This window comes from Fundulus heteroclitus, unplaced genomic scaffold (assembly GCF_011125445.2).
Source record: "Fundulus heteroclitus isolate FHET01 unplaced genomic scaffold, MU-UCD_Fhet_4.1 scaffold_163, whole genome shotgun sequence".
In the NCBI taxonomy this organism is placed as follows: Eukaryota; Metazoa; Chordata; class Actinopteri; order Cyprinodontiformes; family Fundulidae; genus Fundulus; species Fundulus heteroclitus.
Genome location: NW_023396575.1, coordinates 240,188 through 384,366, shown reverse-complemented (window position 1 = coordinate 384,366; position 144,179 = coordinate 240,188). Strand labels below are relative to the sequence as shown.

At 42.8% G+C, this 144,179-nt stretch overlaps 1 protein-coding gene across 1 annotated transcript; it reads left to right on the top strand.

Annotated features, from left to right (window-relative positions):
* Positions 1-52,183: 52,183 nt before the first annotated feature.
* Positions 52,184-132,508, top strand: LOC105922722 (LIM/homeobox protein LMX-1.2-like). Its single transcript, XM_036129400.1, has 6 exons — positions 52,184-52,203; positions 55,475-55,707; positions 55,881-56,056; positions 126,852-126,929; positions 128,007-128,073; positions 130,372-132,508. The coding sequence occupies exons 1-6, from the start codon at positions 52,184-52,186 to the stop codon at positions 130,539-130,541; spliced, it is 744 nt and encodes a 247-aa protein (XP_035985293.1). The 3' UTR covers positions 130,542-132,508.
* The last annotated feature ends 11,671 nt before the right edge of the window (positions 132,509-144,179 follow it).

The following is a 144,179-nucleotide window of genomic DNA, read 5'->3' as shown; positions in this document are numbered from 1 at the left end:
AGAACCCTGACACTACCCCCCCCCCCCCTCAACGGCCGCCTCCTGGCGGCCCAGACGAAGAAGTGCTGGGCTGAGTAGACCAAAAATCCAAAATCAAATCCTTATTCGAGATGGCAGCTGCAGAAACCCATGAGCGATCCCCAGAGCTGCGACCCTCCCAATCGACGAGGTATTGGTGACCCCTACCTCGTCAACGGGCATCCACAACCCTGAGGACGCGAGGGTTCTGACTGTCCTGGGAAGGTGGAGGGGGTCCGGAAGGAGGGCACAAGTTGCTGTCCAACACGGGCTTGATCTGGGAAACATGGAAGGTAGGGTGTACTCGAGAGTGAGAGGGTAACCGTAGGCGGACGGTGGTCGGGTTAATAACTGTCTCTATCTCATAGGGACCAGTGAACCGGGGAGCAAGCTTCTTTGCGGACGGGTTGGACAAAACATCTCTGGAAGATAACCAAACCTTCTGACCGGGGCAATAATGGGGAGCTGGTCTGCGGTGCTGGTCAGCGAACCTCTTGCTCCGCTCTGCGGTGCGAGTAAGTGCTGTAACCGTTGTTTTCCATATGTCCTGGCAGCGAGCAATGTAGTCATTGACGGAGGCGAAGGGAATCCTGAGTTCGTCTGTGGGTAGGAGTGGAGGTTGATATCCTAAAGCTACTTCAAAAGGTGAACGTCCCGTGGCTGAGGTGATGTGTGAGTTCAAGGCATACTCTACCCGGGCAAAAACTTGTTCCAGTCAGTAGGTGAAGATGACGTGAGGCAGCGGAGGGTGGTCTCTAGTTGTTGGTTCATTCGTTCCGTTTGGCCATTGGTTTGAGGATGGTATCCGGAGGTGAGTGTGTAACGAGCACCCAGAGCAGAGCAAAAGTGCCGCCAGACCTGAGAGATAAACTGAGGACCCCGGTCAGAAAGAATGTCAACTGGGATACTGTGGAATTTGAAAACATGTTTTATGAGGAGCTGGGCAGTCTGGAGAGCGTTAGGTAACTTACGGATGGGGATAAGATGACATGACTTCGAAAACCGGTCAACAACTGTCAAAATTGTTGACATACCTTGGGATACAGGGAGACCTGTAACGAAATCGATGGCAATGTGGGACCATGGACGTTTGGGGATAGGAAGAGGATTTAGCAACCCAGAAGGTGACTGGGTCGAAGACTTATTCTGGGCGCAGACAGGACAGGCTAGAACATAGTCTCTGACATCTTTGGTCCATGACGGCCACTAGAATCGCCGGGACACCTGAGACTGGGTTCTATAAATACCCGGATGGGCGGAAAACTTAGCATCATGACACCAGCGTAAAACCTCAGGGCGAACAGACTGGGGAACATACTTAAGTCCAGGCGGACCCGTACCAGGGTCCGGGTCTAATAGTTGGGCCTGGTTGATCCTGTCCTCCAGATCCCAATGCAGGCCTCCAACAGTACATGTGGGGGGAAGAATAGGTTCCGGCTCTCTCTCCTGTTCGAACGGGGCAAATTGACGAGATGGAGCATCCGGTTTGACGTTCCTGGAGCCAGGTCTGTAGGTAATGGTGAGGTTGAATCGAGAGAAAAACAAAGACCAACGGGCTTGTCTGGAGTTGAGTCGACGGGCTGACTGCAGATAGGAGAGGTTCTTGTGATCTGTCCATATTATGATGGGCTGCTCGGATCCCTCTAGCCAGTGCCGCCACTCTTCCAAAGCTAATTTAATGGCTAGTAGCTCACGATCGCCTACATCATAGTTCTGCTCAGCGGGGGACAAACGACGGGAGAAGAATGCACAAGGGTGTAGTTTACTATCTACCTCAGACTGTTGAGACAAAACTGCTCCCACACCTGTATTGGAAGCGTCGATCTCAAGAATGAACTGCTTGGCTGGATCAGGGTGAACGAGTATGGGAGCCTGGGAAAAACGGGACTTAAGTCTATTAAATGCCTCTTCTGCCTCAGGACTCCAGACGAATGGAACCTTGGTGGAGGTGAGAGCATGTAATGGGGAGGCTATCTGGCTGTAGTTCCTGATAAAGCGCCTATAGAAATTAGCGAAACCTAGGAATCGTTGGAGCTGTTTGCGCGACTCAGGAACCGGCCACTCCGTTACTGCCTTTATCTTCTCTGGGTCTGACCTCACTTGACCGCCTTCTAAAACAAGACCAAGAAAAGAAATAGAAGTCTGGTGGAAGTCACACTTCTCGGCTTTGACAAATAAGCGATTCTCTAATAATCGCTGGAGAACAAGACGAACATGTTGCTTGTGTTGTTCTAGGTCACGAGAGTAAATCAGGATGTCGTCTAGATAGACGAAAACAAAAACATTCAGAAAGTCTCGCAGGACATCATTCACCAGTGCCTGAAAAACTGCCGGAGCATTACACAAACCAAAGGGCATGGCTAGGTACTCGAAGTGACCTAACGGAGTCTTAAAAGCCGTCTTCCACTCATCCCCCTGTCTCACCCGAACCAAATGATAAGCGTTGCGCAGATCAAGCTTAGTAAAGATCTTGGCATTCTGGACTGGCTCGAGGGCTGAAGATAATAGAGGAAGCGGGTACTTATTCTTCACGGTTATTTGGTTAAGCCCTCGATAATCAATACAGGGTCGAAGGGTCCCATCCTTCTTGCCGACAAAAAAGAAGCCGGCGCCTAATGGGGAGGAAGAAGGACGAATTAACCCTGTAGCCAGAGACTCCCCTATGTACTTCTCGAGCGATTGACGTTCTGACCTGGAGATGTTATAGAGCCGACTCACCGGTAGTGGAGCCCCAGGCAACAAGTCAATGGCGCAATCGTAAGGACAATGAGGAGGTAGTGAACAAGCCTGAGTCTTACTGAATACCCGCCGTAAGTCGTGGTATTCTTCCGGAACGCGAGAGAGGTCAATAACGTCTCCGGAATCTGTCAAGGTGGTAGGGGAAACAGATACGGGGCGAGCGGACTGTAAACAACGGGAATGACAAGCTGGAGACCATGATTCCAGTCGGGACTCAGCCCAGTTAAACTGCGGGCTGTGGACCCTTAACCAGGCTAACCCCAAAACCACGGGTGAACGCTTAACCGGGAAAACAAAAAATGAAAGTTGCTCCCGATGGTTACCGGAAACTATCACTACTAGTGGTCGGGTGCGATGGGTGATCAAAGTCAACCTCTGCCCATCTAAGGACGAGACCTGGAGAGGCTCGGGTAAAGGATCGACAGGTACACGGAGCTGGTCCACTATGGCTTGGTCTATGAGATTAAAATCAGAACCTGAGTCTACTAGAGCCGAAACATCAAAACTATCCTGGTCGAACATTAAAGTGACTGGCAAACATAAGCGAGAAAGTGAAGACGCCTTAACGGCTACCCGGGGAATAGATCCAAAACCGTCCACCGTTCCCCCCGTTACGAACGGCGGACTCTGTCTTTTGGCCGAACAGGACAGTCTCTGAGGAAATGACCTTCACCTCCACAATAAAGACATAAATCTCCCAAGAAGCGCTGCTGACGTTCCTTGTTGGTAAGACCAACCTGCCCCAACTGCATGGGTTCAGGAGGCGGTGTACAGGACCGGGGTTCCCTATGGGTAAGTGTAGAAGAGGTGGATGATCACAAGGCCTGGTTAGGTCTAAACCGGTTCCGGCTGCGTAATCGGGAATCCAAACGGATAGCTAACGCTACAAACTCCTCAGAATCCTCAGGCTCCTCAACCCAGGCTAACTCATCCTTTAGCGTCTCATCAAGAGCCTGAAAAAATACTGCCTTTAACGGCCTCGGCTGCCAACCCGCAGCAGCGGCAAACGTGCGAAACTCCACAGAAAAGTCAGATACGCGTCGACCGCGCTGTTTCAAAGAGAGGAGATGACGAGACTGTTGCGCCGAATCTAACTCGGGTGAAAAAATTGTCTTAAATTCGGTAACGAAGTCCTGAAAAGTAACCCCGAATGACTGACAATCAGGGAATCGAGCCTCGGCCCACCTAAGAGCCTTACCCGTTAGTAGTCGTAAGACATAAGATATCTTAACCTCATCTGAGGCGAATGTCTGAGGGGAACGGTTAAACACCAGTTTACACTGGAAAAGGAAACCACCGCAACTCCCACTGTCACCGGAGAATTTATCCGGACAAGGTGACGCGCCCTCAAGTGGCGGAGTCCAAATCTGATTCTCAGTACTCGACGGAAGGCGGGGTACTGAGGTCTTGAGTGACAGGTGACGTCATCGTGGAAGTGACTGTGTCCATAAGCTGGCTAAACTGAGCGGCTAATCTCTGAAGCTGTTCCTGTGTTGAATTGACGGCAAAACCTAGCGACTGCATCTGTTCCTGCTGTGCGGCTATCTGCCGCCCGAACGTATCCGCTGGACTTTGGTGGCCAGAGCCTTCTTCTGTCCTGGTTTTCAGGTGACGAGTCCACATGCAGAAACGAACGGGAGGCAAAGCACAGTTTTAAGATGTTTATTTTGGAAACAGGCAGATCTACGGACGGAACTACAGGTGATTCGGCTGGGTCAGAACGTCACGGCTGGAGAGTCTGCAAGAGAGAGGGAGTGAGTAACTCTGAAAGGAGAACCCGGAGAATTGCTAGAAGTGGCGCTGCTTACCATTGGGCTGGGCGGACCTAACCGGGGAGAAGTAGCGTCAGGAGAACTCTATGACTTTACTCTGCTGGAGATAGGCGGCTAGTGGCTGAGGACGGCTGATGTAACTGGCGAGGGATCCTGAGCGAGCCTCATCGGCAACGGTTGACAGATGGATTGACCAGAGTGAACACAGAACCAACAGAACCCAGGAGAGGGGATCTCAGGCCTCGCTGGGTAACATCCAGGAAGTATGAGGGGAGCGCCAGAGCAAAATCTGAGCAGATAGGTTCTGCTGGTCTGTTTCTTCGGACGAGACGTCAAGACAGGTGAGTGCATCCAAGCACCAAAATCTGAGGCAAAAACAGAGAGATCCAAAAATTAGTCAAAGACGAAGAGCAAAAAACTCACAAGCTGGTTTCCGAGAGTTGGGACAGAGGCCACGTCGTACCACGACTGGTTAAGGCTCTGGCGTCTTCCATCTGTCAGCGCTCTGCTTAAGAAGCCAGAGGAAGCCGCCTGCAACGAGCTGCAGGTGTGGGCCACGCCTCCTCAGCCAACTAGACACACCTGAGGAGTAGAGTTAGAGCAGCAAGACACAGAGAACCCTGACACCTACAGTATGCTCAAGTCTTTGTAGGACAATATTGTGATTAACTGTATTAAATGCAGCACTGAGATCTAACAGGACAAGTTCAGACAAGTCCATTACCTGAGGCCATGAGAATATCATTAGTGACCTTCACCAGAGCTGTTTCAGTGCTATGATGAGCTCTGAAACCTGACTGAAACTCCTCAAGTAGGTCATTACTTTGTAAATGTTCACGTAGTTGATTAGCAACTACTTTCTCAAGAATTTTAGATAGGAAAAGAAGATTAGATATAGGTCTGTAATTTACTAACTCATCTTGATCAAGAGAATGTTTCTTAAGTAAAGGTTTAATAACAGCTATTTTAAAAGCCTGTGGTACATATTCATTTACTAAGGATAGATTAATCATGTCCAAAATAGGGCCACTGATCAATGGGAATATCTCCTTAAACAACTTGGTTGGGATTGGGTCTAACATACAGGTTAGACCCAAGGTTTAGATGAAGCTAAAATTTTAGATAGCTCAGAAAGCTCTACTGCTTTTAAACAGTTCAGACACTGTGCAGGATCTAAAGATTCCTCCAACGCTGCCTCACTTACTGAGGACGAGGTAATCATGTTTGGGAGGATGCCAATTATTTTATTTTTAATGGCATCAATTTTATTTATTTATTTTTTTCCCAGTGTCCTGTCTAGCAATGTGGCAATAAGAATTGATGTCTTAATGCCAAATAGAGCTCGAGAGATTTTGCTTTCACAAGTGGAGCAAACAGCTTTCGCCATAATGCTCCACTTGGTTTGTGCATGTAAATAGCTTTATTGTGATTCCTGTAGGGAGAATTTCAAATTATATGGACACTACAATGGGAAAGTGGGAGAGTAAAGGAAGAACAAGAAGAGAAAAAAAAGAAAGAGAAGAGGTGAAAAAAAGAAGAGATAAAAGGAAGAGAATGATAAAACGTCCTCTGTCTGCTCCATCACCTGGAAAGAGACGCAAAAAGAACAGCACAACCAACGGACATAAAGCAACAGATACAATCGAGTAACACCTTAATACCATTGCTAAATGTATTATTATTTAAGCTGACATGTGTATTGTGATACCTTAAAAAAGAAAGTGAAAGAAAATAAATAAATAAATTATAGGCTTTCTGTATATAAGTGAACATTTAACACCCGGGACCCAGCACCTGTGGGAGTTTGTGAGAGTGCACTAGTTTAAGTGAAAATTATACAGAAGGAAATAGCTCGATAGTGGTTGTGGAGAACCGAAGACCCGCCTTCCCCGAGCACAGAGGCAGGGGTCAGGGGACCCATAACCCCGGACTCCCAAAGGGGCCCCCATAGCAGTGCGCCCGAGAGGGGCCACCACAGGAAATCTGCAACCCCCCCCCCCCCCAAGGAAAGAGGAGAGACTACCCCGAGGAAATCCCCCAGCCACCGCAATGCCGACGCCCCCAAGAGCCACGGGGACGAGCCCGTGGGCTCTGCCGGCAGCCAGTCGCGCTGAAGTGGTCCTGGCCATGGGCCCTTGCCCCAGGGGCGCCCCGCCCCCGCGGCAAGGGCCCCGGCCGCCCCCCGGGGGGCCAGGCCCCGTGAAGCCGTCCCCGGGAATGGGCCGGCGCCCACACGGAAACCCGCCCCAAACCCGAGGACCGTCAATGCGACAGAGGGCCAAGGCACCCGCCAGCGCAGCTGAGGAGGGCAGGACGTGGGGGGATGGGCTCCGCACCTAGCGGAGACTTGAGATGTTCTTGGGAGAGGGAGCGGACCACACCCATACCTGGGGAGGAAAAAGAAAAAAAAAAAGAAAACTCATTCACACCATCCCTCCCTTGTGCCCCACTCGCTACACACAGATTAAAAAAAAAAAACTGTACACACATTCCCACATAGCACTCACATCCAACACTGACCAGAGGGGGGGGGGTCACCCCAAATCGACTATACGACTGCTTGTGCCCGACCCCCGGCCCCGCCCCAAGACCAGACGCCCCCTGGACCGGGCCCCCAAAAGAGGGCGGGCCAACATGACTCGTACGACCCACCCAGCCAGAGCCCCCCTCACCCCCTAAATACCTAATAAACCCCCTCCCTCCCCCACCTTACCCTAGCCACCCCTGCCCCCTGCCCCTTCTGGGGGGAGCGGAGGCGTCAGCCCCAGACCTGGCAAGCCGCTGACTACCCGTTGCAGCCTCCGCCAAGACCCCGGGCACAGTGGCCCGCACCTCCTCCAGGCCCCAGACTCCTTGCCGCCATCGGAGAACGGGGGTGTGCAGAAGACCCCGATCCTCCCTACGCCCGCTCAGATGTTGTGTTGTTGCATGTTGTTCTCAAGTGCGTTTAAAAACTGGGAGCGCCGGAGGGGGTGCACGGCACAGCCCACCCCCCCTCCGGAACGAAGCTGGTGCCAGCGCCCCCCTCCAAGCAACTACCCAGAACCCTCAATGTCTAAATTCGAGAGGGGGTGAAGGGAGCCGTCCGAAGAGAGGCTCACACAACATAAGCCCCCCCAGACGTCTTCCCCCCACCCCCCCATATCTTGGCCTACATGAATGTGCGTTGTGAAAATGTTTGAAGTGAAAGTGTCTAGAATGCATGATAAAATTGGGGAGAAGGACGTCACCAGAAAGTGGCAACCTCCAGTAACGCCCCCTCCCCAAGGACCTACATGTGTGGCGGCGTGATGGAGCAGGCAGAGGGAGGAGTCCGGGGATGGGAAGCAAATGAGTGGGGAGCCAACCCGGGGAGCCAGCTCCCCTACTGACTCCAATAGGCTCCCCCACTCCCCGAAAGGCCCTTCCGGAGAAAGGGGCCCCTCCAGCGGCACCACCGGGGTCCGGGGAGAGGATGCAGGGCCCGCCAGCAAACCACCCACCAGGACCAACACCTCCACCTCCCCCAGCCCACCAAGCTTACTGGCTTTAACCCCCCCCCCAAAAAATTTTTTAAAAAAAATAATAATAATATTATATATATAATAAAAATAAATAAATTAATTAATAAGATGGGGGGACCCTGGCCAGCCAGCCCGCACGAGCCATCCCAAACCCCACCCCCCAGGCGAAACCCGCACCAGGACAGGGGGCCGGACACAAGCCCACCAGAACGTCCACCCCCCAATCCGTAGACTTAACCCTTCCCCAACACTAACATTCAAACATCTCACCATACATTCGACAGTAGACATCCAGGCTGGGTAAGTCACTACTCCCCCTCCCCCTCCCTCCCCTCCCCCCACTAGCAGAGTGCAAACCCAAAGAAAGGGAAGAGCATCTGCCCTGAGATGTTAATGACCATGCTCCCCTACCAGCTCAATAGGCCCCGAGGCCCCCCAGCACACCAGAGGCCCCGTGCAGGGGCAGACAACCGGGCGCACGCCGGCCCAGACCCCAAGCGGCACACCCCCCGGAACCGGAACCCCCAAGGCCCCGTCAGGGCCCCCGCCCGAGGGCGGCGTGCCCCAGGGACCCCAGGCCCCCAGACCCACCCAGGACCCACCCAGCGACAGCACAGCTACCAGGTCAGTAACACACATCCGTCACCGCATAGCTCCCCAAGAGGCGCTGTAGGTCAACCGTAGGCCTCCCAAGCTCCTCCCAGATGGGGGCAACAGACCCTGGAGTCAGACCCACCAAGCGCCCCACTCCGAGCGCCCCCAAAGTCCCAGGAACCCCTCCACCCAGCCACTGCGCCCTGCAGGAAGCAACCCACCGCCCCCCATTCCACTAAGTGATGGTGCTAATCAAAGGAGCCCAAAGAGATCGATCAGATGTGGAAGCAGATGCTGTCTCAAGATTAATATGATCCAACAAAAGATCTCTATACTGATTGATACTGAGATTCTCCTTACTTTTCCAATTCATGAGGATAGTTTTCTTTGCGATACATTGTGCAGTGAAAACCATGTAAACTATTTTATTCCCCAGAGGGCTTTCCTCAAAATTACCAAGCAAGCAAACTGATGGGGAAGGTGAAATTTTACAGCTCAAGCACTTTGATAAGTCCTTACATATCTGTGTCCAGAATCTCTGGACTGCTGTGCATAACCATAACGCATGAATATAATTATCAGGATGATTGCCTATGCAGTGTGGACAGATATTAGATTGTGCCAAACCCATCTTGAATAATCTTTGTCCTGTGTTGTGTACTCTGTGAAGGATTTTGTATTGTATTAGTTGTAAGTGTTTCTAGTCAATTTGAAAGTTCTTAGACATATCTGAGCCCAGAAGTTTTGTTCAAAGCTAACTGATAAATCCTCTTCCCATTTCATAATAGGAAGAGATACTGAATCATCTATTTTAGTCAGTGTCCTGTATGATTTAGACAGTAGTTTGGGGGGGGGGGGGGGGTTAAATCTAGGAACTCTAATATATTAGTTGGGATTTGTAAACCACCATTAATATGCTTATATTTTTTTCTAATTATAGATTTAAGTTGTTCATATTACAAAAATTTATTTTTACTAATGCCATATTGCATATTTAGTTTGGAAAAATTTATGAACTCGTTTCCATCAAGTAAATGTTCCAGATATTCAATACCTTTATTCTTCCAGTATGTAAAGTTTATCATATTATTATTTTGTAGGATGTCAGGGTTGTTCCAGATGGGTGTACGACTGCATGGGATAAGTGATGACTTTGTCATTTTAAGAAACTCCCACCATGCTGTCAGAGTAGAGCTGATATTGATATTTTTAAAGCATGTATGCCGTTTTATATTTGAGCTAATAAACGGCAAATCTGAAATCGTGATATTATTGCATGTTTTCTGTTCTATATCTATCCAGGGCTCGTCTAAAGGATTATGCTTTTTCCATTTAGTGATATATTGTAGTCTATTTGCCAAGTAGTACTCATGGAAGTTAGGCAGATCTAGTCCACCTCTGTCTTTAGTTTTCTGTAGCGTCTTTAAGCTGATACGGGGTGGTTTATTTTTCCACAGAAATTTAGAGATTGAAGAGTCTAGAGATTTAAACCTGTCAGATGATGGTTTATTGGGGATCATTGAAAATAAGTAATTCATTCTAGGTAAGACCATCATTTTCATCGAAGCTACTCTACCCATGAGTGAAATTGGAAGCGATTTCCATCTATACAGGTCATCTTCTATCTTTTTTAAAAGTGGGATGTGATTAGATTTTACTAAATCTGCAAGTTTAGACGACACAGTGATACCCAAATATGTGATATTTCCTGAGCGTAAATGTAAATCTAGGGGGTTTTGGAAAGAGCAATTAATTGGCAGTACCGTAGATTTAGACCAGTTTATAGAGTAATCAGAAACCTTTGAGAAGGATTCTAGTAATCTAATTACTTGACAAAGGGAAGAGTTTGAGTGCTGAAGATAGAGTAATACATCATCAGCATAAAGACTAATCTTATGCTCTATATTCATGCATTTTATACCTTTAATAACCTTTGTTTGTCTACTTGTTGCTGCTAGAGGTTCAATAAAAATGGCAAAAAGTGAGGGGGAAAGTGGGCATCCTTGCCTAGTGCCCCTCTGAAGACAAAAGCTGGAAGATGTTTGATTATTTGTCCTGACACAGGCTGTAGGAGAGCTGTATAAAATTTTTAACCAATTTATAAAAAAATTGCCAAAACAAAATTTATGCAGAGTAGCGAATAAAAAATTCCAATTTACTCTATCAAATGTTTTTTCTGCATCTAAAGACATTATAATAGTTTTATTATTTGTACTGTAGGAATAATCTATTAAATTAAGTAATCTGCGTGTGTTTGTGGATGACTGCCTTCCTCTGATAAAACCAGTTTGATCTGGGTGGATTATGAAAGGAGTGACTTTATCTAATCGTTTTGCAAAAGCTTTACATATTATTTTAATATCCACGTTGATTAAGGATATGGGACGATAACTGGTGGGCAACATAGGATCTTTGCCTGGCTTAAGCAGAAGACTGATGGTTGCAGAGTTCATATTAGCTGGAAATCTGCCGTTTTCCTGAATTTCTTGCAACATTCTGTGAAACGTTGGTGCCAGAATACTCCAGAACTCCTTATAAAACTCAGTAGGGAATCCATCTGGGCCTGGAGCCTTTTTATTGGACATGCTTGTTAAAGCTTCCTGAACTTCAACTGTTGTCAGCGGTGAGTCCAGTGTCGTTCTTTGGTTATCAGATAGTTTAGGAAGTGTAATTTTATCCAGAAACTGCTTGATGACATTGTCTGATGGATTTATCTGTGATGTGTATAAAGATTTGTAGAAATCACGGAAGGTGTTATTTGTACATTCTGGATCATGTAATGTATTCCCATTGGAATCTGTAACTGCAAATATAGTCGTTTTCTCTTTATTTATTTTTAACTGATTAGCTAAGAAGCTTCCTGACTTATTGGCATGTTAAAAATGTTCTAATCGAAGTTTTTGTATTAGAAATTTATGTTGCTTTTCAATATACTGGTTTAATTCTAATTTTATTCTATGGATTTTACCCAACTTTCCCTCCTTCAGGGAAGTTTCTAGTAACTTGAGTTTTTCTTCTAATTCCTGAATCTTCTTGTTTTCCAACTTCTTTTTGTGAGATGAGAATTAAATTATTTTACCTCTCATCACTGCTTTCCCTGCTTCCCATAGTATAGATGCTGAAGTGCCTGGCAGATCATTGTGTTCTAAGTATGAAGCCCACTCTTCTTTGAAAAAATTATTAAATTCTTCATCTTTAAGCAGCGATGTATTAAATCTCCAGCTCTTGTTTTGTGGGGTTATTTTTTTATTTGTTAGGGTTAAAATAACAGGAGCATGATCACTAATAGCAATAGGATGAATTACAGCCTCTGAAACGTCCGACAGCAGCGAGCTGCTGATTAGGAAATAGTCCAAACGAGAATACGAGTGATGAACATTTGAAAAAAAAGTATATTGCTTACTATTAGGATGAAGAGAACGCCATGCATCGCAAAGACCAAAATCACTCATGTATTGTTTGACTATATTTAATGACTGCCAACTACGCTGAGTCCCTGTTGTATTCAACCTGTCTATTTCCTCATTCCCAATAATTAGAGAACAATCCCCGTGTTTTGAAAGTGCATGGAAGAGTTTGTGGAAGAATGAGGGTTCATCAACATTTGGACCATATATACTGACAATAAATAGCTTCTGGTTATGAATAGATATTTTAATTATTATGAATCTACCTTTGGGGTCAATCATTTTGTCTAATATTTTAAAACTAATGTTTTTGTGGATTAAAATTGCTACTCCTCTCTGTCTAGAGTTATAGCAGGCAGCAAACACATTGGGGAACTCAGGTGAGTTAAGATCACTTACAGTTGCATTTGATTTATGGGTTTCTTGCAATAAGACAACATCTGCCTTTAATCTTGTAAGCTGGTTAGAGATCTTTAGCTGTTTTTCCCTGGTGCCTGCTCCATGCACATTGATGACACAAACTTTACATTCATCATAGGTGAAAGTGAGAAGTTGAAAAGTGCATGTCCTCAGAAGAATAGGTATACAAAGACCCAGGTAGCATCATCTGACGTGCTTGTGATTTCCTGGTCAGTCTGAAAGGAGCAGATGAATAATATAAAGAAAGACAGAGAATTAAGAAAGTTCAAAGAGTATAAAAAGATGAAAGAGAAATAACCATCACCCATGCCTCGTGTACCCAACCGTGACTAACAACCATACCGTGCCAACGTGCTCTTGAACTGTGCGTTTATTTCTTTTATCACCGTGTTCCGAACACATTTATTTATTTATTTATTTATTTATTCAAGCATGACAAGCTATAAATCCACCCTTTGTGCATCTAATAAAGCCAAGGAGTGATCTTCTGATCCCTGAACAACTGACCATTAATATAAAGTTTGTCAACTGCAACGTTAGTTCTGACGCCATCATTAATGTATTTTTTCCTGATTGGAAATAACACTCGCCTACGATCTAGGATTTCCTTAGGAAACTGTCATTAACACTGAAATCCGTTCCTCTCAATTCGCGGCCATAGCTTTTAACAAACACTTTTTGTTTATAATGCTCAAATTTGGCTACAATCGGACGAGGGCGGATTTTATCGGGTTTCTTACCTCCGAGCCGGTGAACGCGATGGAAGGTGATGTTTTTTACCTGATCCGCCGGTATTTTCAGCTTCTGCTGGAGAAACTCACGTATAACAAACTCAGGGTCCTCTTCTTGGCGCTCCGGGATGCCTGCAAAGACGAGATTGTCTCTCATACTTCGTGACTGTATGTCCAGAATGGATTCTTTCATCTTCTTATTTTCGCCGGTCAGCCGCGTCAACCCCTCGGTGAGCTCCGTGATTTCCCCCCTCAGCGCGTCGTTCTCCGCGGCAACAAAAGCTAGCTGGGCTTGGCTAAATTCGACCGCTTCTCTCAAAGCCTGAAACTCTTTGTGGAGCACCTCTACAAAGGCGAGGCGAGCGTCCAGGCTGGTAAGCTTTTTGTCGATTGATTCCAGGACGTCACTGTAGCTCCTGTCGGGAGACAGAGTGGAAGTTCAGGCACCGGTAGAGCTAGACCGAGTACGTTTGAGTGAAGGTGTGTTTGTGGCTGCGGGATTTTTTTCTTCCCCATCACGATGTTGTCAAAACACTCGTCCAGGTAGCTCTCCAGGCTCGTCAAGGTCTCTTCTTCCAGTTTGCTCCCTCGTGAAAATGAGACAATTGTTAATGTTTAAACTTAATTTTCAGTTATTGGTTATAACTTACCTGAGTGGATTTAATTTTGAACTACACATGTATGCCGCCATTTTACTTACGCACAGCTCACAGCTCTCGCGAGATCTCAGCCGCTCATCTCAATTTTTTTTTTATGAAGAATCCCATAAAGTCATTACTGCTAAGAGCTAAGGGAATGGATGGATCAACAGAGCTGTGACTCTGGGTAAGTTATCTCCACAAGAGGTTTATACATTGATGGGATATTGATGTTTGTGTTATCCATCCAATCATTATCGCTAAAATATAGCCAAAACTTTTACAGTTAGCGCCGAAAATCGCTTGCCAAACCGCTATTAGCTTCGGATAACTTTCGGTTACCAGATAGGCATAAAAAAAGGCTTGTTTCAAGCATAAGGTTTGCTTCATTTCGCTCCACCATATCTTAATCTAAGCAAAATGAAGATAAAAAGAAAGGTAAGCTAAGGAACTATATGTCATGATATTTTTCTGGGATGAACCCGGACACAGCACGCACACACAGAGCTAGTTCTTAAAGGTGAGTTTATTGAACAGTGTGGAAGATGGATGATGATGGAACCCAGAGTCTTTCAACAGACGGAGGTGTAGGGTGCAGAAGCTGGCCGGCAGGAGGAGTGCGGAGAGACTGACCGGGAGGAACTCTGGAGCCGAAGACTTGAGACCAGGAAGAAACATCAGAGCCGAGGACTTGAGACCAGAACATCAGAGCCGAGAACTTGATACCAGAACATCTGAGCCGAGGACTTGAGACCAGGACGGAACATCAGAGCTGAGGACTTGAGACCAGGACGGAACATCAGAGCCGAGAACTTGATACCAGGACGGAACATCAGAGCCGAGAACTTGAGACCAGAACATCAGAGCCGAGGACTTGAGACCAGGACGGAACATCAGGAGTTGAGAATAGGAGTTGAGAACTTGTGAGCAGGACGGAACAGTGTCTAGGGTGAGGCTGGGCTGAAACAAAGCTGAAGTAAAGTCTTCTAGCTGACTGGAACAAAACCAACTGAGCTGACACAAGATTCTGTCAGAAACTGAGCAGGAGTGAACACTACGGACCGGCAACGAGAACAGAATGAAATGAGTATATATGGAGGAGATAACAGGTGGAGACAGATCAGTGATGATTGCAGCCTGACAGGTGAAAGCAATCAGGCTGCGCAGGGAAGAGAGAGAGGAAGGGAGGCTCAGCATGCAGCCCACAGGCTGCATCCTGACACTATACATGCAAAAGGACAAAAAAGACAAAACAAAGTGGTTGATCATCCACAGAATAATGCAGTGAATCCTGGTTCACTGCAGATCTGAGTTAATGTTTTTCAACCCATTCACATAGCAAATCCCGAGTTACACAAAACATTATTTGAGGAAATAACATTTTAAAGAATGATTTGCTCAGTAAAATCTTTAACTTTAGGGATGCTTGATTTTATCAATGCGATTATACCTCCGGGAGGCTAAGGGTCGATGTAGCAATCGGTCTGTAAAATCGGCTAATTCTAAAGTTAAACAAAACGGGGTTACTGGGGTTGTTGGCCTAGTGGTTAGATCATTGTGCATGGGTCCCGGCGGTCCTGAGTTCAACTCCCACAGACTGCCACTCTGGGTCACTGAGCAAGACTCACAATGGAGAATGTCACTTCTGCATTTAACCTATCCCCTTGGCGAGCAGTGGGCTGCCACTGTGCAGGAACTGAGACTTTGACTGCAGACTGAGCAGAAACCTCTGAGACAGCCGGCGCTGTGGCTTGTGCTGTGCCCTTGGAAACAGGGGCGGGACTCGAGGCATCGGCCAGACCCTCGGTGACAGACACAGACACCACCCAGCTGATCAGCGACAGATTTCTCATCTCAGTCTCTGCACTGACCAGACTAATCTGCTCTATGGCGAAAGGTGTTCTGGTGCGTAATTACGCAAGCCGAAGGCTGAGTTTGAAGTTGTTCTCTGAGTGCGTTTTGTTTGTGGTTGGAGCGGACGGAATAATGATTTTCTGCTTTGCTTTTTGCCCATTAATAGTGGGGAATCCTATAGGAAATACAGCACTTTGTATGCATTGCAACCCCAGAATTTATAGTATAGGCACAGCTTTTCAAGCTCTGCGTCTCACTGGTTCCTAAGTGACGGTAGAAAAAAAAGAAGAGGGAAGAGGAAGAATCATGGTTCTGAGCTAAAACCGCTGATGTTACAAGTTCCTTAAAATGACCCTTAAAAGTGCGCACCTAAATTACATGTAACGTAATTATGCGCACCTGAATTAAAGCGCAAGGCAGCACACCCACCGAAGCGCTACTGGTTTTGTGTCATTAAAAACAAAAGAGCCTGAAACACAGCTACTAACTCTCCTATTGACTTTAACTGGCACATTTTGCTAAGGGTGGAAGGACATTAAACATAGTGATTCACGTTTTGAATGGTGACCACTGATAAAAGCACCTGGGTCCGAGGGAAGTGTAGCAGTAAGAGCGTTGAGGCACAGAAACACCACGCATGTAGTTAAGAAATGCAGAATTATTAAAAACGAAACTTTTAACAGACTAAATGGTGTTTTAGACTGCATCTGGTTAGCGGATCTGTTTTCTGATCCAGCGTGCAGCCATGACTGGTTCTGAATGAAGGCTTTATCTGGCAGCCGTTCTCCCCCCTTGCTTTCTGCATACGCAGTACAGTACGTTACCAGCTTACTTTCACCACTGGTTATGACCAAAATTATTTATAACTCTGACTGCTCTTCCTGCTCCTTTGTTAACATGAACTGCAGTAAAAATAATTTACTTTTAGGATCACTTGCCTTTATTTATGCAATTCTACCTCCGGGCGCTAGGGGTCACTGTAAAGGTCGGTCGCTAAATTGGTTAAAGCCTAAAGTTATCAAAATTGCCTTTAAACCGACATTAATATTCAATATTAATGTGGGAATAAGGTTCATAGCTCTATCTAACGACAGTGGAGCGAAAACAAACAAGCGTTAAGCTTTAAGACAAGCTCCTTTGAATGTCCGGAAATCGTAAGCTACCAGAAGCTAATAGCATTTTGGCTAGCGGACTTTCAGCGCTAACAAATAAAAGCTTTGGTTTTATTTTAGTCATAATGAGTGGGCTGGATAACGTTAACATTAATATCCCATCAATGTATGAAACCCTTGCGGAGATAACCTTTGTTATAACCATAAAACACACTCGACATGGTACCGAATGCTAGCAATAAGCTATTCCGTTAGCCCTTTGTTCTAAGGCGACCATGTGTTACGCATCACACAACATTTCCCAATAAACCATTTAAACTCTCCCTATGGGTTTCTCTGTCCAACCTGTCGGCGCCTCGTGTGAGTTCGGTCCACTTTGGTCATCCAAGGAAGGCAGTGAAAAGCAGGAAATGTTGTTGGTCTGTTCACGGTTGGCTAGCGGCTTAGCAGCTCTGTAGCCTAGCAACATGTGTTCAGGATCAGAGGCCTGATGTCCTGCAGACAGCCCCGACCGGTTGCAGTTCCAATATAAGCAGGTTCTCCTCAGCATGTGGAAACGGGTTGCTTTGTCGGCTTTCCAGCTCTGTCTGAGGTTTGCTTCCCTGTAAAGCCTTACAAAAATAAACAAAGCTGTTTCGGCAATCTGTACTTTGCGGCTGGTTTACGCAGAAGTCAGAGTGCAACTTAGCTTAGATCAGTGTGTTGTTTCTCCAAATTCAGTTGGGTCCTCCGCTCCACAGAGGAGGAGAATTCCCCCCCCCCCCTTTTTCGCCTGGTCCCTCCACTGAAGTAGGCAGATGAGTTCCACAGAACGGCTGTTCAGATCAGTTTGTGGGCTTTTGGGGCCTTGAGGCCCTCATGGTTCAGCCAGCCTCTCCTCTCCCTTTTGTCTCAGGGAGGGAGGAGGTGACGGCTGGTAGCTTTGTCCTGGAGAAGTGTGGTCTTCTCAGAGTCTGGTCAGAAGTGAGGGTCTGGTCTTTTGTCTGTGGGGGTGGTTTAAAGGAGGAGAGAGAAGGCCGTCCTTGCTGACTTCTTTTGTGACTGTGTAGAATTCAATCTGACATCAATTATTCATCATGGCTTTAATATGGCACAATAGTATGCTAGGCTACCATTAATACACTGCTAAACTAGATGGTATAGATTTGCTGTTAAATGTCCAATGTTCTCAAGAATTTAAAAGAACCCTTTGGGAGCTTTTTAAATGACAACATCTTAGCTTAGCCTCTTTATTGTTGGAAATCTTCCTGAGACTAATGCGGTGCTATTACACACTGTTTTAAGTTATTTAATGTTTAATAAATAACTCTGTCTGTTAGGTATTGTCCGGTGAATATCAGCCCAAGAGCTGATATCAGGACAATAGTTGAAAGGGATGAGCATTGGCGTTCTTTTAACAGCAAACTCTGGATACATATTGAATAAAAGGAGGGACAACTTCCCTTTAAATTCAAGAATTTATTAACAGAAGTAAAATGAACATCCAGAGAACATCACTATGGAACCCTGTTTATCTCAGTTAACACTATATTTCAATCAACAAATCCTCTCTATGAGGCAATGAAACTTCATTAAAACTACAAAGAAAAATTAAGATAAAAGAACTATGTACACACACAAAAAAAGACATAATAAAATGGTTGATCATTATCAGAAAAATTGAGTGAATCCTGGTTCTTCAGATCTAGTTTAAAGAACCAAAGTTCATCTTAAAGAATGTGAATTGAGGTTAAATTAGCTTAATTAATTCAGAACAACATTTGGTATGTGTTTCAACCAGACCTCTCAACTTTTATCAAAAGTTAAGAGTGAGATTATGCTAATTTTGGGGGCAGGGCTTGTTTGGGGCGGGGCTAACTGGACCCTGGAAAAGCTGGTGAAGTCTCAACTCCATCTCATTTAGACTTTTGTTAAAAAGAGAAAGAGACATATTAATACCTTATTGTTCAGTTAATGGATTAAAACATAAAAAACACACAATTGTTCAAATAATACTGAATAAAATTAAGTAGTTTTAAGTTATTCACCGAATTATTACACTGTTACACATTAATCTATGGGTTTGTTTATCATTGTAGATCTATAGATCTACACCAATCAGGTTATAACCTGATTGGTGAATCAGGCTGAGTTTCATCAAGCCTTTATGGTCAACATTTTCCCCTCAGCAGCAACACTAAAGCACACAGAGGTTCCCGCTGCGTCTTTATGCACGATCCAGCTGCTGATGTCTCCCTCTTTTCAGCTCAATGCACTTCTAGACTGTTACAGTTTATAACCAGCCCGTTGCCAAAAAACGCATCCCCTGCTGTTTCATAGAAATATACACTTGTAGTTGATGTAACATTTTCTACCTGTTTACACATGTGTTCTGAACTACTAGTGTGAATTTCAGGTGTGTGGGACAATTTTTAGATTAAAAACATAGGGCGATGCGTTTTTTGGCAGCCCCATTGCCAGAAAACGCATCCCCTGCTATCTCAGAGGAGTTGACACTTGTATGACTGTATTCCTGTATATCCATCTGTAATTAAAGGACAAGGGTCAGCAAATGCAAATTCTGCCCTGTAAAACAATGACAGCGCAATTGTCGCTCTATGATCTGAAGCCCCATTTGGAGCTTTTAAACAGGCTTTGAAAAACTTTGATAATTTGCTGCTGTAATATTATAGATTTTTCAGAATAAAAAGCTAGCAGATGTGCATAATCAAAACATAACAGAAATACAATTATAGAGCATTCAGTATTGTAAGAAAGCCCACACTGTTTCTGGATAAATAGTTTATTGTATGAGTTAAGTTCTATTCCGTTTTATGCCTCTTACCTTGTAAGTTTGAAATGTCCCATGCTCCTGAATGCACCATAGCTTTCTGACGCTCACGAATGCATCACACTGGTCTATGAACGCTGTGTCTGCACGTTTGATCTTCCGCTTAAGAAAAAGCTTTTCAGTTTCAAAACTCACGTCGGCTCTCACGGTTTATTGTTGTGTGTGAACGACAAGAGACCACAACAAATAAATCAGCCGTACCTCGGATAAAAACTTTGGATTTAATGTTGTTCACCCGTACTTTTGTAAACGAATCTGCCAAATACACACAGTTTTTTTCACACTAGAAGTACATTTAAACGTTTTTATATAATTAATATAAGAACAAGTCGCTCCGTTGGTCGTATTTTAATTCGTTTTCCGTCGATATTCATTTGTACAGAGCGAGGCGCGCTCCCGCGACAGGGGATGCATATCTCGGCCACTGAGCTGCTCAGTGACCTCGGCAGGCATGCACTTTTGAGCATAACACCGGCTCACTTTCACCACTGGTTAAGACTAAGATTATTCATAACTCTGATCACTCTTCCTGCTGCTCTATTAACACGAACTGCAGCAGGAATTACTGATGGCCACAAGCTGTGAAAGAAGCCGAAACTGCTCAGCAGAAGGTGGAGTTTTGTGGTCCGCAGCCCAGATGGGCTTTGTGATTTTTATGCGTGAGAAATGCCATGTTTGCATGTGAAATGCCATGTGTTGCGTGTGAGCGTGTGAAGTTAGTGAAATGCGTGTGTCACACGGTCAATGTGTGAGAGTTGAGAGCTATGGTTTCAACCCATTTACAATGCAAAAATGAAACATTATTTGATTAAATAACATTTTAAAGAATGACTTTCTCAGTAAACATCAGTAAACTTCTAGAACGCTCAATTTTATTAATGCGATTATACCTCCAGGAGGCTAGGAGTTGCTGTAGTGATCAGTCGCTAAAATCGGTTAATCCTAAAGTTATACACCATTAAATCAGCATTGATACTCCAGATTAATGCGGTAATAACGCTCATAGCACTATCAAACGATGGTGGAGCAAAACGAAACAAACATTATGTTTGAAACAAACCGTAGTCGAGTATCTGAGAAGAGCGGAAGTTGTCTGGAAGCTAATAGCATTAGGCTAGCAGACATGCTAATTTTAAAAAGCTTCGGCTTTATTTTAGTCGTAATGACCGGACCAGATAACACAAACATCAATATCCCATCAATGTATAAAACTGTTGTGGAGACAACGTTTGTTATAACCGTAAAAACACTCGAATTACGTCAACGTGGCTTGGTTTCAAAAGGCTAACAGGAGCTATGTCAGTTAGCTCCACGTGTTCAAAAACACTGTAAAAAAAGGCATGAAGTAAGCAGTTCTCCAAGGAAACGCAGTGGGCATGCGGTTATGGGGTAACGGAAACGCGGTCTGAGCAGGCAGCTCCGGTTGAGTACCGGCATGTGAAACTCAGCCCTGCAGCGGGCGACTCCAGATCAGCCCCTCATCTCAGCTTGGCCTGGTGAGGAAAGGAGACTGCTCTGCGGCATCTCGAGTCAGCTTTTCTGCATTCTTTCACTTCAGCGTCTGGTTACGCAGAAGTTAGACTGCAGGTGTAGCTTTGATTCAGCCTGCAGTTCTCTGAGCCTAGTCAGGTCCTCTGGACAAAGAGAAATCCCCCCCTTTGTTGCTCCAGGCAGGAGCAATGGGACTGTAGGGGCAAAGCTTTACTGCTGAGGGGGCAGATCCTGGTGGATGCAACAGTCCAAAATCCCTTTGCTTACATCCATCCTTCCATTTTCTGACCCGCTTAATCCCTCATGGGGTCGCGGGAGTTGCTGGTGCCTATCTCCAGCGTTCATCGGGCGAAAGGCGGGGTACACCCTGGACAGGTCGCCAGTCCGTCACAGGGCAACACATAGACAGACAGGACAAACAACCTTTCACGCACACACTAAGGACAATTTCGAGAATCCAATTAACCTAACAGTCATGTTTTTGGACTGTGGGAGGAAGGGAGTACCTGGAGAGGACCCACGCATGCACAGGGAGAAAATGCAAACTCCATGCAGAAAGGCCCAGGGTTGGATTTGAACCCAGAACCTTCTTGCTGCAAGGCAACAGTGCTACCCACTGCATATCACTGCATATCAGTAGACTACAGTACAGATGAAGGGCAATTGACGTGACGCCAACAGTACCATTGGTCGGCCCACGTGGAAGTGTAGCCCGGGCTGATTTAACCCCTGACAACAAAGACATTGTAACAGCGGTGATAGCGAAGCTCACAGTGTTAACAGAATTTTTTGCCTCATCTACCAACATTGAGGCAAAGAAGACAGGGAAGTTGCAAACAGTGTTGTATAAAGTACTGAAATCTCGGAGTCAAGTAAAAGTATAAGTACCTCTCCAAAATATGACTTTGGTATAAGTACCTCTCCAAAATATGACTTTGGTAAAAGTCCAAGTCACTGACTGAAATGTTACTTGAGTAAAAGTCTTAAAGTATCTGAAATGTCTTGTACTTAAGTATGACAATTACTGTAAAAATAGATGTACTCAAGTAATAAAAAGTATAAGTAAAACAAAGCAAATGCAGTTTGAATGACATTTTTTAGATTTTGGTAAACTTTGAAAGTCAAATTCCCTTAAAATAATATAAACAACCAAGTCCAGGAGAAATTTTGACCAAGTTTAGGCAGAAAATACAACCTTTTTGTAAGCTTTCAGTTTTCCTTCTTCAAGTAAGGTCAGTGCTATCCACTTTAAAATTGTACACAACCAGGTGCAGGCAAAGGGGGTGTATACTAAAAACATGGTTAAGTGATAGTTAACCTGCAGGAAGTGGTAAACTTGCTAATAGATACACCTGCGGTTGCAGGTATCATTTAGTTCAGAAAATTTGGACTCCCGGCTCTAATATTAGATGCTCTACCTATACCACAAGGTTAATTTAACGTGCTTTACTACTAAACCAGCTTCTTGTCCTGTTGGTGGTGATCAGGGGCAATTCTAGGATCTGACCTTTAGGGGTGCTCAGCCCCCAGTGTTGACTGTGATTCCTCGCATGAACAACAGGCTTTCCATTTTTAGTCCAGATGTAAGATTCTTAGAGTTGACACACTTGAGCTAAAGCTCATCAAACAAGCTACAATATAGGCCCATGCAAAATCAGTGACAAACACATTGAAATGTTTTCACTCGATTAAAACCTTGTGCATTTGTAAAACCTGCATGATGGCAATAGTTTGACTAGCTATATTGATAAAAGTGAGGAATCATTTCTCTAAAGACACAAAACTAGGGTTAGGGCACTGATGCACAAGGGTTGCCATTACTACAGTTAATAGTAATTGTCTATCTTGCTTATATATATATATATATATATATATATATATATATATATATATATATATATATATATATTTAAATAACAGCTAAATTGTACATTCAATTATACATTTGACAGATAAATTTATTGTATTTACTCTGCACTGGAAGTAGAAGTGTAACTTCTGTGCACCCCTTTCGGCGCTCCCAGTTTTTAAACGCACTTGAGAAAAACATGCAAGAACACAACATCTGAGTGGGCGTAGGGAGGATCGGGGTCTTCTGCACACCCCCGTTCTCCGATGGCGGCAAGGAGTCTGGGGCCTGGAGGAAGTGCGGGCCACTGTGTCCGGGGTCTTGGCGGGGGGCTGCAACGGGTAGTCAGCGGCTTGCCAGGTCTGGGGCTGACGCCTCCGCTCCCCCCAGGAGGGGCGGGGGGCAGGGGTGGCTAGGGTAAGGTGGGGGAGGGAGGGGGTTTATTAGGTATTTACGGGGTGAGGGGGGCTCCGCTGGGTGGCTCGTACGGGTCATGTTAGCCCTCCCTCTTTGGGGGCCCGGTCCAGGGGGCGTCTGGTCTGGGAGAGGGGCCGGGGGTCGGGCACAAGCAGTCGTATAGTCGATTTGGGGTGACCCCCCCTCTGATGTGGTGAGTGGGGCACGAGCGAGGGATGGTGTGAATGAGGTTTCCTTTTTCTTTTTTCCCAGGTATGGGTGTGGTCCGCTCCCTCTCCCAAGAACATCTCAAGTCTCCGCTAGGTGCGGAGCCCATCCCCCCACGTCCTGCCCTCCTCCGCTGCGCTGGTGGGCGCCTTGGCCCTCTGGCGCATTGATGGTCCTCGGGTTTGGGGCGGGTTCCCGGGTGGGCGCCGGCCCATTCCCGGGGGCGGCTTCGCGGGGCCTGGCCCCCCGGGGGGCGGCCGGGGCCCCTGCCGCGGAGGCGGGGTGCCCCTGGGGCTTCTGGCCCCCAGGGCCCATGGCCAGGACCACTTCAGCAATGCTGGCTGCCGGCGAAGCCCACGGGCTCGTCCCCGTGGCCCTTGGGGGCGTCAGCATTGCGGTGGCTGGGGGATTTCCCCGGGGTTGTCTCTCCTCTTTCCTTGGGGGGGGGGGAGGCTTGCAGATTTCCTGTGGTGGCCCCTCTCGGGTGCACTGCTTTGGGGGCCCCTTTGGGAGTCCGGGGTTATGGATCCCCTGACCCCTGCCTCTGTGCTCGGGGAAGGTGGGTCTTCGGTTCTCCACAACCACTATCGAGCTATTTCCTTCTGTATAATTTTTACCTAAACTAGTGCTCTCTCACAAACTCCCACAGGTGCTGGGTCCCAGGTATTAAATGTTCACTTATATACAGAAAGCCTATAATTTATTTATTTATTTTCTTTCACTTTCTTTTTTAAGGTATCACATTACACATGTCAGCTTAAATAATAATACATATGATTTAGCAATGATATCAAGGTGTTACTCGATTATATCTGTTGCTTTATGTCCGTTGGTTGTGCTGTTCTTTTTGCGTCTCTTTCCAACTGATGGAGCAGACAGAGGACGTTTTATCATTCTCTTCTTTTTATCTCTTCTTTCTTTCACCTCTTCTCTTTCTTTTTTTCTCTTCTTGTTCTTCCTTTACTCTCCCACTTTCCCATTGTAGTGTCCATATAATTTGAAATTCTCCCTGCAGGAATCACAATAAAGCTATTTACATGCACAAATCAAGCGGAGCATTATGGCGAAAGCTGTTTGCTCCACTTGTGAAAGCAAAATCTGTCGAGCTCTATTTGGCATTAGGACATAAATTCTTATTGCCACATTGACAGGACACATGTGACTGCTTCGGGAAGTGGCTCAGATTTTGCCAGATGACCGGTTCATTCGGAACCAGTCATGGCTGCACGCTGGATCATAAAACAGTTCTGCTAACCAGATGCAGTTTAAAATGCCACTTAGTCTGTTTATAAGTTTTGTTTTTATTAATTCAGCATTTTTTAACTACATGCACCGTATTTCTGTGCCTCACACTTGCTCCTCTCCCCCTCCTTTCCCTCGGAGCAGGTGCTTTTATCACCGTTCACCATTCAAATCGTGAATCACTACGTTTAATGTCCTCACATCGATAGCAACGTGTGCCAGTTAAAGTCAATCGGAGAGTTACTAGCTGTGTTTCATGCTCTTTCGTTTTTAACAACATAGAGTCAGTGGCGCTTCGGTGGGCGTGCTGCCTCGCGCTTTAATTCAGGTGCGCACTTTTAAGGGTTGTTTTAAAGAACTTGTAACATCAGGGGCTTCATCTCAGACCTGTCAGTACCCCTGTTCCCTTTATAGGAGCCCTTTATAGTATTTAGTTATGCATTTTCCCCACTGTTTATCCGTCGCACGCAGCGCACCATCGGGGGTAAAATCCGCCCACCGCACCGCCGCACTGATGAGAGCAATAGAAATTTGTCTGGTCAGCGCAGCGACTGACTGAGAAACCTGTCGCTGTGAAAGGTGGTGAGAATGTCATAAACTGTAACAGTCTAGAAGTGCATTGAGCTGAAAGGAGGGAGACATCAGCAGCAGGATCATGCGTAAAGACGCAGCGTGAACCTCTGTGTGCTTCAGTGTTGCTGCTGAGGGTAAATTGTTGACTATAACCCCTCCCCCCCCAAAATGAGCATAATCTCACTCTTAACTTTTGATCAAAGTTGAGAGATCTGATTATTACACACCATGCCATATCACATGACACTACTATTTTGGGAATAATTACACACAGAGAATACATTGAAACAATATTTTATTATACACATGTGTTGTGCAATTATACACTGTTAAAAGTTATTTAATGTTTCATAAATAACTCTCTGTCTGTTAAGTATTGTCTGATAATGATCAGCTCTTAAGCTGATATCAAGACAACGGTTGAAAGGGATGAATTCGAGCACTAGCGATCTTTTAACAGCAAAACCTGCACACACATAGAATAAAAGAATGACAGCTTCTTTTCAAGTTCAAGAATTTAATAACAGAAATAAAATGAACATCCAGAGAACATCACTATGTAATGCTGTTTACCTGAATTAACACAATATTTCGATTAATAAATCCTCTCTACTAGGCTAGTGAAACTTAACTAAACTACTAAGCAAAATGAAGATAAAAAGAAGCTAAGCTAAGGAACTATTTACATGCAAAAACAAACAAAAGACAAACAAAAGTGGTTGATCATAATCAGAATCCTTCAGTGAATCCTGGTTCACTGCAGATCTGATTAACAAAAACATGGAATGGAGTTAAAACATTTGCCATGTATTTCAATCCATTCACAATGCAAAGCCCAAGTTGAACAAAACATTATTTGTTAAAATAATGTTCTGAAGACCGGTTTGTCCTGTAAAATTATTTAAACCCTTACGACCGAGTTTGTTAATGCGATTCTCCCTCCGGGCGCATAGGGTCGCTGTGGCAACTCGGTGGCTAAGAGGTTACAACATAAAGTTGCCGAAATTGCCTTGAAAACCGGCATTAATATACCATATTGATGCGGGAATAAGGCTTATAACACCATCGGAGGATGGTGACTCCTTTTTAGGGGTCCGAAACCGGATGTTAGCAAGGCTAGTATCCTGTTAGCTAGCGTGACCTACCGGTTAGCCCTTCGTTCTAAACACCACGGTTTACAAACATTTTCCCAATAAACCTTTTACTTCACCCTCAGGCCGCTGCCCAAACCTCTGTCCTTTGTTTGGTGTCAGTTCGGTCCAGTTTTGGCCATTCACGGGAAGAACGTTGAAGGAGGACGTTGTTGGTTAGCATTAGCGGGCTAGCGCTTGGCTCTTGGCAGGCTAGCGTTAGCCTTACAGCAGCATATGGCTAACGGCGTGGTCGGGTCGGAGGCCTGGTCCTCCAGGCAGACTCTGACCCCGGTTGCAGTCACAATTTAAGCAGATCTCTCCTCGGCATGGGGACGTTGCTTCTGTGCCGGCTTTTCAGCTCTGCGTTGCCTGGAACCAGCTCCGTCTGTGGTGCGCTGAGAAAGCAGAACAAAGCTGGCGTAGACGGATTCCTTCACTTCGGCATCTGTTTTAAGCAGAAGTGAGAGACTTATCTTTGAATTGTCTGGCAGTTTCTCCCTATGCCAGGGAGGAACTGAGTTTCAGAAAGGCTCATTCCCTTCTGCTCGCGGCCTCTTCCAGGCCCCATCGATGGTTCCGGGAGGTCTTCGGTCCATGGCTCCCCCCTCTCCTTGAGAGCTGGTCATCTCTGTGTCTCAGCAGCTGGGAGTCAGGAGAAGAGAGTCGAAGAGAAGAGAGGGTCGGGCAGAGGTGTGCTGTGTCTTTTATCTGTAAGGAGGTGGTCACAGCTGACCTCCTGCTGAGAAGAGGGGACGAGCGAGAGAGGGGGAGAGGAAGGCTTCTCCTGCCCCCCCCCCCCCCTTATCCTTTGCAGCAGGAGTGGACTTTCTTTGTTCAATCATCCACTGTTCAGGATTCAATCTGAGATCACTATCATGGCATAACACATCTGTATACATAATTTATGTAGACAAATGATTTCGTCCTACACCTTTTGTGAAGTCATTCCCAAGAGCCATAATAGACAAAAAAAAATCAATGCATCACAAGTGTTAAACTACAGCTGGCTGTGATTATACACCTGGCCAGTAGGTGGTTTTGTGTGCACATGAAGCTCCAGGAAATGAACCCTTTCTCGAACCAGTTGGCTTAAGCTATTCAATGCCTCATGAGGCTTCATCTCACTATCACTAGGTTGGAGGCAAAAACTAACAGAATCAGGTTGGAGGCAAAAACTAACAGAATCAGGTTGGGTTACAAGCAGACAGGCAAAACAGAAAACTGGCAGGATCAGACTTACCCCAGGCAGGAAAAAACACAATGATCGGGCAGAGTGCAAGGGACAGAGGCAGGTATAAGTAGCGGAGTGAGCAGGTGAACAGGATGAGACTAATTACCAGACTAAGTGGAACTGATCAGGGAAGTGGCTGGAGGTGGAACTGAACTGACTGAATAACTGGCATGTAAAAACAGGTTAAAAAAAAAAGTTCAAGAACCAATCTAGAACACAAAATAAATGACTAAACCCAACCTAAGATGAAACCAAGACTGAAACAGGACACAAGCTAAAATAGAAAACAAGAACCCAAAAACAGAAACTAAACTAAGGCAGGAACTCAAAGTATGACAATTACCCTTGTAATGATGTAATATTTTATGGGCTAAGCCCCTGATAATGAGAATGTCTACCTCTGCTTCTGGTTTGTACTAATTTACTAATGGACAGTGTCCAAATCTATGTACAATAAAACCAATGTAAATAGTGTTCCTCTGCTTTATTTGTCTTTATCCTAATTCTGGAAATAGAAATAGTCAAATAAATAGCAGTATTATTTTGTGGAACCCTAATCATACTATTATAACTACGCAAAGGTCTAAACAAGAATAGCAGTTGTTTAGGTGGCGTTCTAGTGTTCTTATACTGTATATTATGCAAAATAAATTACACCTGCTATTTATGTCTGAACTGCCTCAAATAAATGAAAGCAATAATAACAATGAAATATTGGTAAAAGGGAAACCCTCACCTTTTCTTTTTCAGATGGCTGTGGCTAAGAATCTGAATTTTTACTAGCCTTCAGTCTTTGTTTTCCCATCTTTCCAGCAGTCTTCAGAACTCCTGCCTGGCACAGAATATTTAGTTTTATAAAAGAGATTAGGTTTTTGTTGATAAAATGTGTTATACTCCAGAATTAAATGCTATTTTTGAGATATTAATGTTGGTTACTTACATTTCTCAAGTTCAACAAATCAAAACTCTCTTCTGCTTCTGTTCAGAACTGCAGCCAAGCAGATAATATTTAGTTTCTTAACTGGGACTAGCTTCATAGTCTAGTTTTAATTGTGGTAACGGCAGTGTCCCTGTATGAATCAAAACTGAAATCCCTCGCGCTCCAAGCACGCACGAACATGCACCATACACGCAATAGAAATCAGCCAATCAGGAAGAGGGAAGGCGGGATTTAAGGCAGCACAACCAATGAGAGTGGAGTTAAAGGGGTATGTCTACCTTGTCAATCAAAGGCCAGGCGCGTTAGTGATTGGCTGCGTGGAGCGCCAGGCCCCGCCCCCGCCCCCGCTGGCCCACAGCAGCGCTTCGGGCGAACCTGTGCATGTACGCACGTCTGCCGCGTTTCTCTTTTGTAACGAGTAACTAAACCAAACATTGAAAATGTATCGGAGTAAAAGTATGCAATCAAGTTCGGAAATATAGTGAAGTAAAAGTTATCAAAAAATGTAATACTCGATAAAAGTATAAAGTATTCCAAAATATACTTAAGTACAGTAGTGAAGTAATTTTACTTCGTTACTATACAACACAGGTCCAGTTAGTAACACTGTTAATGGAATGAAGTTGCACCGGGAGGGAGAGAGAGAAAGAAGAGGGGAGCTTGGTGCATCATCGGAAATCCCAAAGTCCACAAAAACCTTCTTAAATGCAACTGAATTAAAATGGCTTTTTTATGTAAACTCAGACAAGGCCTTAGAACTTATTCAATTCACCATTGTCCACTTGATGAAGACTGGAAAACACAGAAATTGTGCTTTTCAGCAAGACATGGTCATGACTGCGATACAGTGGCTGGTGCAGAACCTGGAGACTGTGACACAGACTCTGAGCACCGTCAGACTTTGGCACTGTGACCCTCTGCCTGAAAAGTGAAGTAGCTGCATTATATGCAGGCTGTCAGTTAAGCTTTTACAAATCAATAATTCCAGAAAGCAAGTGTGCAAATCTGCAACAAAAATGATTTTAGATACACAGACAATTCAAAATTGTTGATAATGTAGTATCCCGGTTGAAAAGATGGTTTCTCAAACTGATGGTTCACAATCCTTTTATTGAAAAGCCTTGCTTGTAAACACACTGTAAGAGCTCCATATACAAAACAAATGCACTATTAATAACTCTCACAGTATGTTTCTTTTAATATTTAACATTGCCCTTTAATATTTTAACATACTGTAAAAATAAATTAAATGATGCACCAAATTGCAAGCGTCTGTGACTTTATACATTATATAACAATAAAACTTATACTTTCATATCACTAAACATGACTGGCTCACTGTGCAAAATGAACGCTCCCTGTTGGAAAGAAAATGAAACTGCTACACTTAATAACCTGTATGCTCTGTGAAATATAGCTAAATATACATTTACAAAAGAAAAAGTCAATACCAACTTTGTTCCCTTATCAACCAGGTGCTAATGTACCTTTAAAGTTTACAATATTTTCCATTTAACCATGAAGCATACTCTGTTCACTAGAATTTGCGCTAATACTGCATTGTTTACAACAACTGATTTCCGGTTTTAAACCTTGATAAACAAATGTTAACTAATTATGACTGAACATAGAAAGGTCCTTTTCAGATAAAGCTAACGCAGCTGTTGACGAGGTGCATCACAGAATTAGAGAATGTTACGTCAGCATTTCCAATATGGCTGTCCTTGATGTGGACAGCCATATTGGAAATGCTTGATGTGGACAGCTTGACGTCGAGCCCCGCCTTCCCGCAGGCTGCAGCGGGATCTCAGAATGTTGGGAAGAAGGTCGGGGAGCGGGAAAGAAAGAGAAAGGTGGACGCTGATGGAGACCCCGTTTAGGAGAGCCGAGAACAAGTTGATACTCACAGTGAAAGAATTATTTTGATATCTCTTATACTTTTTTAGCCAGAGCGATTTGTTCGGGACCATTTTCAGAGGATTTCTGAAATTTCATAAAAATGTCCTTTAGATCATAATTTTTTACGCCTTTATTAAACTTTTTCCAGCAAAAACCGATAGCAAGTCTTCTTCCCCTATCCGTTACGAAATAAACAGAAAAAATTACGTCTCTACCATTTACGGTTCCGGAGAAATCGTGCGTTGTTCGAGGCAAAGTTCTCCATTATAATCCAATAGGCAGACTTGGACACCAAGTGTCTGCACTTTTTTAGACTGGCCCGCTGCAGCTGTGTCAGTGAGTTTCCATGACGACGGAACTCTGAGGGCCAGTGGGAGACGTTCCATTGAGATAGAATGGCAACTTTCGACGCCAGCTGCAGCGGCTGTGATTAATGTAGAAATCTGAAATTCGCACAGTCACTTCCTCTTAACATTTTAAAATTTTCATGTGACTTTTAGCCATGTGTCAGTTTACTGTCCCATTTTGGATTTTACATGCTTTCTTAATAGGTCTTTGCTTCCAACAGGACCTGGCATGATGCCTAGACACGACCCACTTGGCCAATACAGCACCACCCACCTGTGGGAAATGGCACTACACACCATTTTGGTCAAATGTTGAGTTCTGGGCCCAGATGTGGTGAGGCTGAGTTGCTAAAGGAGGCCAATCTGACCAATGAACTTTGGTCACGTTTGGTGACATTAAGTATTGGCACCCCTATTTGAGGCACTTCCCAGTACAGGATTTGGACCAAACTGACAGAGTACAATCACCCGGTGATACTGAACACAACCATGTTAGCGGCTAACTGTTAGCATGTTGCTAACCGGAAGTAGCTCTAGAAAGGTCTCACCATCTTCTGCTTCACAGAGTCTGTTCTTACTTTAGAGAGAAAGCTCCACAAGAAATTTGGGCTACGTGGCATAAAGCATCTCCAAGCTATGAGGTGTCAAACATCCAATGCTTTTCAATGGGGGACCAAACCCCTTATGGTCCCAATACTGCATGCCCATATATGGCGCTGCAGTATAGCTCAGATAGAAAGTGCAGGCTTTGCATGCAAGAGGTCGTGGGATCGAAACCCGGTGTGGCAGACTAAGATTTTTGTATTATAATCCCCACAGTGTGTATATTAAAACATATGTGCTGATCCCATGAAGTATTTTTTTGTACCACCCGCCATTTTCAGTTACCATGGCAACGTTATAAACAACGTTTTTTCTCCCTATTTAAGGCTCATCCCAGTACAGGATTTGGACCAAACTAACAGAGTACACTCACCCAGTGATACCAAACACAACCATGTTAGCGGCTAACGGTTAGCATGTTGCTAACCGGAAGTAGCTCTAGGAAGCCTGTACAAACTTCTGCTTGACAGATTTGGTGAATTTTAGCATTTTCTCCCTTTTTAGGCACTTCTCAGTACAGGATTTCAACCAAACTAACAGAGTAACATCACCCGGTGATAGTGAACACAGCCATGCTAGCGGCTAACCGTTAGCATGTTGCTAACGGAAATAGCTTTAGGAAGGTCCTACCAACTGCTGCTTAGCCAGAGTTCTTCTGCCTTTATAGACAGAGAGAGGGCTGCAGCTGTCAGTGAGTCTCCATGACAACGCTGCTAGCAAGAGGCTCCTAGGAGGTCCATTGACTTAATATGGCACCTTTCAACGGCCGTTGCGGGGGCTGTGAAGACCGTAGGAAGCTGAAATTCGCAGTGTGGCTTCCTGTTGCTATTTCTGACGGTACGGTACGCACCAAGTGGCAGGCGCCTTGCTAAATTTCTTCAGAAATTTTTCTAGTTAGGCGCCTGCCTTGCATGTGCAATGAGGAGGCAGTGCTGTGCTTCGCACAGCACTGCCTCCCAATGCAAATGCATGGGCAGGGCCTATTACTATTCACCTCTAAACGGCTTCTTTATTATTATTAATTAGGCGCCTGCCTTGCATGTGCAATGAGGAGGCAGTGCTGTGCTTCGCACAGCACTGCCTCCCAATGCAAATGCATGGGCAGGGCCTATTACTATTCACCTCTAAAGGCGTCTCTTTATTAATATTCTTTTTTATTCTTCCGTCACGATTAATGCGGCCCGAACCATCGCATGCACCCCCACAATATAGTTATCAAAACGTGCGGTTTGGTCGGGAATAGTGTGCTACTACTTTTATTGGGATTTCGAGTTACCATGGCAACAAAATTAGTGAAAAACCAACCCTCAAAAAACCCATAATAATCAATGGAGTCAGGTAGAAAGAAAGCCTCAAAAAACACTCAAAAGGACCATTTTCAAAGCTGTACTGTGTCGTCATGCTTTCACCTACGAACACCGTTTAACTTCCAGTTTGTAGATATATCTGTGACCTACTCAGAAGTGAAAACGGGATGTGGATATCTTTTATCGTCTCTTCACAGTTACTCCTCAAAGCTCATGTCCGAAAACCAGCGAAATCATCGTTTACAATGAAAGTCAATGACGGAATTCTCCAACCGCTAGAGTGGCCCACTCTAGCTTTTTTAAAGATTTCAAAACTCCAAACAACTTGACCTTTCTCGCTCAATTTTCACTCTACGTAGACAAATTATACATCAAAACGTAGGTATTTTTGTCAGGATTCGGGAAATGTAACCCTCATTGGTGTGGCATTTATAGATTTTTCGCAAATCACCTCAGAGCGACACAAACCCGAAACCTCCCCCATTCATTTCCTATGGAGCGGTTTTGAAAAATGACGTCTGAAAATCCAAAACATCACATGTTTTCGCATCGTCACTACTCCTAAACCGTTTTATTTACAGGCATGAGACTTTCACACATGAATGTCCCAACCCTTCTGGCACTCAAGAAAAATGAATTTTGTGGATAACTGTTACGGTTTTTCCACAGGAACAATTTGTTCGGGAGTAGCGAATGTGCAAAATCCTGAAATCGCTTTGGAGCTGCATTTTTCCACATCATCCACTTTTTTACATCGTCGCTGTGCCTACACCGATTTTTGGAAAAATATGAAAATGAGCTACATGGTCATCAAAAGCCTGCTGATACTCACAGTGAAAGAATTATTTTGATATCTCTTATACTTTTTTAGCCAGAGCGATTTGTTCGGGACCATTTTCAGAGGATTTCTGAAATTTCATAAAAATGTCCTTTAGATCATAATTTTTTACGCCTTTATTAAACTTTTTCCAGCAAAAACCGATAGCAAGTCTTCTTCCCCTATCCGTTACGAAATAAACACAGAAAAAATTACGTCTCTACCATTTACGGTTCCGGAGAAATCGTGCGTTGTTCGAGGCAAAGTTCTCCATTATAATCCAATGGGACTTATTGTGACCAAAGTGTCTGCACTTCGGCCGCTGCAGGTGTGTGAGTGAGTTTCCATGACGACGGAACTCTGAGGGCCAGAGGAAAAAGCTCCATTGAGATACAATGGCAACTTTCATCGCTCACTGCAGCGGCTGTGATTAATGTAGAAATCTGAAATTCGCACAGTCACTTCCTCTTAACATTTTCAAATTTTCATGTGACTTTCAGCCATGTGTCACTTTTCTGTACCATTTTGGATTTTACATGCTTTCCTATTGGTACTTTGCTTCCAACAGGACCTGGCATGATGCCTAGACACGACCCACTTGGCCAATACAGCACCACCCACATGTGGGAAATGGCACTACACACTATTTTGGTCAAATGTTGAGTTCTGGGCCCAGATGTGGTGAGGCTGAGTTGCTAAAGGAGGCCAATCTGACCAATGAACTTTGGTCACGTTTGGTGACATTAAGTATTGGCACCCCTATTTGAGGCACTTCCCAGAACAGGATTTGGACCAAACTGACAGAGTACAATCACCCGGTGATACTGAACACAAGTATGTTAGCGGCTAATGGTTAGCATGTTGCTAACCGGAAGTAGCTCTAGGAAGGTCTCACCAACTTTTGCTTCACAGAGTCTGTACTTCCTTTAAAGAGAAAGCTCCACAAGAAATTTGGGCTACGTCACATAAAGCATCTCCAAGTTATGAGGTGTCAAACATCCAATGCTTTTCAATGGGGGACCAAACCCCTTATGGTCCCAATACTGCATGCCCATATATGGCGTTACAGTGTAGCTCAGATGAAAAGTGCAAGCTTTGCATGCAAGAGGTCGTGGGATCGATTCCCGGTGTGGAAGACTTGTATTATAATCCCCACATTGTGTATATTAAAACATGTGTGCTGATCACATGAAGTATTTTTTTGTACCACCCGCCATTTTGAGTTACCATGGCAACGTTATAAACGACGTTTTTTCTCCCTATTTGAGGCACATCCTAGTACAGGATTTGGACCAAACTAACAGAGTACACTAACCCAGTGATACCAAACACAACCATGTTAGCGGCTAACGGTTAGCATGTTGCTAACCGGAAGTAGCTCTAGGAAGCCTGTACAAACTTCTGCTTGACAGATTTGGTGAATTTTAGGATTTTCTCCCTTTGTAGGCACTTCTCAGTACAGGATTTCAACCAAACTAACAGAGTAACATCACCCGGTGATACTGAACACAGCCATGCTAGCGGCTAACCGTTAGCATGTTGCTAACCAGAAGTAGCTTTGGGAAGGTCCTATCAACTTCTGCTTAGCCAGGGTTCTTCTGCCTTTACAGACAGAGAGAGAGGGCTGCAGCTGTCAGTGAGTCTCCATGACAACGCTGCTAGCAAGAGGCTCCTAGGAGGTCCATTGACTTAACATGGCACCTTTTGACGGCCGCTGCGGGGGCTGTGAAGACCGTAGGAAGCTGATATTCGCAGTGTTGCTGCCTGTTGCTATTTCTGACGGTACGGTACGCACCAAGTGGCAGGCGCCTTGCTAAATTTCTTCAGAAATTTTTCTAGTATTCTTTATTTTTCTTCCTTCACGATTAATGCGGCCTGAACCGTAGCGTGCACCCCAACAATACAAACATCAAAACCTTCGGCTCGGTCTCGAGATGTGTGCTACTACGTTTTTTGGGGTTTCGAGTTACCATGGCAACAAAATAAGCGAAAAACCACCCCCAAAACAACCCCATAGGAATGAATGGAGTCGGGAAGAAAGAAAGCCTCAAAAAACCCTCAAAAGGACCATTTTCAAAGCTGTACTGTGTCGCCATGCTTTCACCAACAAACACCGTTTAACTTCCAGTTTGTAGATATATCTGTGACCTACTCAGAAGTGAAAACGGGATGTGGATAACTTTTATCGTCTCTTCACAGTTACTCCTCAAAGCTCATGTCCGAAAATCAGCGAAATCATCGTTTACAATGAAAGTCAATGACGGAATTCTCCAACCGCTAGAGTGGCCCACTCTAGCTTTTTTAAAGATTTCAAAACTCCGAACAACTTGACCTTTCTCGCTCAATTTTCACTCTACGTAGACAAATTATACATCAAAACGTAGGTATTTTTGTCAGGATTCGGGAAATGTAACCCTCATTGGTGTGGCATTTCTAGATTTTTCGCAAATCACCTCAGAGCGACACAAACCCGAAACCTCCCCCATTCATTTTCTATGGAGCGGTTTTGAAAAATGACGTCTAAAAATCCAAAACATCACATGTTTTCGCATCGTCGCTACTCCTAAACCGTTTTATGTACAGACATGAGACTTTCACACATGAATGTCCCAGCCCTTCTGGCACTCAAGAAAAATGAATTTTGTGGATAACTGTTACGGTTTTTCCACAGGAACAATTTGTTCGGGAGTAGCGAATGTGCAAAATCCTGAAATCGCTTTGGAGCTGCATTTTCCCACATCATCCACTTTTTTACATCGTCGCTGTGCCTACACTGATTTTTGTAAAAATATGAAAATGAGCTACATGGTCATCAAAAGCCTGCTGATACTCACAGTGAAAGAATTATTTTGATATCTCTTATACTTTTTTAGCCAGAGCGATTTGTTCGGGATCATTTTCAGAGGATTTCTGAAATTTCATAAAAATGTCCTTTAGATCATAATTTTTTACGCCTTTATTAAACTTTTTCCAGCAAAAACCCATAGCAAGTCTTCTTCCCCTATCCTTTACGAAATAAACACAGAAAAAATTACGTCTCTACCATTTACGGTTCCGGAGAAATCGTGCGTTGTTCGAGGCAAAGTTCTCCATTATAATCCAATAGGCAGACTTGGACACCAAGTGTCTGCACTTTTTTAGACTGGCCCGCTGCAGCTGTGTCAGTGAGTTTCCATGACGACGGAACTCTGAGGGCCAGTGGGAGACGTTCCATTGAGATAGAATGGCAACTTTCGACGCCAGCTGCAGCGGCTGTGATTAATGTAGAAATCTGAAATTCGCACAGTCACTTCCTCTTAACATTTTAAAATTTTCATGTGACTTTTAGCCATGTGTCAGTTTACTGTCCCATTTTGGATTTTACATGCTTTCCTAATAGGTCTTTGCTTCCAACAGGACCTGGCATGATGCCTAGACACGACCCACTTGGCCAATACAGCACCACCCACCTGTGGGAAATGGCACTACACACCATTTTGGTCAAATGTTGAGTTCTGGGCCCAGATGTGGTGAGGCTGAGTTGCTAAAGGAGGCCAATCTGACCAATGAACTTTGGTCACGTTTGGTGACATTAAGTATTGGCACCCCTATTTGAGGCACTTCCCAGTACAGGATTTGGACCAAACTGACAGAGTACAATCACCCGGTGATACTGAACACAATGTTTTTAGCGGCTAACAGTTAGCATGTTGCTAACCGGAAGTAGCTCTAGGAAGGTCTCACCAACTTCTGCTTCACAGAGTCTGTTCTTCCTTTAGAGAGAAAGCTCCACAAGAAATTTGGGCTACGTCGCATAAAGCATCTCCAAGCTATGAGGTGTCAAACATCCAATGTTTTTCAATGGGGGACCAAACCCCTTATGGTCCCAATACTGCATGACCTTATATGGCGCTACAGTATAGCTCAGATGGAGAGTGCAGGCTTTGCATGCAAGAGGTCGTGGGTTCAAAACCCGGCGTAAGCGACTAAGATTTTTGTGTTATAATCCCCACAGTGTGTATATTAAAGCATGTGTGCTGATCCCATGAAGTATTGTTTTGTACCACCCGCCATTTTGAGTTACCATGGCAACATTATAAATGACGTATTTTCTCCCTATTTGAGGCTCATCCCAGTACAGGATTTGGACCAAACTAACAGAGTACACTAACCCAGTGATACCAAACACAACCATGTAAGCGGCTAACGGTTAGCATGTTGCTAACCGGAAGTAGCTCTAGGAAGCCTGTACAAACTTCTGCTTGACAGATTTGGTGAATTTTAGGATTGTCTCCCATTTTAGGCATTTATCAGTACAGGATTTCAACCAAACTAACAGAGTAACATCACCCGCTGATACTGAACACAACCATGCTAGCGGCTAACCGTTAGCATGTTGCTAACCAGAAGTAGCTTTAGGAAGGTCCTACCAACTTCTGCTTAGCCAGGGTTCTTCTGCCTTTACAGACAGAGAGGGCTGCAGCTGTCAGTGAGTCTCCATGACAACGCTGCTAGCAAGAGGCTCCTAGGAGGTCCATTGACTTACCATGGCACCTTTCAACGGCCTCTGCGAGGGCTGTGAAGACCGTAGGAACCTGAAATTCGCAGTGTTACTTCCTGTTAGTATTTTTGACGGTACGGTACGCACCAAGAGGCAGGCGCCTTGCTAAATTTCTTCAGAAATTTTTCTAGTTATTCTTTATTTTTCTTCCTTCACGATTAATACGGCCCAAAACTTAGCGTGCACCCCCACAATATAGGCATCAAAACCTGTGGCTCGATCTCGAGATGTGTGCTACTACTTTTATTGGGATTTCGAGTTACCATGGCAACAAAATTTGCGAAAAGCCAACCCCCAAAAAACCCATGATAATCAATGGAGTCGGGTAGAAAGAAAGCCTCAAAAAAGCCTCAAAATGACCACTTTCAAAGCTGTACTGTGTCGCCATGCTTTCACCTATGAACACCGTTTAACTTCCAGTTTGTAGATATATCTGTGACCTACTCAGAAGTGAAAACGGGATGTGGATATCTTTTATCGTCTCTTCACAGTTACTCCTCAAAGCTCATGTCCAAAAATCAGCGAAATCATCGTTTACAATGAAAGTCAATGACGGAATTCTCCAACCGCTAGAGTGGCCCACTCTAGCTTTTTTAAAGATTTCAAAACTCCGAACAACTTGACCTTACTCGCTCAATTTTCACTCTACGTAGACAAATTATACATCAAAACGTAGGTATTTTTGTCTGGATTCGGGAAATGTAACCCTCATTGGTGTGGCTTTTATAGATTTTTCGCAAATCACCTCAGACCGACACAAACCCGAAACCTCCCCCATTCATTTCCTATGGAGCGGTTTTGAAAAATGACGTCTGAAAATCCAAAACATCACATGTTTTCGCATCGTCACTACTCCTAAACCGTTTTATGTACAGGCATGAGACTTTCACACATGAATGTCCCAACCCTTCTGGCACTCAAGAAAAATGAATTTTGTGGATAACTGTTACGGTTTTTCCACAGGAACAATTTGTTCGGGAGTAGCGAATGTGCAAAATCCTGAAATCACTTTGGAGCTGCATTTTCCCACATCATCCACTTTTTTACATCGTCGCTGTGCCTACACCGATTTTTGTGAAAATGAGCTACATGGTCATCAAAAGCCTGCTGATACTCACAGTGAAAGAATTATTTTGATATCTCTTATACTTTTTTAGCCAGAGCGATTTGTTCGGGATCATTTTCAGAGGATTTCTGAAATTTCATAAAAATGTCCTTTAGATCATAATTTTTTACGCCTTTATTAAACTTTTTCCAGCAAAAACCGATAGCAAGTCTTCTTCCCCTATCCTTTACGAAATAAACACAGAAAAAATTACGTCTCTACCATTTACGGTTCCGGAGAAATCGTGCGTTGTTCGAGGCAAAGTTCTCCATTATAATCCAATGGGACTTATTGTGACCAAAGTGTCTGCACTTCGGCCGCTGCAGGTGTGTGAGTGAGTTTCCATGACGACGGAACTCTGAGGGCCAGAGGAAAAAGCTCCATTGAGATACAATGGCAACTTTCATCGCTCACTGCAGCGGCTGTGATTAATGTAGAAATCTGAAATTCGCACAGTCACTTCCTCTTAACATTTTAAAATTTTCATGTGACTTTCAGCCATGTGTCAGTTTTCTGTCCCATTTGGGATTTCACATGCTTTCCTATTGGGCCTTTGCTTCTAACAGGACCTGGCATGATGCCTAGACACGACCCAATTGGCCAATACAGCACCACCCACATGTGGGAAATGGTTCTGGGCCCAGATGTGGTGACGCTGAGTTTCTAAAGGAGGCCAATCTGTCCCATGAACTTTTGTCACGTTTGGTGACATTATGTATTGGCACCCCTATTTGAGGCACTTCCCAGTACAGGATTTGGACCAAACTAACAGAGTACACTCACCCAGTGATACCAAACACAACCATGTTAGCGGCTAACGGTTAGCATGTTGCTAATCGGAAGTAGCTCTAGGAAGCCTGTACAAACTTCTGCTTGACAGATTTGGTGAATTTTAGGATTTTCTCCCTTTTTAGGCACTTCTCAGTACAGGATTTCAACCAAACTAACAGAGTAACATCACCCGGTGATACTGAACACAGCCATGCTAGCGGCTAACCGTTAGCATGTTGCTAACCGGAAATAGTGGGCCACTCTAGCTTTTTTAAAGATTTCAAAACTCCGAACAACTTGACCTTACTCGCTCAATCTTCACTCTATGTAGACAAATTATACATCAAAACGTAGGTATTTTTGTCAGGATTCGGGAAATGTAACCCACATTGGTGTGGCATTTATAGATTTTCCGCAAATCACCTCAGACCGACACAAACCCGAAACCTCCCCCATTCATTTCCTATGGAGCGGTTTTGAAAAATGACGTCTAAAAATCCAAAACATCACATGTTTTCGCATCGTCGCTACTCCTAAACCGTTTTATGTACAGGCATGAGACTTTCACACATGAATGTCCCAACCCTTCTGGCGCTCACAAAAAAGGAATTTTGTGGATAACTGTTACGGTTTTTCCGCAGGAACAATTTGTTCGGGAGTAGCGAATGTGCAAAATCCTAAAAACGCTTTGGAGCTGCATTTTCCCACATCAACCACTTTTTTACATCGTCGCTGTGCCTACACCGATTTTTGTAAAAATATGAAAATGAGCTACATGGTCATCAAAAGCCTGCTGATACTCATAGTGAAAGAATTATTTTGATATCTCTTATACTTTTTGAGTTACAGCGATTTGTTCGGGACCCTTTTTAGAGGATTTATGAAAATCCATAAAAATCACATTTATATCATAATTTTTTACGCCTTTATTAAACTTTTTCCAGCAAAAACCGATAGCAAGTCTTCTTCCCCTATCCGTTACGAAATAAACACAGAAAAAATTACGTCTCTACCATTTACGGTTCCGGAGAAATCGTGCGTTGTTCGAGGCAAAGTTCTCCATTATAATCCAATGGGACTCACTGTGACCAAAGTGTCTGCACTTCTTTAGACTGGCCCGCTGCAGCTGTGTCAGTGAGTTTCCATGACGACGGAACTCTGAGGGCCAGTGGGAGACGTTCCATTGAGATAGAATGGCAACTTTCGACGCCAGCTGCAGCGGCTGTGATTAATGTAGAAATCTGAAATTCGCACAGTCACTTCCTCTTAACATTTTAAAATTTTCATGTGACTTTCAGCCATGTGTCAGTTTTCTGTGCCATTTTGGATTTTACATGCTTTCCTATTGGGTCTTTGCTTCCAACAGGACCTGGCATGATGCCTAGACACGACCCACTTGGCCAATACAGCACCACCCACCTGTGGGAAATGGCACTACACACCATTTTGGTCAAATGTTGAGTTCTGGGCCCAGATGTGGTGAGGCTGAGTTGCTAAAGGACGCCAATCTGACCAATGAACTTTGGTCACGTTTGGTGACATTAAGTATTGGCACCCCTATTTGAGGCACTTCCCAGTACAGGATTTGGACCAAACTGACAGAGTACAATCACCTGGTGATACTGAACACAACCATGTTAGCGGCTAACTGTTAGCATGTTGCTAACCGGAAGTAGCTCTAGAAAGGTCTCACCAACTTTTGCTTAACAGAGTCTGTTCTTACTTTAGAGAGAAAGCTCCACAACAAATTTGGGCTACGTGGCATAAAGCATCTCCAAGCTATCAGGTGTCAAACATCCAATGCTTTTCAATGGGGGACCAAACCCCTTATGGTCCCAATACTGCATGCCCATATATGGCGCTACAGTATAGCTCAGATGGAAAGTGCAGGCTTTGCATGCAAGAGGTCGTGGGATCGAAACCCGGCGTGGCAGACTAAGATTTTTGTATTATAATCCCCACAGTGTGTATATTAAAACATATGTGCTGATCCCATGAAGTATTTTTTTGTACCACCCGCCATTTTCAGTTACCATGGCAACGTTATAAACGACGTTTTTTCTCCCTATTTAAGGCTCATCCCAGTACAGGATTTGGACCAAACAAACAGAGTACACTCACCCAGTGATACCAAACACAACCATGTTAGCGGCTAACGGTTAGCATGTTGCTAACCGGAAGTAGCTCTAGGAAGCCTGTACAAACTTCTGCTTGACAGATTTGGTGAATTTTAGCATTTTCTCCCTTTTTAGGCACTTCTCAGTACAGGATTTCAACCAAACTAACAGAGTAACATCACCCGGTGATACTGAACACAGCCATGCTAGCGGCTAACCGTTAGCATGTTGCTAACGGAAATAGCTTTAGGAAGGTCCTACCAACTGCTGCTTAGCCAGAGTTCTTCTGCCTTTACAGACAGAGAGAGGGCTGCAGCTGTCAGTGAGTCTCCATGACAACGCTGCTAGCAAGAGGCTCCTAGGAGATCCATTGACTTAACATGGCACCTTTCAACGGCCGTTGCGGGGGCTGTGAAGACCGTAGGAAGCTGAAATTCGCAGTGTGGCTTCCTGTTGCTATTTCTGACGGTACGGTACGCACCAAGTGGCAGGCGCCTTGCTAAATTTCTTCAGAAATTTTTCTAGTTATTAATATTCTTAATTATTTGTGCGTTAATGTGGCCCGAACCGTAGCGTGCACCCCCACAATATAGGTATCAAAACGTGCGGTTCGGTCGGCAATAGTGTGCTACTACTTTGATTGGGATTTCGAGTTACCATGGCAACAAAATTAGCGAAAAACCACCCCCAAAAAACCCATGGGAATGAATGGAGTCAGGTAGAAAGAAAGCCTCAAAAAAGCCTCCAAATGACCAATTTCAACGCTGTACTGTGTCGTCATGCTGTCACCTACGAACACCGTTTAACTTCCAGTTTGTAGATATATCTGTGACCTACTCAGAAGTGAAAACGGGATGTGGATATCTTTTATCGTCTCTTCACAGTTACTCCTCAAAGCTCATGTCCAAAAATCAGCGAAATCATCGTTTACAATGAAAGTCAATGACGGAATTCTCCAACCGCTAGAGTGGCCCACTCTAGCTTTTTTAAAGATTTCAAAACTCCGAACAACTTGACCTTACTCGCTCAATTTTCACTCTACGTAGACAAATTATACATCAAAACGTAGGTATTTTTGTCAGGATTCGGGAAATGTAACCCTCATTGGTGTGGAATTTATAGATTTTTCGCAAATCACCTCAGACCGACACAAACCCGAAACCTCCCCCATTCATTTCCTATGGAGCGGTTTTGAAAAATGACGTCTCAAAATCCAAAACATCACATGTTTTCGCATCGTCGCTACTCCTAAACCGTTTTATGTACAGACATGAGACTTTCACACATGAATGTCCCAACCCTTCTGGCACTCATAAAAAAGGAATTTTGTGGATAACAGTTACGGTTTTTCCGCAGGAACAATTTGTTCGGGAGTAGCGAATGTGCAAAATCCTAAAAACGCTTTGGAGCTGCATTTTACCACATCAACCACTTTTTTACATCGTCGCTGTGTCTACACCGATTTTTGTACAAACATGAAAATGAGCTTCATGGTCCTCAAAAGCCTGCTGATACTCATGGTGAAAGAATTATTTTGATATCTCTTATACTTTTTGAGTTACATCGATTTGTTCGGAAGAGTTTTAAGAGGATTTCTGAAAATCCATAAAAATCCCATTTAGATCATAATTTTTTACGCCTTTATTAAACTTTTTCCAGCAAAAAACGGTAGCTTTTCTTCTTCCCCTATCAGTTACGAACTAAACGCAGAAAAAATTACGTCTCTACCATTTATGGAACAGGAGATATGAAGCGTTGTTCGAGGCAAAGTTCTCCATTATAATCCAATAGCAGCCTCTGACACAAAGTGTCTGCACTTCAGTAAACTGGCCCGCTGCAGCTGTGTCAGTGAGTTTCCATGACGACGGAACTCTGAGGGCCAGAGGGAGAAGCTCCATTGAGATACAATAGCAACTTTCGACGCCCGCTGCAATGGCTGTGATTATTGTAGGAATCTGAAATTCGCACAGTAACTTTCTCTTAACATTTTAAAAATTTCATGTGACTTTCAGCCATGTGTCAATTTTCTGTCCCATTTGGGATTTCACATGCTTTCCTATTGGGCCTTTGCTTCCAACAGGACCTGGCATGATGCCCAGACACAACCCAATTGGCCAATATAGCACCACCCACATGTGGGAAATGGCACTACACACCATTTTGGTCAAATGTTGAGTTCTGGGCCCAGACGTGGTGAGGCTGAGTTGCTAAAGGAGGCCAGTCTGACCCATTAACTTTGGTCACATTTGGTGACATGAAGTATTGGCACCCCTATTTGAGGCACTTCCCAGTACAGGATTTGGACCAAACTAACAGAGTACACTCACCCAGTGATACTGAACACAACCATACTAGCGGCTAACGGTAAGCATGTTGCTAACCGGAAGTAGCTCTAGGAAGCTCGGACAAACTTCTGCTTCACAGAGTCTGTACTTCCTTTAGAGAGAAATACCCACAAGAAATTTGGGCTACGTCGCAAAAAGCATCTACAAGCTATAAGGTGTCAAACATACAACGCTTTTCAATGGGGGACCAAACCCCTTATGTTCCCTAGAATGCATACCCATATATGGCGCTACAGTATAGCTCAGCGGGACAGTGCAGGCATGCAAGAGGTCGTGGGATCGATTCCCGGTGTGGGAGACTTATAGTTTTATAAAATAATCCCCAGAGTGTGTGTATATAAAAACCTGTGTGCTGATCCCATGAAGTATCTTTTTGTACCACCCACCATTTTGAGTTACCATGCGCCATTTTGAGTTACCATGGCAACGTTATAAACAACATATTTTCTCCCGATTTGAGGCACTTCCCAGTACATGATTTGGACCAAACTGACAGAGTAAAATCAGCCAGTCATACTGAACACAACCTTCTTAGCAGCTAACGGTTAGCATGTTGCTAACCGGAAGTAGCTCTGGGAAGGTCTCACCAACTTCTGCTTCACACAGTCTGTTCTTACTTTAGAGAGAAAGCTCCACAAGAAATTTGGGCTACATCGCATAAAGCATCTCCAAGCTATGAGGTGTCAAACATCCAATGCTTTTCAATGGGGGACCAAACCCCTTATGGTCCTAATAATGCATGCCCATATATGGCTACAGTAAAGCTCAAATGGAAAGCGCAGGCTTTGCATGCAAGAGGTCATGGGATCGATTCCTGGTGTGGGAGACTTAGAGTTTTATATTATAATCCCCACAATGTGTATATCAGAAACATGTGTGCTGATCCTGTGAAGTATTTTTTGTACCACCCGCCATTTTGAGTTACCATGGCAACGTTATAAACAACGTAGTTTCTCCCTATCTGAGGCACATCCCAGTACAGGATTTGGACCAAACTGTCAGAGTACAATTACCCGGTGATACTGAACACAACCATGCTAGCGGCTAACGGTTAGCATGTTGCTAACCGGAAGTAGCTCTAAGAAGCTTGTACAAACCTCTGCTTGACAGATTTGGTGAATTTTAGGATTTTCTCCCATTTTAGGCAATTCTCAGTACAGGATTTCAACCAAACTAAAAGAGTACCATCACTCGGTGATACTGAACACAACCATGCAAGCGGCTAACCGTTAGCATGTTGCTAACCAGAAGTAGCTTTAGGAAGGTCCTATCAATTTCTGCTTAGCCAGGGTTCTTCTGCCTTTACAGACAGAGAGAGGGCTGCAGCTGTCAGTAAGTCTCCATGACAACACTGCTAGCAAGAGGCTCCTAGGTGGTCCATTGACTTAACAGGGCACCTTTCAACGGCCGCTGCGGGGGCTGTGAAGACCGTAGGAAGCTGAAATTCGCAGTGTTGCTTCCTGTTGCTATTTCTGACGGTACGGTACGCACCAAGTGGCAGGCGCCTTGCTAAATTTCTTCAGAAATTTTCTGAAGTTTATTTTATTATTTGTGCCTTTGTGCCATTTAACAGAGTGGGTAGCCTGAGTCGGGGATGAGCATTTAATTTTATATATATATATATATATATATATATATATATATATATATATATATATATATATATATATATATATATATATTATTTTTGAGTTTTCATTAAACGGAACTGTTTTCTGTAGCAGGTTGTCTGGAATTATTTAAGTTATTTCCTTTATAAGTCGGGTGAATGGTGATCAGAGGAATAAGTTTTGATTTAATTTAGGTAAACCTCAAGGGTATCTACCAGAAAATAAAGAAACCCCAAAAAATAGCCACCCCACCAGTTTACTTACGTTTGGGTCCCAGTTATTCCATGACAGGGCAGTGGGGTGCTACATAAATAAATGGAGGCACCGCTGTTATTTATTTGATTTTATTTGCAACAAAAAAAAAATGCACTATACCCAGACAACCTGTTTGTAGTGGAAAAGTAACCCCTTTCTGTACATAAGAAACACTATATATGGTCAGTCTGAGTGTAGACCAGTGACCAAGAGAAACTCAAAGTTTGTCGAAAAAAAAAAGTTTCTATTCTCTGCTAAGTATCGCTGAAGAGTCTTTACACTAAGGTTAGTTGTGTTCTGTCTCAGTGAAGAGACAGGATGGCGCAGTTAGTGCATTGGTGTAAAGGAGAAGGAATTGATCCGTTACATGCTGTTTTGGTCAAAGATATCCCGGAAGAAACTGAAGTTAGTGTGATAGAGGATACATTGCAGACAGTCAAAACTTTTGGACGTGTTAGAGTTAGAGGTAGAATGCATGATCCTTAGACTCAAACTTTGATTGCTCTTTGTGAGTGTAGGGAAGCAGTAAATACTAAGGCCTTTCCAGCTGAAGTTACACCGGATGGTAGTGACTCCCCTTGGAGGATCATTGGACAATCAGGGGTAGGAGATGAGAGTGTCACTCTCAGATGGGGATAGATTCTCCACAAATGGGTCAAATGTAAGCCAAAATTCACTTTTTCAAGCATCTAGCCCAGAGGCAATAATACGGGCAGTGGGCGATGTGTTGCAGCTATCCTCTAGATCTACCAGTGATAATGGCAGCTACAGGCGGCGCCGGACCTTTTTTAGGGGTGTTTCCCACACCTTCCGGGGAAGAGCACTTGGAGAACTGGCTAGACTGATGATTGAAGAGTCAGACAAACCTGACAGAGAAAAACAGATGAGAATAATGGAGAGTGTTAAAGGTCCTGCCATGGAGATTCTCCAAGCTGTGAGAATAAATAATCCAGATGCCACACCCACAGATTACTTAAATGTTATTGAAAACACTTTTGGCACAACAGAGACTGAAGAAGTCCTCTATTTTGCTTTCAGAATGATGTGCCAACACCGTCCGTCTGTTTTCTTCCGCTTATCCGGGGTCGGGTCGTGGGGGTAGCAGCTTCAGTAGGGAGGCCCAGACGTCCCTCTACCCGGCCACTTGGGCCAGCTCCTCCGGGGGAAGCCCATGGCGTTCCCAGGCCAGCCGGGAGACATAGTCCCTCCAGCGTGTCCTGGGTCTTCCCCTGGGCCTCCTCCCAGTGGGACGTGCCCGGAACACCTCACCAGGGAGGCGTCCAGGAGGCATCCTAACCAGATGCCCGAGCCACCTCAACTGGCTCCTCTCGACGTGGAGGAGCAGCGGCTCTACTCTGAGTCCTCCCCGGATGACTGAGCTCCTCACCCTATCTCTAAGAGAGAGCCCAGACACACTACGGAGAAAACTCATTTCAGCCGCTTGTATCCGGGATCTCGTTCTTTCGGTTACAACCCAAAGTTCGTGACCATAGATGAGGGAAGGATCATAGATCGACTGGTAAATCGAGAGCTTTGCCTTTTGGCACAACTCTCTCTTCACCACAACGGATCGGTACAGCGCCCGCTTCACAGCAGACGCCGCACCAATCGTCCTGTCTATCTCCCGCTCCATCTTCCCCTTATTCGTGAACAAGACCCCAAGATACTTGAACTCCTCCACTAGGGGCAGCACATCTTCCCCAACCCAGAGAAGGCACTCTACCCTTTTCCGGTTCAAGACCATGGTCTCGGATTTGGAGACACTGATTTTCATCCCGGCCGCTTCGCACTCGGCTGCGAACCGCTCTAGTGAGAGCTGTAGATCACGCCCTGATGAAGCCAATAGGACCATGTCATCCACGAATAGCAAAGACGCAATCCTAAGGCCACCAAAACTGATCCCCTCAACACCTTGGCTGCGCCTAGAAATTCTGCCCATAAAAGTTCTGAACAGAATCGGTGACAAAGGGCAACCATGGCGGAGTCCAACTCTCACCGGAAACGAGTCCGACTTACTGCAGCCTTGCCACCAGGAGCTTTTTAACAACCTCGGCAACTTTAGCACCAGAGATGGGAGAACCCGACCCAGAGTCCTCAGGCTCTGCTTCCGCAATGGAAGACATGTTGGTGGGATTAAGGAGGTCTTCGAAGTATTCCGTCCACCGACGCACGACGTCCCGAGTCGATGTCAGCAGCACACCACCCCCACTATAAACAGTGTTGGTACCGCACTGCTTCCCCCTCCTGAGATGCCGGATAGTAGACCAGAATTGCTTCGAAGCCGTACGGAAGTCTTTCTACATAGCCTCTCCGAACTCTTCCCATGCCCGAGTTTTTGCCTCGGTGATCAGCCGAGCCGCCTGCCGCTTCGACTGCCGGTACACATCAGCTGCTTCCGGAGTCCCACAGGCCAATAAAGTGCGATAGGACTCCTTTTTCAGCTTGACGGCTTTCCTCACCGCTGGTGTCCACCTGGGTTGCCGGCGCAACATGCACCAACAACCTTGCGGCCACAGCTCCGACTAGCCGCCTCAACAATAGAGGTGCAGAACATGGTCCATTCAGACTCAATGTCCCCTGCCTCCCTCGGGACGTGTTCAAAGTTCTCCCAGAGGTGGGAGTTAAAACTCCGTCTCACAGGGGACTCTGCCAGACGTTCCCAGCAAACCCTCACAATACGTTTGGGCCTGCCAGGTCTGACCGGTTTCCTCCCCCACCATCGGAGCCAACTCACCACCAGGTAGTGGTCGGTGTAGAGCTTCGCCCCTCTCTTCACCCGAGTGTCCAAGACATGCGGCCGCAGGTCAGATGAAACGACAACAAAGCCGATTATTGATCTACGGCCTAGGGTGTCCTGGTGCCAAGAGCACATGTGGACACCCTTGAACATTGTGTTCGTGATGGACAATCCATGACAAGCACAGAAGTCCAACAACAGAACACCACTTGAGTTCAGATCAGGTGGGCCGTTCCTCCCAACTACGCCCCTCCAGGTCCCACTGTCATTGCCCACGTGAGCGCTGAAGTCCCCCAGCAAAACGAAGGAGTCCCCAAGAGGGGCACTCTCCAGTACCCCCTCCATGGACTCCAAAAAGGGTGGTTAATCTGAACTGCTGTTTGGTGCATAGGCACAAACAACAGTCAGAACCTGTCCCCCCACATGAATGCGGAGGGAGGCCACCCTCTCGTTCACCAGGGAGAACCCCAACGTGCAGGCACCGAGATGAGGGGCAACAAGTATGCCCACCCCAGCTCGGCGCCTCTCACCAGGGGCAACTCCAGAGTGGAAGAATGTCCAGCCCCTCTCGAGGAGACTGGTTCCAGAGCCAGAGCGGTGCGTCGAGGTGAGTCCAACTATCTCTAGTCGGAACCTCTCAACCTCGCGCACGAGCTCAGACTCCTTCCAGCCAGCTGCTGCAGCCGAGGATCGGAATGCCAAGGTCCCCGTCGTCTACTGCCACCCGTTGCACAACGCCCCTCCGACAGGTGGTGAGCCCAACGGAAGGGGGACCCATGTCGCCTCTTCCGACATGGGAAGAGGCGACATTTTTGCCTGAGACAGCAAAAATAGCTGTGCACAGACAATCCAGTGACATCTTCTGCTATCGCTGTGGTGAAGATGGGCACATTTCAACTAAATGTTTGTCACCAGAAAACTATCCTAGAGTCATACAAAAGTTGATTCAGGCACAGAGGAAAGATAAAGCCGGGCCAAGACACACTAACACTCGTCCAGAAGTGAAGAATGCTAATGTGAAGAGGAGTGCTGTGAGCCCGCTAGCTCCTCATCTACCCACAGGTTTAGTAGGACCACCCTCTATGGCTGATGTCAAAATAGAGGGAACACCTTGCACTGCTCTCCTTGACAGTGGCTCTCAGGTGACAATCATTTTTGACAGCTGGTATGTTGAACATTTATCACATGTTCCCTTACATCCAGTGTCTGGCTTAGCCATATGGGGTTTAAGTGAGTCTGAGAGCAGCTGCCCATATAAGGGCTATATTCAGGTAGACTTGGAGTTTTCAGAGAAGACCCCACTCAATGGGAAATCAGTTCCCATTCTGGCTTTAGTATGCCCAGACCCTCGATGCTCAGACACTGTTCCAGTCCTGATTGGGACAAATGTTAGCAAAGTGTGGTCCCTACCTCTAAGTCGTAATGTCACTAGTTCAGAGACCATTTATGCTGCACGACTAGGTGTCACAGAACCAGCACACCCTGTTGGTGTAGCTCCCAACCTTAAAGACACCAATATCAACAATGTTACAGTGGCTGACATTAAATGGGTAGGTCCAGGGCCACTAATGATTCCAGCTGGTCGTAAGCATATTGCCATCTGCAAAGTCTTTGGAAAGAGAAAAGTAGGAGGTAAGGTTTGTAAGACTTGTGGTCACATACCATTCTACAATCACCCACAGCTAAAGTCTGCATTAAGGAAGAAATGTGACTCTGTCATGCTAAGAAAGGCGAAACCTCCCCCTGCAACACTGATTTGCGTTTGTATAGCTCACAGCATTTTCATTTACATGTTAAAGCCTCCCCTAGAATTAGGAGGAGGGGGGTGATGGGGGGGGGGGCAACTGCCACGTCAATTTCTGACAATTCATGGCAGTTTTCGGTGTTGCCTGCAAATTACCGTGAACAGCCGTTAACCTGAACTTCCACGACAATCTACAGTGCCGCATAGTGACGGAAATCACACTTTTCATGCAGTGCCACCCACACAGAAGAAAAAGAAATCAGCAAAGACTCCTGGAAAAACATACTACAGAGTTAATGAGCCCTTTGGAGAAAGATGGGATGGTGACTGCACAGATGCTTTTCAACAAATTTTCAAATGGCTCACCCAGGCACCAGTTTTAGCATTTGCTGACCCACCAAAGCCCTATGTGTTGCACATAGATGCAAGTTTCCATGGTTTGGGAGCGGTGCTAAACCAAGAGCATTCTGAAGGATTACGACCAGTCGCTTTTGCCAGCAGAAAGCTCAGTTCATCTGAGAGGGACTATCCAGTACATCAGATAGAGTTCCTGGCGCTTAAGTGGGCTGTGGTGGATAAATTTCACGATTATCTGTATGGAGCTGAATTTGTTGTGAGGACAGATAACAACCCCCTTACATATATCCTCACCATTGCTAAGCTGAGTGCCACAGGGCACCGCTGCCTCACAGCTCTCTCCACCTATAACTTTACTCTGCAGTATCGGCCAAGGTCTAGCAACACTGATGCAGACGCATTGTCACGTAACCCTGTTTCTGATGATAGACCAGAGTTTAGGAGTTTAACCGCTGATGAAGTTAAAGCACTCTGTAAGCAAGTTTCCAGAGAAGAGTCTGCTGACTCACTAGGTTATGTAGAAACTCTGTGTATCCCTACCACTGCTCTGCCAGAATGTTATGTGTTTCCAGCCCACCTGGATCTTGGCTCATTGATCCAGATGTGCAGAATAGATCTCATTAAAGCTCAAGATCATGACCCAATGATCTCACCTGTAAAAAAGTCCTTAACTGGCGGACCAGCATTTTCGTCTGAACAGTGTACGGACCATGGGGCAGTTTTCCTGCAACGAGAAGCAAATAAGCTTGTCATGTTGAATGGGTTGGTCCACCGAAAGATTAGAAGACCAACTGGTTCAGATGTGCTTCAGCTCGTTCTGCCCAGAGCACATGATCCCATGGTGCTCAAGTCCTTCCATGATGAATCAGGCCATCTTGGAGTAGAAAAAACACTTAAGCTGATTCGTAGCAGATTCTACTGGCCTAAGATGGGGTCAGAGGTGGAGCAGTATGTGAAAACCTGTGGTAGATGCATCACCTGTAAAGCCCCGCCACAGCGAACTGCTCCCTTAAATCAGATCACCAGCAAAGGATCACTGGATTTAGTTTGTATTGACTTTCTGTCTCTTGAGCCTGACTCTAAAGAGTATGCAAATATCCTTGTGGTCACTGATTATTTCACAAGGTACGCTCAGGCGTTTCCTGCCAAAGACCAACAAGCATCCACAGATTCTCTGTGAACATTTCTTCGTTCATTATGGACTTCCTGCACAGATACATTCCGTTCAGAGACGTGATTTCGAATGCAAGCTCATCCGTAATTTACTGAGAGTGTTGGGGATCCGCAAGTCTAGAACCACCCCTTATCACCCTCAGGGAGATCCTCAACCTGAGAGATTTAACAGGACACTGTTGTCCATGCTTGGGACTCTGGATCCCACTCAGAAACAGAGATGGAGTCAAAACATCAGTCGGTTAGTGCATGCCTATAATTGCACCTAGTGATGGGTCGATGAGGCGTCATGAAGCGTTTCGACACATTGCCAAACTGTATTGATACTGTGCCGATACTGTGTCACTGAATACTTACACCTGCTGGACCTTAAAAATCCCTACAGGCAACCTGGTTGACAGAGTTAACGGACACTGCATTTGATGACCAAGTATACACAATACAATTTAAATCATTGTATGTTGCATTGTATTATTTTATATTTTCATTTGAATTAAACATATATTTGATTTTTTCTTTTAGATACAGTCAATAAATAATGTGTACGAGGATGCTTGTGAACTGGCTTTTTTATTTATTTCACTTTGTTCCTTATTGTTCTCCTATTTCATGTCACTTTTCCAAACACACTTTCCGCTTGGCTTCTGGACGTCTTTCTGAAGAACTGCTGAACTTACGTGTCCATCAACATATGGTGCAATGACACAGTATCAACACCATGGGGAATCCTGTAGATCCTTGTAGACTTTGTGGCTCCTTCGAATAGGTTGTCGAGTTCGACTGTCACCTCTACCTCTTCTTTAGCCGTTCAGATGTCAAAAAAGAGTTTGTTTTACTGATTGCAAGATGTCTTTATTTTTCTATATATATATACATATATATATATATATATATATATATATATATATATATATATATATATATATATATATATAACTAAAAGTTAAAAGCTGAAATGACAACAGTCATGCAAAACTGGAGAACAGTAGACTGGAGAACAGTAGAACTCAGTAGAGTGAGAAATATAGGCCCTGATGTGCGCCAGTAGCCTAAGCAGCATAACTATATAGGTAGCTCTGTGTAATATAAGCCACTCTTAATTATAAGCTTTGTCAAAAGGGAAAGTTTTAAGTTTAGTCTTAAAAGTAGACAAAGTGTCTGCCTCACGGACCAAAACTTGGAGTTGGTTCCACAGGAGAGGAGCCTGATAGCTAAAGGATCTGCCTTCCATTCTACTTTTAGAGACTCTAGGAACCACCAGTAGACCTTCAGTCTGAGAGCAAAGTGCTCTGTTAGGAACATACGGGGTAATCAGAGCTCTGATATATGATGGAGCTTGATTATTAAGGGCTTTATACGTTAGAAGAATTTTAAATTCTTCATAAGCCAATGAAGGGAAGCTAAAACAGGAGAAATATGATCCCTCTGGTTGATTTTCATCAGAACTCTTGCTGCAGCATTTTGGATCAGCTGAAGACTTTGAACTGCATTTTGTGGACTTCCTGATAGCAAAGAATTACAATAGTCCAGCCTTGAAGTAACAAATACATGGACTAGTTTTTTAGCATCGCTCCTGCACAGAATATTTGTAATTTTGGCGATATTCCAGAGGTGAAAAAAGGAAACTCTGGAAACCTGTTTAATATGGGATTTAAATGACATGTCTTGGTCAAAAATCATGATCAGTCGTGTGTCATCAGAGTGAACAGCAAGGGGCTCAGGACGAAGCCCTGAGGGGAGCCTGTGCTGAGGGTGATGACATCAGAGGTGTTCTGTCCGACCCGGACCGACTCAGGTCTGTTGGTGAGGAAGTCTAGCAGCCAGTTGCGAAGGGGTGTGCTGAGCCAAGCTGTTCCAGTTTTTCCCCCAGATGCTGTAGGATGATGGTGTTGAACACTGAACTGAAATCCAGGAACATGCTCAAAGGGGCGGGGCGTGGGTGGGCTTGGAACCCGTTAATAACTGCTTGCAGTTGTAGTTTATTTTATTATTTGTGCCATTTAACAGAGTGGGTAGCCTGAGTCGGGGCTGAGCATTTAATTTTTATATATATATATATATATATAGATTTTTTTGAGTTTTCATTAAACGGAGCTGTTTTCTGTAGCAGGTTGTCTGGAATTATTTAAGTTATTTCCTTTATAAGACGGGTGAATGGTGATCCGAGGAATAAGTTTTGATTTAATTTAGGTAAACCTGAAGGGTATCTACCAGAAAATAAAGAACCCAAAAAATAGGCACCCCACCAGTTTATTTACGTTTGGGTCCCAGTTATTCCATGACAGGGCAGTGAGGTGCTACACAAGCACAAGTTATAGACAGTTCAGTAATGTCAGCACAGACTAATTGAAGTAGGAGATCAGTCTGGATATGTGGATATGTGAAAACAGGGAGAAACATTTATGTGAAACATGTGAAAACCTACTTGCCATAATGGGATGTTTGTTTCACCAATAGTCTCTTAATAATTTACCCCAGAGTATGACTGACCCATGTTCATAGGATGTGATGAAGTGTGATGAAGACAATGCTCAGGGTTATCCATAATTTAATTTATCCATAGCAGCACATAGAGAGGGAACAGCATTGCAATTCAAAACTTTTATTCATTTCCAACTCAAAAGACCAACTGGATTAACAACAACAGACGGAGCCAAACCACAACCTTAAAGGGACTCCACACATATCCTTCTGCTCTAACAGTTCCTAGAAAATAACTGACCCTGAATGTATTAATTACAAAAAAAAAATAGGACAAAAATAAATAATCTTACATAGTATAATATTATGACTAATAAGTGCATACGGTTTTCAAATAGTACACTATGGGAGATTAAAATTGTTTCAGTTTTTCGATATTTGTTATGTTTTTTTCTCAGAAACCTTGTGCTGTTGATGTGACATTCACTGACCTTTTTTGGTTTAGAGTTTTTTTAGGACATTTGCCAAATCACTTATATCTCAGGTTAAACTTCCATACCAATGTACATTTTCTGATTACAGTCGATTCAATTCTAAGCTTTCTCTCACAATTGTCTGTCCCCAGATTATTCTTCACTAAGTGCAGTGGCTGTCTGAAGAAAATTGCTCCTTCTGAGTTTGTCATGCGAGCAATGCAAAGTGTTTACCACCTCAGCTGCTTCTGCTGCAGTGTTTGTGAGCGCCGGCTGAGCAAAGGAGATGAGTTTGTGGTGAAGGCTGGTCATCTGCTGTGTAAGGCAGACTATGAGAGGGAAAGAGACCTGTTCGGCACAGTGAGCCCAGACAACTCAGACTTAGGTATAACTAGAAATGTTTTATTTATTAATTTATTTTTTTACTTACTGCATTGTGCTTCTTATCATGTCTTTGCTTTAGAAATGTTCATATATAAAATTTTACAATGCAAGTCAAATAAACAGTAGAATGATAAAAGAAGTGTTAACTTGGATCTTTTATGCATTCATTGACAGAAAGGAGTGATGATGAGATTTTGGATGTAAAGTCAGAAAAATTCCTTCCAGCAGAGAAAAGAAGCAATGACAGCAAAGATACTCACCGGCCTAAACGGCCGCGCACCATCCTCACCACGCAGCAGAGACGGGCCTTTAAGGCTTCATTTGATGTCTCCTCAAAGCCCTGCAGAAAGGTAAGCAAATCATTGGGACTGGGAGGTAAACCAAGATATGCCTATAAAAGCTGCTGCTGCTTCTCCTGCTTCTCTACCTGAACTTTCATCCTGGGACCTGTCCTTGGATACTCTAACTAAAATAGCTCTTGCAAGTGCACTAAGCAGTAATTTTACAGCTAATTTACATATTATGTACTTGCATATTCAGTACATTAAAATTTTATACATTCCAATGGGGCTCATTTGTTCATACTAAAAGTCAGTTTTGAAAATAGCAACTTTTAAGCAGGTATTAAACATACTTTTCATTAAGCCCACATTTCTGTTTAAATTTTTTTTCAATCAATCTGATATAATATTCTAATCTTAAATTTTGTGTTTTCACTAGCTATGAAAATTATCATGAGAGAAATAAAATAAAATATATGTTAAATAAAACTTTTTAAAACTAAAATATATAATCTGTTTCATCTACTGAATTGAGTTAGAGAAAAAAATATTTCAACAATATTCAGATTTAGTACATATAAATGTATGGTAAGATGACCAAAACTGTGATGGTAAAAAGAAAAGCAAACCTTAAGCTTTAAAATATTAAATAATGTAGCTGTTGATAGCACATACAAATATTGAAATCAGGAGTACAAAACATACACCACTCCAAAATCTAATTTACAATTAAATAAGAATGGCGGCATTGTGGAAAAGTTTGGGTAAAATAAGAATACCCAGAAACCTCCAGAAATGTGTAAATTAGGTCAAACTTAAGAATAAAAATTAATATTTCTGTTTGAATGAGTTCTCAGAATACAGAATATTGAATTGTCCAAATTGCCTACACCATGATCTACCCACCATAAAATTTAACATTGGACACAATACTCGGACAAGTGCCTCAACCCAGATTCTCTGTTGTATGACCTGACATACTGGAGAGTGCCCTGGAGACACTCCAGAGAGTGTCTCCAGGGCTCTAGAGGCCAGTGGCTACATGCCACTACCACTGGATCCATTGTTTTGCATTGCACCTTGGGATGTAAGGTTTAGGGGGAGTGGTGGCCTAGTGGTTAGAGAAGTGCACTTGTGCTCTGAGAAGGTTGCAGGTCCCTGATTTGATCCCCACAGCCTGCACTCTGACTCCCTGAGCAAGACCCTTAACCCCCGATTAGACTTAGACTTAGACAACTTTATTTGTCATTTTGTATGTACAGGGTGCATACAAAACGAAATTTCGTTGCATACAGCTTATAGGAGTATAGTCAGATTCCAGGTGGAATAAGGCAACATCGCAATATAAAGTGCAACAGTAAACAAAAATGTAAACATATAACAGTGCAGGAGAAAACAGTGTGCCGTCACTTTGCACAGGAGAATTTACGAACCATTTTAATGTGCAAAATAATGGTGCAAAAAGGCATTTGTGCAAAAATGTATTTCCGTTGTGCGGCGGCGGCGGCGTGGCGGGCGGGGATCCGCTCTGCACCTGCCCGGCCGATTTTTAAGGGGGCCGGCCCGGCCGCGGCGAGCTTCGGAACGCCGCCGCGCATACCTGGGCATTGGGGCTGTACGGGGCTGTACAGAAATGGAGGGTCTCGTTTCGCCCGCCCGCCCTGGAAATTTTGGTTTTGGCCCTAGGGGGGTGAAGGGAACCGTCCGAGGTGAGGCTCACACAACATAAGCCCCAGACGTCTTCCCCCCACCCCCCATACCATGGCCCACATGAGTGTGCGTTGTGAAAATGTTTGGAGTGAAAGTGTCTAAGATGCCGGACACAAGACCACCAGAACATCCACCCCCCCCCCACCCGTAGATTTAATCCCTCCCCAACACTAACATTCAAACAACTCACCATACATTCGATAGTAGACATCCAGGCTGGGTAAGTCCCTACTCCCCCTCCTTCCCCCTCCCCCCACTAGCAGAGTGCCTATCCAATGAAGGAGAAGAGCATCTGCCCTGAGATGTTAATGACCATGCCCCCTAGTAGCTCAACAGGCCCCCGAGTCCCCCCACACACCAGAGGCCCCGTGCAGGGGCGGACACCCGGGCGTGTGCCGGCCCACACCAAAAGCGGCACACAACCCGGAACCGGAACCCCCGAGGCCCGCTGGAGCCCCCGCCAGAGGGCGGCGCACCCCAGGGACCCCAGGCCCCACCCAGCGGCAGCACAGCTACCAGGTCAGTAACCCACGTCCGTCACCACGCAGCTCCCCAAGAGCGCCGCAAGCGGTTGCTGTAGGCCACCCGTAGGCCTCCCAAGCCCTTCCCAGATGGGGGCAAAAGACCCTGGAGTCAGATCCACCAGGTGCCCCACTCCAAGTGCCCCCAGAGCCCCAGGAACCCCTCCATCCAGCCACTGCGCCCTGCAGGAAGCAACCCACCGCCCCCTATTCCACTAAGTGATGGTGTTGATCAGAGGAGCACAAAGAGACCAATCAGATGTGGATGCAGATGCTGTCTCAAGATTAATATGATCCAACAAAAGATCTCTATACTGATTGATACTGAGATTTTCTTTACTTTTCCAATTCATGAGGATAGTTTTCTTTGCAATACATAATGCAGTGAAAACCATGTAAACTATTTCTTTTTCCAGAGGACTTTCCTCAAAATTACCGAGCAAGCAAACTGATGGGGAAGGTGTAATTTTACAGCTCAGGCACTTTGATAAGTCCTTACATATCTGTGTCCAGAACCTCTGGACTGGTGTGCATAACCATAACGCATAAATATAATTATCAGGATGATTGCCTACGCAGTGTGGACAGATATTAGATTGTGCCAAACCCATCTTGAATAATCTTTGTCCTGTGTTGTGTACTCTGTGAAGGATTTTGTATTGTATTAGTTGTAAGTGTTTCTAGTCAATTTGAAAGTTCTTAGACATATCTGAGCCCAGAAGTTTTGTTCAAAGCTAACTGATAAATCCTCTTCCCATTTCATAATAGGAAGAGATACTGAATCATCTATTTTAGTCAGTGTCCTGTATGATTTAGACAGTAGTTTGGGGGGGGGGGTTAAATCTAGGAACTCTAATATATTAGTTGGGATTTGTAAACCACCATTAATATGCTTATATTTATTTCTAATTATAGATTTAAGTTGTTCATATTCCAAGAATGTATTTTTACTAATGCCATATTGCATATTTAATTTAGCAAAATTGATGAACTCGGTTCCATCAAGTAGATGTTCCAGATATTTAATACCTTTATTCTTCCAGTATATAAAGTTAATCATTTTATTATTCTGTAGTATATCAGGGTTATTCCAGATAGGTGTACGACTGCATGGGATAAGGGATGACTTTGTAATTTTAAGGAACTCCCACCATGCTGTCAGAGTAAAACTAATGTGGATATTTTTGAAGCATGTATGCCGTTTTATATTTGAGCTAATAAACGGCAAATCTGAAATCATGATATTATTGCATATTTCCTGTTCTATATCTAACCAAGGCTCATCTAGATGACTATTTTTTTATCCATTTAGAGATGTATTGTAGCCTACTTGCTAAGTAATAGTTATGGAAGTTAGGCAAATCTAATCCTCCTCTGTCTTTAGTCTTCTGTATTGTCTTTAAGCTAATACGTGGGGGTTTATCTTTCCAAAGAAATTTAGAAATGGCAGAGTCTAGAGATTTAAACGAGTCGGATGATGGTTTATTGGGGATCATTGAGAATAAATAATTAAATCTTGGTAGGACCATCATTTTTATTGAAGCTACCCTACCCATAAGTGAGATTGGAAGCGATTTCCATCTTTTAAGGTCCTCTTCTATCCTGTTTAAAAGTGGGGTGTGGTTAAGTTTAAGTAAGTCTGTTAATTTAGACGACACAGTAATAGCTAAATATTAAATATTTCCTGATTGCATTTGTAAATCTAGGGATTTTCGAGAGAGCAATTAATTGACAGTACCGTAGATTTAGACCAGTTTAAAGAGTAATCTGATACTTTAGAGAAAGATTCTAGTATTCTAATTACTTGTGAAAGAGAATTATTTGAATGCTGGAGATAAAGTAATACATCATCCGCGTATAAACTAATCTTATGCTCTATTTTCATGCATTTTATACCTTTTACAGCTTTTGTTTGTCTGATTGTTGCTGCTAGAGGTTCTATAAAGATGGCAAAAAGTGATGGACAAAGAGTGCATCCTTGCCTAGTGCCCCTCTGTAGACAAAAACTGGAAGATATTTGATTATTTGTCCTGACACAGGCTGTTGGAGAACTGTATAACATTTTTAACCAATTTATGAAAAAATTGCCAAAACCGAATTTATGAAGAGTAGCGAATAAAAATGTCCAGTTTACTCTATCAAATGCTTTTTCTGCGTCTAAGGACAATATATTGGTTTTAATGTTTTTACTGTAGGAATAATTAATTAAATTAAGTAATCTGCGTGTATTTGTGGATGACTGCCTTCCTCTGATGAAACCAGTTTGATCTGGATGTATTATGAGAGGAGTTACTTTGTCTTCTCTTTTTGCAAAAGCTTTACAGATTATCTTAATATCCACATTAATTAAGGATATGGGACAATAACTGGTGGGCAACATAGGATCTTTGTCTGGCTTGAGCAGAAGGCTGATGGTGGCAGAATTCATATTAGCTGGAAATCTGCCTTTTTCCTGTATTACCTGCAACATTCTGTGGAACGTTGGGGCTAGAATATTCCAGAACTCTTTGTAAAACTCAGTAGGTAATCCATCTGGACCTGGAGCCTTTTTATTAGGCATGCTTTTAAGAGCTTCCTGGGTTTCAGCTGTTGTCAGCGGGGAATCCAGTGTCATTCTTTGGTTATCTCATAATTTAGGAAGAGTAATTTTATCCAGAAATTGCTTAATATCCTTCTCTGATGGATTTATCTGTGGTGTGTATAAAGATTTGTAGAAATCGCGGAAGGTATTATTTATACAGGAATTTCACTGAAGTTCCTGTCGGGAGACAGAGTAGATGAAGATGACGGGCTGGTAGAATTAGAACAACTGCGCTTAAGTGACTGTGTGTTAGCAGCCGTAGGCTTCTGGGCCTTCCCCATCACGATGCTATCAAAACACTCATCCAGGTAGCACTCCAGGCTCGTCACGGTCTCTTTGTCCAGTTTGTTCCCTCGTAAAAAGTAAGATAGTTGTAAATGTTTGGGCTTTTACTTTGTATTATTTTCAGTTATTGGTTCGTTCTTACCTTAGCGTGTTTGGTTTGAATTACATGAACGCCTCCATTTTACTTACGCACAGCTCTCGCGAGATCTCAGCCGCTCATCTCAACTCTAATGTGAAGTCTAACAGCATTGGTATATGATCGAACTCCTCCCAGAGATTTCGAGCGACCGGCTTGAAACTCGGGCAGTCTGATCATAAGGCATGGCCAATTAAAAGTTATCAAAACGGTGAGTTTTTGAGCATGGTGAAGGGGGGTTAGCAGGGGTCAAAGTTCACCTACTCGCCATGAAACACAAAACTGTTATATTTCATACACAAAAACTCACAGAGCCACCAAACTTTCAGTAATTGATCACCATCAGGTCTCCTATAATATCCAATGGTCAAATGATGACAATGCTTAGGCCACGCCCCCTGACAACAGGAAGTGTCATGTTTTATTGTAAACGGTCGCTATATTACCCCTCTGAGCTAATCAACATGAAACTGTGTCCAGAGACAGAAGACATGTTGGTGTGTTGTGGATTCCAGGCTCAACTGGATTCGATGGAGCAGGGCGGCGTGGTGGCGTGGGGAAGTCACCTCAAACGCCGCTGCCATATGTCCAGACTTTTATAGGATATTGACAAATTTAATAAAAAGTAACTTAAAATTACCTTAAAAGGACAACATTTTTAAAAGTCAAAAGGCTTATTTAATGCTTTGAGAACATCTCTTCTATTCGGCTACAAAATCAACCAAAACAGGATGATCTTTTAAGCTATAAGACCATTTTTAAGATGTCAATACATAGATTTTAAGCAGGTGGGTCGCCACTGCCTCCGGTGGCCAAATGCATCGCTGCATCAACTGATCTGCACCAGATTTTTAGCAAGTCGTGCGGGAGCGCTGCTCAATGCCTTTGTGTGTATTGCCCGGTGAACAGGCGGGGAAAATGCGTGACAGCTTCTGCCGCGGCCGGCGGTGCGCGGACCCCTGCGGTGGCCAATAGGCAGGAGCGGAGCACAATAAAGATTTAAAAAGATTTGTAAAAGATTTTTCTGGAGCTTGACTCAAAGCAAAACAATGTTTATAATTATTTGTAAACATTTGTATACTCTATGTTTATCTTGTTTTTAAGTATTTTATATTTACAATAAAATGCATAATTTATTTTTTAGACTAGTTCCATATGAGAGGTTGCAAGAAATCTTGTAACTTTACTGAATTTGCAGCTTAGGAAGATTGGGTTTGACAGACAACACCAACTGTCCCCTCAATGCAGTGCACACAATACCACGACAGACCTCATCACACTCTACAGTACATCAAGAAAACTAAATCAACTAAAACAAGTTCACGAGTGCACATGAAATTAAGTTGGTCCATATTTGTGTGTCAGGGTGTCTAAGCACTCTCCAGAATTAGACATCTCAGCAGAACCTGTAATAATTATAGAAAATAACGTTATAGTTGTTCTGCCTTTTGTTAAGACAGCAAGGAATTCATGTCGTGAATACATTACATAAATAGGATATAAATTAATTATTAGTCAGAGGAGATCCATGCTAAAAACAGTTAGAAACGTTTTGGGTTCATATTTAATCAGAGTGAGACATCACAACTTTGTTAGATCTCTGTGTGAAGCTAGCTGCATATGGCCCCAGGGCAGCACAATAGTTTTCTTGAAGTATAATTTTGGAGAAGTAGAAACAAGTATTAATTTCAAAAGGTAGGTAAAAAAGGAAAAAAGTTTTTACAAAATCTTAAAATGTTGGATAGTCGTTATTTCCATCTTGCTGTGAAAATTGGTGAAATATTATAATTTTTAATGCATAGATATAAAATTGCAAGGCAATTACTAAAATTGCCTTTTGTTGAAAATGTTTTTTGGCATGCCATACTTTATATTAATAGGTAGCCTAGATGTGCATAATAAAAGAGTTGAACTAAAACCTGGTCTAAAATTATTATGGAGCTTTAACTTGCTAAAAGTAATAACGTTAGATGATTATGTCTTTAAAATGAGATGACTGTCTCATAAAATGTGATAGTTTATTTGGTCTAAATAAATGATCCAATTCAATGTTATTTATATCGCGGCAGTTCATGAAACATGTCATCTCAAGGCACTTTACAAAGTCAAAATCAATCAGATTGTACAGATTGGGTCAGGAAATACACATTGGTCAAAAAAATCCTATATAAGGGAACCAGTTCATTGCATCAATGAACTGCATTGTCCATGGCTATGCAGCAATCCCTCATACTGTGCAAGCATGAAGCGACATGAAAACTCTCCATTAACGGGAAGGAAAAACCTCCAGTAGAACCGGGCTCAGTTATGAACGGGTCACAGAAGACAGAGCAGAGACACAACAAGACAGACAAAAAAGCACAAAAGCACACATTGATCCAGTAATCTGTTCTACGTTAGATGGTAGTAGCGGGTGATCTGTCTTCCCTGGATGATGCCATAGCTAACAGAACGCCAGACCAGGTGTTCTTACTATTAAGAAAAAAGCGAGAGAACAAAAAGTTAAAAGCTGTAATGACAACAGTGATGCAAAACTGGAGAACAGTAGACTGGAGAACAGTAGAACTAGGTAGAGTGAGAAATATAGGCCCTGATGTCCTCCTGTAACCTAAGCCTATAGCAGCATAACTATAAAGGTAGCTCAGGGTAACATGAGCCACTCTAACTATAAGCTTTGTCAAAAAGGAAGGCCTCAAGAGCCAGCTTCTACTGGAGGAGTTCAAGTATTTTGGGGTCTTGTTCACGAATGAGGGAAAGATGGAGCGGGAGATTGACAGGTGGATTGGTGCGGTGTCTGCTGTGAAGCGGGTGCTGTACCGGTCCGTTGTGGTAAAGAGAGAGCTGAGCCAAAAGGCAAATCTCTCCATTTACCGGTCGATCTATGTTCGTACCCTCATCTATGGTCATGAGCTTTGGGTCGTGACCGAAAGAATGAGATCCCGGATACAAGCGGCTGAAATGAGTTTTCTCCATAGTGTGTCTGGGCTCTTCCTTAGAGATAAGGTGAGGAGCTCAGTCATCCGGGGAGGACTAAGAGTAGAGCCGCTGCTCCTTCACGTCGAAAGGAGCCAGTTGAGGTGGCTCGGGCATCTGGTCAGGATGCCTCCTGGGCGCCTCCCTGGTGAAGTGTTCTGGGCACATCCCACCGGGAGGAGGCCCAGGGGAAGACCTGGGACACGCTGGAGAGACTATGTTTCTCTGCTGGCCTGGGAACGCCTTGAGATTCCCCCGGAGGAGGTGGCCCAAGTGGCTGGGGAGAGGGACGTCTGGGCCTCCCTACTGAAGCTGCTACCCCGCGACTCGACCCAGGATAAGCGGAAGACGATGGATAGATGGATGGAAAAAGGAAAGTTTTAAGATTAGTCTTAAAAGTAGACAGGGTGTCTGCTGGGAGTTGGTTCCACAGGAGAAGAGCCTGATAGCTAAAAGATCTGCCTCCCATTCTGCTTTTAGAGACTTTAGGAACCACCAGCAGACCTGCAATCTGAGAGTGAAGTACTCTGTTAGGAATTACAAAAATTGGTACACAACATACACATGTGGAATATTGCTAAATCCTCTTTAGAAGGGTTTTCATAAGAACTGTTGGTTACACATTATACTGTAAAAAGTAATGTGTTTGCCATAAGTAAGTGAATTCATTGGTAAAATGTTATATTTCATTTTATTGTACATTTTATTTGTTAAAATTACATTTTGGCAACAATGGAGATTATATTTTGGAAATAACTCTAGTTAACCGTTGTTAACTCCTGTTGGTTATTATTCCAACTGAGAATTTGAATTTCTGTTGTACAACACATTTAAATGATTATTTAATCATTTTTCTGAGCTTAAAGCAATTGCATATTGGAAAATTGGAACTAGTCGGATCGTGAGCTCTACCACATCATTCACCAGATTCTGTGGTAGGATTCTGTCAGTTCGTTGACAGACATCAAGAGAACCTACTTTGGATACAATCCCTGACTTGACTTATTCCCCTGACTGACTAACTGACTAACGAACTTGAACAATTATTGAAGTTTGAAGCTACAAATTCCAGAAGAACATTCTCCAGAAGGACATTTTATTTTCTTAGCTTTATTTTGGGCCCATAGGTATTGTTTTTGTATTGTACACTTTTAAATATCTGCTACTAAAGGTACATTTAACTACAAATACTTGTGTCCATCACTTATTGCTATCTTCTCAGCTCCTATGAACCTAGAGCGTTAGACGTGTACATACCCTGAAATGGGTTACAAATACTTTAGCAATATTTCCAATTGATAAAGTGTTACTGTTACAGTATTTCTTTTGGGTGTTTATCCACCAATTTAACTGTCAAACGTTCATAAAAGCTGTCTTAATGCAAGAAACGAAACCCTTAAACACATGAAATAACAATTAACTTTAAAGAACTAAAAAGGTTTGTTAACTTTTGACATAAAGCTGGATTACCAGCTGGTAAGATACCTTTGATTAAATTGGTATACTAATGTTTAAACCAGGGGTGTCAAACGTACGGCCCGCGGGCCGAATCCATTGGCCCAATGCATTTTCATTATTCAACGGCTGTATCTCCTTGCTGCATCGACCGATTTTCACCAGATTTTTTGTGAGTCGTGGGGGAGTGCTGCCCAACACGTTCGTGTGAATCGCCCGGTGGACGGGCGGGAAAAATGTGTGACAACTTCTGCAGTGGCTGGCGATCGGCGGTGCGCTAACCCCCACAGTGGCCTATAGGCCAGAGCGGCGCTTGGCTGCGAGAGCTGATCATCACCGCTTGCGGTTTTAGTTATTAGGCCCGAGCAGCAAAGCGCTGCGAAGGCCTATTGCATCTGTAGTGTTAATTAGGCCCGAGCAGCTAAGCGCTGCGAAGGCCTATTGTAACTGCAGATTTTATTATTATTATTATTATTATTATTATTAGGCCCGAGCAGCTAAGTGCTGCGAAGGCCTATTGTAACTGCAGATTTTATTAGGCCCGAGCAGCTAAGCGCTGCGAAGGCCTATTGTAACTGCAGATTTTATTATTATTATTATTATTATTATTATTAATAATTGAAAACGGGCGTGGCAAACCCGCTCAACAGCGCCAACTAGAGTGAGTTGGGCCAAACCGTAACACGTAGAAAGCTTGAAGGATATATATTTGGATCCAATAGATGGCAGTAATGCAACAACAATGGATGCAAGCTGCCGTTAAATCCTAAAGAAGAAGAAGAAGAAGATTTCCTCACTGGGCCGTCTTCAGTCATCTACCTCTCCATGGCCGTTTCTCAATTTGCGTTCTTGAGCGTTCTCGTGTGCTCGTGTGCTCGTGACACGTCATCAGCCTCAGCCCGAGCACTGTTCCAATGCTGAGAACGCCAAATCGTGCTTTAATTAAATAATTGTGCGTTCTTCAGACTGACCGCTTGCCCAGAATGCACCGCGGCCGCAGCTTGATTCGAGACAGCGCAAACAGAGCTCACAGCGGTAAGTTAAAAATTCCCTTTTCTGCTGCTGTTGTTGTTCAAAAGTACGTTTTAAGATCGTTTGAGGTGAGAACATTATACTTTTAAGCTTCCCTATGTGGCCTGTTTACAGAGTTAGTGCGTAATTAAAAAAAGTAGTGTGCATAATACCACTGGTTATGATTTATTTGTTTTGTGTTTATCTGACTGACGTGTGTTGCTTTATTAACTCAATACTTGCTGGAACAAATTGTAAATTTCTCCCTAGGACGGCAGCAGCATATAAAATAAATAAATAAATACATTCTATAAATGTTTTTCCTGAGTTTCTTCTGAGTCAGGACACAAATAATTGAGAGGAGAAAGAGGGAAAGAAAATAATAGTAATAATAGTATATGAAAAAACAGACATTTATTTTATACAAATGTTTTATCTTTGGAACAGAATGAAGGTGTAATATATTCAACTAATTATTAACAGTTACTAACATGGTTTAAAACAAATAAATAACTCATTAAGATCTTATACAAACAGACAATGCCTATAAACTTACAATTGAAAATAGTTGGAATGGAAATTAATTTACACATTATTTTATGTATTTTTCCAGGTGGTTAAAAAAAAAGAAATGAAGCAGCATGTGAACATGACTCCAACTGATCTACATTAGGTCAGGTGTAGTCAGGTTCACTTAAACATGCAGCCAGCTGGAGCCGCTCCCTGTCTTCAGCCGCTGGATGGCCGTCCTCCTCTGGATCAACCTCCTCATCTAGCTGGTCCCCTGCCTCTATACTAATATTGTGGAGGATGCAGCAGGCGGTGATTACTTTTGGGGCAAACGTCAGGCAGACCTCCAGCACCCTTAAGAAGATGGAACGCCACCGTGTCTTCAGACCACCAAAGACACGCTCAATGATGTTTATCAGCCTTGGCGTGGTGTCTGTTGTAGCGTGCCTCCACTTGACCTGTACCAAATATAAAATTAACTTGTAATTTAGGTAATATGCTGATTTGTCTTAATCTTCTATCCAATTAATATAATGTATGTATCAATTGTGTGTCATTTCTGGCTCTATTTAAGGACAAGAAGGTAAGAGAGAAGGTAGGATGCACCACAGCCCAGTAGAGGGTCACCAGCACCTCTATCTCCTGTGGCCATCCATGGACCTTCTGGATGGGCAGCAGCTGAAGGAGGAAGACGATGGTGGCCCTTCTTAGCCTGAAGGCTGGTTTCAGGTCCCCTTCATTAAAAAATATTTGGAGGATCGGCACAGAAGTGTTTATCCTCACATATTTTGTTTCTGTTTCTTCCTGTAAATAAAAAATGCCAAATGTTACCATAATTGTTTTTTGTCACTTTTTCTATGCATAAAACTATACCTGTTTAACATGCAGATTATTATAGTTCTCAAGAAAGAAAGGGTAAAATGTATAGTGTTGTAAAACTAGTCAAGTATAGTAAATGTAACAAATGGCTTCCCTTCTCTGATATTTTTACCATTTCACTGAAAAAATGGGCTGAACTAACTGCACATAATTTATAGATTAATCACTGTAAAGGTGGACAGACATAAAAATGTTTTTTTTTTCCTTTCCTAATGATCAATGCTGTGAAGGTCAGGATCGGTGCAATAAAGTAGCTTAACCCTACTGTTATTAATGTTAAAACTGGGTCTTCATTTTTATTAATATAGGGAAAATAGTCACAATTTCAACCTGATCCCGTTTTTAATATCATCATCAATGGGTTTTTTTTTTAAAGATAAAAGTAGGAAATAGGCTGTCAATCTTAAAATGCCTACCAGTTGGCAATAGATGGGTGAGCAAAGCCTGCCTTCTGAGCCTCCTCTGCTGCATCAATCTTCTCCTTGCTCGGATTTTCCTCCTCAACTGCATCTCCTCCTCTTCAGCCTGCTGGTAAAGCTGACCAACAACCGAAGCAACAGCAATATTGCTCGTATCGCTCATTTTGCTTCTACAAAGTGCTGATTTTTAAAGAAGATTCAATCGCCTCTGCAACTACAACAATTACAACTCCCCAGAAAGAAATTCCCGCTATTGCTGGTTTTATACCCACAGTTCTGTAATTATTTTAGATATTTTTTATACTTTTTAGAAATTAATTTAAATAAAAAACGTTTTCAATAAGATATGATGGTGTAGTGTATAAATAGTTTTGAACGTTAAAGGAATGCTCAAGCGCTGTGGGTGTGATGACGTCACGAGTATACTTCTGTTCCAATGCACAATACGTGCTGCGTGCTCGCGTTCTCGTCAAGTCCGATCTTCCTGTGTTCTTACCGAGAACAGACTTGACGAGAACGCGAGTACGGACTCGCGTTCATGTGAATTGAGAAACGGCCCATGTCCTCAGTGTGCCTTGGGAATTACGTTCTGCTTTCTTGTTTAAGGTCACGCCTGCCAGCTTCTCGAAAGACTCTGATCTGTGCTCTGGTGTCTCCGAAGAGCTGCTAAGCTTGATCGGTTGAGTAGTCGTCTGGCGACCAGAAGGTTGTGGGTTCGAATCCAGCTTCCCCTTGCTACATGTCAATGTGCCCTTTGGCAAGGCACTTAACCCCTTAGTTGCTTACTGAGCTGCGTCTCGGTGTATAAATGTGTGTGCATTAGTGAGAGTGACTGGGTGAATGTGGCTATAGTGTACAGCACTTTGGGTGGTCAGCATGACTGGAAAAGCGCTATATAAGTTCAGTCCATTTAATATAAAGAACTTAGTAACCTATCTTGCAGTTAAAATCAGTCATAATCACAAATTAATGACAGAGAGTAATCTTTTTTTTACTGTACAACTCTATTAATAAAAAATGTGATTCTTGGCTTACAAGAGATTTATCTACATTTGGCAGGGAAGGTCTCTCACGAGCAGCATATTTATTTACATCTATAAAAATACCTAAAGTTCACTGTGCTAATCTAGACAAGCTATTCTATAACTTTATATGGAGGAAGAAGCCCCATAAAATCTGGAAAAAAAAACATCTTGACTAATAAAATTGAGGAAGGGGGTTTATCGGTAATCGACATTTTTCTTTTTAATGAGATTTTAAAAATCAACTGGTTTAAAAGATTTCTGAAAAATCCAAACAGTCTGTGGAACATTGTTCCAAACTTCATCTTTGAAAAAGTCGGTAAAATCACATTCTTGCTTCAGTGCCCATACTCCATTAACAGACTCCCAATCAAACTGTCAAACTTCCATAAACAGGCTCTAACTTGCTGGTCGCTTTTATACAAACACAATTTCTCCCCTCATAAATGTTTTATCTGGAACAATATGCATATCATACATAGAAACAAGACTCTCTTTATACAAAACTGGTTTAAACATGATATTGTTCTGGTAGCCCAACTGTTAAATAACTCAAAACAAATTTTAACATATGACGACTTCACTCATAAATTTAACTTCCATCCTCCAAGAAAAGAATTTGACGTTGTAACCAGAGCCATACCCCATGGGATCATCACCCTACTTAGAGACGAGAAAGATTTGGATCAAATGAATGTTTTGGTCTCCAGCAATATTTCAATAAATGGTTTATCTTTTCTAGACAGAAAAGTCAACAACAAAGTAATTAAAAACCTTCTATGTGCAAACTCTATCTCTGCCTCCAAGTACAAATTGCCCCCCCTGTATAAAAACATTAACTGGAATAGAGCATGGAGTAACCCATATAAATTTTTAATTACAAAGTAAAAGAAATAACATTTAAAATCCTTCACCATTATTACCCCTGTAATGAGCTTATTTCACAATTTATCCCCACTGTAGATGAAAAATAATCCTTCTGCTCTTTGGAAATAGAAACATTAGACCATTTATTCTATAGCTGTTCACATAGCTCTTCTCTGTGGAATGATATGCAATGCTTTATTAATGGTCACTTTGGCTCAGACATACTTTTATCCAGTTTTGACATTTTCTTTTATTTTTCTGACTCAAACCCCTCTATACAATATATAATCAATCTATTTATTTTTGCTTGGTAAATTCTTCATCCATAAATCAAAATTTATAAAGAACAAACCTCTTTTCAGTGTTTTTAAAGTTGACTTAAAAAATATATATAATCTGCATTTCTGGATTAAAGGGTAAATCAGCATCAAAATGTTTACAACATTTATCTACTTTAACTTTATAATTAATTTAACTGATATTTATTTTTTGTTACTCTGGCTATGTACTTTAATTGTTGTTGTTGAAAAGTGTCTTTTATGTATTTTATTTTTACTGTTTTTGTTTTCCCTTCATGCAAACATGAACTGTAACTTTCTAATTTTTGTAATAATAATAATAAAAAAAACTTCTTCTTTATAGAATTTTTTTGCCGGTTGGCACGCAACCAAATGGTGCATTACCGCCACCAACTGGTATGGAGTGTGGATCAGAATGGCCACTTCTTATTTATACTAAACAAAACAAGTCACAATCAAATTAACAAAACAATATAAACAAAACCTAAATAAGATTTCAAATCCTCTCAATTACATTTATTAATCTAAGATAATGAAAAACAATCACATAACACTTATCTCTTGAGTTTTTTCTAAGTATTTCTATTAAATCAAATTGTATTCTTTTCTTTTTTAGATTTTGAACCATTTCTCTCCTCTCTCTTTCATGCTTCCTACAGTATAACATAACGTGTTCAATTGTCTCTTGTTGCTCACAATATTCACATCTGCCATTGTTATGTTTACCTATTTAGAATAATGTATTATTTAATCCTGTGTGGATAAATCGAAGTCCTGATATAATTGTTTCTTCTCTTCTGTTCCTCCCTGCACATCTCATTTCTCCCACTCTCCTCTGAATCATGTAAAACCATCTTCCTTTCCTCTCTTCCTCCCATTGCTTTTGCCACCTTTCCTTCATCTTCTGTTTAATAATGCTCTTTATTTCCATTTTACTCATTTTAACTGACCAACAATGTCTTTTCTTGTTGTAGCCTCCTTTGCAGCCTTATCTGCCATTTCATTTCCTTTAACTCCCATATGTGCTGGTACCCACAAAAATATGACTGTAATGTCCATCATTTGAATTCTGTATAATGTTTGCTGGATTTTTATCAAAATATCTGGTCTACTGTTTGAGTGTTTTACCTGTAAACTGATTAGTGATGAAGATGAATGTGAACAAATAATCACTCTCAGAGGTCTTATTTCTTCTACCCATTGCACTGCAAACATAATTGCTGAAATTTTTTTACCTAGGTAGCTTTTTTTAAATTATGAAAAATAGTCTCTTGTAGGTATGCTCTAAAACCCACAGGAAGTCTGCCATTTTGGGTCAAAGGGTAAAATATTGGCAGTTTTTGCCTTGAACTTTAACGAACTAGTCCTAGGCATTTTAAGCTATCACTTTCAAATTTTTGGAGATGAGACATTGATGGTTAAAAGTTATCAAAGGTTTGAAGAAATATGCATATTTGACTTCGCTGTCGCATCGCAATAATCAAGTTTGTGGAAAACCATTAAACACACATAAAAACAGTAAGCCCCAAGCCATGCTTTGTCTGAGAATTATGAAACTCCTTAAGTGCATGTAACTTCACAGGCCCTACAAAAAAGCCTCTTGAAGCAATGGGCTACCTCCTACAGGAAATCATTCATTTCTCATCAAAGATGTAATTTTTCCATATTTTTGGGTGTTACATTTGAATTAACTACTCCTAAACCGTTACAGTTATGGCATTCAAAGTTACTCCAAAAAATTCCTCACACATGAGGGATCAAAAGTTATCAAAAACATTTTTGCTACGTCCAACCATATTATTTTGACAATTTGTTTTTTAACATGAATTGTGTTTTGAAGGAAAAAACATTTATTATTTCCAACACTAGATGGCAGCAAACCCAAATGTTTGGGCGTCATCTGTAATTCACGGTACATATTTTACCAAACCATTCATACACATTCGTCCAAAAGTGGAAGCAGCTTTAAAATATCTTTAGCTGGCCTTTAAAAGAAATAAGATTTTAATCTTTAATCCTATATGTAGGAGCGCAAATGCATTGATTGGGTAATTAGCGTTCATGTCTATTTAAGGGGGGAACTTTTCTTTAATAGGTAGGTGTTCCACCCGGAAGGGGAAAACAGTTTTTGACCGCAAAAAGATAAATACAAGCAAGCAAGTCTGCTTTATATGTTGTCTGGAGATGTGTTCATGTATGATGGACATTTGACATGCAAAGAGGAAAATAAATGGACGAAGCGTTCAACATGCCCTGACGACTCGGACTCTAATTCATCCCAAAAAGGTAACAATAAGTGTGTCAACTCTATTACCCCGATGCAGCACCTCAGTGTCTTAAACTATTGGCTTGGCCGCTACAAAACCAGTCAAAAACTGTTTGTGCATCTTCACGAACTGTGCATAAGTAAAGATACGTGTTTCTGCATGGTTGATGGTGGTGATTGCGCAAGATAAGACTGGGCTGGAGGTTACGTGTTTGGAGTGGAGCATCAGCTGATCGAACTCAGCTCACCTGAGGTGACGGCGGACAGGATAGACATCGGTGAGGACGCCGTTGATCAGCTCGGCGCTGGATTTGAACAATCATTCATCTGGATTAGGTATGTGTAGCGCTACCACCGATATGATGGCCATCTAAAAATAGTGTGCACACATAAGGGCGTAATTCCAATGCATTGGTTGCTGAAGTGGATGAACAATTAATTTTGTATCAACAAACTGTTGCGATCTGTGGACTGTCGGACTTTAATTATGGAGGATTGCGCGGCTAAAATGGATAAACCATCGGGTGCCAGTGAATCAGCTGCTGATGGCAGCCAGAACATGGTAACCAGCTGTAGTGATACACAAACGAGCAAACGGGTGGTTAAACCTTCTGCTAAAGCACTTGCTGATAAGGTAGACAGATTGCAAAGTGGTAGAAAGGCTAAGCTAAATAAAGCTAGCAGTTTAAGGAAAACAATACAAAGTTTAATGCAAAGGGGTAAACTCTCAGAGGTGCTAAAATCTCTTGATGGATTCATTGAATTGTGTGATGAAATAAGGTGTATGCATGATTCACTAATCATTTTATTGCCACCAGACGAAAAAGAAAAACACGAAACATGGTTTAAGGCAAACATGATGTTTAATGATGAATTGATTGAAAGTATAAGAGCGTCGGTCAAATCTGAAGGAAATTTTGTGTCAGAAAATGAAGGTACTGGTCATTTGAATATTCATGATGGTGTTGTTAATGATGATATTGACCCTAATGACAGTGTTTCCAATGTGGGTAAACATGGCAACAAAAGCGTTAGCAGCAGTAGATCAAGTATCGCTTCCTCTGTACAAATTAAAGCGGCAGCATAAAGAGCTGCACTTGTTGCTAGGATGGCTGCTTTAAAGGAACGCCATGCACTGGAGGAACAGGAACAACTGATAAAAAGGAGCAGCTTGTGTTGGAAACCGAGCTAGCTGCATCTACTGCTAAATTAGCAGTTTTGCAGACATCGCATGGACGGTGTCTCTCTCTTACAGATGGCATGAACTCTTATTTTGAAAAGGAAAAGAAGAAAGTGGCATCAGTCAATATTCTTAACCCCATGGCAAGTGAATATGAGCCCGCAACCTGTGAAAAAACATCAGAGAAAAATGTTTCTCTTACAGAAGATAAAAAGGAAATGATGGATGTTCGACCAGAACAAACAGGGAAAAAGAAGTCATCAACGATCAGATGAAATTTTATCTGGAGATGTTGTCACTATTTTGCATAAGCAAAATGAAATAACAGCTGCCCTAGTGCACTACCAGCGCTTGCTGTCTTTGCCGGCACGCGACATTCCTGTGTTTGACGGGGATCCATTTCAATATATAGATTTTATTAAAGCATTTGAACAAGGAGTGGAGGCTAAAGCTGACTGCTTATATTATTTGGAGCAGTTCACCAGAGGACAGCCTAAGGAATTGGTTCGCAGCTGCCAGCACATGGATCCAGAACATGGGTACATTGTAGCAAACGGTCTTCTTCAAGAACATTTTGGAAATGAGTACAAGATAGCAACAGTATATATAGACAAAGCACTAGCTTGGCCATTAATAAAGTCTGAGGATGTTAAAGCTCTAAAAGCCTATGCTTTGTTTTTACGAGGATGCTGTAATGCAATGGAAGAGCTGCAATGTGTGCAGGAGTTGGATATGCCAAGCAACATGAAAATGGTGATTTCCAAACTGCCATACAAACTCAAAGAGCAATGGAGAACTGCTGCTCATGATATTTTGGAGACATACAACCAGAGAGCTCAGTTTATCGATGTGGTTGTATTTCTGGAGAAGCAGGTGAGGATTCTGTCTGACCCAGTCTTTGGAGACATTGGAGGATGTGTACCACAAAATAGAGGTGGTTTAAAGGTATACTATGCAACCGGGGTTGATTTTCCAGCGAGGCTCCCCCCAGAGGGCGAAAGTAAAAGTGCACTGTCGTAAAGATGCTCAGCTGTTCTGGTTTCTCCGTAAAGCCAGGCGTGGTTGTTTTGAGCTTAGCAGACAGGCGAACGCAACGAAAAGTGGAAAAAACGGCAGTACAAACAATGACTGACACAGTGAAGGTATGGACATCAAGCTTCCCGCAGCGCTATATTGGCGAGGCAGCCGCCGTCGCCACCTCGCCAAGCCGCCGCCGCCGCCTCGCCAGTTTTATTATTATTATTTTTTATTTATTTTTATTTTTTTATGTTGGCAAGACGCTACCGCCACCGCCACCGCCTCGCCAAGCCGCCGCCGCCTCTCCGCGGCCGCCGCGGTAACGTCTCGCCAACATAAAAAAATAAAATAAAATAAAATAATAATAATAATAATAATAATAATAATAATAATAAAACTCGATATGCTTGCATGATTATTTGACGTTAACACGCGGTTCTTTGTTGTTGCTTTCGCGCGTGCATATAGTGAATGGCAGGGCAAAAATACATGGAGTTCTCGCGGTAAAGCGAGACTTCTCTGTGTGCGGGCCGTGAGCTCTTGCAATAGGGTGTTTTCACTGACGTCACTGGCCAACTTCCGGTCCGCCATATTGGGTGGCACACTTCCTTATCTCTAGTTGTCTTACACGTATTATCGTATCGCGAATGGATAAGTACGCCAGCGGGCTAGAGCGACCAGATAAGGACGTATATCTGAGGAAATGTTCCGTGATCGACCATATGGACCCGTATGCCCTCCACGGTGCCTTGTTTAGCCGTAATCCAGATGCATTACCTGGTGTTCGGTGAAAACCCTCTGCACACTCTTGAGGAAATGAGAGCTTACAAGGGTCTAGAGGCTCACAACCAGTTCACATCTGGTTATGTACATCAAGGAAATCGCCATCATACGTGGACGGGTGAGTTTTAATAAGATGGTAAAAATGTAAACAATCCGACGCAAATGTGTCGCATGCTTCTGCGGTGGCTGGCGGCCGGCGGCGGGCGGTGCGCGAAGGCGCTTGGCTGCAAGGCCGATCGACGCCGCTCGCGGCTTTAATTATTTAAGCAGAACAATGACCAGTGCAAAATTAAGTTGTATTTACCGTATTGGCGCCGGTAGGAGCTGCAGATCATAAAGCCAGCAAACAGTGGGAACACAGCAACTCGTTCAAAGGTAAGCTGCGCTCAGACGGGCTCTGGCCCATGCTAGTTTAGTAGCTGCTAACCGTCAGTGCTAACAACCACTCGCGCATGTAATGTACTTTTAACTTGCTGCTATGTGTTTCAAACGTTTAGAACACACTCTCATTGACATCGGGATACTGTGGAAAGTTATGTTTGGTCGACTTACAGCCGCGATCCAAGCGAGCCGACGATCTCTTTGTTATCTCTGTAACTCGTTCAAAGGTAAGCTGCGCTCAGACGGGTTAGCACATGCTAACCGTTAGCGCTAACAACCACTCGCGAATGTAATGTACTTTTAACTTGCTGCTATGTGTTTCAAAGGTTTAGAACACACTCTCATTGACATCGGGATACTGTGGAAAGTTATGTTCGGTCAACTTACAACCGTGATCCAAGCGAGCCGACGACTCTTTGTTATCACTAACAGTTGTTCTCCGTGGTTGCGCCTCCAGGCAGGAAAGCGGTGGAAAATTAATCTGTTTCTATGTTTTTCCCATGGCGATCATGTGTTGCGCTGTTACAGCCCACAATACAGCAACGGTTTACCATGGTTGAAATCAAGTTAAGGTGAAATTAATCAAATTAAAACACGGCTGAGAGAGGGAGTACAGTACGCGGTAGTAATAGGCAGTAGAGGCGGTGGAGGCAGTCAACATGACAGCCGCGGAAAGTAATAGGTCATAACGCCCAAGCCCTATTATTAATATATTCTTCTTATATGTTTTAAATACTTTTTAAAACAGTTAATTACCTGTGACAAAGTGAGCACCGCAGACTCTGGCGTATTCCAGCTTAACACCGTCCAAATCGGACCTGGATATCCGTGTCAGCCATAGGTGACTGCGTTGTTCAGACAGCTGTTTTTTTTTTTTCACACTGATTCACTATTACGGCTGGTAGGCGATAGAAAGAGCGTTGATCTCCACCTCCACGGGCCGTGCAACCAACCATTAAACACGTTTTCCCCATTGTTCACTTCCAATACTGCCTAAGGCGTCATACAATGCAGGTCAACGGTGCGAAACGACTGCCACCCAATATGGCGGACGCGCTGAGTAGTCACGTGAGCGTGACGTCAGCTGAAAACCCTCTATTGCAAGTTCGGTATTTCCCCCACAGACCCCCAGTGCTGCCGAGAAAACCTTTGTTCGACCTGAAATGACTCATTTAATCATCCAAAACGGTATGGAACACATTAATTAACTGAAAAATGTTGCATAGTATGCCTTTAAGACCTTCCAGCAAGTTAAAGTTGCAGTCAAAGGTCAGAGTGAAGGGAAGTAGTTTTGCTACTACAGCAACATCAGTGGATCCCTCTGAAGGTAATGCTACGACAACCAGCCCAAAGAAACAAAGATTCTTCTGTCATTGCTGTTCACGTGCTCATCTTTTGGAAAAATTTCAACAGTTTAAGGGGAAGAAACACAGAGAGAAGATTCGTTTTCTAAAGGAGAAAGGGATTTGCTTTGGATGGTTATGTATTGGACACATAAGCCGAGATTGTGAAAGCCGCTTGATCTGTGAAGTTTGTGATCAAAAACATCCTACTGTGCTTCATATTCCAAAGGCAAATGTTGGTCCAGAAACGGCATATGAGTCAAAGGAAACAGATAAAGCAACTATTTTTCAGACATGTGGGCATACAGGGGCAGGAAAGGATCATTGCATTTTTATCTATCGTTCCAGTACAAGTGAAGTCCTCCAAGGGAATTCAGGTCATACAAACATATCATTTCTGGATCCAGGTAGCACGGCTACGTTCTGTTCAGAACATCTCATGCACAAATTGAACATCACAGGAAAGACAGCTAATGTGCTTTTGAAAACAATGGGGCAAGAAAATGTTTCAACATTTTCATTGTCTGGTATAGAGGTATCAGGGTTGGAAGGAAACACCTTTTATCCTCTACCAGAAGTCCTCACACAGAAACAGATGCCAGTCACTTCAGATGATATTGTCACTGCTGAAGATATAAAAAAGTGGCCTTATTTGTCAAAGGTTCACATTCCCACCTTAAAGGCTAATGTTGACTTGTTGATAGGAACCAACGCTCCCAAGTTATTGGGACCTTGGGAAGTGGTCAACAGTTGTGGAGACTGCCCTTATGCTATAAGAACAGTGTTGGGTTGGTGATCAATGGCCCTTTAAATAAAAGTGGAAAAGGCAGCAGTATTGATGTGAAGCGGCATCCTGTGGTGGTAAGTACAATTTCTGTGTCTAACCTCGAGCTCCTGCTCAATAATCAGTACCACTATGATTTTAATGAAAAGGCCTCAGTGGAAAAGGAAATGTCCAGAGAAGACATTAGATTTATGGAAATAATGGAATCCTCTGTAACTCTTCAAGATGATAGTTATTACCTGAAGCTGCCCTTCAAGATGGCAGATGTCATCTTACCAAATAGCTTTTCAGTATCAAAGCAGAGGATGGTTGGATTAAGGAAGAAGTTTGTACGCAACCCACAGTTTCACAAAGAGTATGCAAGTTGTCTAACGGATGTCATTGGTAAAGGTTACGCTGAGCCAGTACCTGACCTGCAATTAAAAGGTAAAGGAGGAAAGGTTTGGTATCTTCCTCATCACGGCGTCTATCATCCAAGAAAAGGTTTCCTACGAGTGGTGTTTGATTGTGGGGCCACATATCAAGGAAAATCGGTAAATGATGAACTATTGCAAGGTCCTAATCTCACCAATTCCCTGCTGGGAGTTCTCATTCAATTTAGGCAGGATCCTGTGGCTTTTAAGGGTGACAACAAGCCATGTTCTATCAAGTGAAGGTTGCAGAACAAGACAGAGACTTTCTACGCTTTCTCTGGTGGCCTGAAGGAGACTACACCAAAGAGCTTAAGGACTACAGAATGACTGTTCACTTATTTGGAGCAGCCTCATCCCCCAGTTGTGCTAGTTATGCACTAAGGAAAACTGCTGATGACAACAGATAGGATTTTTCCGATCAAGCCATCCATGCCATAAAGCAGAACTTTTATGTTGATGACTGTTTGATGAGCGTGAGATCAGAGGAGAAGGCCATTAAAATGGTTAAGGAACTTGGCGCTCTCTGTAAAAGAGGTGGATTTGTTTTGGAAAAGTGGATAAGTAACAGTCGAGCAGTGTTGCAGTCAATTGCAGAAGATCAATGGGCTAAGGATATAAAAGAGCTGGATTTGGATCGAGATGATCTTCCGGTTGAGAGAACTTTAGGTCTGTTTTGGTGTGTTGAGTCAGACTCCTTCAAATTTAAGATGGAAGTGAAAAAGCGGTCTCTAACAAGACGTAGTATGTTCTCCACAACCAGCTCAATCTATGATCCTTTGGGTTTTCTGTCACCAGCCACTCTGCCTGTCAAGATGATGCAGCAAGAGCTCTGCAGACGGTGCTGTGGATGGGATGATGTCCTGCCGCTGGATATCTTAAAACACTATATGAAATTAGATCCTATCACTTGTTTTTAGCCCTACAGTAATAAAATTACTGAGATCTCATTGCTTGTAATAATAATAATTCATCACAAACCAGTCCATTTGAAAGGAGTTTAGATATACATAATCTTTGATTTAAATAGATGTAAAAAAAACTGTGCTTTGGGTTTGAAGAAAACTGTATGGAACTAAATATGGTTGCTTTTCTAAGTGTTTTCTATTCATTTATTTTATTTTCTTTTAACTTGGAATTTGAATGCAACTAAAGAGACATTTAGAGAATATCACGAAGGCCACACTTAGCACATAATCAGTTACAAAATCATCTGATGTTATTAGTTATGCTGAGCTGAGGCGAACCTCAGAGGGACAGTTTAACCTGAAACAGGGCAAAAGATACGCAGGGGCAGATCCAGGATTTTTCAAAGGGGGGTGCGCACCTAAGGGTCATGTCAAGACAATGTGAGGCTAAACGACCAAAGAATGTCATCTTTACTCTTCCACACTACCTTAATTATTCATCTTTGGGTTTTTGAATTGATAATCATTTTAATGGATGAACATAAGTGGAATTAGCATGATTACATTATTGTAATTGAAAAATTATTTTTAAGACAAAATTTCTTGGTTTTTACAGCATGCACAAGGTTAAAAAGTAGTTTGAAGAAAAAATTATCCTTATCAACAATTAATCAAACAAAGATTTTCTTTATTTCCAGAAATGATATTTAATTAGTAAAATGAAATAAAAAGACTCAAGGACTTAGAACAGTTTGTTATGGTTCAAGTGTTAAAGGATTTTTTAATATACATGTATTTTAACAATTTATTTCATCCAGACAAACTATATCAAGAAAAAAAATACTTGAAAAGACCCAAGGACTCAGAACAGTTTGTTATGGTTCAAGTGATAAAGGAGTTTTGAGTATATTTTAACGAGATAAACTATGTCGACAGGCGGATTGGTGCAGCGTCTGCTGTGAAGCGGGCGCTGTACCGATCCGTTGTGGTGAAGAGAGAGCTGAGCCAAAAGGCGAAGCTCTCGATTTACCGGTCGATCTACGTTCCTACCCTCATCTATGGTCACGAGCTTTGGGTCGTGACCGAAAGAACGAGATCCCGGATACAAGCGGCTGAAATGAGTTTTCTCCGTAGTGTGTCTGGGCTCTCCCTTAGAGATAGGGTGAGGAGCTCAGTCATCCGGGGAGGACTCAGAGTAGAGCCGCTGCTCCTCCACGTCGAGAGGAGCCAGTTGAGGTGGCTCGGGCATCTGGTCAGGATGCCTCCTGGACGCCTCCCTGGTGAGGTGTTCCGGGCACGTCCCACCGGGAGGAGGCCCAGGGGAAGACCCAGGACACGCTGGAGGGACTATGTCTCCCGGCTGGCCTGGGAACGCCTTGGGATTCCTCCTGAGGAGCTGGCCCAAGTGGCCGGGGAGAGGGACGTCTGGGCCTCCCTACTGAAGCTGCTGCCCCCGCGACCCGACCCCGGATAAGCGGAAGAAGACGGACGGACGGACTATGTTGAGAGAAAAAAAACTTTAAAGTAAGTTAAACCAATGAACATGTATGGTGAAGTAAAGCCATAAGCCTATAATAGAACAGTAAGACTTGACAAAGAATATTGTTCTCTTCTACAACACCTTCAACTTTATGATGACGATGATAATGGGTTTACAAATGTCAACCTTCTGGAAAGCTTCTGGGCAAATATGTCTATGATTTTGTTGATGTCTAAATGAATGTCCTTCTGGACATACATAAGTAGCAAAACCACAAACCTTTCTTGTCACATTGTCGACCTCAGCAAAGTTTTCACTGCTTTAAGGCCCGAGTTACGTTCCATAGAAGCACTCGTAAAAGGTATAACTGACAGAAGGTGAAGAATCATAGAAATGTTTGGGTAGCACTTGTATATTTGTTATCCTTAGAATTTCAGGGAGAGAGCTGGGTTTTTCCACTGATGATGACCACTTTGTGTGCCACAACTTCATTTCCTGCTTCAATGTTGATCCTGATGGTTGATCATCTTTATATGATGTACAGATCTCTTTCTCACTCTCATCATTCATCATATGCAAGTTGCTTGGAAATAGTTTTAATTGCGTTGTAATAACGCGAGATCTGAGTTGTGAGCAATTCAAATTCATGCTCGGACAGACCCGGCTGCAGAAGCAAATTACAGGGGGGCATTACATTTTTCAGGGAGGCACACTTTAAAGGCCTATTGTAACTGCAGATTTTATTATTATTATTATTTATTCTTGGGACTTTTGAAACGGGTTTTTGGAGGCCTAAACATGAATGAAAACTCACCAAACTTAACCCAAAATTGTCCCCCGTGTGAAGGTAGTATCCAAGGTGGTACTGCTGGTAGTGGTACTGTTGGACTGAACATTAAATCAGTTAATTCTAATTCCATTGCTTTTTGTCTAACTGTCTACCCAAAGCTTTTTCTCTTCCTCTTCTCCATTTCCCAACAAGATGTTAAAGTGCTCTATGCTGGATGATCTTCACTATGACCCTGTAAATTAGCCCAATAGTTTAGAGATAACTGAATTCTTCTCAATGTCGGGAAGTCTGAACAACAACAACTCCTAATGCATCACGTGACTTTTGGCACAAATTTACCGCAGGGTAGATGGGATTGTTTCGTAGTTGAGCGGAGGCTGTTTTGTGCGTGCAGAGACCATTTTGTACTGGAGGAAATCTTATAAATGATATTTTGAGTGCAAGGTTGGCGGACAGTTTGCAAAACAATTTTTTTGTGTATGAAACATATCTTTTTGTGTGCAAAACAAGTTTTATTTGTGTGCAACACCTTTTTTGTTTACAACCTTTTGGCAGGAAACTATCTCCATAACTCTTGCTGCAGCATTTTGGATCAGCTGAAGACTTTGAACTGCATTTCAACCAGTAAACTAATTTTTTAAACCAGGGGTGTCAAACGTACGGCCCGCCGAACGATTTAGTCTGGCCCAGTGGCCAAATGCAATATCATTATTCAACGGCTGTATCTCCTCACTGCATCGACCGATCTGCACCTGATTTTTTGTGAGTCGTGGGGGAGCGCTGCCGAACGGGTTCGTGTGAATCGCCCGGTGGACGGGCGCGGAAAATGCGTGACAACTTCTGCGGTGGCTGGCGGCAGGCGGTGCGCGTACCCCAGCGGTGCTTGGCTGCGAGGGCCACTCATCGCCGCTTGCGGCTTTAATTATTATTATTATTATTAATCTGCCACCCTAAAGAGGGGCCTTTTTAAGGGCTTTATCATATTCAAAAACTCACCAAACTTTGCAGATGCATGGTGACGGTTTAAAGATTTTGTATTTTAAGGTCGTCAGAAAAATCAAAAGAAAAATGCCTCAACGGCGCCACCTAGCAATTTTCAAAGGACCCTTTGCTATTCACTTACTTCATCGTAGAGACATGAGATTTGTTATAGTTGTAGGGCTCAACAAGACGCTCAGAATTTACAATTAATGTCATAGTGCAAGTATCACAGGAAGTTGGCCATTTTAGATTGAAGGTCGTAATTTGACCTAATTTCTGAGGTTTACAGCATTGGTATATGATCAAACTTGTCCTAGAGATTTTGAGCGAGCGGCTTGAAACTCGGGCAGTCTGATCATAAGGCATGGCCAATTAAAAGTTAACAAAACGGTGAATTTTTGAGCATGGTGAAGGGGGGTTAGCAGGGGTCAAAGTTCACTTACTCGCCATGAAACACAAAACTTATATTTCATACACAAAAACTCACAGAGCCACCAAACTTTCAGTAGTTGATCACCATCAGGTCTCCTACAATATCCAATTGTCAAATGATGACATTAGTAAGGCCGCGCCCCCTGACAACAGGAAATATATTTAATCTTTGTAAATTGACAGCATTGGAATCTGCTCAAACTTGTCCACCAGGTGGCAGCAAGAGACCACAAAAGTTCACTTGGTAAATAAGGTCTTTGGTTTTGAAATTTATTTAACCTTTTAAAGCCTGACCAATCAAAAAATAGTCAGACATTTCTAATTTTTTAGAATGTTGATGTTTTTTAATCCTGAAAACAAAATCCAATTTATTTTTTTTGACATATCCTTATTTTTATGATATTATTTTGTATCACATTTCATACGGTAGGCTTTTATTAGAACTTTTGGCTCACACAAAAAAGGTAAAAGCTTAAATGACAACAAGCAATGCAAAATTGAAGAACAATAGACCCTGATGTCCTCCAGTAGCCTAAGCCTATAGCAGCATAACTATAGAGGTAGCTCAGGGTAACATGAGCCACTCTAACTGTAAGCTTTGTCAAAAAGGAAAGTCCCAAGTGCCACCTTCTAGTGGAGAAGTTCAAGTATCTTGGGGTCTTGTTCAGGAATGAGGGGAAGATGGAGCGGGAGATTGACAGGCGGATTGGTGCGGCATCTGCTGTGAAGCGGGTGCTGTACCGGTCCGTTGTGGTGAAGAGAGAGCTGAGCCAAAAGGCGAAGCTCTCGATTTACCGGTCGATCTATGTTCATACCCTCATCTGTGGTCATGAGCTTTGGGTCGTGACCGAAAGAATGAGATCCCGTATACAAGCGGCCGAAATGAGTTCTCTCCATAGTGTGTCTGGGCTCTCCCTTAGAGATAAGGTGAGGAGCTCAGTCATCCGGGGAGGACTAAGAGTAGAGCCGCGCTCCTTCACGTCGAAAGGAGCCAGTTGAGGTGGCTCAGGCATCTGGTCAGGATGCCTCCTGGACGCCTCCCTGGTGAGGTGTTCTGGGCACGTCCCACCGGGAGGAGGCCCAGGGGAAGACCTGGGACACGCTGGAGAGACTATGTTTCTCAGCTGGCCTGGGAACGCCTTGGGTTTCCCCCGGAGGAGCTGGCCCAAGTGACTGGGGAGAGGGACGTCTGGGCCTCCCTACTGAAGCTGCTACCCCCGCGACCAGACCCCGGTTAAGCGGAAGAAGACGGACGGACAGACGGACGAACTTAAAGCTTTACTGCGGTTAAAATGGGGTTATAATTGTGTGGTACCTCCCCATAAATGAACACTCTGATTTTCTCATCCTTCAGGAGTAAGTGGAAACTTTCATCCATTTTTGAGGACACTCGGACATAACAACTCCCCTTTTTAGTGGCCATCCTCTGCTTGAGTGGAGCCATGGAGTGGACCAGTCAGACATGCTAGCGTGACTCACAGCATTAATTAGCCAGCTGATGTCTCAGCTGGGGAGAGGGGAGGGGGAAGGCTGTTTGCTTGATGGTGTGCTCTAATTGGAGAATAGGAATTATGTAGAAAGATACTGTTTTCTGATCTGACCGCCCATAAGCAGGTCCTTTGGTACCCGCTCTTAACATTTATATGGCCTCATCATATTATACCCCCAAATCTCTGCATTCTCAAGTCCAGCCTGCACTAGATAATGCAGGCTGGACTACTGCAGACCATGGTGGAGCTCGAGAAGATCCAGGAACCCATGGAGGAGCCCTGGGGAATGATGGAGATGCTGCTTCAAAACCTTGGTGGAACCTTGTACAATGACGTAGAAGCCTAGAGAACCTCAAGGGAGCTCAGGATCAGGAGCTTGCGGCATCTCCACCTGGATATTCTCATTGGAGAACTCAGTGACAAGTGGCTGGATTGAAGTGTAATAAAACTGTACAGGTGATGCTGATGGTGGTGATGATGACTGAGCCATGTATGCAGATGATGGTAAAGATGAAGCCAGAGGTACAGATGATGATGGAAGAGCCAGGAGTTGGATGGCAATGATGGTAATAAAGATGACAGAGCCATAGATGAAGATGATCAATTATCTCCATCTCTGCTGTTGCTACAGCTACCATTATAGATGCAAGATCTTCTGCTTATGTGGGGACAGCTTCATAATGTGATGGACGGTTGTACTGGAACTGTAATTTTGATTACAATGCAAATTGTAGTTGACAATAAAGATTGATTGATTAATAAAGGACTGGGGATGTGGAGAGGATTCTGCTCCACTCTGGAGAAGGGGAGGAGTGGGTTTCAGCAGCACTCTGGACTTTTGAACTCAGGGAATATGCAGGAGACAATTAGGAGGCTCTGGGGCATCATGAAACATGCTGGGGAAGAGAAGAAGTTGAGCGGACCTTCTGAAGCTGAATCGGAAGCATCCGATGGACCCTCCAGGACTGGAATGGAACTGTAATGGAGATAGGTTCCATTACATCAGGAAATTAGATTCTTGATTAAGTTACAGACCAAGCAGTTGAGTTGTATTATTTTCATTGCATTTGTTTTAGACATTTGGATATACCTTCTTGAGAGGCAGGGGGACTGGCCATCTATTCTGTGTGAAGGAAGTGCAGATATATAAATGTCAATTTGTTTCCTTAAATTTCTGGATGTTTGATTTCTTGCTTTAACAATACATTGGTTTAGTTGTAAACACTTTTCCTGGTTTGGCTCCTCGACAGGGTGTGGCAGCAAAGGGAAGAAACGAGCTGCAGGTGCTGCTGCAAGCTGTTGTAGAAAACCATTTGGAAGGAGGGTAGTGCTTTAAGGAATAATGTTTAATTTGAAGTATTCTTTTGATTGACTTTAGATTTGTGTAATTAAAATGATTTGCATTTATGCAATTATTTATTAGGTTTCATTCACTGTGTTAGGTGTTAGTTTTGTGTAAGTATTGTTTATTTCTTATTTTCTGATCATCCCCTTCATTGGTTTCTTCTAGCAAGACATCCAGGGCGCACCGGTATAAAAGGCAGACATTGTTGGTTATTGTGGCTGTTGGTGCAAGTTCGTAAATAAAGCCACACATCAAATGTGACTTATGGGCCTGCCTCTATATTCAACTTTGAGCCTCCGCTGGTCAAAAGCTGACAGGAAATGTCAGCCAGATCCGCCGGAACCGAGTTAGAAGCTTCTGCAGTAAATGAATGAGGAAACAGGAGGCACAGCACATGCTAAAGATTATGGAGAAGACCACTTCTGAAATGTGGAATCCAGCTGACTTAGGTGGGGAGAGTGCAAAGTGTCATACATGGGCTCTGGATGAAACTTGATAGAGCTGCTGGCGTCCTCGATGCCAGCCTGGTGGCTGGTTACAAGGAGGTGAACAAGAGTTATCTGCCGTGGACCAAACCCTGGTGGCACAAGCACCAGCTTGGATTACTGAAAGGTACAATTTTCTCCTGCAGCAGTGGAGAAGACAGGCTCTCAACCTCACCTTAATACAAATCCCCTGCCTCCTCCAGTTGTTGCTGAAATTAACTGTTGAGTTCTGCAGGTGTCTCTGAGCAGCTGTATAATTATTCTGTACTTTGCTCGATTGTTCTGTCTGTTATAACTATGTTTTCTAATAGACTCTGAATGTGACAGCAAACATGGCAGCAGAACGATCTTTTATGAGATTTATTGAATAAAGTGGGTAGTGGTAACCAGGGCAACTGGGAGAGTGCTGGTCGTGGACTGAAATCAGAAAACAAAATGGAATTAACCACCTGCAGCAGACAGAGGAAATAGTTTGACTGTGTTGTAACTGGCTTACTATGAGCATTGGCTGCGTTTCTGGGAAGTGGTTAAGCAGGAACACCGTCCGTCCGTCTCCGTCCGTCTTCTTCCACTTATCCGGGGTCGGGTTGCGGAGGTAGCAGCTTCAGTAACAGGAACACGGAGCGCTTAAATTGACAGTCTCTATGACGGCTGGTACAAAGTTCTGGGTATGGGTTATGCCAGTGCGAGACGTCTGAGGATGGACAGGCTGACAGTGTTGCAGTGAGGACTTGGGATGGATTCACACCTAGGCAGGAGCACAAGGCTGCAGGGTTTCCAGGAAGGCTTTTATACGGCAGGCTTTACTGAGTTCTTCCTGGAACTGAAGAGTGAGAAACGTAGGTTTGACAATTTGCTTGGCTTTTCCAGCAGATGCTGGACTGTGACTGAAGAGAGTTGAGGAACTCCCAATTAACGCAACAAGTCATAAGAACAAAGAACAAAGGGTAAGTCCCAGAGAGAGAAAGCAAGATAAAATAAGCATGATCCTTAGGTTAAGAGTCCGGTCAGGTACCCCTCAGAATGAGCAAATCAGGGGTTAAAGTTTTCCGTCACTGCGGCAGATTTCCATCATTTGGAAAATGTGCGCAAATTGTTCCGTCTCCACTTATTATTGAAGGTTTTAAACTGAAGCTGCTCTCAACCAATGAAACCTGGCAGAACCGGAACATTAGCCAATCAGAAAGAGAGTAGGGTGGGTCTTTGCAAAGCGGACATCTGCTAAACTGAGCTTTATCGGTGCTCAATCATTCTAACTTTTGAAATAGCATCTCAAACTGGCCACAGATGCATGAATGACAGTAGCGGCGATCAAAGGTTTTCTTTGGGTTTATGCAAACCAGCAAGTCAGGAAGTGGAGCGGATTGACCATCTGACAAAAACTTCCATTGGTAAGCAGTCTGTCGCTGCTCCTGCAGTTAATTAATGAATTATTTCCACCTGTGGCCACATCACCTTTCAGCGTTTATTGTCTGGCTTATTGTTTGGCTGATAAACTCCATCTCCTGCTCCGACTAATCGGTGCAGATGATGAGCAACTGTGTGTCAATTTGACAGTCGCACCCTGCAAGTTGTTATGCCAGAAGCTGGTTGAATATGCTTATTATTATTATTAATTATAATTCGGTATTATAATTTAAGCAATAAATCATTCAACTCAAAATTCCGCTATAACAAAATATAGTTCAAATGGTGATGATGTTAGCCATAAGCGTGTAAGGATTTATACCATTGATGCATTAGTTAATTAGCTGTTATGAACTCATTTATGCTGGAATAAATGATCTGGTCGGACTTTTAACCGACTGTAATTAGAGTTTAATTCCTTATTCCTTATCACCATCCAATGATATTGTCTCTGTATTAATATCAGATGTTAACTCCAAAGGAGGTTAGCTCTGAATTCTGAATAGCCAGGCAACTGTGAATTGAATTGAACACAAAACAATTTCTATTCCGCAGTTGTGGTTTTATTGAACCAAAAGCAATTCCCTGTTACAGTAATTTTCTGATTCACAACCTTGGAAATCTTACTCACTACTAAAACTACACATGCAAAATATAGGTGGAAATAAAAGAACAAAACAAAAATAACAATGGATTAAAAATAAGCAATTAGCAAATCTTAGTTCAACTCACAGTTGTTTAACACCACCTTCGAGACATCTGCATTTGACGTAGCAGCATTGACAGACAGAACAGCTTCGGGAATCCCACTGGACGCTTGGATGTCTTACAAAAGCTAGTTCAGCTAAGCTACAGTTCAGTCGTACGCCACCCTCCCAAGATGGCTGCTACGATGACGTATGGTCTACCAATTTACGTGATGCGTGAGGGGAGGTCCTAATGACGTAACCACGCTTATGCTGATGGGAGCTTCGAGAGGGTGCGGCTAACTGGGAGTTTAAGCAAAGACCGCGAATTGAGCTCGGACAAAAAGATTAAATTCACTGATAAGGAGAAGCGAAAAGAGAGGGGGGGAAAAGCATGGAAGAAGATGGAAAAGAACTGAAACAGTGACCCACGGTGGGGTTATTGATAAACCACAAATCAACACAGCAAAATCAATTGTAAAATGCATGTGTGGTAATGCGCCATGTAGGCTTGGCCACTTAAGGGACGGGGTTCTTATTTGGCTGCCTGCACTCGCGGTCGGGCCATAAAAGCACTGTCTTGATTGCTGTTTCTCCTGTTGGTGTGTGTTTTAGCCAAGTGTTTTATATTGAGAAGCAATCATTTTAACAAACTGCTGAAATAAAAGATTAATTATTTTTATTATTGGATTGTAAGTTTCAATAAACAAGTGAACTGGATCAGTGTCTGTGGCCCTTCTTATGTATCCTGCACCTGTGCGCCTTAGGTTTAGTGCTTTCCACTTTATATCCCCCAGGTGCAATTCATTGGTTGATCCCTGTATGGTGCTAGTGTTAGAGTACTAAGAGTACTGCTCCTGCCACAATTGGCGTTGTTGACAGGATATACTATAGTTTTCAGCCCAGACCTGTCCTTTTTCACTGTTTATTGTTAAAGGTGTTTATTAACTGTAAGTTTTTTTTTTTTTTTTGGTGCATGTTTACGGACAAAACGGCAGCAGTCATTTTCTGAGCAGCCCACCGTTAAAGGTATTTGTAGTCATGGAGGATAAGCTACAAGAATTAAGGCATCAGATCGCTCAGCTAAAGGCAATGAGCGGCTGCGTCAGGAGCACACATCCGCGGTGCCAAGCTCCAGTGCTGGACCCTCAGCAGTTCCTGCGCCCTCCACAGTTCGAACTGACAGGTTAGTGTATATACCGAGGGACCGTAAATGCCCTGTATTTAGGGGCAGGTCCGGTATTAGGGTAGATGAGTGGGTGGAAGAGGCGCAGGCCTGTATGAGAGAGCGTCACTTGGCACCAGCCGACCAGGCATATTTTTTGTATGACCATTTGGAGGGAGAAGCTAGGGAAGAGATCAAATTTCGGCCAAGCGCAGAGCGGGAAGACCCAGCCCAAATAATCTCCATTCTCAAAAGTCTTTATGGCTGCCCTGAATTGTATGTGGCTTTACAGGAGGCCTTCTTCTCTAGGAAACAGGAAGAGGGGGAGACACTCCAGGAGTTCTCCCTGGCGTTAATGAGCTTAATGGACAAAGTTAAGCAGCAAGCTCCAGGACATATGTCTAATGTGGAGGAACTGTTGCGGGACCAATTTATCAAACATGTGTTGGACAGCTCCTTGCGGCGCAATTTAAAACAATATGTGCGAAGAAATCCGGGGGCTAAGTTGCTGGAAGTTAGGGGGAGGCAATCAGGTGGGAGCTGGAGGGCTTGCCTGCTAGTGTGCGAGGCCGTAGTAACTCTGTGCCCTCAGCATTCAGTCTGCAGTATGCTATTCGCGGTCAATCGAGGGAAATAAACCCCATGCACACAGAGCTCAGTGAAATGAAGGAGTTGTTGAAGAAACAACAAGAACAACTTAACCTTCTCTCTCAGAGTATCGCTCTCTTGCAGAGTGCACAACCCATTCCGCAGCGTAGCCGCTCTCCACGTCATGGCCCTTTCGTTTGTAACCACTGCCAGCAGCCCGGTCATATTGCCAGGGACTGTGATGGGCCTCGGGTCCCCTGCCCCCAACGTATATTTCCATCCCAACTCCCCTCTGAGCAGCAGCCGGAAAACTAATTCCCACCATGCCGCAGAGCCAAGGCTCGGGTGGGGCATTTCTAGGCTCAACTGATGTTTGCCGAGGGGTGGCAGATGCACCAAAGCTGGTTGTTTCTTGTCCCCATATTGAGGTCAATATGGCGGGGGTTAAGGTACCGTGTTTGCTCGACACTGGTTCAATGGTGTCTACCATTTCAGAGCACTTTTTCCACACACACTTTGAGCCCTGGGGGGAAGAGCGGCTGACAGCTTGTCATTGGCTGCAGCTACGAGCTGCCAACGGCCTGGCCATCCCATATATTGGTTATTTGGAACTCACTATTGAGCTGTGTGGGAAGAAGCTGTCCCACTGTGGGGTGTTGGTTGTTAAAGACCTCCCTGGAAACGAGTCCTCTCAGGCCCCTGGCGTCTTGGGTATGAATGTCCTCCGCAGGTGCTATCAAGAACTCTTTGAGCAGTATGGAGCTGCGTTGTTTGACACTGCGCCCGTCATAGCCTCACCTCTGTCGCTGGTACACGCCCTTCAAAAATGTCATGTGGGTAACTCCCAGCACACACTGGGACCCCCTGGTAGGGCAAAGGTGCAGGGTAAGAGGGCTTTTCGCATTCCGGGGGGGGGGAGGGCATGAAGATCATTCCTGCGACTTGCTCTGAACAATACTCTCGGACTACTGCGTTGTTCGAACCTGTAGAGGCTGGTTTGCCTGTGGGGTTACTGGCGTCACCAGCCTTGGTACGAGTGGTCCGAGGTACCGCTTATGTTCCAATTGTCAATGTTGGTACAATGACGTGCTTTTGTATCAACGCACTCTTGTAGGAATGTTAGATGAGGTTTGTGTCGTTAGTCTTCCGGCTGGGGTGACCGAGATCCCACTGGTATCTGCAGGGGCTTCATCACAGGTTGCTGCTCTCGAAGCTGCAGATCCCTTTGAGGAGCTGGATCTGTCCCCCCTGTCCAGTGAAGAACAGGACGCCGTGTGGTCATTACTTGGGGACTATTCCTCCGTTTTTGCGGCACATGATCAGGACTTAGGCTGTACTGACTTAATTAGCCATGAAATTCCACTTTTGGATGAGGTCCCAGTCCGCCAACATTACCGATGTATCCCCCCGTCTGAATATGAGCTTGTTCGAGAGTACATCAACAAGCTATTAGAAGCTCAGGTGATTAGGGAAAGCACCAGTCCCTATGCTTCACCAATCGTTCTTGTAAGGAAGAAAGATGGCAGCATTCGACTGTGTGTTGACTACCGTCAACTCAATCTCAGGACCCGAAAGGATGCTTTCCCACTGCCGAGTATTGACGAGTCGCTCGACGCTTTGACGGGGGCCTGCTGGTTTTCCACTATGGATTTGGCTAGCGGGTACAACCAGGTCCCTGTCGCGGAGAGTGACCGTCCTAAGACGCCGTTCTGCACTCCATTTGGATTGTTTGAATGGAATCGTATGCCTTTCGGCCTCTGCAACGCCCCTAGTACATTCCAACGCTTAATGCAACGCATCTTTGGGGACCAGCAGTGCCAGGCCCTCCTTCTCTACTTGGACGATATTGTTATATATTCGTCCACAGTGCAACAACACCTGGAGAGGCTAGGCATTGTGCTGGGAGGTTGCAGAAGGAGGGGCTTAAAGCAAAACTCAGTAAGTGTCGCTTCTTCCAGAGGGAGGTGCATTATCTGGGCCACGTTATTTCCGCTCATGGGGTTGCCACAGACCCTGGCAAGGTGGAGGCCGTAGCTAACTGGCCCACACCATCCACAGTAACAGAGTTGCGCTCCTTTTTGGGATTTGCGAGCTATTATCGACGGTTCGTTGAGGGGTTTGCCAATTTGGCCGCTCCCCTACATTGTAGGGTCGCCGAGCTGTCTGGCCAACGGTCCAGGAGGAGGTCTGGCCCAAATGACCCTGGTTCTTGGACCCTAGAGTGTCTGCAGAGCTTTGAGGCTCTAAAAGCCAAGCTGTCAGCGGCACCGGTACTGGCTTTCCCAGACTTCTCCCTCCCTTTTATTTTGGAGGTTGATGCGAGCCATTCCAGGTTAGGGGCAGTGCTCTCCCAAGAGCAAGGAGGGAAAGTGCGGCCTATTGCCTATGCGAGCCTGGGGTTGCGCCCAACTGAGCGCAACATGTCAAACTACAGTTCAATGAAGCTGGAGTTGCTTGCTCTTAAATGGGCCATGACCGAGAAATTCTGAGAGTACCTCCTAGGCCACAAATGTGTGGTCTATACGGACAATAATCCCCTGAGTCATCTCACCTCTGCCAAACTGGGAGCTGTAGAGCAGCGGTGGGCCTCTCAGTTGGCCTCATTTGATTTTGTCCTTCGGTATCGATTGGGCAAATCTAACCAGAATGCTGATTCTCTGTCTCGCCAACGGGGACCTACACTTGAAGTGGCTCCAGTGGGTACCTGTTTGCCAGAACAGTTGCAAGACGTGTTACGAGGTATAGCTACACAAGCAACACAGTCGGTAGTGACAGCTTTTCCTAACGCGCCCCCTGCTGATCTCTATGAGCTTCAGCAGTCAGACCCAGTCATCCAAGAATTCCTGGACTTTTGGCAACATAAACGTAGACCAACGCGGGAAGAATGTAGGGCCCTCTCTCACTCAGCTAGTCTCTTGCTGTCCCAGTGGGATCGCCTGGTGGAGATGGAGGGGTTGTTGTATTGTCAGGTCTTTCGCCCAGATGGTGGTGGGGCGGTGTATCAACTCCTTTTACCCAGGGCATTGGTAGAGGATGTCCTCACTCAGGTTCACCAGGAGCATGGACACCAGGGAATAGTGAGGACCTTGGCATTGGTGCGCTCCCGCTGCTACTGGCCCGACATGTCTAGAGAGGTTGTCCAATGGTGCCAATCTTGCGAACGGTGTCAACATGCCAAAGACAACAGGCCAGCTGCCCCTGCCTTCATGGGGTATTTACTGGCTTCAAAGCCAAACGAGGTCCTGACAATTGACTTCACGCTACTGGAGCCCACATCTGCAGGGGTGGAAAACGTCATGGTCATGACTGATGTATTTAGCAAATACACTCTTGCGTTCGCTACCCGTGATCAGCGTGCCTCAACAGTGGCCCTGGTCCAGGTGTCAGAGTGGTTTGCCATGTTTGGTGTCCCTGCGCGCATCCACTCTGACCAGGGCCGTAACTTCGAAAGCACATTCGTACAACAGCTATGTGAGTTTTATGGCATCACCAAGTCCCGGACTACACCTTACCACCCAGCTGGTAATGGGCAGTGTGAGCGATTTAATCGCACGTTGCATAATATGTTGCGTACCCTGCCTGCATCTCATAAACGGGATTGGAGTACATGCTTGCCCCAAGTCTTGTATGCCTATAACACCACACCCCACCCATCCACTGGAGAGTCGCCATTCTTCCTCATGTTTGGGCAGGAGCCTCGCCTCCCAATTGATTTCTTACTAGGGCGGGTGCAGGAGCCTGTTGGGGGGACTGTGCACGAGTGGGTGTGGGAACACCAGACGAGACTGCAGATTGCGTTTGATGGGGCCAGGGAGAGACTGAGCCGTGCTGCCGCCCGTAGGAAGGCAAACCTTGACCAGCATGTCCAGGAGGCACCCCTGCAGGAAGGACAGTTGGTACTTCTGCGTGATTACAGCATGCGGGGTCGTCAGAAGACCCAGGATCTATGGCATCCTACGACCCATATGGTACTGCAAGCTCCAGAGGCACAGGGTGTGGTTTATGTCATAGCCCCAGTCGACCAGTAGTCCAAAGTAAAAAGGGTGCACCGTTCATTGCTTAAAGCTCTGGTCTCCAGGGAGGTGACTGACCAAGCTATAGTCCCAGGTTTGCCAGCACCGGGTTCTACATCTCTTCCAGAAGGCAACCTGTTTTGGGAGGGGGATCTGTTTTTGGACCCCCCAGACCAACCCGGGCTGCCCATGGTTGATCCCCAAGTTAGCCTGGCCTCACTGGTACCAGCCCGGGGTGGGCCAGATCAGGGTCCCCCTGAGCAACAGACTCCAGCAGCTGCACAGACAGCCCTTCTAAGCAGTCAACCTCTGACTCGTAGATCCACAAGGGTTACTGCCGGCAAACATCACAATCTTCATCGTCTACCAAGGCCAGTTACCATGCCGCCCCATGTCGACTCTGGCCTACCTTCATCAAGTAAGTGACCGTAATAGCAGTTGTAGCTCATCGGCGGGTCGCCGATCCAAATGGCGGGGGTGGATGTGGTAATGCGGCATGTAGGCTTGGCCACTTAAGGGACGGGGTTCTTATTGGCTGCCTGCACTCGCGGTCGGGCCATAAAAGCACTGTCTTGATTGCGGTTTCCCCTGTTGGTGTGTTTTAGCCAAGTGTTTTATATTGAGAAGCAATCATTTTAACAAACTGCTGAAATAAATGATTAATTAGGCCCAAGCAGCTAAGCGCTGCAAAGGCCTATTGTATCTGTAGTGTTTAATTATTAGGCCCGAGCAGCGAAGCGCTGCAAAGGCCTATTGTTTCTGTGTTGTTTCTTCTTCTTCTTATTAGGCCCGAGCAGCGAAGCGCTGCGAAGGCCTATTGTATCTGTAGTGTTTAATTATTAGGCCCGAGCAGCTAAGCGCTGCGAAGGCCTATTGTAACTGCAGATTTTATTATTATTATTAGGCCCGAGCAGCGAAGCGCTGCGAAGGCCTATTGTTTCTTTCTTCTTCTTATTTTTTTTATTCTGCCCCCCTAAAGAGGGGCCTTTTTGGGGGCTTTATCATACTCAAAAACTCACCAAACTTTGCAGGTGCATGGTGACTGTTTAAAAATTTTGTATTTTAAGGTCGTCACAAAAATCAAAAGAAAAATGCCTCAACGGCGCCACCTAGCAATTTTCAAAGGACCCTTTGCTATTCACTTACTTCATCGTAGAGACATGAGATTTGGTACAGTGGTAGAGCTCACCAAGACGCTCAGAATTTACAATTAATGTCATAGTGTAAATATCACAGGAAGTCGGCCATTTTAGATTGAAGGTCTGATTTTGACCCCATTTCTGACGTTTACAGCATTGGTATTTGATCGAACTCCTCCTAGAGATTTTGAGCAAGCGGCTTGAAACTCGGGCGTGAGCAGGGGTCAAAGTTCACCTACTCGCCATGAAACACAAAACTGTTATATTTCATACACAAAAACTCACAGAGCCACCAAACTTTCAGTAGTTGATCACCACTAGGTCTCCTACAATATCCAATGGTCAAATGATGACATTGCTCAGGCCACGCCCCCTGACAACAGGAAGTGTCATGTTTTATTGTTAACGGTCGCTATGTTACCCCTCTGAGCTAATCAACATGAAACTGTGTCCACAGACAGAAGACATGTTGCTGTGTTGTAGATTCCAGGCCCAACTGGATTCCATGTAGCAGTGCGGCGTGGCGGTGTGGCGAAGTCACCTGAAACACCGCTGCCATATGTCCAGACTTCCATAGGATATTGACAAATTTAATAAAAAGTAACTTAAAATTACCTTAAAAGGACAACATTTTTAAAAGTCAAAAGGCTTATTTCATGCTTTGAGAACATCTCTTCTATTCGGCTACAAAATCAACCAAAACAGGATGATCTTTTAAGCTATAAGACCATTTTTAAGATGTCAATACATAGATTTTAAGCTGGTGGGTCGCCACTGCCTCCGGTGGACAAATGCATCGCTGCATCAACTGATCTGCACCAGTTTAATCTCGTCATGGCAAAATTATTTTTTCTCTTCATGTGTGGCCCTAATACTCCATCGTAAGAACACCGCTGTCGTTACCGCGGGTCCTGGGGGAAAAAAAAACGCTGCTCCTGGGGGGAATTTTTGATTATGCTCACGCATAGATGTGTAATACTTCTCATTGCAATTCAGACAGGCGCAGACTGCACGTGCAGTTCATTTTAAAGAGGCAGTTTTGGCGCGTATTCCGATAGAAATGGGCTGCGGGGAGCCTAAGTGTGTTGTCGTGGGCGTGTTTACCCGCTGCAGGTAACCGCTGTGAAACAATCAGAAAGATTTCCCTGATTAATAACATCTTTATGGAGCGCTAGACTTATTGTTACTATGTGCTGCTTTACCAGTTCTCTCTCTGTCTCTCGCTCGCTCGCTCGCTCGTCATCGGACAAAAATCAAACTGCTTCGTGTTTGTATTTGAAATTGTGCATCAGACTCAGATTTAGAAGTGTTGTTACGACGTTTGAGCTGTAACTGCAACCGTTATATATATCTTGTAACTTTACTGAATTTGCAGCTTAAGAAGATTGGGTTTGACAGACAACACCAACTGTCCCCTCAATCCAGTGCACACAATACCACAACAGACCTCATCACGCTCTACAGTACATCAAGAAAACTAAATCAACTAAAACAAGTTCACGAGTGCACTTGAAATTAAGTTTATCCATATTTGTGTGTCAGGGTGTCTAAGCACTCTCCAGAATTTGACATCTCAGCAGAACCTGTAATAATTATAGAAAGTAACGTTATAGTTGTTCTGCCTTTTGTTAAGACAGCAAGGAATTCATGTCGTGAATACATTACATAAATAAGATATTAATTAATTCTTAGTCAGAGGAAATCCATGGTAAAAACAGTTAGAAACGTTTTGGGTTCATATTTAATCAGAGTGAGACATCACAACTTTGTTAGATCTCTATGTGAGTTACGTCAGATAGTGAGTGCTCTCACATTAAAAAAAGATCTTTGACGTGTTTTGCTCTGGTTAAAAGCTGCTTTTCAGCTATGAAGCTAGGGAAACTGCTAATGTTGAAGTTGAATTTGTTCTACATGCTTCTGCCTTGGAAAAATATTTGTCTTTTTACAAAAACAATGTTTAAAGCCAGATTTGGGAACAAAGGTTATTCAGACAACGCAAGAAAAGGAAGCTTTGTGTGGGGAACTTTTGTCCTAGCTGTCTAGCTGCATATGGCCCCAGGACAGCAGAATAGTTTTCTTGAAGTATAATTTTGGAGAAGTAGAAACAAGTATTAATTTCAAAAGGTAGGTAAAAGAGGAAAAAAGTTTTTACAAAATCTTAAAATGTTGGATAGTTGTTATTTCCATCTTGCTGTGAAAATTGGTGAAATATTATCATTTTTAATGCTTAGATATAAAATTGCAAGGCAATTACTAAAATTGCCGTTTCTTGAAAATGTTTTTTTGGCATGCCATACTTTATATTTATAGGTAGCCTAGATGTGCATAATAAAAGAGTGGAACTAAAAGCTGGTCTAAAATTTTCATGGAGCTTTAACTTGCTAAGAGTAATAACGTTAGATGATTATATCTTTAAAATGAGAAAACTGTCTCATAAAATGTGATAGTTTACTGGTCTAAAGAGATGATTCAATTAAATGTTATTTATATAGCGCCAATTCATGAAATATATCATCTCAAGGCACTTTACAAGTCAAAATCAATCAGATTATACAGATTGGGTCAGATTATACACATTGGTCAAAAAAATTCCTATATAAGGGAATCAGTTCATTGCATCAAAGTCTTGACAAGTAGCATTCTCTCTTGAAGAAGCGTAGAGCCACAGGGAGAGTCGTCTACATTGTCCATGGCTTTGCAGCAATCCTACCTACTGAGCAAGCATGAAGCGACAGTGGGAAAAAAAACTCCCCATTAACGGGAAGGAAAACCTCCAGCAGAACCGGGCTCAGTATGAACGGTCATCTGCCTCGACCGACTGGGGGTTACAGAAGACAGAGCAGAGACACAACAAGACAGACAAAAAAGCACAGAAGTTCTACATTAGATGGTAGTAGCGGGTGATCTGTCATCTCTGGATGATGCCACAGCTAACAGAACGCCGGACCAGGTGTACCTACTATGAAGAAAAAAGAAAAATCAAAAAGTTAAAAGCTGAAATGACAACAGTCATTCAAAATTGAAGAACAATAGATTCTGATGTCCTGCAGTAGCCTAAACGTATAGCAGCATAACTTTAGAGGTAGCTCAGGGTAACATGAGCCACTCTAACTATAAGCTTTTTAAAAAAGGAAAGTCCAAAGAGCCAGCTTCTAGTGGAGAAGTTCAAGTATCTTGGGGTCTTGTTCATGAATGAGGGGAAGATGGAGCGGGAGATAGACAGGCGGATTGGTGCAGCGTCTGCTGTGAAGCTGGCGCTGTACCGGTCCGTTGTGGTGAAGAGAGAGCTGAGCCAAAAGGCGAAGCTCTCGATTTACCGGTCGATCTACGTTCCTACCCTCATCTATGGTCACGAGCTTTGGGTCGTGACCGAAAGAACGAGATCCCGGATACAAGCGGCCGAAATTAGTTTTCTCCATAGTGTGTCTGAGCTCACCCTTAGAGATAAGGTGAGGAGCTCAGTCATCTGGGGAGGACTCAGAGTAGAGCCACTGCTTCTTCATGTCGAGAGGAGCCAGTTGAGGTGGCTTGTGCATCTGGTTAGGATGCCTCCCGGGTGAGGTGTTCTGGGCACGTCCCACCGGGAGGAGGCCCAGGAGGAGGCCCAGGGGAAGACCCAGAACACGCTGGAGGGACTCTGCTGGCCTGGGAGCGCTTTGGGATTCCCCCAGAGAAGCTGGCCCAAGTGGCTGGGGAGAGGAATGTCTGGGCCTCCTTTATAAAGCTGCTACCCCCGCGATATTGCTAAAGTGTTCCTTTGGCAATAGTCCAATTGCTAAAGTGTTACTTTTACATTACTCTTGGGTGTGTATCCACCAATTTAGATTTTAAACTTTCATAAAAGCTGTCTTAATGCAAGAAACAAAACCCTTAGACACATGAAATAGCAAGTAACTTTAAAAAACTAAAATGGTTTTGTTAACTTTTCACATTAAGCTGGATTAACAGCTAGTAAGATACCTTTGATTAAATTGGTATACTAATGTTTAAACCAGGAGTGTCAAAGCTGCGGGCCGAATTCGGCCCGCCGAACGATTTAGTCCGGTCCGGTGGCCAAATGCATTTTCATTATTCAACGGCTGTATCTCCTCGCTGCATCGAGCGATCTGCACCAGATTTTTTGTGAGTCGTGGGGGAGCGCTGCCGAACACGTTCGTGTGAATCCCCCAGTGGATGGGCGGGCAAAATGCGTGACAGCATCTGCGGTGGCGGGCGGCTGGCGGTGCGCAAATCCCAGCGGTGGCCAATAGGCCAGAGCGGCGCTTTGCTGCGAGGGCCGATCATCACCGCTTGTGGTTTTAATTAGGCCCGAGCAGCTAAGCGCTGCGAAGGCCTATTGTAACTGCAGATTTTTTTATTATTATTATTATTATTATTATTATTAGGCCCGAGCAGCTAAGCGCTGCGAAGGCCTATTGTAACTGCAGATTTTATTATTATTATTATTATTATTAGGCCCGAGCAGCGAAGCGCTGCGAAGGCCTATTGTTTCTGTGTTGTTTCTTATTAGGCCCGAGCAGCGAAGCGCTGCGAAGGCCTATTGTATCTGTAGTGTTAATTAGGCCCGAGCAGCGAAGCGCTGCGAAGGCCTATTGTATCTGTGTTGTTTCTTATTATTATTATTCTGCCCCCCTAAAGAGGGGCCTTTTTGGGGGCCTTACCATTTTCAAAAACTCACCAAACTTGGCGGATGCAAGAAGACTGTTTAAAAATTTTGGATTTTAAGGTCGTCACAAAAATCAAGAGAAAAATGCCTTAACGGCGCCACCTAGAAATTTTCAAAGGACCCTTTGCTATTCACTTACTTCATCGTAGAGTAATGAAATTTTGTACAGTTGTAGATCTAAGCAAGACGCTCAGAATTTACAATTAATGTCATAGTGCAAATATCACAGGAAGTCGGCCATTTTAGATTGAAAGTCGTAATTTGACCTCATTTTTGACGTTTACAGCATTGGTATTTGATCGAACTCCTCCTAGGGATTTCGAGCGAGCGGCTTGAAACTCGGTCAGTCTGATCATAAGGCATGGCCAATTAAAAGTTATCAAAACGGTGAGTTTTTGAGCATTTTGAAGGGGCGTTAGCTGGGGTCAAAGTTCACCTACTCGCCACAAAACATAAAACTGTTATATCTCCTACACAGAAACACACAGAGGCACCAAACTTTCTGTAATTGATCATCATTGGGTCTTTTACAATATCCAATGGTCAAATGATGACATCACTTAGGCCACGCCCCCTGACAACAGGAAAAACTGTTATATCTCCTACACAGAAACACACAGAGGCACCAAACTTTCTGTGATTGATCATCATCGCGTCTTCTACAATATCCAATGGTCAAATGATGACATCACTTAGGCCACGCCCCCTGACAACAGGAAAAACTGTTATATCTCCTACACAGAAACACACAGAGGCACCAAACTTTCTGTGATTGAATATCATCGGGTCTTCTACAATATCCAATGGTCAAATGATGACATCACTTAGGCCACGCCCCCTGACAACAGGAAAAACTGCCATATCTCCTACACAGAAACACACAAAGGCACCAAACTTTCTGTGATTGATCATCATCAGGTCTTCTACAATATCCAATGGTCAAATGATGACATCACTTAGGCCACGCCCCCTGACAACAGGAAAAACTGTTATATCTCCTACACAGAAACACACAGAGGCACCAAACTTTCTGTGATTGATCATCATCGGGTCTTCTACAATATCCAATGGTCAAATGATGACATCACTTAGGCCACGCCCCCTGACAACAGGAAAAAACTGCTATATCTCCTACACAGAAAGACACAGAGGCACCAAACTTTATCCAATGGTCAAATGATGACATCACTTAGGCCACGCCCCCTGACAACAGGAAAAACTGTTATATCTCCTACACAGAAACACACAGAGGCACCAAACTTTCTGTGATTGTTCATCATCGGGTCTTCTACAATATCCAATGGTCAAATGATGATATCACTTAGGCCACGCCCCCTGACAACAGGAAAAACTGTTATATCTCCTACACAGAAACACACAGAGGCACCAAACTTTCTGTGATTGATCATCATCGGGTCTTCTACAATATCCAATGGTCAAATGATGACATCACTTAGGCCACGCCCCCTGACAACAGGAAAAACTGCTATATCTCCTACACAGAAAGACACAGAGGCACCAAACTTTCTGATTGATCATCATCGGGTCTTCTACAATATCCAATTGTCAAATGATGACATCACTTAGACCACGCCCCCTGACAACAGGAAGTGTCATGTTTTATTGTTAGCAGTCGCTATGTTACCCCTCTGAGCTAATCAACATGAACGAGATCCTGGCGGGCGGCCGGCGGTGCGCAAATCCCAGCGGTGGCCAAGGCCGGAGCGGCGCTTGGCTGCGAGGGCCGCTCGATGCCGCTTGCGGCTTTAATTATTATTATTATTCTGCCCCCCTAAAGAGGGGCCTTTTTGGGGGCCTTACCTTTTTCAAAAACTCACCAAACTTTGCAGATGCATGGTGACTGTTTAAAAATTTTGTATTTTAAGGTCATCACAAAAATCAAAAGAAAAATGCCTCAACGGCGCCACCTAGAAATTTTCAAAGGACCCTTTGCTATTCACTTACTTCATCATAGAGACATGAGATTTGGTACAGTGGTAGAGCTCACCAAGACGCTCAGAATTTACAATTAATGTCATAGTGCAAATATCACAGGAAGTCGGCCATTTTAGATTGAAGGTCTGATTTTGACCTGATTTTTGACGTTTACAGCATTGGTATTTGATCGAACTCCTCCTAGGGATTTTGAGTGAGCGACTTGAAACTCAGTCAGTCTGATCATAAGGCATGGCCAATTAAAAGTTATCAAAACGGTGAGTTTTTGAGCATGCTGAAGGGGCGTTGGCAGGGGTCAAAGTTCACCTACTCGCCATGAAACACAAAACTGTTATATTTCATACACAAAAACTCACAGAGCCACCAAACTTTCAGTAGTTGATCACCACTAGGTCTTCTTTAATATCCAATGGTCAAATGATGACATTGCTTAGGCCACGCTCCCTGACAACAGGAAGTGTCATGTTTTGTTGTAAGCGGTCGCTATGTTACCCCTCTGAGCTAATCAACATGAAACTGTGTCAAGAGACAGAAGACATATTGGTGTGTTGTGGATTCCAGACATATTGGTGTGTTGTGGATTCCAGCACCAAGTGGATTCCATGGAGCAGGGTGGCGTGGTGGCGTGGGGAAGTCACATCAAACCATATATTTTTAATCTTTTGACAGCATTATTTGCTCAAACCTGTCCACCAGGTGGCAGCAAGAGACCACAAATAAACCACAAACCAAGTTGTCTTGTTCAGTAAGGCAAGGCAAGGCAAATTTATTTATATAGCACAATTCAGTACAAAGACAATGCAAAGTGCTTTACATGATTAAAATATAGCAAAATAAAACAGAATAAAAGCAAGTAGGTAGGAATAAAATGTAGATAGAAAAAAGAACAAAAAAGTGGTGATTCAGTTAACTAGAACAGTTGAAGGCAATCCTAAACAAATGTGTTTTTAATCTTGATTTAAAGGAACTCAGGCTTTACGCACCTTTACAATTTTCTGGAAGTTTGTTCCAGATCAGTGGAGCATAGGAACTAAATGCTGCTTCTCCTTGTTTAGTTCTGGTTCTAGGTATGCAGAGTATGCTAGAGCCAGAAGACCTTAATGGTCTGGATGGTTAATACACTGATAACAAGTCTGTTGTATTAAGGTGCTAAGCCATTCAGGGATTTATAGACGAACAGAAGTTTTTAAAGTCTATTCTCTGATATACAGGGAGCCATGGAAGGACTTTAGAACTGGGGTGATGTGCTGTACTTTCTTAGTCTTAGTGAGGACGCGGGCAGGAGCGTTCTGGATCAGCTGCAGCTGTCTGATCCACTTTTTAGGCAGGCCTGTGAAAACACCGTTGCACCGTTGCAAATATAAACGCATGGATTAGTTTTTCCAGATCCTGCTGAGACATTAGTCCTTTAATCCTGGAAATGTGTTTCAGGTGATAGAAAGCTGACCTTGTAACTTTCTTTAGATGCTTTTGGAGGTTCAGGTCTGAGACCATTACTACTCCAAGATTTCGGGCCTGATCAGTGGTTCCTAGCTGAAGCGACTGAAGCTGTGTGTCAACTTTTGATCTCTCCTCTATTGGTCCAAATATTATTACTTCTGTTTCGTTTTTATTCAACTGAAGAAAATTTTGGCACATTTACCAGAGTTGTGGGGGAGCGCTGCCGAACACGTTCGTGTGAATCGCCCAGTGGATGGGCGGGCAAAATGCGTGACAGCATCTGCGGTGGCGGGCGGCCGGCAGTGCGCAAATCCCAGCGGTGGCCAATAGGCCAGAGCGGCGCTTTGCTGCGAGGGCCGCTCATCACCGCTTGCGGTTTTAATTATTATTATTTTTATTCTGCCCCCCTAAAGAGGGGCCTTTTTGGGGGCTTTATCATATTCAAAAACTCACCAAACTTGGCGGATGCATGAAGACTGTTTAACAATTTTGTATTTTAAGGTCCTCATAAAAATCTAAAGAAAAATGCCTCAACGGCGCCACCTAGCAATTTTCAAAGGACCCTTTGCTATTCACTTACTTCATCGTAGAGACATGAGATTTGGTACAGTGTTAGAGCTCACCAAGACGCTCAGAATTTACAATTAATGTCATAGTGCAAATATCACCGGAAGTCGGCCATTTTAGATTGAAGGTCTGATTTTGACCCGATTTTTGACGTTTACAGCATTGGTATTTGATCGAACTCCTCCTAGGGATTTTGAGCGAGCGACTTGAAACTCAGTCAGTCTGATCATAAGGCATGGCCAATTAAAAGTTATCAAAACGGTGAGTTTTTGAGCATGCTGAAGGGGCGTTGGCAGGGGTCAAAGTTCACCTACTCGCCATGAAACACAAAACTGTTATATTTCATACACAAAAACTCACAGAGCCACCAAACTTTCAGTAGTTGATCACCACTAGGTCTCCTACAATATCCAATGGTCAAATGATGACATTGCTTAGGCCACGCCCCCTGACAACAGGAAGTGTCATGTTTTGTTGTAAGCGGTCGCTATGTTACCCCTCTGAGCTAATCAACATGAAACTGTGTCAAGAGACAAAAGACATATTGGTGTGTTGTGGATTCCAGCCCCAAGTGGATTCCATGGAGCAGGGCGGCGTGGTGGCGTGGGGAAGTCACATCAAACCATATATTTTTAATCTTTTGACAGCATTATTTGCTCAAACCTGTCCACCAGGTGGCAGCAAGAGACCACAAATAAACCACAAACCAAGTTGTCTTGTTCAGTAAGGCAAGACAAGGCAAATTTATTTATATAGCACAATTCAGTACAAAGACAATGCAAAGTGCTTTACATGATTAAAATATAGCAAAATAAAACAGAATAAAAGCAAGTAGGAATAAAATGTAGATAGAAAAAAGAACAAAAAAGTGGTGATTCAGTTAACTAGAACAGTTGAAGGCAATCCTAAACAAATGTGATTTTAATCTTGATTTAAAGGAACTCAGGCTTTCCGCACCTTTACAATTTTCTGGAAGTTTGTTCTTTCTGGAAGATCAGTGGAGCATAGGAACTAAATGCTGCTTCTCCTTGTGTGATACTCTAGCAGAGTAGGCTAGAGCCAGAAGACCTTAATGGTCTGGATGGTTGATACACTGATAACAAGTCTGATGTATTTAGGTGCTAAACCATTCAGGGATTTATAGACGAACAGAAGTTTTTAAAGTCTATTCTCTGATATACAGGGAGCCATGGAAGGACTTTAGAACTGGGGTGATGTGCTCTACTTTCTTAGTCTTAGTGAGGACGCGGGCAGCAGCGTTCTGGATCAGCTGCAGCTGTCTGATCCACTTTTTAGGCAGGCCTGTGAAAACACCGTTGCAGTAATCAATTCTACTAAATATAAACGCATGGATTAGTTTTTCCAGATCCTGCTGAGACATTAGTCCTTTAATCCTGAAAATGTTTTTCAAGTGATAGAAAGCTGACCTTGTAACTGTCTTTAGATGCTTTTGGAGGTTCAGGTCTGAGACCATTACTACTCCCAGATTTCGGGCCTGATCAGTGGTTCCTAACTGAAGCGACTGAAGCTGTGTGCTAACCTTTGATCTCTCCTCTATTGGTCCAAAAATTATTACTTCTGTTTTGTTTTTATTCAACTGAAGAAAAAATTTTGGCACATCCACGTATTGATTTCTTCTAGGCATTTACTCAGTGCTTGAACTGGTCCAAAGTCACCTGGTGACATGGTGATGTAGAGCTGTGTGTCGTCTGCATAGTTATGGTAGCTGATGTTGTTGTTTCTTATGATCTGAGCTAGAGGAGCATGTAGATATTGAATAGGAGGGGACCCAGGATGGACCCTTGGGGAACCCCACATGTGATTTTTGTAATCTTTGCTGTAAAGTTACCTACTGATACAAAAAAGTCCCTGTCCTTTAAGTAGGATTTAAACCAGTGGAGAGCTGTAACACAGAGGCCGACCCAGTTCTCCAGGCGCTCTAACAGAATGGAGTGATCAACAGTATCAAATGCTGAACTGAGGTCCAACAGAACCAGCATGGTGGTTTTTCCGCAGTCTGTATTTATATGGATGTCATTAAACACCTTGATAAGGGCGGTCTCTGTACTGTGGTGAGCACGGAAGCCAGACTGGAAAACGTCAAAGCGGCTGGTCGTTGTTAAGAAGGTGTTTAATTGTTGAAACACAGCTTTTTCAATAATCTTACTGATAAAGGGGAGGTTTGAGATGGGTCTGTAGTTCTGGAGTAGTAGTTTGTCTAAATTGTTCTTTTTTAACAGTGGTTTGATAATTGCTGTTTTTAGGGACTGGGGGGAAAACACCTGACAGAAGGGACGTGTTTATTATCTGAGTCAAATCAGACGCTATGACAGGCAAAACTTTCTTAAGGAAAACTGTGGGTAGAGCATCAAGACAGCATGAGGAGGAACTTAGCTGCTGAATGATTTCCTCTAAGCTTTTGGAGTTTATTTGGCTGAATTGGGACATTTTGTCAGGATAAGTTCCAGCTGAATACGGCTTTGGTTCTAGAGTTGGTGTGGATGTACAAACTGATCTTCTAATTATCAGTTTATTTATTTTTTAGACTAGTTCCATATGAGAGGTTGCAAGAAAACTTGTAACTTTACTGAATTTGCAGCTTAAGAAGATTGGGTTTGACAGACAACACCAACTGTCCCCTCAATCCAGTGCACACAATACCACAACAGACCTCATCACGCTCTACAGTACATCAAGAAAACTAAATCAACTAAAACAAGTTCACGAGTGCACATGAAATGAAGTTAATCCATATTTGTGTGTCAGGGTGTCTAAGCACTCTCCAGAATTTGACATCTCAGCAGAACCTGTAATAATTATAGAAAGTAACGTTATAGTTGTTCTGCCTTTTGTTAAGACAGCAAGGAATTCATGTCGTGAATACATTACATAAATAAGATATAAATTAATTATTAGTCAGAGGAAATCCATGCTAAAAACAGTTAGAAACGTTTTGGGTTCATATTTAATCAGAGTGAGACATCACAACTTTGTTAGATCGCTATGTGAATTACGTGAGATAGTGAGTGCTCTTACCTTAAAAAAAGATCTTTGACGTATTTTGCTCTGGTAAAAGCTGCTTTTCAGCGATGAAGCTAGGGAAACTGCTAATGTTGAAGTTGAATTTGTTCTACACGCTTCTGCCTTGGAAAATATTTGTCTTTTTACAAAAACAATGTTTAAAGCCAGATTTGTGGATAAAGGTTATTCAGAGAACGCAAGAAAAGGAAGCTTTGTGTGGGGAACTTTTGTCCCAGCTGTCTAGCTGCATATGGCCCCAGGACAGCACATTAGTTTTCTTGAAGTATAATTTTGGAGAAGTAGAAACAAGTATTAATTTCAAAAGGTAGGTAAAAGAGGAAAAAAGTTTTTACAAAATCTTAAAATGTTGGATAGTTGTTATTTCCATCTTGCTGTGAAAATTGGTAAAATATTATCATTTTTAATGCTTAGATATAAAATTGCAAGGCAATTACTAAAATTGCCGTTTCTTGAAAATGTTTTTTGGCATGCCATACTTTATATTTATAGGTAGCCTAGACGTGCATAATAAAAGAGTGGAACTAAAAGCTGGTCTAAAATTTTTATGGAGCTTTAACTTGCTAAGAGTAATAACGTTAGATGATTATATCTTTAAAATGAGATAACTGTCTCATAAAATGTGATAGTTTACTTGGTCTAAAGAGATTATTCAATTCAATGTTATTTATATAGCGCCAATTCATGAAATATATCATCTCAAGGCACTTTACAAGTCAAAATCAATCAGATTATACAGATTGGGTCAGATTATACACATTGGTCAAAAAAATTCCTATATAAGGGAACCAGTTCATTGCATCAAAGTCTTGACAAGTAGCATTCTCTCTTGAAGAAGCGTAGAGCCACAGGGAGAGTCGTCTACACTGTTTCCATGGCTTTGCAGCAATCCTACCTACTGAGCAAGCATGAAGCAACAGCGGGAAAAAAAACTCCCCAATAACGGGAAGGAAAACCTCCAGCAGAACCGGGCTCAGTATGAACGGTCATCTGCCTCGACAGACTGGGGGTTACAGAAGACAGAGCAGAGACACAACAAGAGAGACAAAAAAAGCACAGAAGTTCTACATTAGATGGTAGTAGCGGGTGATCTGTCTTCCCTGGATGATGCCACAGCTAACAGAACGTGTACCTACTATGAAGAAAAAAGAAAACTCAAAAAGTTAAAAGCTGAAATGACAACAGTCATTCAAAATTGAAGAACAATAGATTCTGATGTCCTGCAGTAGCCTAAACGTATAGCAGCATAACTATAGAGGTAGCTCAGGGTAACATGAGCCACTCTAACTAGAAGCTTTTTAAAAAAGGAAAGTCCAAAGAGCCAGCTTCTAGTGGAGAAGTTCAAGTTTCTTGGGGTCTTGTTCACGAATGAGGGGAAGATGGAGCGGGAGATCGACAGGCGGATTGGTGCAGCGCCTGCTGTGAAGCGGGCGCTGTACCGATCCGTTGTGGTGAAGAGAGAGCTGAGCCAAAAGGCGAAGCTCTCGATTTACCGGTCGATCTACGTTCCTACCCTCATCTATGGTCACGAGCTTTGGGTCGTGACCGAAAGAACGAGATCCCGGATACAAGATCCCGAAATGAGTTTTCTCCATAGTGTGTGTGAGCTCTCCCTTAGAGATAAGGTGAGGAGCCCAGTCATCTGGGGAGGACTCAGAGTAGAGCCACTGCTTCTTCACGTCGAGAGGAGCCAGTTGAGTGGCTTGTGCATCTGGATAGGATGCCTCCTGGATGCCTCCCTGGTGAGGTGTTCTGGGCACGTCCCACCGGGAGGAGGCCCAGGGGAAGACCCAGGACACGCTGGAGGGACTATGTCTCCCTGCTGGCCTGGGAACGCCTTGGGATTCCCCCGGAGGAGCTGGCCCAAGTGGCTGGGGAGAGGGATGTCTGGGCCTCCTTTATAAAGCTACTACCCCCGCAATATTGCTAAAGTGTTCCTTTGGCAATAGTCCAATTGCTAAAGTGTAACTTTTACACTACTTTTGGGTGTGTATCCACCAATTTAGATGTTAAACTTTCATAAAACCTGTCTTAATGCAAGAAACAAAACCCTTAGACACATGAAATAGCAAGTAACTTTAAAAAACTAAAATGGTTTTGTTAACTTTTCACATTAAGCTGGATTAACAGCTAGTAAGATACCTTTGATTAAATTGGTATACTAATGTTTAAACCAGGGGTGTCAAAGCTACGGCCCGCGGGCCGAATTCGGCCCGCCGAACGATTTAGTCCGGTCCGGTGGCCAAATGCATTTTCATTATTCAACGGCTGTATCTCCTCGCTGCAACGAGCGATCTGCACCAGATTTTTTGTGAGTCGTGGGGGAGCGCTGCCGAATACGTTCGTGTGAATCGCCCAGTGGACGGGCGGGCAAAATGCGTGACAGCATCTGCGGTGGCGGGCGGCCGGCGGTGCGCAAATCCCAGCGGTGGCCAATAGGCCAGAGCGGCGCTTTGCTGCGAGGGCCGCTCATCACCGCTTGCGGTTTTAATTATTATTATTATTTATTCTTGGGACTTTTGAAATGGCTTTTTGGAGGCCTAAACATGCATGAAAACTCACCAAACTTTGCCCAAAATTGTCCCCCGTGAGAAATCGCATGATTTTAGTGTAATTGAAAGCAGGCGTGGCAAACCCGCTCAACAGCGCCAACTAGAGTGAGTTGGGCCAAACCGTAACACGTAGAAAGCTGAAATTTTTTACCTTTCACTCCTATATGTGCAGGAACCCAAAGAAACACAGCTGATAACCCCATCATCTGAATATGATATAATATTTGTTGAATTACTAATAAGATATCTGGACGGCTTTCTGAATGATTTCTTTTTAAACTGATCAATGATGAACTTGAATCTGAACAGCTCTTAACTTCCTCAATCCATTCTACAGCAACTAATAATGCAATCATTTCTGCCGTATAAACAGATATTCCTTCATTTAATTTCTTCCCTATGTGCAGTTTAAACTCTGGAATTATTACACCTACTCCAGTTTTTCCTAATTGATTTTTTTGATTCATCCGTATACATTTTTACATAATTATAAAACTGTTCTATATATTCCTCCACTATTAAAGAATTACATATATACATTTTATCTCTATTTTTCTTTTCCAATATTGTTAAATCTACTATTGTTTCAGGTAAAATCCATGGTGGTGTTATTGATAATGGTACTGTTGTACTAATATTTCAATGATTTAATCCTAATTCTGTTGCTTTCTGAATAATTGTCCAACCAAATGACTTATTATGAACCTTCTTTTTCACTGCAGGAATGTAAAGTTACCTTTGTAGGATGGACTTGATCGTGTCCTTGCAAATTAACCCAATAATTTAATGACAGTTGTATTCTTCTCAGTCCTAACGGCATTTCACCCACTTCCACCTGTAAAGCTGATGTTGAAGTTGTCCTTATTGCTCCTGTTATTAAGCGCTTGATATTGTATGATATCCAATTTTTTAAGTACTGTCTCCGATGCTGATCCATACACTATACTTCCATAATCAATTGTAGATCTAATTAGATTTATATAAACTAATCTTATAGCTTTCCTATCTGATCATTCATACCCAATTAAATATCTCAATATATTAAGTATCTTTTTACATTTTTCAAAAACCTTATCTATGTGCACTTCCCAGGATAGTTTTTCATCAAACCATACTCCTAAGAATTTTAATTGCTTTACTCTCTCTAGATCTTTTTTCTGCCCCGAATATGTTTAATATGTTTAAAAGACATTTAAAAACTACTTTGAAATGTTAATATACCGTTCTCTATTTTATATGTATTTGCGGTGCTTTTATGTTGAAAATCTTCCAAACCGGAAGTAGGAAGTAAAGACGCAAACAATAGAAAAGCGTGTGTGCAGAGTTGGTGAATAGGTTGGATTTGGAGCGGCGCGGAAAACAAAACATAAACTATATCAGATTTGGAAAAGGCGGATTTTGGCATAAACTGGTATGTGAATGGTTCTGGTGGAAATGGAGGTAGAAATTGAGGGACGTATGGATTTAGAAGGGTGGACGCCAGTGGGGAGATGAAGCGGGAGAGGACGTTTGATTTGTTTGATTGACGCAACTTAAGAGCATCACTGGCCTGTTGTAGCAAAAGTTTTACCTGAAAACATAAGGGTTTTTTTTTGGTAACAAGATGTATAAAGAATCTTTATTCCTCTGGAGTTTATGCGGCCAATGAGGTACGGTTTTATTGTTTTGCTTGTCTTTATTCATGTAAACCATTATATTCTAATTCGGATTTCTGTTTCCTCTTAGTTCTGATGGCATTTTAAGGGAATTTTCTAAGACATGTACAGACATGTTGTCCACAATAATGGTCTGTTGAAACCAAAAGAACGAACGTATAAAGCCCTTAATAATCAAGCTCCATCATATATCAGAGCTCTGATTACCCCGTATGTTCCTAACAGAGTGTGCTTTTGTGCTTGTTTGTCTCTCTTGTTGTGTCTCTGCTCTGTCTTCTGTAACCCCCAGTCGGTCGAGGCAGATGACCGTTCATACTGAGCCCGGTCCTGCCGGAGGTTTTCCTTCCCGTTAATGGGGAGTTTTTCTTCCCACTGTCGCTTCATGCTTGCTCAGTATGAGGGATTGCTGCAAAGCCATGGACAATGCAGACGACTCTCCCTGTAGCTCTACGCTTCCCCAGGAGTGAATGCTGCTTGTCGGGACTTTGATGCAATCAACTGGTTTTCTTATATAGGAACATTTTTGACCAATCTGTATAATCTGACCCAATCTGTATAATATGATTGAACTTGACTTTGTAAAGTGCCTCGAGATGACATGTTTCATGAATTGGCACTATATAAATAAAATTGAATTCAATTGAACTGGCTGCCATGGAAGCAAGCTTCCTGATTGGCTTACAGCAAGATGGAATAGGAAAGTTATTCAGATTGAAGAGGAGTGTGGTTCATTTCCAACATTTAGTAACTTTGTTGACTTTGTCACAAGAGAGGCAAAAATAGCATGTAACCCAGTGACGTCGCTACATGCGCTTAAAGCAAATGCTTCAGAGAAAACAAAGCTCATAAAGGCTAGCAGTGTTGGGGCAAACACATTTGCAAGCAGCACAGAAGAGAAAACAGAAACAAACAAATGTGTATTCTGTGGAAGATTAAATCACAACATTCAGACATGTCAAAATTTCATGGAAAAGACAATCACTGAAAGAGTGAAGTTTGTAAAATTAAAGGGACTGTGTTTTAGATGTCTCTGCTATGGACATCAATCCAAGAAAAGAGAAGTATCTGCAACACCTGCAAGAAAAACTACTTGGGGAGAACTTATAAATGATATTTTGAGTGCAAGGTTGGCGGACAGTTTGCAAAACAATTTATATTTGTGTGCAACACCTTTTTTGTGTACAACCTTTTGGCAGGAAACTATCTCCATAACTCTTGCTGCAGCATTTTGGATCAGCTGAAGACTTTGAACTGCATTTTAACCAGTAAACTAATGTTTAAACCAGGGGTGTCAAACGTACGGCCCGCCGAACGATTTAGTCTGTCCCGGTGGCTAAATGCATTATCATTATCATTTCCATCTTACTAATTTTAACTGACACATCAATGTCTTTTCTTGTTGTAGCTTCCTTTGCAGCCTTATCTGCCATTTCATTTCCTTTAACTCCCATATGTGCTGGTACCCACAAAAATATGACTGTAATGTCCATCATTTGAATTCTGTATAATGTTTGCTGGATTTCTATCAAAATATCTGGTCTACTGTTTGAGTGTTTTATCAGTAAACTGATTAGTGATGAAGATGAATCTGAACAAATAATCACTCTCAGAGGTCTTATTTCTTCTACCCATTGCACTGCAAACAGAATTGCTAGCATTTCTCCTGTGTATACTGATATATTATCACTTGTCCTTTTTCCTACTGTAATATGAAACTCTGGAACAATAAAAGATATTCCTATCTTGTTATCTAAACTTTTTGATGCATCTGTGTAGATCTGAATGAAACTGTAGTAACTATTAATATATTCCTGTATTGTATTTGAATTTAAAACAAAACCCCTGACCTTATTTCCCTTTCGTAATAGTGTTAGATCTACTTTAGCTTCAGGTAGTATCCAAGGTTGTACTGCTGGCAGTGGTACTGTTGAACTGAACATTAAATCAGTTAATTCTAATTCCATTGCTTTTTGTCTAACTGTCTACCCAAAGCTTTTTCTCTCCCTCTTCTCCATTTCCCAACAAGATGTTAAAGTGCTCTGTGCTGGATGATCTTCACTATTACACTGTAAATTAGCCCAATAGTTTAGAGATAACTGAATTCTTCTCAATGTCGGGAAGTCTGAACAACAACAACTCTTAATGCATCACGTGACCTTTGGCACAAATTTACCGCAGCGTGGGTTGGATTGTTTCCTAGTCGAGCAGAGACTATTTTGTGCGTGCAGAGACCATTTTGTACTGGAGGAAAACTTATAAATGATATTTTGAGTGCAAGCTTGGCGGACAGTTTGCAAAACAATTTTTTTTGTGTGAAACACATCTTTTTGTGTGCAAAACAAGTTTTATTTGTGTGCAACACCTTTTCTGTTTACAACCTTTTGGCAGGAAACTATCTCCATAACTCTTGCTGCAGCATTTTGGATCGGCTGAAGACTTTGAACCGCATTTCAACCAGTAAACTAATGTTTAAAGCAGGGGTGTCAAACGTACGGCCCGCCGAACGATTTGGTCCGGCCCGATGGCCAAATCGGGCCGGATGGTTTCACTGCCGAACGGGTTCGTGTGAATTGCCCGGTGGACGGGCGCGGAAAATGCGTGACAGCTTCTGCGGTGGCTGGAGGGAGGCGGTGCGCGTACCCCAGCGGTGCTTGGCTGCGAGGGCCGCTCATCGCCGCTTGCGGCTTTAATTATTATTATTATTAATCTGCCACCCCAAAGAGGGGCCTTTTTGAGGGCTTTATCATATTCAAAAACTCACCAAACTTGGCGGATGCATGAAGACTGTTTAAAAATTTTGTATTTTAAGGTCGTCACAAAAATCAAAATAAAAATGCCTCAACGGCGCCACCTAGCAATTTTCAAAGGACCCTTTGCTATTCACTTTCTTCATCGTAGAGACATGAGATTTAATACAGTGGTAGAGCTCACCAAGACGCTCAGAATTTATAATTAATGTCATAGTGCAAATATCACAGGTAGTCGGCCATTTTAGATTGAAGGTCTGATTTTTACCCGATTTTTGACGTTTACAGCATTGGTATTTGATCGAACTCCTCCTAGAGATTTTGAGCGAGCGGCTTGAAACTCGGTCAGTCTGATCATAAGGCATGGCCAATTAAAAGTTATCAAAACAGTTAGTTTTTGAGCATGCTGAAGGGGCGTTAGCAGGGGTCAAAGTTCACCTACTCGCCACAAAAAATAAAACTATTATATCTCCTACACAGAAACAGACAGAGGCACCAAACTTTCTGTGATTGATCATCATCGGGTCGTCTTTAATATCCAATGGTGAAATGATGACATCACTTAGGCCACGCCCCCTGACAACAGGAAGTGTCATGTTTTGCTGTAAGCGGTCGCTATGTTACCCCTCTGAACTAATCAACATGAAACTGTGTCCACAGACAGAACACATGTTGATGTGTTGTGGATTTCATGCCCAACTGGATTCGATGGAGCAGGGGGGCGTGGCGGCGTGGCATATTCACCTCAAACGCTGCTGTCATACGTTTGGCTCTGAATTCCACAGTTTTGGGCCGAGCTGCTTAAAACTAATTTGGATGCATCCTTATCCAACCCCCAACAGGAATCCATAACAAAATTTAGTGAGCAGGACTTAGTTTCTCTATAGCGCCACCAAGCAATTTTCAAAGGACCCTTTGCTATTCACTTACTTCATTGTAGAGTAATAAAATTTTGTACAGTTGTAGATCTCAGCAAGACGCTCAGAATTTACAATTAATGTCATAGTGCAAGTATCACAGGAAGTAAGCCATTTTTGATTGAAATCTGAATTTTGACACCATGTTGACAAGGTATCAAATACCATCATCATCAAGTTTGATCATATTTGATCAAACTTGTCCAGCAGGTGGCAGCAAGAGACCACAAATAAACCCCAAAGGAATTTATCTTGGTAAGTAAGTGATCTTAAATATATAAGGAAACCAAAGAGTTAAGTTGAACAGATATACAAATCCTGCTTGAAAACTGACAAACTTACTCTTGTTCAATACATTTCAGTTTTTATTTATATAGCGCCAAATCATGAAACATGTCAACAGGGGTGGACTGGGACAAAAAATCGGCCCTGGCATTTTGGATTAGACTGGCCCAACACATTTGGTTTGTGTACTGAATGTGTATATCAACTGTGCAATACCAACTGTGCAATACCTTGAGGCCAGGTTAATGGAAATTAGTGAGAGTGGACACCTAAAATACTTCCAAAATCTTAATTTATTAACACTGTAAAATGTAAACTCCACCACAGCACAGCAACAATTCTTAGATCAGAAAGGGGAGAGAGAAAGAGAGGTTTCACGGTCAATCACACATATTATCACGTTACATCATCATAAGAAGTTATTGTAAGTTGTTCATCAAATCTATTCAGTCTTCCATATACTGTAGGGTAACATTGGATTAATGTGCACTCACTGTGTAAAAAAGGATGCCAATCACAAAATGTACCAGAGAAAGGCCTCACTTGTCATCATGGAAAGAAAGAAAATATATAATAACATAATATAAATTTTGATTTACTCAGTCATTTGTAATAAGTATTTTATTTATCTAATTTCCAAATTTTTGATCATATTTTCTTTAAAATCGCAGACTTTTCGCTATTTTTCATGTAAATCCTTGGTGGCGCTTCATAGCGAAGCCGGTGAGGCCGCAGCGAGCTTGGCCTCCCCTGGGATTGTGCAATCCCATGTTAACTGCGCTGACTTCCATTCTGTGAATGCATCTTCCTGTCTCTAGATCATAAATTCAATTGTTCAAACAGTTATGAACAGATTTTCCACAATTTAATATATGTGGATTACGAATTGTGTTTTGGTCATCAAACTGTGTGCAGATAACATGTTTCCGTGGTGCTGGCCGATCATAAACAGCAAAGAACTGGTTGTAGGTGAGGTCGGCAGTTCCTTGGCCGCTAGGCAGGGGGCGCTCAAGGGGCACCGCTCGTGATCCCCAAATAGTAGAGTCAAAACAAGTTATTGATGTTTTATTAGCGAGTTTTGCTAAACAAGTAAAGCACTAAAAAGACTCTAAACATACAGCTGGAACAAGACTGATCAGGGAAGGCTTTCCTCCCTGGCAGTGAGCTCCATTGAGACTGAGAGACTTTTAAAACTGAAGAAGATAAAGAGAACTTTTACCAGAAAATGCTAATATTTTTGTTCAGAAAGAGCGCCGCAGGGACTTAAATTATAAGTAGAGGTAAGACAGCGATACTTATTCATGTTTTGTCTTTGTGATAAAATGTGCGTAATGTGGGTTATAGTTTTAGAATGTGTTACAAATGCAGAAATCCATCATAACTCATAAACTGTTACAGTCAAATGACAAATAAATTATTTTTATTTTTTCATCAAATAATCAATATTTTTCCATGTCTCTTGGTGAATTAATTTGGCTCGATCAGTCTCCTTCAGCACTTTGCAGCGAGTCTACTCTGTAGAGTGTATGTATTTGTAAATCTGACTCTGATGACGTCAGTGCCTCACCAGCTATGAACCCTACCGCACGTCACTGACTACAACCACCACCACCATATTTTACATCAGACAACGGAGCAGATGAAGGGCCTGCTGTTGGGAACATGTCAGTCAGTTTGACACATTTCGCAGCGTCCGTTTGAAGAACTCGTTTCTTTTTTTCGTGCAGTTTCTCTGCGCCTCCCTTGCGTTTCTTATCCATTACTACTGTGAACACCGCTGCACAAAGTTCCACATGGAGCGTGAAGGTGTTTTTCTACTTTATGATTGGCCTAGCCCTTTAGACTGTCAGGGATGATAACCAATGGGCTGCAGTAGCCTGTGGTAAGGGCCGGATGATCGGAACAGACTCTTGCGCTGCTGATTTTATTTTTCTTCATGCATGATGCAAATATAACAAGACAGATATATAAAATAATAATAATAATAATAATAATAATAATAATAATAATAATAATAATAATAATAATAATAATACATATTATTAATATACATGTCGGGTCTGCCGGCCCAAACAGCACGTCGGCCCACCGGGAAAATGCCCGGTACGCCCGATAACCAGTCCATGCCTGCATGTCATCTAAAGGCAGTTTACAATGTCAAAATCAATCAGATTATACATATTAAGTCAGATTATCCAGATTGGTAAAAGAAATTCCTATATAAGGGAACCAGTTGATTGCATCAAAGTCGTAACAAGCAGCATTCACTCCTGAAGAAGCGTAGAGCCACAGGGAGAGTCGTTTGCATTGTACATGGCTTTGCAGCAATCCCTCATACTGATCAAGCATGAAGTGACAGCAGAAGGAAAAACTCCCCATTAACAGGAAGGAAAAACCTCCAGCAGAACCGGGCTCAGTATGAACGGTAATCTGCCTTGACCGACTGGGGGTTACAAAAGAGAGAGAAGAGACACAACAAGACAGGGAAAAAAGCACAGAAGCACACATTGATCCAGTAATCTGTTTTACATTAGATGGTAATAACAGGTGATCTGTCTTCCCTGGATGATGTCACAGCTAACAGAACGCCAGACCAGGTGTACCTACTATGAAGAAAAAATAGAAAAAACAAAAAGTTAAAAGCTGAAATAACAACAGTCATGCAAAATTGAAGAACAATAGACCCTGATGTCCTCCAGCAGCCTAAGCCTATAGCAGCATAACTATAGAAGTAGCTCAGGGTAACATGAACCACTCTAACTATAAGCTTTGTCAAAAAGGAAAGTCCCAAGAGCCAGCTTCTAGTGGAGGAGTTCAAGTATCTTGGGGTCTTGTTCACAAATGAGGGGAAGATGGAGCGGGAGATCGACAGGCGGATTGGTGCAGCGTCTGCTGTGAAGCGGGCGCTGTACCGGTCCATTGTGGTGAAGAGATAGCTGAGCCAAAAGGCCAAGCTCTCGATTTACCAGTCGATCTACGTTCCTACCCTCATCTATGGTCACGAGCTTTGAGTCGTGACCGAAAGAACAAGATCCCGGATACAAGCGGCCAAAATGAGTTTTCTCCATAGTGTATCTGAGCTCACCCTTATAGATAGGGTGAGGAGCTCAGTCACCCGGGGAGGACTCAGAGTAGAGCCGCTGCTCCTTCACATTGAGAGGAGCCAGTTGAGGTGGCTCAGGCATCTGGTTAGGATGCCTCCTGGACGCATCCCTGGTGAGGTGTTCTGGGCACGTCCCACCGGGAGGAGGCCCAGGGGAAGACCTGGGACAGGCTGGACTCTGCTGGCCTGGGAACGCTTTGGGATTCCCCCGGAGGAGGTGGCCCAAGTGGCTGACTAACTAACTTGAACAATTATTGAAGTTTGAAGCTACAAATTCCAGAAGAACATTCTCCAGAAGGACATTTTATTTTCTTAGTTTTATTTTGGGCCCATAGGTATGGTTGTTTTTGTATTGTACACTTTTAAATATCTGCTACTAAAGGTACATTTAACTACAAATACTTGTGTCCATCACTTATTGCTATCTTCTCAGCTCCTATGAACCTAGAGCATTAGACGTGTACATACCCTGAAATGGGTTACAAATACTTTAGCAATATTTCCAATTGATAAATTGGTATTGATAAATTACAGTATTTCTTTTGGGCCGAATTCGGCCCGCCGAAAGATTTAGTCCGGTGGCCAAATGCATCATCATTATTCAACGGCTGTATCTCCTCGCTGCATCGAGTGATTTGCACCAGATTTTTTTGTGAGTCGTGGGGGAGCGCTGCCGAACACGTTCGTGTGAATCACCCAGTGGACGGGCAGGCAAAATGCGTGACAGCATCTGCGGTGGCGGGCGGCCGGCGGTACGCAAATCCCAGCGGTGGCCAATAGGCCAGAGCGGCGCTTTGCTGCGAGGGCCGATCATCACCGCTTGCGGTTTTAATTAGGCGCCTGCCATAGCATTTGCAATGAGGAGGCACCTATTACTATTGCAAATGCATGGAGGCACCTATTACTATTCACCTCTAAACGGACTATTTATTAGGCGCCTGCCATAGCATTTGCAATGAGGAGGCAGTGCTGTGCTTCGCACAGCACTGCCTCCCAATGCAAATGCATGGGCAGGGCCTATTACTATTCACCTCTAAACGGCTTCTTTATTATTATTAGGCGCCTGCCTTGCATGTGCAATGAGGAGGCAGTGCTGTGCGAAGCACAGCACTGCCTCCCAATGCAAATGTAAGGGCAGGGCCTATTACTATGCACCTCTAAACGGACTATATCTTATTCTTTATTAAACGGGATGTGGATATCTTTTATTGTCTCTTCACAGTTACTCCTCAAAGCTCATGTCCAAAAATCAGCGAAATCATCGTTTACAATGAAAGTCAATGATGGAATTCTCCAACCGCTAGAGTGGCCCACTCTAGCTTTTTTAAAGATTTCAAAACTCCGAACAACTTGAGCCTACTCGCTCAATTTTCACTCTACGTAGACAAATTATACATCAAAACGTGGGTATTTTTGTCAGGATTCGGGAAATGTAACCCTCATTGGTGTGGCATTTATAGCTTTTTCGCAAATCACCTCAGACCGACACAAACCCGAAACCTCCCCCATTCATTTCCTATGGAGCAGTTTTGAAAAATGACGTCTAAAAATCCAAAACATCACATGTTTTGGCAACTTTCGACGCCCGCTGCAGCGGCTGTGATTAATGTAGAAATCTGAAATTCGCACAGTCACTTCCTCTTAACATTTTAAAATTTTCATGTGACTTTCAGCCATGTGTCAGTTTTCTGTCCCATTTGGGATTTCGCATGCTTTCCTATTGGGCCTTTGCTTCCAACAGGACCTGGCATGATAACCAGACACAACCCAATTGGCCAATACAGCACCACCCACCTGTGAGAAATGGTGCTACACGTCATTTTGGTCAAATGTTGAGTTCTGGGCCCAGATGTGGTGAGGCTGAGTTGCTAAAGGAGGCCAATCTGACCCATGAACTTTGGTCACGTTTGGTGACATTAAGTATTGGCACCCCTATTTGAGGCACTTCCCAGTACAGGACTTGGACCAAACTGACAGAGTACAATTACCCGGTGGTACTGAACACAACCTTGTTAGCGGCTAACGGTTAGCATGTTGCTAACCGGAAGTAGCTCTAGGAAGGTCTCACAAACTTTTGCTTCACAGAGTCTGTTCTTCCTTTAGAGAGAAAGCTCCACAAGAAATTTGGGCTACGTCGCATAAAGCATCTCCAAGCTATGAGGTGTCAAACATCCAATGCTTTTCAATGGGGGACCAAACCCCTTATGGTCCCAATAATGCATGCCCATATATGGCGCTACTGTATAGCTCAGATGGAAAGTGCAGGCTTGGCATGCAGGAGGTCGTGGGATCAAAACCTGGCGTAGGAGACTATGAGTTTTGTATTATAATCCCCACAGTGTGTATATTAAAACATGTGTGCTGATCCCATGAAGTATTTTTTTGTACCACCCGCCATTTTGAGTTACCATGGCAACGTTATAAACTACGTTTTTTCTCCCTATTTGAGGCTCATCCCAGTACAGGATTTGGATCAAACTAACAGAGTACACTCACCCAGTGATACCAAACACAACCATGTTAACGGCTAACGTTTAGCATTTTGCTAACCGAAAGTAGCTCTAGGAAGCCTGTACAAACTTCTGCTTGACAGATTTGGTGAACTTTAGCATTTTCTCCCTTTTTAGGCACTTCTCAGTACAGGATTTCAACCAAACTAACAGAGTAACATCACCCGGTGATACTGAACACAACCATGCTAGCGGCTAACCGTTAGCATGTTGCTAACCAGAAGTAGCTTTGGGAAGGTCCTATCAACTTCTGCTTAGCCAGGGTTCTTCTGCCTTTACAGACAGAGAGAGAGGGCTGCAGCTGTCAGTGAGTCTCCATGACAACGCTGCTAGCAAAAGGCTCCTAGGAGGTCCATTGACTTAACATGAAACCTTTTGACGGCCGCTGCGGGGGCTGTGAAGACCATAGGAAGCTGATATTCGCAGTGTTGCTGCCTATTGCTATTTCTGACGGTACGGTACGCACCAAGTGGCAGGCGCCTTGCTAAATTTCTTCAGAAATTTTTCTAGTATTCTTTATTTTTCTTCCTTCACGATTAATGCGGCCCGAACCGTAGCGAGCACTCCCATGATATGGGTAACAAAACGTGTGGCTCGATTACGAGATGTGTGCAAGTACTTTTATTGAGGTTTCGAGTTACCATGGCAACATAATTAACGAAAAACCACCCCCAAAAAATCCCATAGGAATGAATGGAGTCGGGATGAAAGAAAGCCTAAAAAAAGCCTCCAAATGACCATTTTCAAAGCTGTACTGTGCCGCCATGCTTTCACCTACGAACACCGTTTAACTTCCAGTTTGTAGATATATCTGTGACCTACTCAGAAGTGAAAACGGGATGTGGATATCTTTTATCGTCTCTTCACAGTTACTCCTCAAAGCTCATGTCCAAAAATCAGCGAAATCATCGTTTACAATGAAAGTCAATGACGGAATTCTCCAACCGCTAGAGTGGCCCACTCTAGCTTTTTTAAAGATTTCAAAACTCTGAACAGCTTGACCTTACTCGCTCAATTTTCACTCTACGTAGACAAATTATACATCAAAACGTAGGTATTTTTGTCAGGATTCGGGAAATGTAACCCTCATTGGTGTGGCATTTATAGCTTTTTCGCAAATCACCTCAGACCGACACAAACCCGAAACCTCCCCCATTCATTTCCTATGGAGCGGTTTTGAAAAATGACGTCTAAAAATCCAAAACATCACATGTTTTCGCATCGTCGCTACTCCTAAACTGTTTTATGTACAGACATGAGACTTTCACACATGAATGTCCCAACCCTTCTGGCACTCACAAAAAAGGAATTTTGTGGATAACTGTTACGGTTTTTCCGCAGGAACAATTTGTTCGGGAGTAGCGAATGTGCAAAATCCTAAAAACGCTTTGGAGCTGCATTTTCCCACATCAACCACTTTTCTACATCGTCGCTGTGTCTACACCGATTTTTGTACAAACATAAAAATGAGCTTCATGGTCCTCAAAAGCCTGCTGATACTCATGGTGAAAGAATTATTTTGATATCTCTTATACTTTTTGAGCTACAGCGATTTGTTCGGAAGCATTTTAAGAGGATTTCCGAAAATCCATAAAAATCCCATTTAGATCATAATTTTTTACGCCTTTATTAAACTTTTTCCAGCAAAAAACGATAGCAAGTCTTCTTCCCCTATCCGTTACGAAATAAACACAGAAAAAATTACGTCTCTACCATTTACGGTTCCGGAGAAATCGTGCGTTGTTCGAGGCAAAGTTCTCCATTATAATCCAATAGGCAGACTTGGACACAAAGTGTCTGCACTTCTTTAGACTGGCCCGCTGCAGCTGTGTCAGTGAGTTTCCATGACGACGGAACTCTGAGGGCCAGTGGGAGACGTTCCATTGAGATAGAATGGCAACTTTCGACGCCAGCTACAGCGGCTGTGATTAATGTAGAAATCTGAAATTCGCACAGTCACTTTCTCTTAACATTTAAAAATTTTCATGTGACTTTCAGCCATGTGTCAGTTTACTGTCCCATTTTGGATTTTACATGCTTTCCTATTGGGTCTTTGCTTCCAACAGGACCTGGCATGATGCCTAGACACGACCCACTTGGCCAATACAGCACCACCCACATGTGGGAAATGGCACTACACACCATGTTGGTCAAATGTTGAGTTCTGGGCCCAGATGTGGTGAGGCTGAGTTGCTAAAGGAGGCCAATCTGACCAATGAACTTTGGTCACGTTTGGTGACATTAAGTATTGGCACCCCTATTTGAGGCACTTCCCAGTACAGGATTTGGACCAAACTGACAGAGTACAATCACCCGGTCATACTGAACACAACCTTGTAAGCGGCTAACAGTTAGCATGTTGCTAACCGGAAGTAGCTCTAGGAAGGTTTCACCAACTTCTGCTTAACAGAGTCTGTTCTTCCTTTAGAGAGAAAGCTCCACAAGAAATTTGGCCTACGTCGCATAAAGCATCTCCAAGCTATGAGGTGTCAAACATCCAATGCTTTGCAATGGGGGACCAAGCCCGCTATGGTCCCAATAATGCATACCTGTATATGGCGCTACAGTATCGCGCAGAGGGAAAGTGCAGGCTTTCCATGCAAGAGGTCATGGGATCGATTCCCGGTGTGGAAGACTTAGAGTTTTATATTATAATCCCCACTGTGTGTATATCAAAACATGTGTGCTGATCCCATGAAGTATCTTTTTGTACCACCCGCCATTTTGAGTTACCATGGCAACGTTATAAACAGTTTTTTTCTCCCTATTTGAGGCTCATCCCAGTACAGGATTTGGACCAAACTAACAGATTACACTCACCCAGTGATACCAAACACAACCATGTTAGCGGCTAACGGTTAGCATGTTGCTAACCGGAAGTAGCTCTAGGAAGCCTGTACAAACTTCTGCTGGACAGATTTGGTGAATTTTAGGATTTTCTCCCTTTTTAGGCACTTCTCAGTACAGGATTTCAACCAAACTAACAGAGTAACATCACCCGGTGATACTGAACACAACCATGCTAGCGGCTAACCGTTAGCATGTTGCTAACCGGAAATAGCTTTAGGAAGGTCCTACCAACTGCTGCTTAGCCAGGGTTCTTCTGCCTTTACAGACAGAGAGAGGGCTACAGCTGTCAGTGAGTCTCCATGACAACGCTGCTAGCAAGAGGCTCCTAGGAGGTCCTTTGACTTAACATGGCACCTTTCGATGGCCGCCGCGGGGGCTGTGAAGGCCATAGGAAGCTTAAATTCGCAATGTTGCTTCCTGTTGCTATTTCTGACGGTACGGTACGCAACAAGTGGCAGGCGCCTTGCTAAATTTCTTCAGAAATTTTCTAGTTATTTTAATTATTGGATTGTAAGTTTCAATAAACAAGTGAACTGGATCAGTGTCTGTGGCCCTTCTTATGTATCCCGCACCTGTGCGCCTTAGGTTTAGTGCTTTCCACTTTATATCCCCCAGGTGCAATTCATTGGTTGATCCCTGTATGGTGCTAGTGTTAGAGTACTAAGAGTACTGCTCCTGCCACATATGCACATACAAAGAAAATATTCAGCAAAATAAATCCAACTTGGTCGTGGAGTGAAAAGCATTAACCTACACCTACAAAGTCCCTAACATCTACCCAGGCACTTCTAGTGTTGTGGGAGTTTTGGGTGGAATATTAAACAATAGTAACTGAGTTCCCATCTTTACTAAATGACGAGACGGTGGTATAACGTTCCAGCACTTTATTGAGAAACAGAGCAGAGATTCACATAGATGGAAAGTAATCGCACCCTTCGGTTCCGCTGCAGTCTCTGTCTGCCCTGTCTCTGTCTGTGTCGCTTTTCGGGCTTCCCCTAATACTGCACCGTGGCCTTCCCATGAGACAAAACAAAGACAGTCTATCGTAAACAATCAGTATCCCTCAGCAGCTGCAGCATTTGGCCTTGCAATCAGAAAACAGTGGATCTTATACACAGACATCAGGTCTCCAGGCCTCCTCTGTCCGAGTGGTGTGAGGCCATAGTGACTTCAGAATAATAATTCTTATAACACTAGACACCCTGTGGTGTGGTTGAAAAAGAAATAAAAAGGGAGAACCCCGTTACTTTGAGGTGATTCCGAGTGAAATCCCGGTTGGGTCCGTGAGCGCTCCGGATAACGCGGCGTCCTGAATGCGTCTCGACAGGAGCGAGCAGCAGCGGGGACAGGATGAAGAAGCTCCTTCGTCTCTCCCTACGGGCTCACAGTCGCTTTGCTCGGCCCAGCAAAGCGTAGTCCTCTTTCGATCACTGGGAGATAAGGCGGCTTCCATTATTTGATCAGAGGGAATTAAAAGTACCTCTTTATATCAACCTCCTGCTATAATTAATGCAGGGATAATTTTGCTTCGAAAAATCTCGGTTCAGCGAGAAACTCGAGCACATGGTGTGGGATTGCCCCTACCAAGTGAAACAGCTGTGTGTCTTCTCGGGTTGGCAGCGTGCCAGGGAAGAAGAAAGATTGTCCTGAGTGGCTGCATTAAATACATTTTCCCTAGTAACGTTATCTCTCCGCTCCGTTGTTAGGGTGGCGGCCATTTTTGGGCCGCGTTGCACGATGGGAGTTGGTGGCCATTTTGACCACATTGCATCATGGGAAACGCAGTCCGTCATGTCCCGAATTAATGCAGTCGTCACGTCTGAACTGGCATTACAAAGTAAAGAGAGAGTAAGCATCGCCAACACAACCACACATATCTGTGAACCTAAAACACTGTCAAGTTCTGAGAGGTTATTGTCGGACGGACCAAAATGTAAACAGGAACTCAGGAGCTGCTTGGTGAGTCAGAGGATTTAATGATAACAAAAAGGTAATTTACACTTGAGGAACAGGCAGGAAAAGAACCTTTAAGTAAAAGTAAATAAGAACATTTCGTGATGGAGCCGTGAACTAGATTCAGAATGTTTAAGTCCTGAATTTATGAGCATAAATTTTTATTTTTTTATTTTGTGGCACTGGTGGCCTTTATTTGAAAGTGGACTGACAGGAAACAGGGTCAAGAGAGAGAAGACATGACAAAGACGGCAAAGATCCACAGGCTGAGAGTTGAACCTGGGTCAGCTGCATTGAGGACTCAGGCCTCCTCCATACATGGGTCACACACCCTATCACTGTCACATACATCAGAGGGCAACACAGTGGGACACAACCATGCACAGACATCAAGGGGAAGGATGGACATAAAGTCCTGTTTACGCAACATAAATATATGACATTATCATGTGTAAAACAGGCAAATTAACAATATTAAATCCTAATGTGTCCTGTTGTTCATAAACTTGGAAAACATGAATGAATTTGCTATGAATTTGTGATTATCATGAAACAAAAATATTATTTAATACAGAATGATTGTTTTAGACAAACAGTTTGGATACTGGGAATCCATATGGGGCAGTGGTTTTGCCCAAAATCTTTTTTTAATCAGCTTAAAGAAAACCTTGCAAGTGTCAAAAAAATGTAATAAAATGAAAAATAAAATACGCCAGAAAACTGATAAAGCAGTACAATATTTTTATTCAATCATTTGCTCTTTCTAAGAATAAACGCAAAGATTTGAATGTGCCTTTCTGAACTTTGGGATTTTCCTTTTATAACATATTACTACATATCATTAGAATTTGTAAAATAAAAGCTAATAAGTTTGACTTTCCAGGTCAGAGAAACCCTGGCTGCAGAGACTGGGCTCAGTGTTCGTGTAGTCCAGGTCTGGTTCCAGAACCAAAGGGCAAAGGTCAGTAATATGTGTCAGAAGCACTAACCTAATGATACTCTCATGTCTTTATATTAGATCGCAGACCAACAGTCGCAACCTGCGGCTCCAGAGATGCAAGTGTCTCTTTGGACCGTCAGCAATGGCTCTTAAAACCTTTGGCTAGAAATTATTAAGAACCAGTTATTGTTTTTCATTGAATATTTGTATCTAATTTCCACAACGAATTAGACTAAAATTACCAGTTATATCTTTAGATGTATTTTTGTTATTGGTACACTGGCACCTATGTGCTTTTTTAATAGATTTCTTCAAATATTAACATTTCATACAAGGAAATGCATACTTCCTCTCTTTTCAAAATCATTATACTTTTCTTTATTTTAAAACCCCAAAAATAGATTTTTTTTTTTTAATGACAATTTTCCTATAGTAGTCTTTTTTATTCAAAGGTAATGTAACGTTTGCGGCTCTAAAAGAGTTTTATTTAGCTAGACTGAAAAAATGGCTCTTTGGATTGTATAGGTTGCAGAACCCTGCACTAGACGTTTATTTATAAGTTTTATGATTTTCAAACTTTCCTACATCTCTCAATAAAAGTTATTCTTTCTTGGCTTGTGCCAAATGTGCTTGAATGTCTGAATCAGATCTGTATCACTTAAGCCCAGTAGATTAAACATTTCTAATCTGCCATTTGCTCTATTTGCTTGTATTTACGAGGATAGGCTTGCCAAAGTTTGGCCAGCCAAAAGGTGTTTTACCCCAGTCAGCAACCAGTCTGTCAGCATGAGCATTGAACTGCTTGTTAGTTTCAGCCTCCTAATTTTAACCATTTTACAATATTTCATGACGTTGAGGAGCAGATTGTTAGTTCTGCATTTTGTAACAAGTCAAACACTGAAACTGAGTGAGTCATGACTCATCATTTGATACTTTTTTTCCTCAAACCTCGTGTGGCTCCTCATGTTGTGCATATGACCTTTCCCACCTTTGTTAAAAAAATCTAAAATATTTGATTTAGTGCTGTGAGCTTTCTCAGGTCTGGTTGTGTATAACTGTCATCCAAACGGCAATCTATGTCTGTTTATTTACTGACAGATGAAGAAGTTAGCCCGCAGACAGCAACAACAGCAAGAACATCACAACAGTCATCGACCGGGACTGGGTAAGTTTACCATTGGTGAATCTCAATATGTTATAGTGCCTAGCTTCTCTTACTCATATCAAAAAAGAAACGTACATGTCCTTTAGTAGCCTGGAATGAGCCCTTTAACTGAAGAAGCAGTAATTACTGGGAGCTAAGTAATAATCATTTTAAAGAAACAGCTTGAATTATTATGTTAGTCATAGGGACAATAACCAGCATACAGCCACTATGTAAACACTCCCAGTTTAACAGAGTTTGAATCAAGTCATATGGTATGATGCCAGAGTGCTGCTCTGAGTTTTTCTGACTGCAGCGCCATAAAGGGGAGGCCATGATTTTCTCTGTAGAGTTTCCTAACCACAGCATGGGCTTATTGCCATTGTGGTCTTGCAGCGGATATGAGTAGACAGTTTAGATAAGTGTCTCAGTGCTTTGGCAAGTACAGCTTCTATCTGCTCTGGGATTTGTAGCATGTCAATATTGGCAGAACAGCAGGGTTTATTACAGCAAAAGCTGCTGCTGATAACCAAATGAGCTAAGCAAAGCAACAAATGGGAGTTGTTTGAGGTTGATGCTAGAATAAACTGGAAAAACCATGGAAACATAGATGATGGTGAGGCATTCTCAAGTTCAGATTACCATTAAGTTTATACAATCGGAAATTGCATATTTTTTTTACTGTAATGTGTAAACAGTTTTCTGTAAAAATTGGTGGGACATTTCATTTCACATTTATATAGGTCCAATATAATCCATGAATGATTTCACATTTTGCCACATTGCAACCCCAAAGCTTAGTATATTGTTGTAGGAATTTTTGTGACAAACAAAAACAAAGCAGCACTATGTTATTTTGAAGTGAAAGAAAATTACATGTTTAATATTTTTATTTTTTATAAATGATCTGACAAAATTGTGCTTTGCATTTATGATAAGCCCCCTAAATCAAAACTAATTAGAAACACCTTTCACTGCAGTTGCTGTATATTTGTAGCTTATCTGGCTAAATTCATCTTCCTATTTACTGACCAGCTTCTTTATGAAGCTGGTCACTAATGTCCTCCAACAAAAATTCACGGAACACATTTACAAACCCCAATAAAATGCTATGCATTTTGTGGTTGCAATGTGAGAAAATGTGGTATACCTTTGCGAGGTAATGTGTAAACTTCTAATTTTTCATATTTTGTCTTGTCAACTTCATTACAGATATTAAGATAGATTAAATTGACAGTTGCACACATTTTGAGATACTATTAAGATAATAGTTTGGAACATAATGTGGAACACTCAACAACTGTAAATGTATAGTCTAGTAGAAAAATATGTAGAAGGTCAGCACATTCTAGTTTTACTGTTACAAAGAACTTAACATTCCTGTATGGTTGTATTTGCCTTTTAGCTTTTCAGAGGAGCATGACAGTTTATTAAACTTTTTATGATAACAAAGACTGTTGCTGACTGAGATCAATCAGCAAGATTGTTGCTGATTATCTCAATGGTTATTCAGTTTTTTGTTTTTTTTTTTGTTTTTTTTACTGTACCACAGAAAATGTACAGCAGTGAGCATATTTCACCTTATTGCTAGCTATTTTACTTTAATGAACTGAGGAGAAGCTTCTCTATCCCTAAACTAAGAGGTTAAATGGTTGCTCACATGGAAGGAAGATGTCATAAGTTACTGAGCACCAATAAAGGAAAAGTGCCTTAGTGAGTTTTGGACATAATCTTTCCACATGGACCGAAAACAGCCATCTGAACATTCACCCTTGTGCAAATCTGGGTGCCTGGCACAGCCTATCCCCCCTCCAAAACTGAGTTTCCATTATATTCATAAATTCCTTTTCTTGTTTTATTTTACTACTATTGTGGCATACAGGTTGGTTATGATATGAGACACTGCTAGGTATTTTGATTGACAGGGAAAGTGCGTTGAGTAATTTTTGGACTTTAAATTGTGTCAGTTTGTGGGACACTGTGGCAGGAATGAAATGGGGCAGTCCCACACAAATCTGGACATCTAGTCACCCTAGTCTGTAACCTTCGTGTATCTAACTGGCAATAACATAGCAAAGCTGTTTAGACCAAAACCGTTAAGGCAGTAGAGCATCATATATTCAAAAAAAGAGCTCAACTGAACTGAAGGAAAAATCCCACCAGCATTTGAGTTTAATGCATAGGTAGAACAGGTAACATATACATTTAGGAAAATGATTGCATATTTATAAAATGACTGCACAAATGTGTGAACAGAAGATCTTACTTTGTAATGTGTACAGGTGAACTGCTTTGACTTCTTGCTTCTTGTCCTTTTAGAGGTAATACCCAACTGTATGGATGGCCGACTCAGCGCCTTCTCGGGTTCTCTGCCTTTAAGCCAGCCTCAGCTGGTGAACATGGAGCATTGTGGGTACAACATAGACTGCTTCCAGCAGGGCCTCACTCCACCTCAAATGCCTGGAGATCACATGAATCCCTATGGTTAGAATCATGTAGAGCTATCTCATTTCTGTTGTAAAGAAGTTTTTAAGTTTTTATTTTGGTTTGTAGGCCGCCTTGCTCACACAGACGTTTTAGACTCTGCCCACAAATGTTCTATGGCACTAAGATCAAGACTTTGTGATGGCTACTCTAACACATTGTTTTTCTTAGCCAGTTTGGAACAAATTTTCTTTATATGCTTGTGCATTTGAAAGACTCATTTGTGCCCTAGTTTAAATGTCCTCTCTGATATCTTGAGATGTTGCTTCAATATTTTCATGTAATATTCTTTCCTCATAAAGCCATCTGAAGTTCACCAATTTCTCCTGCAATAAAACATTTCCACAACATGATGGTGGTACCACCATGTTGGTGTTTCTTCTATGTAACAATTGTCAGTGAGGCCAAACTCTTTTATTTAGGTCTCCACAGGGCCCCTTTTCAGAAAGCTGGGTTAGTGGATATCCAGAGTAACGTCTGGGGTAATACCCTGGCTTTTCCGTTTCAGAAAACTCCGAAGCCAAATTAATAGAGTTGTTTGAGCTAACCCTGGGTTTTCCCTACTTTTTAGATGAGATTTGCAAAAGGGAGTGTCAGAAAAGGCGTGTCTTTTTCTCCACAGAATCTCTGTCGGGAGAGGCAGATCAGACCATGATTAAATGTCTTATCATTTCTGAATTTAAATATATTTTCAAGCATTACCATTTTTCGCCACTGTCATTGCGTTGTCTGGAATGTTACTATAGCACTCAATTTTAGTAGAGTTTAAAGGTGTCCCATAGCCAGAGACTGTGGAGAATGAAAGCAATAATTTATTCTGTATCAGATTTTGAGACTTCCAACTCTAATTTCCTATTCAGATATTTTAGTTTCCATTCATAGAACTACTCAGGGTAGCGACTTTCTACTCAGAATAGCTCGGCCATCCTATCTGTAATTATTTAGATCAGATGAACATGGAATCTTGAGATATTTGGATATTGTAACCAAGATGGAATCACACTTGTGTAGATCCACAATTCTTTTCCTGATGTCATAGCTGATTTGCTTAGATTTTTCATGATGTCACAATAGAAAGCAGTGTGTGAGAAGTGTTGTCTTAAAATACACCCAGACGTATAGTGCTACTTTAATTCAATATTGTGAAGTGTAATATTCAACACATACAAAGCCACAGAATCATCTACTTGGCTTTGCCAATGTTAAAGGCACACTAGTCCTATTATATAAACATCCAATTTTCAAAAAAGTTATTAAAATTCTCAATATGATATCTCTGATTATTCTGGCATTTAGAAAAATAAATATTCTTTTTATGCCTACTAATCTGAGACAGGAAAAGTAAGATTTAATGTCACTGATTTAAAGCCTACGTGTATTTTTGTACAGTGTATTAAAATGTGTTGTTTCAACTGTACATGATGTATGTTGAAAAACTTGATATTGCTAGAAGTTATAAATTGAACCACACCCCTAAACTGCCATGTTGGTAGGCAAGCGCAGTGTTAGGCAATCACGACCATCCTGGCTCCCAGACAATTGTGTTGATACTCTTGACCAAAGTGCAAGAGAACAATTTGTCCACAAAATTGCTGCAGCTGGGATCGACCCTTATGAGGAAGAGAATGAAAAAATTTCAGACAACGTGGACAAACTGCCTCCAATACCTTATTAATGACATAGTTAATTACTTAATGAACAAAAAGAGTGCCTACACAATGGAGGAGCTTCGCAGCCTGAAATTCTTTAATGCATATTATTGGTCTTTTAACTGCTTTCTGAAGGACGTCCAAGCTCTTTATGTGAATAAAAAGTTCTGGTGACTGGCAGAGTAAGTAATGACAAAAACATTCACCTTCTTCCTTGCTGAGATTAGCTTTCCCAAACTAATTTGGCTAGTGATACAGTAAATATCACTGATATTTCTCTCAGTACAGTGTACTCATTGTGTGTGTGTGTGTGTGTGTGTGTGTGTGTGTGGTGTCTGTAGGTGTGTGTGTTGTTATAGTATATATATATAAATAATATTATATATTATTATATATAATATATTCTATATAGTGTATATATTATGTATATATTATATATATGTGTGTGTTATATGTATGTATCTTATGTATGTGTGTATATGTATATATTGTGTATATATATTAGTATATATATATTTATATAGTATCTATATATATATGATATGATATGTATGTTGTCTATATAGGATCTATATATATTTGATATTATCTAGTATGTTTCATATATTATATATCTAATAATATATATATCATATTATCATATATATATATATATATATATATAATATATATATATATATATATATATGATTAAAGTCATACAATAATACTTAATAGTGGCAGAGCACAAAACACTGGAGGTGGGGCTGAAGCCCCCCCCCCAGGAGGTATTCACCAATCCTCTGGCCTTTTGAAAACCAACACGAGTGGTATAGAGCCGGACCGAGCGGAGACTAGTTGCCGAATAAGAGAAGGGTCTGTGTAAAATGGGCTTTATTTACTCAGCCATTTCTAAAGCGATTCTACCTACCAACATTGTGGTTAGCGACAGAGTACCCGGATATGTGACATCCCATGACAACTATGTATTGTACTGATGTGCTTTCTGGCAAACCATCAAGCTTGTCTGGTTTATACATTTGTATTTGAATGAATTGTACAAAATGTAATTTCCATTCTTTAAAAACGACCTGTTTTGCATTAAAACAGGCAACAATTATGTTTTTCTCACCAGCATCCATGTTGCTTTTATAATCAATCCAATGTAAATATTTACAATAAAAAAGATTAAGCTTTGTTGTGAAGTACAAGAGAAATGCCACACTCATTTTATTTATATAAGTATTTTAATTGTTGTGATGTCTGAGAAGACTAGTGTTTGTTGAATAGCTATTAATTTAAAAATTTTCTGACAAAACATTCTAAAAGACTAAACAAATATTGGTACTTCAAATAAACAATGCATTCACTTGCATTCTCAAGCTTTCTAGAATTGTCTGGTGAAATAATCACCGAAAATTTTAAAAATTAAGTGATGCTACATATAAGAATGCTGTATAATTCAATAATGTCCAAAGTTCATGACCATGATTAAAGCTTGCTACAAGACTTCACCAAGTCCAGGCTGTGAGCTAAAGGCCAACATCATACCATGTTCAGCAGCTTTTCTTTTCTATAGTTTTGGCAAAATTTTCTGATAGAGCTCTACTAAATCCCAGAGATTCCTAAAGACGACCCCATTTTTCTTAAAAGCGTAATCAATCTGCCAATATACTGGACAGCAGTGGCGTATTTAGGCCATTTTTAGGGGTGCTCAATCTTAGCTCAGCACCCCTAAAAAATGTATTCAGAGTATTCCTGCTTGTCGGTTCGGCTCTGCCAGACGTGCGTACATGCACGGGTTTGCCAGGAGCGCCTCCGTTTGAAGCGCTCGGCGTTCCCACTGTGTCATTTCAACGCTGCTGTGCGCAGCTCCACTGCCTGCTTTTTCTTTCCTGTCCCTTTAAATCTGCAGCACACGTGACTGTGCTGTGTGCTGTTTAACTCCACTCTCATTGGTTTTGCTGCCTTAAATTCCGCCTTCCCTCTTCCTGATTGGCTGTTTTATATTGCGCGTGTGTGTGTGTTCATGTTCGTGCATGCTTGGAGCGCGAGATTTAAGTTCTGATTCTTACTGGGATACTGCCGTAACCACAATTAATACTAAGCTACGAAACTAGTCCCAGTTAAGAAACTAATTATCTGAACTAAAATAGCTGAAAGCTGCTGAGTGCAGTTCTGAACAGAAGCAGAAGAGAGTTTTGATTTATGGAACTGGAGAAATGTAAGTAACCAACGTTAGAATCTCAAAATAGCATGTAATTCTGAAGTATAATACATTTTATCAACAAAAACCTAATCTCTTTTATAAAACTAAATACTCTGTGCCAGGGAGGAGCTCTAAAGACTGCTGGAAAGATGGAAAAGCAAAGACTGTAGACAATTAAAAATTCAGATTCTTAGCCACAGCCGTCTGAAAAAGAAAAGGTGAGGGTTTCAGTTTTACCAATATTTCGTTGCTATTGTTTTCATTTTTTGTCGACCTTTGATGCAGTTCATGCATAAATAGCAGGTGTAATTCATTTTACATAATATACAGTATAACAACACTAGATGCTGCCTAAACAACTGCTACCTTTTGTTTAGACTCTTGCTTAGTTATAATTGCATGATTAGGATTCCACAAAATAATGCTGCTATTTATTTGACTATTTCTACTTCTAGAATTAGGATAAAGACAAATACAAACAGAGGAACACTATTTACATTGGTTTTACTGTACATAGATTTCCACACTGTCCATTAGTAAATTAGTACAAACCAGGGGCGGAGCTAGACATTCTCATCATCAGGGGCTTAGCCCATAAAATATTACACCATTACGAGGGTAATTTGGTACACCAAAAAGTAAGAAATTATTTAATCTGTTGATGTGGTCGCAAAATTAATTTAATATAGGCCTTTACATATCTTAAAGTTTAATCTGCTGTTCTTTAATAGTCGTACTAGTATATACCAATAGTATATTAATATGTTCTCATTTCAATGATGAAATGGAAAACCTTTCATGTAACAACTCAGTCTCTGTGTCATCCATCTTACTCAAAGTACAGTATTGGGTCCTCCATGCTCCTTATGTATTAAGATTTACTGCACATTTAAACATTGACAACTTACTATTGTTGGGGAAATAATTAGTTGTCTGAGAAGATGTAGGTAAGGAGAAGCTGTTATCTACACTTCAGATATATGATGTAAGAAATTTGTTTGGAATGTTAAGATAAATTACACGAAATGGGCTAAAGAGAGTAACTACATCCCACTTGTACATTTGTTGTTTGAATTTAATATTTGAAATGGTGTCAGTGTCAGTTACAGTTCTACTTCCAGTGCAGAGTAAATACAATACATTTATTTGCTGTGCCTTAAATGTATAATTTTGCTGTGTTTTATGATACAGAGAGAGTATCTTAAATAAAAAAATAAGGGTGGGGTTTGTCTCTGCACATTTCTATATCTTCAAAAGAAAATACAGGATAGACAACAGACATATTGTGACTATATTTGATTTAATAGACACATATTTACCGTTTGTCTCTGTTGCTGTTAGTTTAAAAGGAAATAAAGTCCCAAATCGACAGTCACCAGATCCTGTGATGCTTTAAACATTAACAAAAAGCATCTAGTGTGTGTCGTGGTTATAAAATTTGTATAAATGTAACAAGAAATACTGATTTTCTCTTTATACAGACGAAACGCGTCCTGACGTACAAGACAAGCATCAAAAGATAGGAGCATGCATATTACGTAGGACCAATGACGTCAGACCAGGGAAGGTTTGTTGGTACGTAGGTTTCTCTACCACAGTTCAAATCAAACCTACGCCCTTGCATCTTTGTTTCACAATCAGCCCATGATGGGACCACAGATATTTTTAGTTGCTAAAAAGAGCAGAGCGCAGCTATTCTTGCCATTTTGATCTATTTCTATTCGAACATTTTACATCTGCAGCTATATTCTTGTCTGCACATGTGGCATCTGTGTCCGAAGCACTCATTAAATTAATTAAGGATATGTGTAGGGATTTATTATCTTATTATATATATATATATATATATATATATATATATATATATATATATATATATATATACTTCTCCACAACTGGGTATATATCCAAACTGCTAAATTTGTCTCTTTTTTAAGCAAAGCAATACAACAATAAGGAAAGTGTAGTAGTATCAGCCCTTTTTTCAGCCAGGTGACAAACACTGTGCAGCAAAAGGTTTTTGTGGGCTACCATGTTCTGCTCTGTTAAGCCAGAGAAAATTAAATTTCAAGAAAGCTAAGTTAGTTTTTTGTCTTTAGGGAAATTATTCCTCACTAGCTATATCAATATAGTTAGTCTAACTGTTGCCATCATTCAGGTTTTACAAATGCACAAGGTTTTATCGTATGAAAATTTCAATCCGTTTGTCACTGCCTTTGGATGGTCCTATATTGTAGCTTGTTTGACGAGCTTTAGCTCAAAAATGTGTCAACTCTAAGAATCTTACATCTGGACTAAAAATGGAAAGCCTGTTGTTCATGCCAGGAATTACAGTCAACACTGGGGGCTGAGCACCCCTTAAGGTCAGATCCTTGAATCGCCCCTACTGGACAGCTAACAAAATATTACCAAACATGTTGATAAGATAAGATAATGTCAACAGAAGTTGTTTCATGCTTTTATACTGTGAAGGTGCATTTTGGTGACTAAGTCACCACTTTAGCGTGCTGTCGCTCACCTGATATATCGCATTTCGCATGGTGAGTGACAGCCATTGCACAGCGGTCGACAAACCAGAAATACAGTAGTACAATGGCATTATCTAGTGATGCTTTCACTTACCTGCCACTTCAGTCTCCTCAGTCACTCTTCTGCAGGCTTGGTCCTCTCTGGAATTGTCTCATTAGTAATAATTTGTTGAGTCATACAACTCAGGCCGACTGCAGACTGACTCTATGAGCTTGTTTTACATGTTGAATGGAAACAGCTTCGTCTCCACTGCAGCCCTTCACCCCACATCACAGCCACGTCCAGTTCCTGATTGGTTTTTGTGACAAGACACAAAAGTTCAGATTTTTCAACTCTATAGCCACTGTGCTTCGCACCCATCTATTATTTCCTTCTTGAGGGAGTCTGCAAAATCCCCATCCCAAGTCAAAGCCACTGTCTAATGATCAGACTTTAGGTCACTTTCACTGCTTTAAAAATATATACTAAACACAAAAACTATTTTATATTTCCATAACATGTGCCATCAATCCATCAGTAAAAATCTGAATGGGTTGTAAGCAAAGGAATTTCACACTGCTGCACCAAGAACTGGCCCCCTCAGCAGGGTGCCCTGCTATGAAGCCAGACTACACCTCATTTATCTTCCTTCTTGCCTGTGGATTCTCAAGGAGAGGGCCCGTGCTGGGGAGACCAGCCACCATGCGGGCCGCATGGGACTCAGAGACTCACAAGCATCTGCAGGGTCAACCAAGTTGAGTAAAATGTGCTTTCTGTGAAACTCATTTCCCGTTGTTTTGTTGGAACAGCAAAGAGAGGAATTCTCTTCGTCAAGAGAACTGCAGGCTGGGTGGAAGCTAAGTCTGCAGACTAACTTCTGAGTAACCAGACGCAGAAGGGAAAAGAATGCCAAAGCAGCTTTGTTTATTTTCCTCAACGGTTGCAGGAAAGCTGACTCGAGGCGATGCAGAGCGGTCTCCTTTCCTCACTAGGCCAAGCTGAGACGAGGGGCTGATTTGGAGTCGCCCGCTGCAGGGCTGAGTTTCACATGCCGGGGACTCTACTACGATCCGAAACCACCTGCTCCGACCGCATTGCAGCTTCCCAAGAACTGCATGCCTGCTGCCCGTTGCTGATATAACCAATGTTTCCTTGAAGTACTGCTTCCAACTGGATGCCCAAAGTGAACCAAACTGACACAGAGGCACCGAAATAAATTTGGCAGAGAAATAAATAGGGAAAGTTAAATGGTTTATTTAGAAGGTTTACTTAGTGTGTTGTCAAGGTATTTTTAAACACATGGAGCTAACCGACATAGCTCCCGTTAGCCTTTGAAACCATGCCACGCTGATGTAATGGCGTACAGCGCACGTGACGTCACCGACTCAAGAGCAACGCCCCTTTTGCCGCTTAGGTAGGGCATACAGGTAGAGAACGCCCGTAGCAACCAGCTATTACACGCACAACAGAACCAGCGATATGACCGACTTTGCAGCCGTTAAACTTTCCCAAGACGATGTTCCAGGCGCACGGATTACTGGTTGCACTGTCAAAGAACACACCAACCTTCAGCTCAAACGATGGCTTGAGTGTCGAGGGCTTAAAAAGATCGGAAAACGGGCCGAGTTGATCGAACGGTAAACTTTGTTTTTGTCGTCTGCCGTTTTTTTGTTTGTAATCACCGTCCAGGGATCGGTATATGTTTAATGTTTGTCTTATTTGAAATGTTTTTGAGTAAGCTATCCTGGTAGCAGGGTATCATGTTAGCGCCTGCTACCATGATAGCCTATATGCTATCATGGTAGCAGGCGCTTCATTATTAACATGTCGGCCACCAAAATACTCTTACCTGTTCACTACTTGATGTCGCTGGAATTGGGTCAGGATGTTTTTCGGTTGGGCCCTTTCCTCCGACAAAATACTTGCTACATATGTACGTGAATTTGGTAACTTTTTCCAGGTTGAACTGTTGTGTAGGCTGACCGCACCGGTGTACCCAGTGCACACATTTCTCCTTGGCAGTCTTGAAGGAAACATCCTTCATATGCGGCCGATCAGCGTACCTCGAGTCGCTGTTGCACGTTCCATAGCAACAATGTTTAAAAACCATGGTTTTAGATTTGGAAAAAGCAGTCGTTTACCGAGTAAACCAAGGTTAACGCACGTCTCTTTTACAGCGACACAGCAGCGGACTATGCAAGCTTGCCCTACTGCGTACCACGTGATGTGACGTCATCGTGACGTTACGTTTCTAAAAATAGCTTGCTCGCGGTACGCCATTCGAGTGTGTTTTTACGATTATGACAAACATTATCTCCACAAGGGTTTTATACATTGGTGAGATATTGACGTTTGTGTTATCCGGTTCGCTCATTACGATCAGAATAAAGCCGAAGCTTTTTAAAATTAAAGCCGAATGCCCGCTAGTCTAATGCTATTACCTTCCAGTAACATTCGCCCTTCTCGGATACGGACCTAAGGTTTGTTTCAAACATAAGGTTTGTTTTGTTTCACTCCACCATTGTTTGATAGTGCTATGAGCGTTATTAACACATTGATATTGAATATTAATGTCCATTGAACTTGAAGAGAAATTTTCACTTATTTATTCTATATGTGTGCAGAATTTGCTGTTAAAAGAACGCCAATGCTCAAATCATTCCTTTCAACTATTGTCCTGATATCAGCTCTTCAACTGATATTCACCAAACAATACCTAACAGACAGAGAGTCATTTATTAAACATTAAATAACTTAAAACAGTGTATTATAGCACAACATTGGTGTGAATGCTCATTAAGTGTGCTGGGTGTTTTTGTTTACCTTTTGTTTCCCGTGACATGTTTCCACCTGTGGGCATGGCTGAGGTAGTGCACTGCAGTCACACCTGTTGGCTATATAATATTCTCCTGGGTATACCAGAAGCTGTATGAAACCTTGACACAAAAGATCGAATAGATGTAAATATGTTTAAAATGGATAGGGAACTTGCTCAGTCTGATTATTCACCCAACACTGTAAAATCAGTGGAAAAACAATACTTGGCACATACCTATCTGATTTTACTTCAACACTACAGTTTATCCGTAGTCATTAGGTTTTAAAAGTAATAATCAACTTGAAGCTAAAGAATAAACAACAAAAAGATCCCAACAAGAATTTTAGTTAGAAGGGTGAAATTGGGATGGAATCATGTAGTTAACTTTAAATCTGTTTACAGGTTTGATTGAATTGCCTTGAGATGATTATTGTCAATTGGTGCTATATACAAAAACTAAATTGAATTAAGAAGTTAGGAATGTGTGATACAGAAATCTCTACGTAATGGTTTGTGAAAAGCTTTATATTGTCAATTTTAACATAATTTTAAAATTAGTTTGAGGGAGCAAAAGCAGAGATAAATGCCTGAAAAAGTCAAAAGAGAACACAGTTTCACAAGGAAAAAAACCTAAAAGATAAATATTTAGGAAAAAGGTTCTGAAAGGCAGCGACCCTGTCCATCAACTTAACAGCAAATATGACCACAGGATGTATCTTCTGTTTCTCTCACTCCTAAGGGCCCCTTAGGGGATGGCATAGAGTCAGGACAGGTGGTGGTACGAGTCAGGTGTGATGTATGCTCATCCCTCCAATCTGAACCACCTACGTCTGCAGTTATTTATCTGGTGCTCTTTGGCCAATGCAGTAGGGTGGTGCAGGGTTCCACTGTGCACAGTCTGACTTCCAGCACCTCCCATGGGGTGTTTGGAAGTACTTTCTGTAAACTCTAAATTTAGAGGCTCTATCCTAAATGTTGGGATGACTGGCTCTGTTCTAGGTGCTGCGTTAGGAACTGTAGAGCTGATCTATGATTCCAGCTCACACAATGAGACAACCTGTTGGGGTTGATAGTGTGAGGATTTCATCTGCAGGACGGGGATCTCACTTCCCCGGTGAGAGGCAGGTTCGCCAACATTGTGTCTCAGCTTCAGTTTCTTCCATCCTCACCTCAGCCTTTAACAGCTCAACTTTGGCAGCAATTACCCTGCCTAAAACTATCTGATGCTCAACCTGCAACTGAAGATACTGTGTAGCTTTCAACTGGGATATTTGCTGATGCAACAGGGTGATCTGGCAAAGAACCTCTGTAATCAGAGCATCGTTAGTTGGGTTTTCAATAACGTTAATTAGTTCCTGAATCTTTCTATCACATGCAGCAAGGTTAAAACTATTTAAATTACTCCAATCATCTGCAGATAAGCTGATGAGATCAGCAATGATTTGCTCAGTAAAATCAATACCTTTAAGACACTTGATTTTATTCATGCAATTATTTCTCCAGGAAGCTACTGGGCACTGTAGCGATCAGTCATTAGTTTGTTGGGTTAATTCTAAAGTTACACAAAACACTATTAAATCAACATAAATCTTCCCTATTAATGATGCAATAAAGCTCGTAGCACTATCAAACGATAAAGAAGCGAAATGAAAACAAACACGTTTGAAAGGAACCATAGTTACGTTTACTCTGTGGTAGCAGTAACCTATTAAGAGGAGCTAACTAGCGCTATGCTCACGAATATTCGCCACTAATTTAAAAAGACTTTTAAGCTCTATTTGGTCATAATGAGCGGACCGGACAACTCAAACAATAATGTCCCATAGGTCTACATAACCCTTATGGAAATAAAGTTTGTTATAACCGTAAATCATACCCAAACACATCAGCAAAGCTTTGTTTCAAGAACGCTAGCAGAAGCTATGCCTGTTAGCTCGGTCTTTACCTCGGTCAAAGCTTGAAACAAGACAGTAAAACACACACACACACACACACACACACACACACACAAACTTTTTATTTTCCATGCCTAACTCTGTCAAACCTGTCTATGCCTCTGTGTCCGTTCGGTTGACTTTGGAGATCCAGTTAGAAGCAGTGGGTGCAGGGTGAAGCTGGATTTTCTGAGGAGCAAGCATGTAGCTAGCTCGAACGGGAAAATAGTCGTCCTTTGGGAAACCAAGCCTGGGCAAGCTGTACACGGCTCCGTGGGGGGGTGCTCAGGTTGTGGACATGGGAACCTCAACACAGCGTTCCTGGCATGGCTGCTACTTCTGGGGTGTCCTATGCTGATTGCAGCGGGCAACTTCAGATCAGCTTTCCTCTTAGCTTTGCCTAGCCGCAGGAGTCTGTCTGTAGCTACTGACATAGCTCACTACCGTCAGAGTGTGAATGTGTGTGTGAATGGGTGAATGACTAAAACTGTAGTGTGAAGCACTTTGGAGGTCGTCAAGACAAGTTAAAGCACTATACAAGTACAAGCCATTTACCATTCGCCTCAACTCAGCATTCCTGGAACAGCTGAGAAAGGTTACAAACAGCCTGTTTCCATTTCAGTCAGCTGCTTAAGTTCTGACATTGGAAAAGGGCAGGGATGCACTTAGCTTTGATTCTCCCTCTCCAAATTCCAGTCGGATCATCCGCAGAGGAAGATGAGTGTTCTCCCCAATGCATCTCCAAGCAGGGGCAAAAGAGAGCGATAAACCTGGGTGGTTAGTCTTTATACAGTGAGCCCCCTGCTGTGAGAGGCAGTCACTGGGTGCCTTTGGTATAGCACATCTAAAACATTTTGTGACTTGTAACAACAAAAGTGATGAGATCCACACTACCATAGATTGCTGTTACAAAGCTGTATGTGGTGTCCCAAGCACATTTAAATAAGGTGTGGATTCAGATAACTCAAAGTAATGGATTAAAGTCATGGACAAATAGGTCCAGGCCTTAAATTAAAACAACACTTTTACCCTAACTACTCTGCCAAAGGCAAGAAAATAGTGGGGCGTAAGTAGGTTTATTTTGTTAAGAGTGACACTGACGGAAATGATAAGTATGAAGTAAGATTTGTAGCGCAGGTCTACAGCCAGAAGATGGGGATAGATTATGGTTAAACCTTCTCCCCAAACAGCCAACAGAATACTTCTGAAAAGGCAGCACAGAAAGATCTGTCAGTCCATCAAATGGATGTAAAAACAGCTTACTTACATGCTCCCGTCGATTATGAAACCTACACTGATGATGTTATGAAGAAGGGAAAGATTTGGTATGTAAGCTAGAAAAATCATTGTGAGTTGAAACAATTTGGCCGAAACTGGAATAAGGTTCCACATGATTATCTAACTGAAAACGGTTTCATGCAAAATCCAGCAGACCACTGTGTTTACACCAAGGAGACAAAGCATGAGAAAAAATCATGATCATCTGGGTTGGTGACTTGATAATTGCAGCAAGCAATGAAAATGTAATGAATGATGTGAAGGAGATGCTTTCAGTCAGATTTAAGATGGACTAGGCAGCCTTAATCATTTTCTTGGTATTGATTTTGTCCAGCCTGATATATGTGTGAAAATGTCACAAGAAACATATGTCAACAACAAGATACTGACATGGTTCAACATGCAGGGCTGTAAACCCATAGAAACTCCCTGTGACCAGAAATTCTGTTACACAGAAGATGCTATCAAGATGAGGGATGTAAAGATATATAGAGGCTGTAGGCAGCCTCATATATCTTTCGACATATACACGTCCAGATTTAAGTTCTGCAAATTTAAAAGGTCAGGGAAGCATGTTGCGTTGTCACGTTCATGTTTAGAGAGCGTGCCTAAAAAAGCTTCTTGCTTCGTTTTTCTCCTCTTTTTGGTGAGAAGTGTCCAAGATGTTCACTGTTACCTGTGACTAAGATAAATATTAGTGATGTTCTGAGATGATCCGAGGCTTCGGAGCATGTGTTGAGTAATGAAGGGGATGTTTGCACAGAATATGCACAAGGGAATCCTTGATGTCCACAATCTGACTTTTTTTGGGAACAACCCCGTTGTACGTTCCAACGTTAACAGCGGCTCCGTCATACGGAGACCAACTTCATCTTCCACTCCATTAAACAGCAAGCATGGAAGAGTTGCACAAGTCCATCCACTGTGTCCTGTGCTGGTCAACTGGCCCCCAGATTAATCAATCCAAGAAAATTTCAACCCTTGACATAGTTCCACATCTACTGCTCCTTCAGCACATACTGAATCTGTGTACACATTCACTTCTTATCTTTCTGTCAACTTCAATACCACAACCACTGCCACTAGTCCTGCTCTCTGTGCTGACTGATGTCCTTCTAACCTTTCTGCCTTCCTTGTTACAAATCCTGATCCTGTTCGTTCCACCACAGCATATGCAGCTTTCAGTCCTTCACCGTCATGTCTGAAACAGCACCTGCCTGTAAACAACTGGGGGCCATCCATAGCAAAGCCTGTGCTGTCTGAGTGCA

What these genes read in the sequence shown, in the direction of transcription:
- LOC105922722 (XM_036129400.1), top strand. Translation starts at nt 52,184, where the DNA reads ATGGGGTCAGAGGTGGAGCA. An exon ending in TCCAGAACCAAAGGGCAAAG is followed by an intron (nt 126,930 to 128,006) that starts GTCAGTAATATG and finishes ATTTACTGACAG; the next exon opens with ATGAAGAAGTTAGCCCGCAG. An exon ending in CAGTCATCGACCGGGACTGG is followed by an intron (nt 128,074 to 130,371) that starts GTAAGTTTACCA and finishes TTGTCCTTTTAG; the next exon opens with AGGTAATACCCAACTGTATG.